Source organism: Mytilus edulis, chromosome 10 (genome assembly GCF_963676685.1).
Source record: "Mytilus edulis chromosome 10, xbMytEdul2.2, whole genome shotgun sequence".
Taxonomy (NCBI): Eukaryota; Metazoa; Mollusca; class Bivalvia; order Mytilida; family Mytilidae; genus Mytilus; species Mytilus edulis.
This window is the reverse complement of record NC_092353.1, coordinates 15331945-15439883: the sequence shown is the minus strand read 5'-3', so window position 1 is coordinate 15439883 and position 107939 is coordinate 15331945. Positions and strand designations below refer to the sequence as shown.

At 35.0% G+C, this 107939-nt stretch overlaps 4 protein-coding genes across 7 annotated transcripts; 1 reads left to right on the top strand and 3 right to left on the bottom strand.

Moving 5' to 3' along the window:
- Positions 1–2865: 2865 nt before the first annotated feature.
- LOC139490490 (uncharacterized) lies at positions 2866–28077 on the bottom strand. Its single transcript, XM_071277263.1, has 5 exons — positions 27790–28077; positions 21559–21688; positions 20250–20680; positions 13345–13513; positions 2866–7979 (listed from the first exon to the last, which is right to left on the bottom strand). The coding sequence occupies exons 2-5, from the start codon at positions 21644–21646 to the stop codon at positions 3718–3720; spliced, it is 4950 nt and encodes a 1649-aa protein (XP_071133364.1). The 5' UTR covers positions 21647–21688; positions 27790–28077; the 3' UTR covers positions 2866–3717.
- Positions 28078–40745: 12668 nt separating this feature from the next.
- Positions 40746–56454, bottom strand: LOC139490486 (uncharacterized). Its single transcript, XM_071277257.1, has 4 exons — positions 56236–56454; positions 53170–53606; positions 47265–47433; positions 40746–46479 (listed from the first exon to the last, which is right to left on the bottom strand). The coding sequence occupies exons 1-4, from the start codon at positions 56330–56332 to the stop codon at positions 42209–42211; spliced, it is 4974 nt and encodes a 1657-aa protein (XP_071133358.1). The 5' UTR covers positions 56333–56454; the 3' UTR covers positions 40746–42208.
- Positions 56455–67522, top strand: LOC139490489 (uncharacterized). Of its 2 annotated transcripts, none has more exons than XM_071277261.1 (2): positions 56455–56558; positions 66311–67522. In XM_071277261.1, exon 2 carries the CDS (start codon positions 66340–66342, stop codon positions 67408–67410), a length of 1071 nt encoding a protein of 356 aa, XP_071133362.1. In that variant the 5' UTR covers positions 56455–56558; positions 66311–66339; the 3' UTR covers positions 67411–67522. The 2 variants fall into 2 exon arrangements, with proteins under 2 accessions (XP_071133362.1, XP_071133363.1); XM_071277262.1 differs by lacking the exon at positions 56455–56558 and adding an exon at positions 62606–62740.
- Positions 67523–69137: 1615 nt separating this feature from the next.
- LOC139490487 (low-density lipoprotein receptor-related protein 6-like) lies at positions 69138–89224 on the bottom strand. Of its 3 annotated transcripts, none has more exons than XM_071277258.1 (13): positions 88922–89209; positions 83058–83229; positions 80845–81063; positions 79585–79700; positions 78671–78958; positions 78105–78236; positions 77364–77535; positions 76526–76759; positions 75572–75690; positions 74347–74628; positions 72985–73134; positions 72233–72271; positions 69138–71607 (listed from the first exon to the last, which is right to left on the bottom strand). In XM_071277258.1, the coding sequence occupies exons 1-13, from the start codon at positions 89001–89003 to the stop codon at positions 71264–71266; spliced, it is 2349 nt and encodes a 782-aa protein (XP_071133359.1). In that variant the 5' UTR covers positions 89004–89209; the 3' UTR covers positions 69138–71263. The 3 variants fall into 3 exon arrangements, with proteins under 3 accessions (XP_071133359.1, XP_071133360.1, XP_071133361.1); XM_071277259.1 differs by having other exon boundaries at positions 70468–71607; positions 73042–73134; positions 88922–89224; XM_071277260.1 differs by lacking the exon at positions 78105–78236 and having other exon boundaries at positions 71034–71607; positions 88922–89081.
- Positions 89225–107939: the final 18715 nt, after the last annotated feature.

The following is a 107939-nucleotide window of genomic DNA, read 5'->3' as shown; positions in this document are numbered from 1 at the left end:
TTGTTAAATAAACTATTCTTTGACAGTTATAAAATGATTTGAGGTAATGATCTGTTATTTTTATTAATCTACAAACCCACTTGTGTTTACATACCATCTTTCATCATGGTTTCCCCCTCCAACTTGCGCTTTGCAGTGGCCGACGCTATAAATAGAGGTCACTGCATACAGAAATATATCGGCGAATTAGTGTCTAGGGAGCTATCAATTCAATATCGATAATATAAAGTTTTTTTCTTTCGAAAGTACAGTTCACGTTCACTTCTTTTCACGTAAACTTACTATTTCAAGTATATAAGATTGTTTGTTTTGTTTAATTTTGAAGTTTAACAAGACTCTTAAAGAGCATTGACTGAGAAATTCATGTTCATCGATTAGACTCAAATTCTCATATTCGATTGTATATCCAAATTATATCAAGTCTGCAATAAGATTTGATTCGGTAAACTGTATGAGAATTTCGTGTGTATCTTATTTTAGACGCAATCTAATTAACTGTCGAAATGACTTCTTTAGCCTGCCGACGGTCACACAACCGATATAAACACAAGCATAAAATTTAAATCTTAAAATAAATAGATACGAATACAGTTTTTCTTTCCTATCGTTGTTGAATGATTTGTGAATTATTTTGTAAACTTCAATATATGTTTTTTTTTGCCATTTTTTATTTTACGTTTTGTTTTTGTGTTAAATGATCAACATAAACTATTATACTAGGTCATGTCAGTTACTAAAATAGTATATGATTTCAGAAGTGGAGGACAATGTATAAGCGAGGATTTATATAAATAAGAAGAATGTTGACTATAACAGCCTTGAGTTAAGTCATTATACTTTAAAATGAATATAATAGATTAATTAAAACTATACAAAACCTTTAAAAAACCATACAAAACCTTTAAAAAACTGACTGCATATGAAATGTTTTATCAGATCGAAAAAATTAATAGTTTGTAATAACCGAAAAAAACCTCTGCTCAATCAATAATTTTTCTTCTTAAAATGTCTTGTACCAAGTCAGGAAAATGGCCATTGATATAAAATAGTTCGTTTCTGTGTGTGTTATTTTTTAGTGTTGTATTTCTGTGGTGTCGTAGTTCTCCTCTTATAGTTTTCTTTTATTTGTAACCCGGATTTGTTTTGTTTTTTCTCAATCAATTCATGAATTTCAGCAGCGGTATATTACCATTATTTGTAATAAAATTACATTTGGTTATTATCAATAATTACATTTCATGAATGTCTCATAAGAAGCTATACTTGTGATTGGATGACAACAATTGAGAGGCATTCCAAAATCAGATGTTATTTCCCAAAAAAGCAACATTTACGACAGAAAGTACTTTCCTTGAAAACGGCACAAGAATGCAAAGGACAACTTTTCTATTTTTCTATTTTTTTCCGTTTCCATAATAACGGTGGCCATCTTGAACGTTCTATATTGATTTACATTGTCACTGGTGGTAAACGGATGGTCGTAACGTGAGGATAGAAGACAACTTAAGAATTGTTTTTTTTTCTTTCTCGATATTCGTGCATTGTAAGGTTCACTTCAGCCAAACCGCTTATCTCTAATCATAAGTATAATGTACGTAAAACTCAACACATACAATCATTCGAATTGTGGTAAAACGAGTAATAAAATTAAAAATTATACAATCCCACAGCCGCTGGCATAAGATCACGAAAGGTTCAGTCATCATCAGCAAAGATACCGAGCAATGACCGATTATTATCCCAAGGTCGAACAACGAGCATTGGTATAGTTAAACCTTCAGCCAAATTTCAGGATTTGAAACTGAACTATGACGATTTCAAATATATAGATGGGCATGCAAGACAGGTATTGATTTAATTCATTACTGTTGTGTAACTTTCCTTTCATCAGTTTTACTTGACATTCGATATAGGTTCAGATCACTTTAGCATCTTTGTATTATCCAAACTCCAATTCAAATGAAAAGTAACGTTAAAACGCTACATATCATTGAATATATAATGTATATTATATACAAATATAGATAGAAACTTAAAAAGCAAAAATGATCGAGATCTACCTTTAAGTCAACTTGGCTGAAATAAACATTAAATCTTATAGAGTTATTGCTAGTTCATGTTGATTATGGAAAAAAGTGAACTCACAAAAATACTGAATTCCGAGGAAAAAAATCAAAACGGAAAGTCCCTTATCAAGTGGCAAAATCAAATGACAAAACACATTAAACGAATGGACAACGGAAATGATGGAAACTACAATGTAATGCCAATTTGCTTATGTTTTAATTCAATGTGCAAATGTGCCAGGACAATTATATAACTTGTTTTTAAAAGTTCAATACAAAAGCTATAGTCTAGATAGGGATAAAGGTCAATCTCTTCGTCATCATATTCAGTACTCCTGTTATCATTACAGCACACTTCCCTTTCATGACACTCTTTGAGGGGCTGATATTTCACGATAAATGTACTAAGAAAACCCGATTATCTGTTTATCGTTCTATTACTGGTCTTTTCCACCTCCCTCAGACAATTTTACGCTTGCCGAAAGCAATCAAGATAACGTCTCCTCACACATTGTGACGTCGCTGATAATTTTTCCTCAAACATTGTTTCATCGCTGATAATGCCTGCTCTCGTTTCAAAGCCGTGATATCGGAATCACGGAGCGACTGAGCAGGGTGATATAGGCGTAGGGAGGGATATAGATAGGTGAATAGTTTATTCTCATAAAACCATCAAAATAAAATGACGATCAAACTTCTTTCCCGACCACTCGCAGGCATAGTTATTGCTCTGAGGTTGAAAATTGACATACAATGTATTTTTATTTAGCACACAATATTATAAAAAGTCCAAAATGGATCAACAAAAATACAACTTATTTACAGACAATACACAAATCACACTTAAAAAACCAAAAAAATGATAAACTAATCAAATAAATGTACATAATTACATCAAAACTATTAAATTCATTGTGGAGAAGAAAAAAAATGATTTAACTGATTGACGGATATCAAAATTTAGCATTAAGAAAAAGATACATGTGATGTTTTCATTTTTCAGTTTTTTGACAAAATTGTATGGAATTTTCCCATCAAAATTTTCATGCAGTATAGCAATAAAATATTTTGTCCTCCAAATGTGAAACTGTTTTTGAATCATTTTTTTTCATTTTAAAAGAAAAATGTATCGAGATTCCATTTAAAAAACTGCCAACTTTTAATTTAAAAGTTTTATTCGGGGATGGTATTATATTTATGTCTTTATCATACCGATATGTGCATCGAAAATATTTACGCAAAGAACCTGACATTTTTTAGATTTTAAGGTGACTTCCCAAAACCGTAAAATGAGGGGGTACCCTATTAAAGGGCTAGAAACTTTTTACGATCAGACGGAAATTAAAATATAGATAATATTTTATCATTTAAAAAAAATTCCAACTGAATATTGCCTTTTTCATTTTTTTTCGAACGTCACTGATGATTCTTTTCCAGATGAAACACTCCTCCTCCGTCAAAATAGTAACCTAGTTAACTAAGTAATACATTGTATACCTTTATCATGAAATATATGATTTGTGTAGTTTTGCCACAGAAACGTCTTTGATTGGTAATAGAATATGAATCGAACGTTTTATAACTACACTAAATAAACATTGTACATGACTACAGTCCTTGGAGTTAGTCTCCTTAGATTTAATCTAATTTGTCACCACGTTTGAAATGGAGGAAGGTTATCTGTATGGAAACACAGGGTTTTTCCATTATTTTTGAATGATGCCCAGCAAAATATTTTTTTCGTGGTTAATTTTCTACTTGCAAGTACTCCGCATTCCATACAAAGATGGTACAAAGTTGGATTAACAAACTGGATGTCAAGTGTCACAGTTTGGTCATAAACAATTAGTTTTTTCTGTGGATTTGGAAATTGATATTCCTTTCCAGATTGAATCTTTACTATAAAACGCTTACAACTGCTTCTGTCTGGGGGTGATCCTTCTAATATTCCTTTAAGTTTAGAATTAAATGTTCTGACGTATAACATATCAGGACCACGTTGGGATGGAGGTCCCCCAAGACAATTTATTTCCGTTTCTGACATCTGAACTTCTACAACGTATGCACTGCTCAAAAGCTTACACATATGTTTATGTAGAATCCAATGTTTAGTTTGACACTCTTTTGAACAGTATGTTGCTTTTTTACATTTTGCACATGATTTCATATTCTGAAAAACATGACGGCAAAAACTACAGGCTTCGACCAAACGAACGTCATCTTTTGGATGTTGTCTCACTTCATCATTATTTCTAAGAAAATTGGTACTAGTTATTATCGGCGGTCTTGAATATCCAAATATTTCACCGCTCCCCACATAAATAGCTGACACGTTCGACTTATTTTTTATGTTAAAGACTTCTGTTGAATTCACTGTATAAACACCTGGGCCAGTGTGGTCTCTTATTGTGTTCCCATCAATTATTACTGAAGCAGTATAGTTTTGGTCATGTCTGATTCCACCACATTTGTTATCAAAAATGTCATTATTAAGAATATAAGCAGAAGATCTCGCTCTCACAATCATGCCCCAATAATTATTAGAAAAGATTCTATTTCCTTTGATTTCGATGTAACAACCATTACATGATATACCTGAAAGACCATTTTGTCCTATATCGTTATTAATCAAAACAGCTCTTGAAGCACCATTTTCGTTCATTGTTTTAGATTTATGTGAATCAAATACCCGTCCACACCATATGCCTTCAGACCCATTTCCTTGAATTATATTTTCTTCTATAAAACCATAACCATTTGGTCCAATAGCAATTCCATGTGTCTGATTATGTGATATGGTATTTTTACTTACTTTAACTGCGCCTTCATTTCTGGCTTCTATTCCCATTTGTCTCATATTTTGAATAGTGGATTTTTTTACTTCCAAGAAAGAACCTTTTCTTACTGACAAAACGCCACCACCTCCACACCCTTTTAGCACACATGTATCTAGATATGCAGTTCCTCCGTTGTCTGCAACTATTCCAGGAAAACCAGTTTCACCAAAAAAAACATTTCCAAAAAGCAAAATATCTTCCTGGTAGTTTTTTTTGCATTTCATTGGATTGATACATCCTTTATTGCCTGTGCACTTTGGAAAAGCATCACAACCTTTTTTCCCGTTCGAAAATGTACATTTATAAAATGTTGCACTAGAATTCGCATTAATCGTAATACTATTTCCCGAAACAAAATTTACGTTTTCAAAATGTGTTTTTATCGTTTTCTCAGGTTCAATATCAGCTGTAATTCTTGGAACACGACGAATTTCGAAACCTGGACCTGTGTCAATATCAATGCCGTCTTCTATACCAATGACCTGGATACTTTTTGTTGTAATGAGTTGTTCAGTGAATACATACTTTCCTTTCCGCAACAGCAATGTAGTAAATGGTCTGTCTGTTATACACATGATGTCTTGTCGTAAACATTCTGGTTTTTCTACCAGTTTATAATTCATTACGGGATAACAAATTTTCATGTAGTATTTAAAGATACAAGGAGGATATCTATATGATGCAATACATGCAGAAGCTAGACCCATAGCTTCCATGGTAGGAGGAAACAATCCATCTTCTATCATTCCCGAAACGGCATAGGCTTTCCAACAGTATCCTTTCCAATTATCAGGTGCAATTTCAATACACATATTTGCATCAGAAAAGGCATGAAAAAAGTTTCTAATGCGAATATAAGCTAAACTTCTGTTCGAGAATAATCTTTTATCAATATATTTAATAGGGCAGGACCTCATGCCTTCGGTGTAATATCGTATAGCCTCATGATACCTCTTCTCTTTGAATGCTTCATTTCCAAGTATTCTATAGGTATCAGCTTCAGATGTGATGACTGTTGTAATGTTACAAGTTTCTTCAGTTTTTACAGGTAAAATAGATACTAAACAGTCTAAAATTGTCTCCCTGTCTCGTTGGAGGAGTGGTATCTTTATACTTGTAAGGTCATTGTAACATTTTGTATCAACGTTAATAGTTGTCATTATTCGAATCATCTGAGCCTGGTCTGCAAGTGCTATAGCTTGTCGTTGATAAATGCTGTGATATAATGCTGTTGTCTGTAATATCTTCAAAACTTCCTTGTTAAACAAAAGTTGGTTTTCCTGGATATCATCTTTCTTAAGATTGAAAACAAATAACTTTATTGCATTTGCATTGGCTGCAAACTTGTTCCATTTGACGAGTGATTCTCTTTCAACCCTTGTGTTTAAAGCAATGTTGTAAAGAACATCTGCAGGAGATTGGCTAGAGTGTAACGCTTTATTTACCATACGTATAGCGTGTTGAAGAATCAAACATCGATCTTGGTCGAGCATATTATCTCTAATGACCTCCTGAACTAACCTATGAACTGATAGAGACGTATCATCTACTCGCTGAAACAAAGAGAATCTAGTCAAGATTTCAATTATCTGTTTACATCCCATTCCATCCCCAAGAACTTCAACCAAATTGCTATCTTCCACAAATGGACTTCCTACATTAAAAAGTTCTTTAGGAATATCATCAGCGAATAAAAAAGATGCAATCAACATAACTGTTGCAGCAGCCATACCAAGGCCTTCGTTTTTTGATTGCATAGAAATGTATTCAAAGTTCAGTTGCCAAGTTGTCGTTATCGCTAGCCTATTCTTGTCCATTTTCAATATAGAGGGTGCTGACTTCAATAATTTCAATCGTTTCTTTTCGAATTTGCTAACGTATTCACTAAAAGAGCATTTTATGCTTTTTATGTGGGCCGCTGCTTGTTCCAAGGCCAATGGCAAACCCCCAAGCTCGTCTACTAGTGAAATTATGATACCGCCTTCAATGTCGCAACTTATTCCTGTTCTTCGTGTAAGAAAATCTAATGCTTCTTCTTTTGCAAAAACATTTAGACAAATGCAATCTTCTATCTTTACAAGCATCGAATCTTCAATTGCATTAGGTTCACGTCGGCTAGTTACAATGATATGCCCACGAGTTTTCCGTTTCCAAGATCCTAATAATTCTTTAATATTGTCAGAAAGGTATTCCTCGTCGGTATTATCAACAATTAAAAGCCATCTTTCGTTCAATCTTGACAACCATTTGAGGGTTCTTTTAAAGGTTTCTCTAAAGTCTTTTCCAGTTGTATCAACATCTATTGCTAATGTTGTCAGTGAATCTTCTAATGTATCTTGTGTCTCTGCTGACATCCAAAACACACCGGCTGGATAGAATTCTTGTGACCGCCATGCAAATTCAATTGCAAGCGTTGTCTTTCCAGAACCACCTAAACCGCATATCACCAAAGTGTGATTTCCATCTCTTTTATCAATGCAGCTGTCATTGATTTTACATAATTCCAGTTTTCGAGCAACAAATGTTTCTTGTCGATTTGGTGGATAAAACATTTTTCCACCGCTTGGTTTAGTCATCGGCATATAATTTTTTAAATCTTCAATGTTATCCTTTATTTCAGTTATGTTTGTTTTTATGTCCGATATATCGTCCTTTATTATTTTATGTTCGTTTTCAAGCTTACTCACTTTTTTAACCGTAGATTCATTCCCTATATTTAATATCTTAACACTTTTAGCAATTGCGACTGTGTTGGAAACATTTTCTGCAATCTTCAGTGCATGTTCGTCTTGGACGTTTCCAATAGCTAATGTCCTATCATATAAAACACTAACGTCTTTATTCAAGTTACCAATATCTGTTTGTTGTTCGTTTTGTTTTGATTCAATACTGCTAATACGACTACAAGCTAACATTATTTCGTCATTTATTTTGCACATCGCATCATGCACCTTTTGAAATGTCAAGTCCATACCCGATTTCATTTTTAAAGTAAAATCAGCCAAAGCACGTGTATGTTGTCGGATTTCTTTTACAATTTCCTGGTTTACTGCATAGCCTTGTAGAAACATAAATCCTGAGAATAGAAAAATAAAGCTTCTTTAAAAGAGGGACGAACGATACCAGAGGGACAGTCAAATTCATAAATCGAAAATAAACTGACAACGCCATGGCAAAAAATGAAAAGGACAAACAGACAAACAATTTTATCCTGATTTAGAGTAATTTCTCGCAATTTGATTGGTTTATATTGTCCGAATAAATTTCAGTACAATTTTTTTCACGTTAATTGAAATTATCTCCCTTATTTATTACGTCAATTGGAATTATCTCCCTTATACCATTGACCTAAAACAAATAATAAAAATTTAGTTGCTTTATAGTCTTAATATTTTTAATTTTTCACAGTTTCAGATTAAATATCTATGAAAGAGTGACAAAGACACCAAAGGTACAGTCAAACTCATTAATCTAAAAAAAAAAACCTGACAACGCCATGGCTAAAAATGAAAAAGACTAACAGACAAACAAAAGTACACATGACACAACATAGACAACTAAAGAATAAACAACACGAACACCATCAAAAACCTAGGGGTGTTCTCAGGTGATCCGGAAGGGTAAGCAGATATTGCTCAACATGTGGCACCCGTCGTGTTGCTTATGTGATAAAAAATCCGGTAAATAGTCTAATTCGGTAGGTCACATTCATGAAAGGGAAGGGTTTGTAGTTACGACGTAAGGAACATATCCGATATCATTTGTGAAACGGTTATTCCATAACGGTCAACAAACTCGTGATGGCGTCCGTACAATTTACGAAAGGATGATTTTAAATTCACCATTTCGAACTCTTGGTTCAATAGTTTCCTTGTGAGCAGCAACCCTCTATCAAGATAATCATGATAGGAAATGCAAGCACGGGAACATCGTATCAATTGGGAGATATATACCCCGTATGCAGGTGCTGCTGGAATGTAATATTTTTGGTTGATATTGTCCTAAAATTGAATTTAAATATAATAATATGTAATAATGTATAACAAAATCAGGATAAATTCGTTACACAGTGTTCAATTGTCCTAATACGAGAATTTATTGGGTCAATAAATTCTCGTATTAGGACAATTGCACACTGCGTAACTTATAGTACACATACCACAACATAGAAAACTAAAGAATAAACAACACGTACCCCAACAAAAACTAGGGGTGATCTCAGGGGGTTAAGTTTCGCAAATTTGATTGTCGAATAACAGAGAAAATAATTTTAAAATATGCTTGTAAAGTTTAAAATAAAGGTGTTAGATAGGTTGTAAAGGATAAATTAAGGGGGTTAAATAAACAAAGAAATAATAACATTTTGTGATTAAGAATAGCCATATCACACATGAGTGTTTGATCTAAGTTAATAAACAACACAGAACAATAAAGGTTGTCATATCTGTCATCATATGTAAGCTCCCTATCCCACCGGCACGGGAATTTCTTATTTTATTTTTTAAAAACACAACGATAATAACCTAGTTTCTGTATGATGATATTTCATTTCAATTTGTTGGGAAAAAAATTACCGATGATTTTGTTTATAAATTAGATAGATATGCAGCACAATTGCCTATTATTTTTTTTTATTAAATAAGAAACTTTGATACAGATGAATTATCCATAATGAATTGTTACACAAATTGCGATGATATGACAAGTATTGTTTTAATCCCCAAAATTGCAATGAGCTCTACAAATAAGACAGATACAAGATTTAATGTTCATAATTTAATAGAATCAATCAAGAATCAAATCAGGATTGTGTAATTACTTTCTTTGTGATCATGTAAGTAAGTAAGTAAGTAAATAGTTTATTAAAGTGTCACATATTGATTGACATAAATATAAGCAACATTATATAAATATATACACATAAAACAATCAATATTAAGCCATAAAAACGACTTATGAGACACTAAAAAGCTTAAAATTCTATAAAAATTTCAAATATATTCCGTAAAAACATACAAGTCACAAAAAAAGTCACCATTAAAATTAAAAATCACTATATTCAATAAATATATATATATATGAAAATTGTCGAAATCTGACTGTCCTGGTAAAATTAAATTATTAAAACTCTGAAGCTAGTAAAAATTTCATGAAGAGCAGTTAAACAATTTTCTTCGCCAGAAAAATTTATATAAAAATTTGCATATGAAATATTGTATATCAGAACAGTTCATAATTTCAATAAATTTGTTATCTATATCAAGGCTGAAAATTTTTTTAATTAATTTTGAACATTCATGAAAAAGGTTATACCGAATATCGTCATAAAGTGTGTATCCATCAGAAAATGTTTTTCAGTATCTTCACTGCAACTTTCACAAAACAAACAACGTCTATCTTCTACGGGTGTAGGCGGCCTGGAGTATCTGCCAGTTTCGTGCGATGGCGGTAGAGCCCCGGAGCGAAACAGAGCCATAACACGCCTTTCCTGTTTAGAAATGTTTAAAAGCACATAAGGTTCTGTTTTCACACATTGTTTATAACATCTGTAAGTGCGCAATTTGTTTCCGTTTTTTATATTACGACGGTCATCAAAAAGTTCTTCATACCATTCTGAGTTGTCCAGCTCACATAGTTTTTCACTTATCATATGTAACTGATTTAGTCGATAATGTTAAATCATACGTCTGATCCGGTCAACAATCTTATGCACTTCAAATGACCAACCCTTTCTTCTTCTAGACGTCCATTTAAAAGTTTTGTATGAAATTCTTTGCTGGTCAGTACGGATCAATTTGCACAAAAGTCTACAATAATTTATTCCTTGTTTGGTTATTGGCGAAGTCCATCCCATATCACCGCGTGAAGCTACGTTCGATGTGCGCATTCCCACCGATAAGAAAAAATTACATGCTCGGTTTTGTACTGCTGTCATATGGCACTGAACGATTTTCTGCCCCAGATACCACTACTATAAAGTAAAATTGGTTCAACAACGGACGTTTACAGTTTATTGTACACTTTAAAAGTCATCCCTCCCATGAATGGAGTTTTTGTAATTAAAGCACCCAAAGCACGGCTCGCTGCTTTGGTCAGTTCTTTTGCATGTTTTACGAAAGTTAAATGTTCGTCCATCCACACTCCAAGGTATTTGTATGAATCAATGTAGTCAATATTTTTTCCAGAACATCGAAACGTAAAATCTGAACGTAAGAATGACTGTGGACGGAAATGGACAAAGTTAGTTTTGCCAATGTTTACGGATTACTTCAATTCAGCGCACCATTCGGTTACTACATTTAACATACGTTGTAGACTTTCTTTATCTTGAGCTATTAGCGCTATATCGTCCGCGTAGAGCAATAAACTGAGACGGAAATCGTCAATATGCACTCCACATTCTAGAGAATTTATACGATCTGCAAAGTATTGATGTAAACTGAAAACAAAGTGGGCAATAGGATACAGCCCTGCTTCACACAGGCATCTACACTGAACCAAGGGGTCTGGTCACTATTGATACGAACGGTACATTTTAGGTCATTATACAAGGATTGAATCGCAGATAAGAACTGTCCACGGACACCAACACGTTGTAATTTAAACCACAGAATATGATGTTCAACGGTGTCAAAAGCTTTCTTCACGTCTACAAAGCATACGTAAGTTGACTTTTTTGATATTTTTCTGTCATTCAGAATAGAATGAAGCGTGTGAATATGTTCTTCGCAACTACGGTTACGGCGGAACCCATTTTGTTCATCACACAGAATTTCGTTATTTTCCAGCCAAGAGCTTAGTCTCGTGTTTAAAATGTAACAGTATATCTTACACGGCACGGAAACCAAAGTGATTCCCCTGTAGTTCATAGGATTTCTATCGTCGTCAGATCCCGGTTTTAAAATTGGATTGATGATACCACTATTCCACTGATACGGAACTTTTCCAAGATTAATGCAACCACTGATAATTTGATAAAGTAAGTCTATTGCCGCGTCATTCTTTAAAACTTCCATCGAAATTTCATCTATTCCCGTGGCCTTTCGTAATTAAGCGTTTATTACGGCATTTACGACCTCGTCTCTTGAAATTGGTTGATTTAGCGGCGTAACGTCTATTTCTGTGTTGAAAGTAGATGCATTAAGTTGGCTACTATCTCCACCATTGCGTTGAAATAAATTTTGAAAGTCTCTTTTCCATTTATTAAGAACGTCGTTTTTATTCGTATTTACATTTCCATTTGGACCTAATTCCGCCATCGGAATACATGGTTAACGTTCACTTGCGATTCCAATTTTACCAACCGACTTCCAAAATTTGCGCTGATTTGATGTACATAGTTTTTCTTCTAATTTCTTTCGCTCTGTTATTTGGTGTTTCCGCTTATATTTTCTGTTAAGACAATCGAATGTCTTCCTTTCCACACAATAATCTGTTTATAATCTTTGTTTTGTGCCGCTCGGACCATTACAGCGCAACCATTTCTTTTCACATGCACACACTTTAGTCCATTGTGAAGACAAATCATCGTTCCAGTAAGGTTTATACCTAGATTTTGTGCTTTTATTATGTTTATCATGTTTAATATATGTGGTAAACATAAGCAAGTTACTGAAATAGTTGCAATGCATATATATCACATCAACACGCAGTTGAAGACCCATGACACAATTTAAGTACAGTCAACAGTTTTGCATTAGATCATTACATCATTGTTGTATATTAATTATGAAACCCAGTTCAGAAAAGATCTTTCAACTCTCCAAAATGAGATTAAAAGATATGAGCATTTTCTCTACGTCTCTGTTGCTTCAATGAAGGTTCGAAAGATACCAGAGAGACAGTCAAACTCATAAATCGAAAATAAACTGAAAAAGCCACGGCTAAAAATGAAAAAGACTAACAGACAACTATTAGTACATATGCCACAACATGGAAAACTAAAGAATAAGCAACACGAACCCCACCAAAAACTGGAGGTGATCTCAGATGCTCCAGAAGGGTAGGCAGATCCTGCTCCACATGTGGCAACATTCGTGTTGATCATGTTATAACAAATCCGCTTAATTGTCTAATTCAGTAGTTACCCCTCCTTCAAATATCGATTTTCACTGTTACACCACCTGCATTTTGAGTTATTCCAATCACCCTTGGTTTATCCAGTCACCATTCCTCTATCCATTATTTAATCCCATTTGTTTTTACTTTAATATTTGTAGTTGAACATACTTTAAAGTTTGAATGCAAAAAAAAATAAAAATTGAATCTTGACCCCCTCTCAAATGTTATAAAAATAGACTGAGGTAATAAGGTTATAGATACTCAGTAGAATCTTAAAGTATACACCTTCATTATCTTCAAAATGAAATAGTTGTTGGATTAAAACAAATTGAATTTGTAACTTCATTCCAAATACTGCAATATACTTTCAAAAAAATTACCGTTTGTTTCCCATTTAGTCAATTCTGCAAGAATCGGAGCTTCATCTGTTGCGGACAGTTGTAGACATCCAACCAATTGATGCAATATCTGGAATGCAGTTTGATATCTAAGGGAGTTCCATTCATCAAAATTACAATGTGCCCATGGGTTCCGTACATCCGAACGTAGCTTTAAAACATTGAATTATTAAAATAAAACAAAGTAATAAAAAATTGTAAATTAAATGTATATTAAACTTCCTTATTTCATAATCTAATAAGAACTATTTTCTTATAAAAAAACAGGTTAAACCGTCAACTCCATATGCACAATGCCTCAACTTCCCCTCTATGTTATGGTATTTGACATTTTGAATATTCCTTTTTTTCACTCGCGAGCCTCTTCATGCCAAATATTTTTCTGAACCGTTAACACTTTATCCCAATTATTACTTAAGGCAACACGATTAATTGGATGGCGTTTTCGTGCAGATAAAATGATATATACCGATTTGATTGGTCAATAACAGTTACTGTTTAAACACATAACCCCACCAATTAACGACAATGTTTTGCAATATGCAGATGATATTCTGCTATTCACGGTTCTGGAAAAGTTTATTGTAGGGTAATGAAAGGGATAAATACGCCTTTATACATTAAAAGATTGGTAAGTTTTAAAGTATCAACTCTTTTTTTACATTTAGTCTTCTTCAAAAAGTTGTAACATAATTTGGAGAATAAGGGGGTAGACCTGGTACCCCAAAACCGGTCATATTCAATATATGCTACACATAAAATGATACGGTGAATCTCCGTAAGACTTTAGTAGATGATGCATGGACCCCTACCTTTTCAATGATGTAAATACAAGACCAGCAAATAAACGAGAGGAAAATTTTGGTGTTACCAAGGCCTACCCCCTTAATGATTGATCGTTTCTGTTAAATTTGATATGAATTAGTGACGGTTTAGACTTTGACACTCATCTATTCTTGAAAACTATATGCCGTCATCTAGATGTCCTTATATGTTTTTGCCATTTGATTGCCAGTGGCGGATCCAGATCTTTTCATAAGGGGGGCCCGTTGATTGACCTTAGGGGCTCACTCCAGTCATGTTTCAGTGATTCCCTATATAATCAATCAAATTTTTCCCACGAAAGGGAGGGGGCCCGGGCAACCCAGCCCCCCCCTGGATTCGCATATACAATTTGCTGTGTTTTTGACGTAAAACCTACATCTGCTACAATTTTAGTTCCGTTTGGTATACTTTAAAATCGCTGCATGAAAAATCAATACGGAAAGGGTTATTGAAAATATAATAATAGCTTTTCTTTCCCTGAAGCAAATGATTAGAGAAAGTTGAACCGAGGAGATATGTACATACATAAAAAATGTTTTTCAGCCGATGTAGATAGTTTCTTCTTATCTTTTACTCAAGATATTTATTTGTTGTCGATTGGGAAACAAGTTATTTCAACTTATACTAATCCATTTTCACAATGCGCGTACGATATCTGCTTTGTAGCGGCATTAGCCTGCTTTTTTCGAAATTCACAAGGGTGTCTTTTTAGTGCAAGAAATATTGATCTCACTTAACACGGGCCAGCCATTAATAGCTGACTATGCGATGTTGGTTTTGCTCATTGTTGAACGTACAGTGACCTATAGTTGATAGTTTAAGTGTCATATGGTCTCTTGTGAAGAGCTGTCACATTGACAATCACACCACATCTTCTTTATTATAATTCTACTTCAATTTTGCACATTGTATACATGTATCTTTCGATATGATTGATTTTGAAACATAAACTGTCACATATGTGGCCTGAATCAATATAACTTGTGTAAGATTGTGTTTGCTCTCAGCGGACCATAAAATACCTTTAGAGCATCATTCTGTACTGTCTATAGAATAACGGACTCAGGACTTTTGTGCGTTGTTACCTGAACACGAAAAGACATTAGCGCATTAAAAAACGCTATGGACATTTGCGCTTAAAATTTTGATAAACACTTGTATCAGTTTGACCGCTCCTAAGCCATGATAAAATAGGATAGGAGTCATTAGAAGCAAGCATTGTAAAGCGCAAATGACATTTGTTTTCAAAAGCGCAAATGTCAATAAAAAAAAGAGGAAATGTCTAATGGTAAAGCCCAAACACCCCGCGCCAAGATTAACATACCTTTTGTATGGAACGCCATAGCTGTCTTCCGTTGTTCATATTTAGTATATGCTGTGATCATTAAATTATTTTCAGCGTTTTTTTCTCGATTATGAGTGCCCTTTTCATTATGTTCAGTAGTATAACAATTATGTTGAGCAGTAACATCATAATGATCAGAAGAATAATTATAATATAATTATTGTGCAGATCTGGTATTATATTCAGCACTTTAATCAATATACTTAGCAGTTTTGTCTTTATGTTCAGTAGGTTCTCATTGTGTTGACTACAGAAACCGAAATATTCAGTGGTCAAACACACTTTATAATCAGTACTGTTATCACTATGTTGAGTGAAATAAATATTATGTTCTGTAGACTGATCATTATGTTCTGTAAAATAAATATTATGCTCAGTACAAACAACTTTATGATCAGTGGTCAAAATGTTTTATGTTTGGTTCAAAAAATTTTATACTAGGTGGTTAATCAATTATATTCAGTGCTTTTTTCATTATGTGGTGTGGTAGACTTCCGAAAATAACCGAAAACATACGAAGCCGGACAATTTTTTCGGGTTTATTTTCATACTGTCAACATGTCGTCTGCTATACTTAGAACTTAATCTGCAAATCTTTCAAAAGTTTAAAGATGAGAGGATAGAGGATGACACTTTTCAGCACCTTACTGATCAAGACTTGATCAGACTAGTTGTTGAAACTATTGGTGAGAGAATAAGATTGAGGGAAGCGACGAGGAAGACTCTGTGACTAAATGACGCAGAAATTAACAACTATAGGTCATCATAATGCCCCCAATAATTAGAAAAGCCCCCGCATAGTCAGCCATAAAAGAGGGAGGAAAGATACAAGAGGGAGAGTCCCCGAAATGCTGTGTGGCAGACAGTGTTATTAATTAATTATTAGCTCCCTTGGTAAAATTCCAAATTTCATATTTAATGTATTTCATTGTTAAATAATTTACATGAAGCTTAATAAGTATATAGCTTTTGCTATTTGAATTCATTGGTTAAAGATTTTTTTTTTTATATTGTAAAGCATAATATTTGCATCGTCGCAAAATCTTTGGTTACCCTCTTTGGATACATTTAGTGAGAAACTTATATATTTTATAGATCCCATCTAAGATTAAAAAATTACCGGCCGTGGAAGAGCTGATCAGCATAAGATACAAAAAAAAAGCTGATCAGCCAGAGAATAAAGATAAAGAAAATTAAAAACCAATTGTTCAGAGAACAATTGAAGGTCTTTCCACCAAAACAATGTATTTCAATATGAAAGGTGTAAAAATAGGTTTAAAATGTCATTTCAATCGTCAAATGATAGCTTATTGTACGCTGATTCCAAAAATACATGGTTTCTAAACAATATTTTTTTAGATAAGGGAGATAATATCTTACTTCCGGTTTGAAAAACGCTATTTCCAATAATATTTGACTATTCACTTGACACTGATTCCAAAAATATCTTGTTCTATATACTTTTATATTAATAATGTACAATAAATAGCTACTTCTGGTTTACACAAGGTCACTTCCGGTTGTTTTTTCAAGGTTAAATGGTTTGATACCGTTTGCCAAAAGTCTCATGGCTTTATCATGTATACACATTAGGTAAAAGCAAAGGTTAAAATCTAGAACGTCAAATTAAGCTATGACCTTGAGATTAATTTCAAGGTCATTAACCAAGAACCTCAAATCAAAAGACCATAGGTCTTAATTATGTTTAGTTAATGAGTTATATCACCATACGCGTATTTTTAAATACCAAAGGGGAGAAAAACCCCTTTTTACATTCAACGTACCCTTGCAATCAAAATTTACGTGTTACGACATGTCGCAACAAACAATTTAGAAAAATTAATTTGTCGATATCTTATACGGTTTCTGGAAATGAGTGGAAATGAGCCAAATTCAAAAATTAGAATATGACCTTGACCTTTGACCTTGACCTAATTTTCATTTTTTTTAACCAAGGACCACAAATCAAAAGATCCTAGGTCTCTATCAATTATGGTTTACCATTTAGAAATGCAATTCACTTATATCAAATGCATAAGGGGAAATAACTCTCATATGGAGCGTTCATATCACTTCGGTCAAAATAGGACAAATCATGCGAAGGATATAACGAGCGATTTTGTAAAATAAATTTGTCATAATATTTTACGGTTGCGAAGGAGTTGCGCTCACAAGGAAAACAGTGTTTGGGGAGATAACTCCTACAAAGAAAAGTATTCGTTTACGCAGGGTAAATTTCAAAAGCGCATAAACTGTTCGATATCATATACCAAATATCTAAGCGACTAATTGAGAAACAAATGTTTATCGCAAGAACAAAATTAGGCAGAAGAAAAAAAAAATAATCAGAAGAAAAACAATAGGTCTTTCAACAGAAAAGTGGAAAGACCTAATAAAGCTGTACAGCCGGACAAGGTCGATATAACATTTCTATTTGTTGGAAGAATAATACGTGGAATTATCGGGTGGGCACGATGTTCCTACAACCCCTAGGATTTAAAACAGAATCTTCGAAATTTCATCTGCAAAACAAAATAAAATTGTTAGAAAACACGAACCAATATTAAAACAAATTCAATATATGTTTTAAATTATGTTTTTACAGCTCTTGATCATAAACTAAGTAATATATCTGGTATATTTGAGGATTAAAATAAGAAAGCTATCTGAAAAAAAACGGATGTCCAAACGTTACATTTATGAAAAACTGTTTTAACTCTTATGTATAGTGATATTATTTCTTATGCTCTGATCTTCTTGATTCTTGGCAGGAACAACGACATGTGTTGGTTCTTTGTGGCGTTAAAGCCGTTATTTTGCCAAATTTCATTTGACTCGGTGGCTGCATATTAAGCTGGAATAAGAAAAATGTCCAACGACGTTTTTCGTTAACTCAACGACTGAAAGTGAGTTTTATAAGTAGATATAGCAGAAAATGAATAAAAAGAGTAAGACAATAATAATATCTAACAAAATTACAAATATTTGCCTCATGTGAGTTCAAATATTGCTGATTCAATAAAATCTACACAGTCGTTTTTCAAAGGCAGTGTCTGCGCGTACCCGCATGCGGGTACGAATAGTCAAATTGCCGTTCTAGGCTGCGCGTACCCACATCCGGTTTTCTAATAAAATGCCATCGGATCGGGTATAAAACGTGAAATATCTACGGAAATTATCGATAATATGGGGATATCGTGTAGAACGAGTGAAGAGTACACAGTGGAAGAGTATGTAAAAAAAATTTTCAAGATGTATTTATTAAATAATGATACATAATAAACATTGCAAAATTAATGCACAATGATAGAAAATGAAACTGTACAGTCCCTGTAAAAGAAAAACATGATAGAAATTAATACTATTATAAAATTTTAATGCAAATTTAAAGAATAAAATTTTTATAAATTAAAAATATACCCATATGATGATATTTTTAAATAATCTTTTAGTAAAATGTAAAACAGAAACTAAAATTTTAAAATATATAAAACTACTAAAATTGAAGCTTGAGTTTATAAAAATATAAATTTAAAGTAGCAAGTAATAATGAACAATGAAACGTGAACGTAGGCTGGCAACATTTGAAATGTGCAGCCCGCCGGGTTGAAATCTGTGCAAATCTTAATAAGTTACATGAATCTTTTGTTATTGGTTTACATTGATATTATTACTTGCTTTTTTTAATTTTCAGAAACTCAAGCTTTAATTTTAGTAGTTTTCTTTTACTTTTTTTCTTTTCAGGGACTGTACAGTTTCATTTTCTATCATTGTGCATTTAATTTTGCAAGGTTTATTATGTATCTTTATTTTTAAATTAATAAATACAATTTGAAAATATTATTTTTCATATTCTTCACTCGTTCTACCCGAAATCCCCATATTTAATTTTGCAAGGTTTATTATGTATCTTTATTTTTAAATTAATAAATACTTTTCAGCAATATTATGTACGGTCTATAGAATAACACATCCTTATAACAACAGTAAGTATGTACGGTCTATAGAATAACATATCCTGATAGTAACAGTATGTACGGTCTATAGAATAACATATCCTGATAGTAACAGTATGTACGGTTTATAGAATAACATATCCTTATAGCAACAGTATGTACGGTCTATAGAATAACAAATCCTTATAGCAACAGTATGTACGGTCTATAGAATAACATATTCTAATAGCAACAGTATATACGGTCTATAGAATAACATATCCGTATTTGGCACAACTTTTTGGAATTTTGGGTCCTCAATGCTCTTCAACTTTGTATTTGTTTGGCTTTTTAATTGATTTGATCTGAGCGTCACTGATGAGTCTTATGTAGACGAAACGCGCGTCTGGCGTATTAAATTATAATCCTGGTACCTTTGATAACTAATAGCAACAGTATGTTCGGTCTAAAGAATAACATAATTATCTTTAACAAATTATTCCATAATTGTCCTTAGAATAATAAGGAAATTTTTATATTAATATAGAAAGTCCCTGGAATAACATACATTTAGAGTAACATTCTATACGGTCTGCAAAACACACATTAAGGCTTTAAAGCAACATCTGTACGGTACATACATATAACAAACCTTTAGAGCAATATTATGTACCGTATTATGTACTGTCTGAAATAACACACCTTTGAAGCAACATTCTGTTCTTTCTATAAAATAACACACCTGAAAAGTATCATTCTATACTGTCTGTAAAATAACATACCTTTGCGACAACATTCTTTACTGTCTGTGGAAACTTGTCAATATTTATAATCATTCCACATAACGCTGATAAGTCACATGTTTCATCAAAAGCAGTGTACTGGGCCATAAAAGTTTGCAAGAATAATTTCGAAAACTCAACATGATTGATTACTTTGTAGTCGTATTTACCAATATGTCCATGGGCACGTGGTATTAAATGGTTGTTATTGATAGCTTCATAATTAAGCACCCTTGTTGAGTTTGGTTCTTGATTTAGTTGGGAAGGATATGTTTGTGTCTGAATTCCGTGGGCATGTTGTATTGAGTTATACAAGTTGTGTACAAATGGTTCTGTATATTTTCGAAGCGTTGGAGATAAAACCAATTGAATACTAATACCAATAATCAGCCATCTTTTCTGATTGTCTTCGAGGTCAGCATTTATAATCACTACAAAATTAAAATTACATGGTTAACAAAAAAATATATTTCATTATCAATTTATCGTTTTTTTATTTATGAATTTTATAAAGGTACACTGTACTGCGAAGAAAAGAAAATATAACTCACCACCTGCTGATTTGAATAATCTTCTATTAGCAGTAGCTTTTTTGTGTAAGTATCAAATGTGTATGATAAATATCCATTTTTAAATTTACTTTTGATGACAGTGTCTTCTTGTATCTGAGAATAGGATTATATTTTATTTTATAAGATACGGAACATTAAAATTGACCAATGGACCATAAAGTTTTTAAAAATAAATTAAAATAAAATTGAGAATGGAAATTGGGAATGTGTCAAATGTGAACATACGTGTTTCTCGTTTCTCTATTTATCTAGATTAGACCGTTGGTTTTCCCGTTTAAATGGTTTAAAATAGTATGTTTTAGGGCCCTTTATAAGCTGCTGTTCGGTGTGAGCAAAGCGGCTTCGTGTTGAAGGCCGTATCTCAACTAAAAAAATGGCTTACTTCAGTACAAATTGTTACTTGTATGGAGAGTTTTTTCATATCTGACACATGTGGCATGGCAAATCTTATAAATTATAAACATTGTGATATTTCAAGACTGGTCACGAAATCAAATATGAATTTTGTTTTTTAGGCAAACATTCTGGAAACAAGGATTTGGTGTTTATAAAAACTTTAAAGCCCATAAACATTTATGAAGTACTAAAACAATTTCAATAGATTAAATTTGTTTATGCCTTTTTGGCGAACTATATCGCAAATCCAAGCGATAAAGAGTTAATTTATAAGCTTGCATGGTCATGATTGTGAATATTTAATGATACTATAATATTGTATATTTATAACCTTTACTAACCTGTTGAATTTGATCCAGATGTGAATATTTCTACTATCTCCGTTTTTAACTCCTCTTCTATGTCCCCACCATTTCGAAAATTCTCCATATTCTTCTATCATATCTCAGAATATTAGCATTGCACTGAAATCTAAAACAGTTTTTTTTACACTTTCATGTAAGCATTCGATTACAAGATACTCAATGTTTACGCCTGGTTGTATACACATGTAGTATGACTAGTTTGCACAATTCAGCCTTGAAGTTGAAAAATAGATATTATGAAATTTGCCAGAATCCCCAACCTTCAGAATTGAAATTTTGATGGTCGTCGACCTACATGGATGTTTTGAATCTAGATATAACACAAGTAAAAAAAACTCTACATTTCAGTTTAAGGGAAAATTTAGAGAGCACTTAAATCAATACAAATCGCAAAGTTTATACAATTTCCAAACCTACAACTAGTACAATCAAACATTCATAAGGATCTATTCCACATCTTCCTATATTAGTAAATGACATGAGAAATGCAGTCACGAAGTGTTCACTTTAATTTTAAATTTAATATATTAAAATAAGCAATTGTAATAATAATTGTGAATGTGACAACTCTCCACAATAGACCAAATGACACCGAAATTAACAACTAAACCGTATGGCCTTCAACAATGAACAAATATCATACCGTAAAAGAAACTATATAAGGCCTTAAAATGACAGATATAAATCAAACGAGAAAACTAACGGCATAATTCATATACAAAGTAATGAACTAAAACACAGCAACCAACGGTCATCACTCAATTACATACTTCTTACTAGGGACAGGCACATACAGAATCCGGTCAGGTTGAATTCGTTTAAAGGCGACAAACCTCCCTGATCCTTGAACAGTGATGTAACAGTAAACCATGAGAACAAACTTTAAAAATCAGTTGAAAAAAGATAAACCAATCAGATGGATCCAAATAGAAATATCTGTTAAAATATTAGAATGAACGTGGCAGAGTATTTATACATCCAAACAAAAATAACAACAATTACAAATCCAAGAGAAGTCGCAATTACTGACAGCTAGTTCAAATCCAATAACCACTTATAAAAAATCATGCAAAATTAGTGTTTGTCAAACTGCTATATAACCAGTGTATTTTTTCTGATAAATTGGTTAGTTCAAATACTTTGAATTTTTTATATTCTTGTCAAAGGGTCAAAGTAAATACTTTGTCAAAATTTTATGAAATTAAACGAGGCAAATTTACTTTAGTGAAAGTGTTGGGTACCACCTTAAGATTTTAAAAAATCAGCACACATCCAGGATCTCACATTTACTGTTTTAGTGTAAGAACTCCAAAAACAGTCAGAGATAAAAAAAACATGACCTAGTGCATTACCCATATACAGGTATCGATATACACATATCCTCAGTGATTGATATAATCTTGCATCCAGTTCATGTTAAGTTATGGGCATAGAAAACTCTAGAGGAAAGAACCGAATACAAGATAATATCTTAACGTTTCAGAAACCAAAATGTGGGCTACCATGCACAATGCAATGCAGAAGAGCTCACTAGTGCACAGTTGTTTTTCAGTTATAAAACTACTCTGGAGCTCATAAAATGAAGCATTATAATCAACATTATTGACATCCGAGATATATAATATTATTTTTACCGTTGTAATGAAAAAGCAAACACAAACATGCCAATACACTTGCCCTAATTGACCTTTCCCTTGAAAATCGATAAAGCGAAGGTTTGTTTTGTCAACATGATCCCATGGTAATGCTCATGTTTTTCTAATGTTGTCTCGTGCTCATCAACCCAAAATGCATACATGTAAAACCAATATTGAAATATAAATATAAAAACATATCCACATTTTGGTACTTATGGGTGGGAGAGGGGGGAACTTATCAAGAACCTCATCAACCCAAACAGGCAATATGTATTGCCTGACCAAACATAGCCCTTAAACCAACCACCACTTGGATATTGAAAGAATGAGGATGTATCACATGTACTTCCGCCAAAGATATCAACCAATGAGGTTATACACATATCCTCAGTGATTGATATAATCTTGCATCCAGTTCATGTTAAGTTATGGGCATAGAACACTCTATAGTCCATACAGCATATTTGCAGGCCAATCTCAAAATATACCACTAGCAAGGCTTTCCCTTAAGGAATAGTATTCCCAATACTCAAAACAAATTCAACACTTTTATTAAATATTATTCCTTTTAAAATTACTTTAAAACACTTCTAAACATTTAAAGATGCATGTAAACAGTTCTTTATAAATCGTTCATTATTCAATAAATTCTCATGAATTTGACCACATACGGACTTTTAAAAGTTGAGTTAAGGCAATGAACTAATATCAAAATGAACATTGTCATTATTCTAATAACATCTTCAGCATGTGGAAAGCTTGTAAGCAAAGGGACTTAACCTCCAAGTGTAAACTATGTTGGCTTGTCTCTTTCTTTACTGTTGTTGAATCAAACACACTCTTTACTTCATAATCAGGAACATTGACAATTGTATTTCCACTCGATTCTTCACATGTCTACTGAAAATATATTAACCAATAACAAATTGTGTATTTGTACTAAAGACAGCATTAGTCACACTTTGAAAAGGAAAAATCCCTTTGCCTACAATCCACGTGGAAAACCACTAGGGAATCAGTGTCCCTCGAACTGTAGACAAAGAAATTTAAATTAAAAAATTTCACCATACATAAAATTTAAGTATACATTTGTACTAGTATACAAAATCATTCAACATTATATTTATTTATCAATTTAGATAAAACAAAACAAAACAAAAATATTGCAACCATTATTTAATCTCCCATGACAAAAAGATTTATGTGACATATTTCAACACATCAATGAAATTAATTACACATCCAATAGAAAACATCATGAAATTACGGAAACATTATTAGCATTACTTTTAAATAGGTTCATTTGAACATAAAGCTGCTTCCATCATAGATTTTTTTTTTTTTTTTTTTAGTACCGTGCCATATTGGCATCTTCTGCTTTTCTCAACACAGACATACATAATTTAGTGTAGTATCAATATTTTCCCCATGCATTATTTTCCTATTTTCAGAAATCAAAACATTACTTCAATTGCAATTTGTTCTCACCATATTCTGATTAGAAAGTATCCTTTCCTTTTAAAAAGGTTGTTCAAACTCATTGACATGAATCATCGTGCAATATCATATTACTTCTTCATTCGTCACCCTGTCAAAGCTGTAGGTAACACCATCTGAAAACAAAAACATTCTATTCAATTCTATGTACAATCAAACAGACCGCTGAACGCGGACCTCGACGAAGACACCTTATAATTCAATACACATCACTCCGATAAAAAACATGAATATCAAGTGACATGTCACACTAAATTATTCCACTTTCTCAATAATTCTATTCTTTTCTAACGAAGTCCTTAAACAGCATTTCTATCAGTATGTACGATGTAAAAATAAATGAAAAGTCCACAACACAGTCAAAAGTAACAAAAGAAACTATTTACCCTATAAACAATTTATTATTCTCCTTTCAACTACAATTTTCCAAAATGGCCAGAGCCCCCACTTCCACATATATTTTATATAGCGATACAATTGCCCTGCGTTTAACCGGCGCACGGCATAACAAATATCTGACCACCTGGGTTGATAATAACTACCTAAGGTCTAAATCCCATAACATTTTGCCACCAAGGTCAAACATTACCATCTAGTTCTATCAAGAAGCCGCCAAGGCGAATATAAATGACCACCAAGGTCTTGACGCCCCCAAGGCTAGTATTTTTAATTCATTGTTGCCATCAAGGCAAATGTAAAAAATCATAAAAATGACCACCTAGGTCTATTGTCACCAAGGCATATAAAAATGACCACCTAGGTCTATTGCCACCAAGGCATATATAAATGACCACCTAGGTCTTTTGCCACCAAGGCATATATAAATGACCACCAAGGTCTTAAAGCCACCAAGGCTATATTGCCACCAAGGCAAATGTAAGTAAAAGTTAAAGAATATAGTTACTTTTCCGACAACACGTGGAGCACGACCTTCCCACAGCTAGAAACAAAAGAAATTTGCTGTTTTGTTTTTTGTGATTTTTCGAAGGCCTTTGACAAAGTTTGGCATATTGGCTTACTTCATAAAATGAATGCATATGGCATTGAGGGAAATCTTTTAAATTGGTTCACTAGCTACCTATATCAAAGAAAACAAAAGGTTATCATTAATGAATCATCCTCTACTTTTTGCAATGTTTCAGCTGGTGTACCCCAAGGATCCGTTCTTGGTCCTTTATTGTTTATCATATATATTAACGATATTGCTGAACAGTTAACTTCTTTATGCAGACTATTTGCAGATGACACTTCATTCAGTTACTCGGGTCATGACGAGGAACTTATACAGTCAGTTGTTAGTCGTGACCTGAGACAGCTGGATGAATGGTCAAGAAAGTGGCTTATGTCTTTCAATCCTGAAAAAACAGAAATTATGATGTTTTCAAATAATGAGATACAAAACCTTAATTTTACTATGAACAACAAAGAAATACCAATTGTGCGATCTCATAAGCATCTAGGGGTTACATTTAGAAGTGACGCAAAATGGAACAACCATGTTGAAAATATATTAAATAGTGTTAAAAAACATCTGAATATACTGCGAAAACTCAAATATCAACTTAGCCGACAAAATTTGGAAAAATTATATCTAGTATTTATTAGACCAATTTTTGAATATGCAACTGAAGTATGGGACAATTGTGGAAAAGGTTATTCAATTAAACTAGAACAGCTACAACTTGAAGCTGCACGAATTGTAACAGGTTTGCCTGTTTACACACACTCTGAGACGGTCTTAAAAGAGGTTGGTTGGGAAACTTTAGAGGAACGAAGAAAAAGAAGAAAACTACAATTATTTTATAAAATTCAGAATAATAATGCCCCTGAATATTTATGTAACCTTGTGCCCCCTAAAATTCAAAGTACAACACAATATCCCTTGCGAAATGGACAAGATATCATTTTACCATTTTGCAGGCTGACTCTAACTTCCCAATCCTTTATCCCATCAACAATTAAACTTTGGAATAATTTGAACATAGCAGTTCGAAATGTAGACTCGTTATCAAAATTCAAAGTAGAACTAAAAAACTACGACATTCGAAATGAGAATCAATCTAACTTAAAACATTATTTATATGGTCCAAGAAAATTGAACATAATATTAACCCAATTTAGATGTTCGGCATCGTTCTTGAATTGTGACTTGTTTAGAGCTAACATTATATCTGATCCAACATGTAAATGTGGTTTAGATATTGAGGACATGCACCATTTTTTCTTTGATTGTCCTTTCTATCTAAATGAAAGGGCTATTCTGTTTAATGGTCTCAGCTGGCTTCCCGAAGGCTGCGATTTGGACTTAACACTACTGGTTTTTGGAAGAGACACTCTTTCCTATGATCAAAATGTGCAAATTGTTAAACAAGTATTCAATTTTATAAAGAGATCAAAACGATTCCTCGTAGTATAGTATCAACATAGGTAAAACACACATCATCATCATTATCATCATCAACCTAATCTCTGTCGTTCTTTCCTCATTCCCTCTACTTTTTTCAGTATAGATTAGTTATATTTATGTTGTTTATATTATATGATGTATGCTCACGTTCAATTTGTATTTTTATATATATTGTATTGTGGAGAAGACTTTATAAGTATGTTTTACTTGTGTCTGATCCTTTTTCGCTTTGAGCAAATAAAATATGTTTAAACTAAACAGCTTGGATATTGAAAGAATGAGGATGTATCACATGTACTTCCGCCAAAGATATCAACCAATGAGGTTAGATTGAATGTTCATATTCATATTAAACTGATATTTGATATTCGATCTCTGATTTTCTGTCTCATTTTGATAAAAATCATTAGACGGTATGAAAATGGAATTCGTTATATGTCATAAACAACATAACCAAATTCTGAATAAACGATTCTTAGGTTCGAAAACTAAAAAAAATATTTGGTTAACGATAAAGAGAGCATTTTACAACACAATACTGTTTACTTTCTCTCAGTGTTGACGGAATGTTTCATACCTGGATACTATACATGACTTTGCAAAATAAAACTAAATATAAAAATAAATAAACAAACAAAAAGCCAGAACAAATACAAGAATATTTACCTGATGCTTTTATTCACAGAACCATATATATATACATTTATATATGTCCTCTTACTTTGCCATTTTTTTTCACACAGGTATATTATATACAAACTTTCAATGTATGATGCATTCATGCATACGGTATCTATGCATAAGTAAACAAACACATTGATCTCCGATTCATTTGTAAAAATTAAAACGAAAATTGTATTGAAATGATGACAGGATATTTTTTACATATAATGTGCTATCGAAATTTTATTGGATTTGTTTCTTAACGATTCACGAACTGTTTATGATATCTTGGAGAAACTCTTTCTCCAGCTTTTCAGAGTATCGTACATGGATATATCAATGAAAACAGTATATTCGACTCATTTAGACGACCTGAAAATACATCTCTTCTCATTGACCAGTATCTAAGATTAAGACCCAAGGATATTTGTGCCGAGTACGCCAAAATTATCATTTACCTAAGAGCGCCATTGAATCCGGAAAAAAGAGAAAATAATCTATTGTCTGATTTTGAATGTGCGAAACTACGTATAAAAACGTCAGAAATGTTTGCGCTAAAACTCAGGCGAAATTTAGGTACTAACCAATTCAAACGAAATGTGCTTGCCGACATATATTATCTTCTTGGTGCAATCTACGTATCTACAGATCAGTATGAGAGAGCGCGAAATATTTACGAGAAATGCTACGATTTAGATAATACTCAATTTAGTGCTCTTTACGGAATCGCATATACTTATTTAAATAGTAATCAAGAAAAGGCGAAGGGCCTGTTTCAGAAATATCTTACTATGGCTCCGAAATGTGATAAGCAGTATCCGAATGCTTATTATATGATTGCGTCTGTTTATCAAACTCAAAATAATTTTGAAGAAGCATTTCGGTACTGTAGTATGGCAGAAGATGCAGAGAAATTGCGTTTGCCTTTCCTTCCTCCTGTTTCCATTCCAATGAAAAGCATAATGCTCAACTTTAAACGTATGTTTGAACAGACGAAATTATTGGAGAACAAAACATCGGTCTAATAAGAAAGAATCTGAAACACGTAATGAACATGTATCTATATATTCATGTATGTCTATTCAAAAAAGAATAAAATTGATAATATGGAGTGAAATGAAGGAAACAATTTTTTTTTATGTATTTCCATTTGTATCCATCTAATGAGTTAGTATAAAAAAGAAGATGTGATATGATTGCCAATGAGACAATTCTTCACAAGACACAGAAATTAACAACTATAGGTCACCGTACGGCCTTCAACAATAAACAAAGCCTATACCGCATATTCAGCTATAAATGGCTCCAAAATGAGAAATGTAAAATAATTCAATCGAGAAAACTAACGGCCTTATTTATGCACAATAAATGAACGAATAACAAAATATGTGACACGTCATCAAACGGCAACCACTGAATTACAGGCTCCTTACTTGGGACAGGCACATACATACTGAATGTGGCGGTATTAAACATTATAAACATAAGAATGAACTATAAAAATCCGTTGAAAGAGGCTTACATTTATTGTAGCCCTGTCGTGTAATGTTATCATTTTAATGTTATAATTAACATTGCCATTAAAGCGGGAGGTTTGGCATGCCACAAAACAAGGTTCAACCCACCATTTTTCATAAAATGCCCTGTACCATGTCAGGAAAATGGCCATTGTTACATTATAGTTCGTTTCTGTGTGTGTTATATTTTAGTGTTGTGTTTCTGCTGTGTCGTAGTTTTCTCTTATATTTGATACGTTTCCCTCAGTTTTAGTTTGCAACCCGGATTTTTTTTCTCTCTATCGTTTTATGAATTTCGATCAGCGGTATACTAATGTTGCCTTTATTTACATCCCGCTAATATAAGGTCAGTTATGGAGAGTTGTCTCATTGGCAATCATACCACATATTTGTTTTATTAATATGGAATCTCATGACATTTTACCTGTATATGTTTAATTTTTCCACAACTTAAAATTTTGCTTTTAGAAAAAAAGTCTTGAGATACTAATGTAGTAATCACGCACCCCTGGTTTTGAACAGGTTCTATTTTTACATTATTTGCTTTTCTATGTTGTGTTTTGAATACCGTTGTTTGTCTTTTTTTTGGCCATGGTGATTAAAAAAAATAAACTTTGTTATCTATCGCCAGTTTATACGTCTTGTTTATCACTACAGATATTTGACCTGGCTGTAATATCTTCAAGAGGTAAATTCAGCAGCATAAACACATAAGTTGTAACATAAGCCTTCAAGATAGATTCTTTATTATTTATCAAAGTATAACCATGGAAGTATTATATGACTTTTATTTTATACTTTTATGGTATAACCTATTACATTGTGACTCAAGATAACAATAGCGCATGCATTATTTAAAAGGACGATAAAAGAATCTGGTACGGTTAGTTTTAGGTGTATGTATGTATGTATGTACTGGTAGATGCCTCCGATATCCGAAGAACCCCTCGAAAGCTGCGAGGGTACAGTAGCATTCATGTACACTCCCTATCGGGATTAATGGAGATGTGTCACTAACGTATATTTATACGACAATTATTTTTAAAGGACAATTCAATCCCCACCCAACACAAAGGAGGTGCTAGGACACCGGGAAGTCTGTTATTATGGTGGAGGAAGCCGAAGTACTCGGAGAGAACCACCGGGTCACTCGGTGGAAACAGACAAACCAGAGAGATATCACGATTGATCTCCAGGTCAAAGTGGGGGACAACTTTGACCAACTGAGTCCTCCAAAGTACCCAGGCTAGTTTGAACTCCGGTCTGGGTACCAGATGTAATACCATCAAATAATAGTACGTAACATCCAGGTGCATACGAAAATAGGTCGAAAAACATTATTCTCTTGGATTTGACAGTTGTAGGTAATTAATCCTACATTTCATTGCAGTAAAACTTTCTTGGTCATAAACATAAATCTTTGGTATTTCAAAGCACCATTATTTTTTTATTTGGGGTTTCTATAGAATATTTTGGAAACTTGAGGTTACATGGTTACTAAACTTGTACACAGGTTAGAAAAAGGGGAAAATGTAATTGGTTTACTTGCAGTGATGGTTATTTTCTAATACATGGATTGAAATGCAATTTGATTTTTTTTTCTATATTACTGGACAGGATAAAACTTTACTCATGCCAATTATTTCTTTAATTGAAACAAAATTAAGCTCTCCGCATTTAAAAAAAAGTACACATATAAGAACAATCAATGGTGGTATAATTTTTTTTATATCTTGAAAGAACGATTAAATTCATTTTACATTTACATTAATGAAGATCAGTAGAATACAATATACGTTTAAAAGCTTATCAAAATGCATACAGATTGAATATTAAATGAAAGTCATAAACATTTAATATTCACAAAGCATAGAAATTATAATTTTAAAACTAGATAAAGAAGTTCAAATAACAATGGTTTGATTTTTATATATTTTTTTAGAAATTAAATGATATAAAAGAAAATCACGAAATTATATTTTGAACATTGAATAAAGAAGTTTAAACCTCAATGATTTACTTTGAATGAATTAAAAATAAATGGGGAATAAGTCTGTGGGACACAGATGATGGTGCCGCTTCCTTGTCATTTAATGTTGTAAAGGGACACAACTTCAGAAAGGTTTAAGCATTTTTGTTAAGTGATGGCCACAGACCACAATTAATTCCTCTATTAGTTCTTTATAACTTTTTGTCTCATTAAAAAAATTGCACCGATTCATTTTGTCCAATTTTTTGTGTGTGTAATGTATAGTACTAGTCCAAAAATATATCCAAAATTCAGAAAGATTGCTTTCACCCAACTTACAAATTTAGCCAATACACATCCATACCCCTATAGGCAAGTCAAGAGATGTTCCGAAAAGTGTAAATATAACCTTTTTGCACCTGGCCTAATCACTCTTTCCTTGATCAAATCAGTTAAATAAAACATCCAAAAGTTTATTTCAGCTCTCTTCTTTCATTTCCACCCCAGAAAAGCTAAGAAATGAATGAGAAAGGGAAAGAAAAAAATAAAGAAAAAATACACTATAATTAAGGGGAACTATATTCGTGAACAACGAAAAGCGGGATCAAATTGTGGTCTTGGTCCTGATGCCACCCAAATTCAATTTTCATCTGCTATTTGTGACTTTTTGTGGTAATAAGCATTGTTTATAAGTTCCATAAGTTATAATTTGTTTGAGGCAAACCAAAGTTAGAGGATCGTAAAAATAAATTCATCTATTTTTTCATTTATAAAGGGACATTTTGTTGATCGGTTAAAGAGACACAACCAAAATAAAACTGATTTGTGTTTTGTTGTATTAAGCATTGTGTATAAGTTTCATAATATTTTGTTGAGGCTAACTAAAGTAAGAAAATGGAAACCAACTTTTGGACATACATACGAACAGACGGACAAGGGAAAAACTTAATGCCCACTCCGCTACGGTGGGGTCGTAAAAAGAACTATACTATAGAAAATCGTTAATTACGTTTGCTTTTTTATACAGATTCAGATTCAGATTCAATATTTTATTATAGTCTCACCACATACAAACATAAAATGAGATTCACATACATAGATTTAAAACATTAAAACATTTGCATTGCATGTACCAATCTTAAAAAGATTTATGAGAGACTTTTAAGATATACTATATACATATAAACTTATTTTTACACATTTAGAATTAAAAATTCTGACATAATATACATTTTTACTATACATCTACATCGCACAAGTGTTGATTTCGCTACATTTAATTGATATGACCTTGATTGGTTCAAACTGATAAACTAGCGTGTTTGTTGCATGACAATTTAGATCTTTTCGTCACGGAAGATAACCCGAATTTAGGCTTCACGCGTGTGGTGGAACATAAGATTTTACTGAAACCGGACGCGCTTGACAAACACCAAAAAGCCATATCGCCTACCCCCTTATAAGAGGGAAATTTTGAGAGAACATCTTGACAATTTATTAAAGCAAGGTATTATTGCTCCTGTGAGTGAAAACAGAAGATTTGTTAATTACTAGCACAATTGTACTTGTCACTAAGAGATCAAAGAACTCTGGTAAACCTTGCGCCCAAGACTTTCGATTTTGTTGCGATTTCCGTTTTTTAAATTCACAAACTAGGGAATTCAAATATTCAATACCAGACTTACAAGAATTGACCGAATCGTTCAGCGAAGTAATACCGAATTTTATATCGTCAATAGATCTTTCTTCAGGATTTTTCCAAATGGGACTTTCAAACGACTCTAGCCAGTATACAGCTTTCAGCACATGCTTTGGTACTTTTAAATTCAGTCGATTACCGATGGGTTTAAAAACTGCTCCAAATACATTTCAAATGCTTATGGATAAAGTCTTACACGGATGGTAAATCTTATGGTAAATCAATTGATAATATTTACATTTTAACGATTTCTTTTGAAGCCGAACTTTGCTTAACAAATAAACAAATAAACTGTACGATAAAAAAATGTAATTGATGGCAAACAGTGTTTTATCTTTAAAAGAGAGGTTGACATCATTAGTTTGAAGTTCTGTTTTAAAAATTGTCGTTTTATGTAAATTTTGTCACAAAACTTGAATTTCGCCAAATGACGTCATAAAAGCAATATATTTTCTTTTTTTCAACGAATTTATATTTCCATGGTCATTAAATATTACTACCTTCAATATTGGTCCTATAAACGGAAAACTTCATCTTTAATTGAAAGAAAAGTCGTGTATCGTTTCTTTTGTTGACTAAAACGTATATAATCACAACAAATAATACATTTCTCGTTTTTATATAGATTAGACCGTTGGTTTTCCCGTTTGAATAGTTTTACACTAGTAATTTTTTGGGACCTTTATTGCTTGCTGTTCGATGTGAGCCGTACTTTGACCTATTAAAGTTTACTTTTATAAATTGTAACTTTTACGGAGAGTTGTCTCATTGACACCCATACCACATCTTCCTATATCTATTAAAACACTAACGTTGCGCACGATGTTTCTACAACACGACGTTACACCACTACGACGTCCAAATGAGTTTTCTGAAACTTTTGACGTACATTTATTCAATTTGCATGTTCGTTTCATTTGCTTTTTTTATGTAGTTGGTTGATTCTAAAACTGTCTCTATTAATTTTGTGATGTCTATTTACCATGTATTTATTTACCTCAAGTTGTGGAAACTGATTAAATAATTTTTACCCTTAATTCACCTTAAAATGTTGTATTGTCGTAAGTAATGAACTTGAACGCAGGAAAAATGCGACAGAAGTATACGGTTTTCAAAAAATGAATTATAACAAAACTTTAATCGCAGACTGCTAAAATTGCCTGGTACATCATCTGTCATTGTAAATTTTTCATATCTTGATTCACTCCTAATACAAATATATCCGACACTCAGCAAGTAAATAAAACATATTTACCCTTGATTAATTTGAATTGAGTTGCATTAGTAATTTGCTTGACACATAACTTGTCGAAATACAACCATTAAATAAAATTATCATAACCCGATCTTGAAAATTATTTTACCAGTAATTTGAAGTTGCTTGCTTTTAACAGCATTTTTTTTTTAAATTTCACCACGCGATTCGTTTTAAGTATCAGATATATACATTGGATCAAATTGTGCACATGTAACGTTGGAAAAAAAGCGTTAGTTTGGATTTTTCGACGTTTTTACAAAATGGCTACCGTTTTGTAATGTTTCGTAGCATTTTATTCCTGTAAGACCCAAACATGCAGTTAATAAAAAAAGAATCTAGACTTTATGTTCTTTTCGTGTATCTAACTTTTGTTTTGGTAAATTATAAATTACTTATTGAAATATCAGGGGAAAAAAACCGCATTTATTGCTTTGACAAATGAAATATCAACTTGGACAAAATGGCTACCGTTTGAAAAACGACTAATGCGAATATAAGCTAAACTTTTGTTTTACTTAAAAACAAATAAAACAAGAATGTGTCCAAAGTACACGGATGCCCCACTCGCATAATCATTTTCCATGTTCAATGGACCGTGAAATTGGGTAAAAATCTAATTTGGTATTAAAAATAGAAAGATCATACAATAGGAAATATGTGTACTAAGTTTCAAGTTGATTGAACTTTAACTTCATCAAGTGGAATTGGGGTTAAGAGTCCAATTTAGCTTGAAATTTAGAAAGATCATATTATAAGAAACATGTGTACTACGTTTCAAGTTGATTGGACTTCAGTTTCATCAAAAACTACCTTGACCAAAAACTTTAACCTGAAACTTGTACTTTCATTTTCTATGTTCTGTGGACCGTGAAATTTGGGTCAAAAGTCTAATTTGGCTTTAAAATAAGAAAGATCATATCATGAGGAACATGTTTACCAAGTTTCTATTTGATTGGACTGCAGCTTCATCAAAAACTACAAAAACTTTAACCTGAAGCCGGACGAACAGAAAGACGAACGGACAGACGGACAAACAGTCGTACGGACACACATACCAGAAAACATAATGCACCTCTACTGTCGTAAGTGGGACATAAACATGATATTATGGAGTAAAATGAAGGAAACAAAAAACCTTAAGTTATTTCTATTTGTATCCATCTAATTAGTTAATATGAAAAAAAAACAAGATGTGATATGATTGCAAATGAGACAACCCTCCACAAGAGACAAAATGACACAGAAATTAACTACTGTTGGTCACCGTACGGCCTTCAACAGTGAACAAAGCTCATATCGCATAGTCAGCTATAAATGACTCCGAAATGACAAGTGTAAAATAATTCAAATGAGACAACTAACGGCCTTATTTATGTACAATAAATGAACGAAAAACAAAATATATAACACATCAACAAACGACAACCACTGAATTACAGGCTTCTGACTTTGGTCAGGCACATACATACAGAATGTGGCGGGATTAAACATGTTAAACATAAGAATGTACAATAAAAATCAGTTAAAAGAGGATTACATCCCGCTAAAACTCACTTTAAAGGTCACTTGTGGAGAGTTGTCTCATTGGCAATCATACCACATCTTTTTTATTGTTATTAATATGGAATCTCATGACAATCTCTTTTACCTGTATATGTTTCTTTTATCCACAACTTAAAACATTTCTTTTAGAAAAGAGTAGAGATGCTCTTGAAGTACTCACGCACCCTTGGTTTTGTTCGGGTTCTGTTTTTACATTATTTGGTTTTCTATGTTGTGTTTTGAATACTGTTGTTTGTCTTTGTTTTGGCCATGGTGATTAAAATAAACATACTTTGTTATCTATCGCCAGTTTATACGTCTTGTTTATCACTACAGATATTTGACCTGGCTGTAATATCTTCAAGAGGTAAATTCAGCAACTTTCTGGAGATATTCTACGGAAGATCAATAAAATAAAAATAAAAATTGCCGTCGAATACAGTAGGTTCTTGTTATGTTGGATGAATTGAATTAAGTTTATGAATTAAAAAAAAAAAATAATAAGATACGTCCAGTATACATGAGCGTACAATTGTGCTCTGTTCGTTACAATTTTCTTTATGCTTTTCTTCAATTCAATGTTTCTAAACAAATCAGGCTTTACCCCCCTCCCACTATTTAATTTTTAAGAATAATCTTATCCTGCACAAGAATTCGTTAATATTTGTCTGGAATATGACTCGGATCAATTTACAAAAAGGACATCTTAGTCTATCTATTTATTTTTGTAAAGTAACCGAACTGGATTGTTTTTGTATAAAGCAAAGCTATCAGAAAGTTCTCAAAATCATTTTTTCTAGCGGTCCTTCAAGAAAATCTTCTCAAGTCATAACTATTATTTCTAATGCAAAATTTCTATGGTCAAAACCTTCGGACTATCACTTTTCAAATGCTTTCAATATATATCGATCCATATGTTAGTATGCAACGTAAACCCGACGTTTCCTATACTTTTCTTTTTAATAAATTTCATTAGTTGGTTGTGTACTGATTGATACTTCAGTCTGGGAGAACAAGATTTATTTCAAAACTAGTTGAAACTAGCTTTGAACAAACTTCCAGTAATTGCAAATACTCTTAGTTCGATGTTTTGAGTCTATGGTCTTAATGTTAGTTGGCCGGTTTCTTTTGAGTATCTCGTACCGACCTTTTCAGTAAATCAAAATTGCAACTGTTAATATTTGTCTGGAATATGACTCGGATCAATTTACAAAAAGGACATCTTAGTCTATCTATTTATTTTTGTAAAGTAACCGAACTGGATTGTTTTTGTATAAAGCAAAGCTATCAGAAAGTTCTCAAAATCATTTTTTCTAGCGGTCCTTCAAGAAAATCTTCTCAAGTCCTAACTATTATTTCTAATGCAAAATTTCTATGGTCAAAACCTTCGGACTATCACTTTTCAAATGCTTTCAATATATATCGATCCATATGTTAGTATGCAACGTAAACCAGACGTTTCCTATACTTTTCTTTTTAATAAATTTCATTAGTTGGTTGTGTACTGATTGATACTTCAGTCTGGGAGAACAAGATTTATTTCAAAACTAGTTGAAACTAGCTTTGAACAAACTTCCAGTAATTGCAAATACTCTTAGTTCGATGTTTTGAGTCTATGGTCTTAATGTTAGTTGGCCGGTTTCTTTTGAGTATCTCGTACCGACCTTTTCAGTAAATCAAAATTGCAACTGATTTGCACAGGTTGTTCTTATATTGTACTGAGCTATGCTACTGTTTCAGCTTCGAGGAGGATCGAGCGCTCACAAACTAGTTGTTGTTCTGTTAAATCACTGTCCCTGGTTAAGAAATGGTTGGGATCCCGCTTCTATGTTTAATCCCGCCACATTCTGTATGTATGTCCCAAGTCAGTAACCCTGTAAGTCAGTTGCCGTTTGTTGCTGTGTTACTTCTTTGTTTTTCGTTCACTTCATTTTATACATTAATTAAGCCGTTAGTTTTCTCCTTTGAACTGTTTTACATAAATGATTTCGGGGGCTTTTAAAGCTCACTATGTGGTATTGGCTTTGCTTATTGTTAAAAGCCGTATGGTCAGTTGACTTATGGTTGTTAATTTTTGTATCATTTGGTCTCTTGTGAAGAGTTGTCTCATTGGCAATCATACCACATCTTCGTTTTTATATGATCAACTTCTTCCATATTCTTTATGAACCTGTCCCAAGTAAGGAGCATGTTGTTTAGCGTTTTCGTAGGTTCATGTCTCAACTCATATTTGGTATTTTTCAAATTGTTTTGTTTTGTATAATTAGGCCGTGTTAGTTTTCTCGTTTGAATTGTTTCACACTTTCATGGCGTTTTTAAACGGCTTTATAGTATCGTTTTTGTTTTTGAAGTCTTACGGTTTCCTATTATTCCTTCAATCCACTACTTCATATTATGATAGTTGCGTTATCAGCAATCATATCACATCTCTCCGTTTTAAAATTATAAACCAAACTTTTTCTCTCGTGTTTTCCTGAACATGCATGACATACTTGTCACTGGGCGTTAAAAATTAGCATCAATTTAAACTTGTGTAAGATAAAAAAAAAACCATCTGATATTTATTATATTTGTTGAGTTGGGGGACAGGAAATTTTCGTTTATGAATATGGTTGCCTGGTAAGAGCAAAACAAAAATAGGCATGATTAGCGACAAATTAAAATGAATAGTGATGTCCTCTTTCCTTCTTCATTCATCATCTATTGATTAAAACTGACTACTATCCCAATCATGAGTATTGAAATTAGCGTTAATTAAGAATTGAATGCTTTTTTTTTGTAAATTTATTGGGGTGTAAAAGCGTTGACCGAAGTACATTTTGTATGAAGCGCGGAATAAAGTTTCAAAAAGAAGCATTCAATACTTATAATTATATTTTTGAACTAGGATCACGATTTTTATCCAGTTTTATTTAATTCACCTGTGCACTTTATTGTGGGACCTCGTGTCATCATGCATGATAAATTTTATTGTCTAATGCAATTGTTTACGGAATAACATGTGATGTGCAGGTAGCCAATCAGAATAACGTATTATAATGAAACCTACATCTAATGTTATTATTCACTAATGAAAATATAATAAAAAAAAATGTAAAAAATTAAAAGTTCAATAAAATTGTGAAGTTTTATAAATAAAAGAAAGATTGAAATGAACTAGCAACCTCAATCAGGCATGCGCCGGAAAGTAATCTTCAAAATGTTGATGGTTTTCTGTACCTAAAGAAGAATCAAAATCCCGTCTCTAGAATTTCAAACAGTTGTCCCTTAACTGTTACTGTCCGTGTAGTTTCATATTCATCCAGCTTATCGTCCTACAGATATGTCCTACTAAGGCTGTCATACCATAAAAACGTTTATAACAAAGCTCACATTCTAGTATATCTTCATTCATTAATTTATGAATGTCATTTAGACTAAACGACGGCATGTTTGTTTTGTGCCTCTGCTGTCTAAACCACCTGTTTAAAAAGAAGGGGCGGAAGAGAGCCAGAAGATCTTCCCAATGCAAACAAATAGAAATGGACCTCTTCTGGCTCACAGCCGAAGAACAAAAAACACGCCCAGGTTAACGATGTTTTGGAAATTGTAATATGTATGCATAGTCATAAAAATAAATACAAATTTTCATGTTTGTCCATCGTGTCACTTCGCAGAAAGAATAGAGAATGGAATCGGGAATTATGTGTAAGAGACAACAACCTGAGCAATGGGCAGTATTGTTAACCAAAGTGAATTTCAGAAATGCACACACAAAAAAAGTATGAATAAACTCATCATAGATACCAGGACTAAATTTAGTATATATATACGCCAGACGCGCGTTTCGTCTACAAATGAGTCATCAGTGACGCTCGAATTCAAAAAAGTTAAAAAGGCCAAATAAAATACGAAGTTGAAGAGCATTGAGGTCCTCAAAATTTTGCAAAATACAGCGAAGGGAATATATGCCTGAGGTAGAAAAGCCTTAGTATTTAAAAATAAATCAAAAACTTGTAAACAAAAAAATTATATATATAACCAAATCAATGACAATTCATGTCAGCACAAAAGGTGAACATATCTCTATACAACGTGAATATCCTACAAAATTTCCAAATTTCGTCGACAATATTTACATTGGAATTTTTTGGATTCGAGCGTCAATGATGAGTCTTTTGATGAGGAAACGCGCGTCTGGCGAAATTACAAAATTTTATCCTGGTATCTATGGTAAGTTCATTTACAACCACTGGGTTGATGTCACTGCTGATTGAGTTTTTATTCCCCGAGGGTATCACTAGCCCAGTAGTTCTGTGCTGACATGAATTATCATTGATATGGTCATATCTATGAATTAACTATTTTCAAAACATTTGAATTTTTGAAATACTACGGGTTTTCTACCTCAGGAATAGATTACCTAAGCTGCTTTTGGCAAAACTTTGAGGACTTTTGGTCCTCAATGCTCTTCAACTTCGTATTCTATTTGGCCTGTTTAACTTCTTTAAATTCAAGCAACACTGATGAGTTTTTTGTAAACGAAACGCGCGTCTTTCGTAATTATAGAATTCAATCCTGGTATCTTTGATGAGTTTATTGTAATTTATGTTACCTCTAAAATGGCGCAAATCGTATTCATATTTGAATTGGCTCATAAAATATAACCTTGTGGGTGAAATAAGATATCTGCACGTTACAGTGCATATACAATTGAAACTTGTGCCACAAATAAAATACTGCCTTTGATGATTTTGAACAGTTTAGTTTTATTAAAATTATAATTTATTTTACCAAGAATGCATTACAATTGCACTCATGTAGAAATTCGTAGTAAATCAATTTTTAATTTTCAATTTGATATTCCTCTTAATTTACGTTTGAATTAAAGGAAAGATGTATGGTCATTTTTGGTTTACCTCCGACTGGTATCGTCACCATAACACGAGTTTGTGCGTCGTTTTACTACGTAGAATGTCTAAAATTCAAACTCAATTTAAAATTAATTTTTTTTTTATTAACTTTCAACCTTAAGGCTCATCAGTGTAATAAAATACATGAACAGTTTATACATATGGCATACTACAAACAATATTAACAATATGCATAATTAACAATAGGTGACGTCAGAAGTTTCATCAATACAAAATACCTTTTACTACAATAAATTGTTTCTTAATTAAAAAGATAAATGTACATATTTTCCTAAGTTACAAAGCTGTTTTGTGTTTTCACCAAACAATAACTCTATTTACTTAAAGGAGGGACCAAAGATACCAAAGGGGCAGTTAAACCCATTGAAAATAAACCGACAACGCCATGGATAAAAAAAGACACACAGACAAATGATAGTACAGAAGACACAGCATAGCAAACTAAAGACTAAGCAACACGAACCCCTGCAAAAGCTGGGGTTGATTAAAAATTGATGACCTAGACCAGTAATATATTTTTATCGCCAATCAGTATATCTGCTTAATTGTAGGATGAAATGAAATCCATCCTCTATTACTCCTAAATCACACAAAAAAAATTCTTTCATTTCTATTATCCCTAACATACAAAGGTTGTGTGAAGACAAACGAATCTTTTTGTACATTTACGAAAAAGGACCAGAACGAATTTCTGTAAATATAATTGCAAAATAACATAAAGCAGAAGAATATTATAAAACATGAAACCCTTGATTAGCTTCATCAAATACACACTGTCTTATCAAAGGTAAATATGAACTGTTTACATTCAACAACCACTGATTATTGCACAAATTATTCCTCACAATATCCTACTCACGAATGTGTTAAATCTGCATGGTTTCAAAAGTGTTTTTAAAAGTTTTGCATCATAAAATTAATCTCAAATAATGTCTTCTGTTTTTGCAGTGATAAATAAGGATTTAATTTACTTCTCATTTTATTTTTGTCGAAATTTTTTGTTTAAAATGTGTAATGATTTATATTTGAATCTAATAAATGAAGAAACATAAAACTAAGTAAGACATCAAGTGACTTTTGTGACGTATGGCGATTAAAACTCATATATCAACATATGCGGTTTGGGTTTTTCTCATTCTTGATGGCCGTGCGGTGAACACCAATTGCTTATATATTCTTATTTGAACTCAGACCGCATCTCCTTATCTATATTTCACAGCATTTATTATCAATCAGCAATGAATACGAAAAAGCTAACAAATATATAACAGTTCTACTAAAATGTAAGGTAGAAAAATCAGCTGTCGAATAAAAACTTTCATGCAAGTAAAAATATTTAAAAAACTAATGTTGAGGACAAAAAGCATGTATTGTTTGGGGGTATAAGGCCCATCTTCGTAGACACGCTAATGTTTATTTTGTTTGTGTTACCTCCTGCTAGAAAACCATTACCTTTAAAAGTGATATATATGTGGACGTTGTATAAACATATCAGACTATACAGTAACCCTTTTCATTTATTCGTCACCACGTTTGTAACGGAGGAAGGTTATCTGTATAAAAACAAAGGGTTTTCCCTTTGTTTTTGAAAGATGCCCAGCAAAATATTTTCTTCACTGAGAACTTCGCACCCGCAAGTACCCCACATTCCTGACAAATATGGTATAAAGTTGGGTTAGTAAACTGGATGTCAAGTGTAACAGTTTGGTCATATACCATTAGTTTTTGGTTCGGGTCATAAAATTCATATTCTTTTCCAGCTTGAATCTTCACTATAAAGCGTTTGTAACTTTTTCTGTCAGGGGGAATTCCTTCCCTTATTCCTATAAGTTTCGGATTGAATGTTCTGGTGTTGTTCATAATTTTATTAGGGGGTAGTTGTACTGGAGGTGCCCCAAGATGATTTGGTTCAGTTTCGGACATCTGTACTTCAACAACAAATGAACTGTTCAAAAGTTTACACATTATTTTGTGTCGTGACCAATGTTTAGTTTGACACTCCTTTGAACAGTATGTTGCTTTTTTGCATTTTGAACAGGCTTTCAAATTATGTGATACTCTACGACAATAACCGCAAGCTTCTACTAGTTGAACGACATCAGTTGGATGTTGTGTCCCTTTTTCGTTGTTTCTAAGAAAATTGGTACTTGTTATTATTGGCGGAAGCGAATATCCAAAACTTTCACCGTTTCGTACAAAAAAGAACTTTTTACTCGTCTGGAGTTTGTTATTTAATCCTTCTTCTGGGTTCACTGTATAAATACCTGGGCCAATGTGATCTCTTATGGTGTTCCCATCTATAATAACTCTCGCAGTATGGTTGTGGCCAATTCTGATTCCACCACATTTGTTATCAAAAATTTCATTATTAAGAATAAAGGCATTGGATTGCATTTTAACAAACATACCCCATAGGTGATTGGCAAAGATTCTATTTCCTTTGATTTCGAAAAAACCACCATCACATGATACGCCACAAAGACCATTTTGTCCTATATGGTTATTAATAAGTACGACCCTATTTTGACATCTTTCGTTCATTTGTAGCGATTCATTTGAGTCCAATACTCTTCCACTCAATATGCCTTCTGCCCCATTTCCCTGAATTATGTTTTCTTCAATATAAGCATAACTGTTAGGACCAATAGCGATACCATGAGACTGATTTTCCGATATATTATTTTTACGTACTTTAACTGCTCCTTCATCTCTAGCTTCGATTCCAACGTGTCTCATATTTTGCACTGTACAGTTTCTGATGTCTATCAAAGAACCTTTTCCATGTGACAACACGCCACCACCTCCACATCTGTTTAACATACACGAGTCTATATAAGCAGTTCCACCATCGTATACCCCTATTCCAGCAGAACCAGATTGACCCACAGGAACACTCCAAAATTCAGACAAGCTTTCCCGGTAAGCTTGTTTGCATTTCTCTGGATTAACGCATCCATCATTGCCTGTACACTTTGGTGCAGTTTCACATCCTTTTCGTCCGTTGGTAAATTTACACTTATAAAATGTTGCTACAGTATTCTTATTTACCGTGATCTGATTGCCTGAAACAAAACTTATGTTTTCAAAATGGGTGTTTATCGTTTGTTCGGGTTCAATATCGTCTGTGAACCATTTGGATGCACATTTAATATCAAAATATTCACCAGTGTTAAATTCAACGCCGTCTTCAATACCAATGACTTGAATGCTTTTTGTTGTAATGAGTGGTTCGTTGAATACATATTGTCCTTTTCTCAAAAGTAAAGTAGTATATGGTCTGTCGAAAAAAGACATTATGTTCTGTAGTAAACGCTCAGGTCTCTCGATCATTTTATAATATACAATGGGATAACATATTTTCATGTTATATTCAAGGAGACACGGTGGATATTTATGGGATGCAATACAGGCAGAAGCCAGACCCATTGCTTGCATGGCAGGAGGAAATAATCCATTCCTTATCAATCCCGAAACGGCGTAGGCTTTCCTACTGTATCCTCTCCAATTATCAGGGGCAATTTCAATACATCTATTTGCATCCGAAAAGGCATGCTCAAAGTCTCTTATCTTAATGTAACCTAGGCTTCTATTCGAGAAAAATCTACTATCTATATTTTGAACAGGACATGAACGTATACCTTCAGTGTAATATCGTATGGCATCCTGATACCTTTTCTCTTTGAATGCTTCGTTTCCAATTATTCTTAATGTTTCAACCCTTGAAGCGACGGCAGATTTACAATTTGGAATGTCTTCATTGTCAACAGGTATAACAGACACTAAGGAGTTTAAAAGCGTTTCCCTATCGCCTTGGAGCAGCGGTATTTTGATTCGTGTAAGATCATTGTAATATTTTGTATCAACCGGCAAGGTTGTCATTATTCGAACCATTTGCTCCTGGTCTGCAAGTGCTATTGCCTGTCGTTGATGAATACTGTGATATAAGGTTGTTGTCTGTAATACCTTTAATATTTCATTATCAAAGAATAGTTGATCCCCTTGAGTATCTTCTTTCCTAATATCAAGGATATACACTTTAATTGCATTTGCATTTGCTGCAAATTTGCTCCATTTTACAAGTGATATCCTTTCAGATTTTCTTAAGTGATCGTCAATCAGAACATCCTCTGGGGATTGACTAGAATCTAATGCTTTTTTTAACATACGTAAAGCATGGTGAAGAAGTAGACTACGATGTTCGACTTGCATATTTTCCCTAATAACCTCTTGAACTAACCTATGAACCGACAGAGACGAATCATTTATTCGCTGAAATAACGAAAATCTAGTCAAAATTTCAATTATCTGTCTGCAACCCATTTCATCCCCAAGTACTTCAACCATATCTCTATCGTTTACATGTGGACTTCCAATATTAATAAGTTCTTTGGGAATGTCATCAGCAAACAAAAACGATGCAATTTCCATGATGGTTACAGCAGCACTACCTAGGCCTTCATTTTCCGATTGCCTAGTTATATAATCAATGTTTAATTGCCAAGTTGTCTTTATTGCTAGTCTATCCTTGCTGATATTCCTTACAGAGGGTGCTGCCTTCAATAATTTCAATCGTTTCTTCTCGAATTTGATTACATAGTCAGCGAAAGAACATTTTATGCTTTTTATATGGGCCCCTGCCTGTTCCAATGCTAATGGCAAGCCCCCAAGCTCTTTTACTAGTGAAATAACGATACCGTCTTCACTGTTGAAACATTTTCCTGTTCTGTTCTTAAGAAAATGTAATCCCTCTTGTGCTTCAAATACATTAAGAATAATGCAGTCTTCAAACTTTACAACTATAGACTCTTCAATTGCATTTGGTTCACGGCGGCTAGTTATAATATGATGTCCGCGGGTATTACGTTTCCATGTTCCAACCAATAATTCTTTGGTATTATCAGAAAGATATTCCTCATCCACGTTATCAACAATTAAAAGCCATCTTTCATTCAAACATGACAACCATTTGAGGGTTCTTTTAAAAGTTTCTCTAAAGTCTTTTCCAGTTGTATCAACGTCAATTGCAAAAGTTGTAAGTGAATCTTCTAATGTATCTTGTGTCTCTGCTGATATCCAAAATACACCGGCTGGATAAAACTCATGTGATCGCCATGCAAATTCAATTGCAAGTGTTGTCTTTCCACAACCACCTAAACCGCAAATGACTAATGTGTGATTTCTATTACTATTGCATAAAAAAATCTCCTTAATCGTATAAAGTTCCGTTTCTCGCGCAACAAAATGTTCTGGTCGATTGGGTGGATAAAAGAAAGTTTTCCCGCAAGGTCTAGACAATGGCATATAATTTCTGAAGTCATTAATTTCATCTTTTATTTCAGTGATGTCAGTTTTAATGTGTGATATAACTTCGTTTATCTTTTTATTTGCGTTTTCGAGTTCATTCACTTTTTTTGCCGTAGATTCATTTCCAGTTTTTAATATATCTACTTTGTTATTAATTGTGGCAACATCTGCATTTTGTTCTTTAATTGCCATTCCATGGTATGTTTGGACCATTTCAATAGCCAATGTGTTGTCATATAAAACGCTAATGCCTTCATTCAAGTTATCAACAATTGTTTCTTGTCGATTTTGTTTCGATTCAATAATACTAAATCGGCTACAAGCAAATGCGATTTCTTCATTTATTTTGTGCAGAGATTCATGGACCTCTATGAATGTCGAGTCCAAACCTGATTTCATTTTCAATGAATAATCAGCTAAAGCACGTGTTTGTTGCCTAATATCCGTTACAACTTGCAGGTCGACCGCATAGCCTTGTAGGAACATAAATCCTGCGAAAGGAAAAGAAAACCATCAATATAAAGTTTAAACCGTGAACAATCTTATGGTAACAATACAACTAAAGTCCATCAAATCAAAAATCATGTACAGATGTTGACTACATTAATAAATATACGGCTGCAAGGAATACGGTAGGAATCCTTACGAAACTATACTAAACGATCTAACGCATTGGGACTTGCAAAACAAATGATATACTGAAGAAGTGGCCTCTATATATACCTCTAAATATCTGCTTGTTTTTCATGATATTGGATTGCTGTCTAATAGACGTACATCCAATGTCTCCTTTATTTATGTTCAACATTTTGTCCTACCCCCGATTCTGACAATTTGAGTGTGAATTGTCATGGCGGATGATGTATGCACAGTACGATAAGCATTATCATGTCCACTTTATCCAGGTCTCTTTCCTTTTTAAGTTTATGCAATTCTGGTAGGTATTGCATGTAACCTTTATTTTTCTCTTTTCTCTTAAGATTTAAACACATTTGAACATCGGTAAACTACTGTTGTAATTGTTTTCTTGTTTATATTTGAAAGAATATCATTTTAATTTTGTTCAGTTTTTTATTTCTGTTGAACACATCTATTATTAACAAAGTGCATAGAAAAACCGAAACATAAACAAAGGAACTTGCAACAAAAAGCTATTTTTCATTTAAGCTCTAATGATTTTGACAATAAAACAATGATTTGTACAATAAACAATATGTTTTATTACATAATAACCTCACATAGTAATAAATGCAATTATGAAAGTTTTACAAATTACCGTTTTTCTCCCATTTGGTTAACTCTGCAGCGATGTTTACTTCATCTGCTGTGTTTAACTGAAGACAAACAACTAGTTGATACATCAACTGGAACACAGCTTGATATTTAATAGTGTCCCATTCATTAAAATTACAGTGTGCCCATGGGTTCCTCACTTCGGAACGTACCTTAAATACAGGTAATAAAAAAAGACATATTGTTATAATCTAAGTTATGGGAAGTTCATGAAACACTTACAACCATTTTTAAGTCACTGGTGTGTTTTACCAGTCAGTTATTGAAACATAAAGGATCTATGTATTACACATGTTCCATATATTGTTAAATAGTTATCACAGGTAACAGGCTTATAACATGTATAATTTAATACGCCAAACGCTCGTTTCATCTACATAAGACTTTCAAAATTTAATATGGAAAGCATACAGTATATGTATTGGAATATTTCATAAAGATTGAAAGTTTAAAGGCTAATTAGAGAGCTGTACAATGATGATACGAATCTATCGATACCAACACTTGGTACAAGATTTTGATGACGCACTAGTTTTCATTTAGTATCCAATTCAATTTTTTTTATAATACATATTTAACCTCGAGTATCTAACACTATTATATGTCTCCTTACTTTTTTGTTGATGAATTATCAACTTAAAACAAAATTATCCAAATCTCGAACTCAATCACCTGTGTTCTAAATACTTCTAGAAAATATGATTAGGAGTATGGGGAATGCCTCTCAACATCATTAAGATAAAAGGGTGGTAAGAGACAATATCTAAATTGAATAATGGATATAAAGATAAAAAAATTAATTGAGTTACAAGTGTAAATCTTGGGTCTTAAAATACAGATTTTTTTTCAAAGATGTCTTAAATATCATGACACATCTTCTGTTTTCATAGTTCATAGTTAGTACATTGATTTTGTAAAATTTTGTCTCTAGGTTAAAAGAAATTGAATATTTGGTATCTGTTATTGTTGATCGGTGAGGGAAGGAATCAACCGCCCGTATATGGAATGTGTGGACATATCTATTTGTCCCGAAGATGATCGTCTCTTTTGAAGGTTTGAAGAAAATTGTTAATTTGGTTAAAACATATTCCATTTGTTAATGCCTGTAAGCCAAATGCTTGAAAGCTTTCTTCAAATCAAAACGGTTAAAATCCATGAAAGTTTGCGATTTTAAACAATGTTTTAAGTATATATTCATATTATCAATATACCCATGATGTTTCATACCACTTTAGCATGTTTAGAATATGTTTTTGTTAAGCACTTCCTATCACGACATTAATTAATACTTTTACTTAAATTATTCATCCTTTATTTTTATCAACTTTGTATTTAAATTGAATCATAGATTAAAGGAGTAGGTCCGGTAAGGACCGATTTTGGCCTCATATTTCAGGTTCATCTGACGAAAGATTTTGACCACTTTTTAAACACTTAAATGTGTCTATTTCATTTGAATCAATTAGTTTATGTGAAAGATTTTAACTGATTTAATCATTAAAAACGATCCGATTCAAGCTCAAATATGAATAATCTACCAAATATGCCGAAAAATGTCACTTTTCCGATGGTTTTTGTCAAAAATGAAAGTGGCCGCATCAGTGTTCATCCTCAACCTTTATATATGTTTTGTATTATCTTAAAATACAACTTACATTTCAATATTTAGGATGAAAACGAATGCGGTCACTTTCGTTTAACACGAAAACCGTATAAAATTTAACTAAAAAGCTAGAATTATGAAGATTTCATTAATTTAGCATGACATAATGGTGCAAGTACCCGATATATGTGCATTGTATTGTCAAAAACAGCCCATATTTATGTAGCAGAAGCATTCTACTGTCCAATAAATAACTAAAAGCTTACATATTAATAATTTTGTAAAACTGTTATATTTTGGGGCCAAAAAGGGGTATTACCGGACCTTCTCCTTTATTCGTTTAGTGTATGTTTATTTGTGTAATACGTCTTTTGATTGAGTTAAGCCATTTCAATTGATATTTGATAGCATGTCTTTCTATGTTGTGATGTTACACTATTGTTTCAGATAAGGGTGAAGGTTTGGTACTATTTAAAAGTTTAAACCCGCTACAATTGTTTGCACCTGTCCTAACTCAGGAATCTGCTCTTCAATAGTTGTCGTTTGTTGATGTGGTTTATAAGTGTTTCTCGTCTCTCGTTTTTTTTTTTTTTAAATCTATATTAGACCGTTGGTTTCCACGTTTGAATGGTTTTACACTAGTAATTTTTGGGGCCCTTTATATCTTGCTGTTCGGTGTGAGCCAAGTCTCCAAGTTGAAGATCGTACCTTGATCTATTATGGTTTACTTTATAAATTGTGACTTTAATGGAGAGTTGTCTCATTGACACTCATACCACATCTTCCTATATCTATTAAAACACAGCAGTATACGCCTTTTAGTATTATTGACTAGGATTGAGGGTACCACAAACAGGGTCAACTCAACAAACTCTAAATAAAGGCAACAGTAATATAAAAAGTAAAATCACAAAAATACTGAACTCCGATTTTAAATTTAAAACGGAAAGTCCCTTATCAAATTGCAAAATCAAATGATAAAACACATCAAACGAATGGACACCAACTGTCATATTCATGACTTGGAACAGACATTTTCAAGTGTAGAAAATGGTGGATTGAACCTGGTTTTATAGCGCTTAACCTCTCACTTGTATGACAGTCGCATCAAATTCCATTATATTTACAACGACAAGTGAACAAAACAGACATACTAGGTAAAATATCCAAAATAGTGGCACAGCAGTCATCACTGTGTCACAATCTTAAAACAAAAAAATATACCGCTGTTCAATAGTCATAAATGGATTAATCGAAAACAAATCCGGGTCGAAAATCAAAACAGAGAGTAACACATCAACCATAAGAGGAAAATGTTGGAAAAACAGAAACAGAAACACTGAACTGCTACAAAACAAAAAGCCATTATACATAGAAAATGTTTGATAACAACTGCCATATTCCTTACTTTAAGAAAAAATGATGGATTGAACCTGGTTTCATAGCTAGCTTAACCTCCTGCTTATATGACAATGTAAAAAATACCGTGAAAATGGCAATATAACGTTACAGGTTTTCCCAGTTAGGGCATGTTACGAATGTGGCTATCAAATTTTTTTATTGAACAGGACCCTATGTGTTTACTATGATTTTCAATGCGTTCCAATGGGGCAAATAATTGGGTCCCCGTGCCTGTCAGAGAGATGTTTTGAACACTTCAATATGCAATTGAAAGCTATTTTTTTTAAAGTTTCATTGAAAATATTTGGCTACAGCTTCAAAATTCAATAAGGAAAACAATTTTATTTTTTAAAATTTGTATTAAACTTTTTTGAAATTTAAATTTATGAAATTTTAAAAAGTTTGTTTTTCAATTTAGAATTTAAAAGGGGGTCACGGAAAGGTCATTTTGTCTGTTATATGTATTCATATACTTGTAAGTTAAAATTGAGGGATTTTTGAAAAATATCAGCAAACAGTATTAGAGAGAGCCACAGGGCAAGACATAATAAATGTGTTTTATGGGATCAGGGGACAGTGAAAGATGGAAAATATGGGCTTATTTCTTTCCAGTATCTTATTTCTAGGACCTGGAAAAAAAACCCCATAGTTTCAGTTTTTGATAAATTGTGACTATTTAATAAATCATTTTAGTGCCACCGTTCAGTTATGAAAGTTTTGTTCGAATCCAGCTCACATTTATTTAGAGCCGTCTCACACAAATAACCATATACTATTGTGTAAACTCAGAAACACTTGCCAGGGGCCCTCTAATTTTTTTGGAAGATATTTAAGGGGTAGGGCTATAATATAGCTTATAAAATCAATTTAAACTGAATGTACAACAATTTTAGACTCGCTTTTAAAGATTTTGTTGGTCCTTAAAAGGACCGCTAATTTTGTCTGTATCTATTTCAGCAGTAGATGATTGGAGCTATATCTTCCTTGGTTTTGGAACTTTTGAAGATCAGCTTCTGGTTAAGGAAACACTAAACTGGTTCCATACAAAGAATGAATTTATCTACCTTATGCAATTTACAGAATGTAAATATTTCTTGAAATAAAAAAAGTTTTGCTGATTTTCAGCATATTTTCTTCATGAATTTAAGAATTTCTTTTGATCAATGTTCTGGTATTTGAGATGTTATAGATAAGGATCAATAATTCTGTAACTGTTTGATCAAATTTTTTGAAACTTTGCACAATAACTACTGAGATGTATATCTTTATTTTAAAAGTGCAGTTTTAAGTCTGGGAAAAAAAAAGAAAGTCTGACAGGAATAGGATCCCAGTTAGGGCAACCAGTTCGGTACCCACGAATGTAGTTCTTAAAAAAAAATATTACTTTTGTTATAAATTGTGTAGTGTTATTATTTCACTAGTTCTGTAACTGAATGTAGATTTATTTGAAAGGGTAGGCTTTCTAGTTTGAATTTCTGTAAAAATGTTGATTGATTTAAATGTAATCTGGCGTCAGTACATAGAGTAAATTGCCTAAATTCTAGCCTTTATTCTTCCCCGGAAGTAGACAGACTGACCCTGTTGTCAATAAAAACAAAATGTTGCAACGAAATGCCGGTCATGAGGCACTGCGATTGTACTTAGACACTTCAAAATGAATGCCTAACATGAACCAGAAGTCCCAAGGTGGCTATCACAATTATTTATTGAACAGGACCCTATGTATTTACTATGATTTTCAATGCGTTCCAATGGGGCAAATAATTGGGTCCCCGTTCCAGTTACAAATACAAATTATGACATAATATGATAATATGAATGAAACCTCCCTTTTCCGTGTTGTAAATCTTGAACACAAGATGCTGGTGTTGATCCGATTCTCCTCTTAGAATTGAAATGTAAATTGTAATTGTAATCAGTTTCTATTTACAGGGCGTATTGCTGTGTGCTTTTTTTATTACACAATGGCTAGAGGATTTACATTTTACAAAACATTTTTAACACATCCACAGTTTTATATATGTCTGAACAATTTGGCCTTGTATGTTTTTTTTAAAATCTATTTTGGTTCATTTACATATTTCGGAGTTAAGTACGTAGTCCATATTTAATGAACTTTTTACAGATATTATCGGATATGTTCCTTATGTCGTAACTACAATCCGGTTCCTTTCTGGAATGTGACCTACCGAATTAGCCTATGAACCGGGTTCGTATTAACACGAGCAACACGACGGGTGCCACATGTGGAGCAGGATTTGCTTACCCTCCGAATCACACGGTATCAATCCCAGTGGTTTGTGGGGTTCGTGTTGCTTTGTCTTTAGTTTTCTATATTATGTTTTGTGTACTATTATTTGTCTGTTTGCATTTTCCCTTTTTAGTCATAGCATTGTCAGTTTATTTTCGTTCTATGAGTTTGAATGTTCCTCTGTTATCTTACGCCCCTCTTTTAGAAGGTATACAAAAGTTGTGTTTTTCTTAGCCATTGTATTTTGACATCTAATATTGAAAAGTTACTACAAAGATGACATTATTTCAAATTATCTCATGATTTACAAACCATGTTATTTTGAACTCCCTACCATAGAAACTTGAACTATTTCCAAACTCCTGAGTAGGTTTCGGCTTCTACAGTTCTTCGTATCAACCAATTTAATTGATTATTTTTATGAGATTCATATCAGAAATTAATTTTTCGTAACAATCTTCCTTATATTTAAAAAACGAAAAAATTATATCTCATGAACTTTAGCTTGATTCCCTAGAAGCAACTGCTGTAATATTGGATGAGCACTGTTTCCAAGTAATGACAATAATTTTACAAACTGACCAACAATCCCCTACTGAATATATAAAGAGCCCTTTCTTTAGAGGAACTTACCTTAAAAGCAACATTCTGTACTTTTTGTGGAAACTTGTCAACGCTGATGATAATCCCAAGAATTGCAGACAAGTCACATGTTTCATCAAAAGCCGTGTAATGTGCCATGAAAGATTTCAAGAATAATTTTGAGAAGTCTACATGATTTAACACTTTGAAATCGTATTTACTAACATCTGGTTTTCTTCGAACTCGAGGTATTAAACGGTTGTTATTGATAGCTTCATAATTTAAAAATGTTTTTGCTGATTTGGGGTATTTTTTTTGTTGCTTTGGATATGTTTGTGTTTGAATTCCATTCGTCTTTTGTAATGAGTTATACAAATTGTGTACAACTGGTTCCATATAATTTCGAAGCGTTGGAGATAAAACTGTCTGAATACAAATACCAATAATCAGCCATCTTTTCTGATTGTCATCTAGGTCAGCATTGATCACTACAAAATAAAATAAATTCAAATCGAAAATTCAAAATAATAGTAACATTTCGTCATTCTTTGCAATGTCTATATGTAACGTAATATATTGTATTCACAATGAATTGCACAATAAATCAATACCAACCAAGCAGCCAAGAATGTTCAAGGTTGAAAAAAGGGTGTATGTCACCTGACTCAAGAAAAATAAAATAGCATCCTTGATAGTCAAATTTTAGACACAACACGACTTAAACAGGGCTTATTTGTTTTAAAAGGGGGAGGGGGTGTAAAAATCCATAAATATGAACGTAAATGTAGAGAAATCTCTATATTTCTCATATTTTAATATATAAACAGTAGAACATAGTATGTATTTAAAATACATTAGTTGATATATGAAGACAATGTAAATTATTCATAGAGATAACAATCCATAATCAACATTACTCAATTCCTGTTAAGACTTTTTCTTAACAGGAATTGGAGAGACGATGTTAAAAATTACGAATAGCAAAGATATGATTTTGTGATTAAATTTATAACTTATAGAAATATTTAAGGGGGTTCGGGGGTACGCATCCATTGTTTTTCTAAAAATAGGATTTCGCTTTTTTTTCCAATAAAGGAACTTTATCATATACTTAATAGAAAAATAAAATAAAAATTGGGGTTACCTTTCATTAAGGCTCGTTATCTTTCTTTGAAAGAAGCATGCGTTTTTATCAAGGTACTTTTTTCCCCTGTTGAATTAATAGGAGGAATAGAGGTAATATCGAAATAAAAAAGAACTTAATAACAGAAATCGCTTTGATTTTACAATTGCTTATTTTAAGTACAGCTTATTTAAAAACAATTATAAGATAAAAAGTCAACGATGAGTTAAAAGAGATATTTCAATTTCAATGCAAAACAATGTTATTTTTACACCAAAAGGAGATAGTTTCGAGCTTTTTTAATATTTTAAATATATTTTAACATATTTAAAGTCATTCAGGGACAAAACGAATTTATATTTTCTCTTGATGTTTGTACCATATCATAAATTAACAACTAAGAGTGTAATAAATTCAATTTGGGATGAAAAAAAATGTTTAAAACTTTTGCCTCCTTGAGATCCTTTTTCAATGCTTAGGAATTGTTAAACAAAATTAATCAAATATGGTTACGCTTATTATTAAAATAACAACAAATTAATTTATACAAACAATTTAGTGACCAAAACAGACGTATAAGATATGATGAAAGAGACAACTGGTTTTTGGATGACATACAGGGAAATCAATAAATTCACACGCTTCCTGCTTTTATAAATTTCCTGTTTACAAAACTTTAAATTTTTCGAAAAACTAAGTATTTTCTTATCCCAGGCATAGATTACCTTAGCCGTATTTGGCACAACTTTTTGGAATTTTGGATCCTCAATGCTCTTCAACTTTGTACTTGTTTGACTTTATAAATATTTTGATATGAGCGTCACTGGTGAGTCTTATGCAGACGAAACGCGCGTCTGGCGTACTAAATAATAATCCTGGTACTTTTGGTAACTATAAGTAGCGGTGAATACTGATTAGGGCACCCGACGTCCATATGCACTGTAAATTTAACTGGGAAAAATATTTTCATCATCATTGTATTAAAAGAATCAAAGTCAGTTTAATACACACCGTCAGCAAATATAAAGAGAGTTCGAATGAATATTCAAAAAATCATTTTATGCTTTCTCATATATTTGATGTTTAGTACTGTTCATTTTAGTGTTACTATAATATTAACTAAATGTAGCCATAATAAATAAAACAATGGAATCTGAAGCGAGACGATCATTCAGTTTTGTTTTTAACAAAAACAGGCAAACGATTACCTTGAAAATATTTCTTTGAATTTTTATTTTCATTGGAATTTATGCTTGTGTTTGTTCAAGATCCAAAAGTTTTTGAACCGATTAAAATCGCCATTTTTTAATATGTCTTAAAGGTTGCACTTTATATATACAGCTGTTTCTCAAACGACATAGAAAATTAATTTTGTTTACATACTGGTTCCCAGTTAGGATCTCTGCGTTCCATCTCATAGAGACATAACTTGGGAATGTTACCAGTAAATATACATGTGACTGTGAAATTTGTTTTATATTGAAATCTGTGATAACCTTTTATTCGAGGTAGGGGTAGTTAAGAAAATAAGTGTTAATTTAAACTGTGAGAAGTTCAGGGCATATAAATGTTGAAAATATGCCGCACAGCCCTATATTTTGACCTTTGAAAAAATTGGAGTGCATATGAACTTTCAATTCTAGGATAAGATTTTATTCAAAACTTCATAGTAAAAGTGGTACAGTTTTAGCCGTAAAAGGAGTTCCTAGGGGAAATTGCATTGTCAATATTTACAGAAATGCAACCTATAAAGCCATACATGTAGATGTAGGCAAACAAATTATACCAACATAGCAATTTTGCTTTTTTAGTAAAGAATTTTCATTATTTTGTTTTACTAGTTTTCCTATAAATTTTACTTTTAATTTAGTAATTGAATTCTAATTACCTGTATTATGCGCTGATATTTCATCATAAATGTATGTTAATCTTTCACATTAACCGTTGTACTGTTTCTGAATTCATATATACCATTTAAATTAAATTACACCTACCTGACTTATTTGGTCCAGCTGTATATATTTCAACTATCTCTGTTTCTAACTCCTCATCCTTGTCCCCACCGGATACATAAATAGTGTTTCTCGCCATAACTATAGAGCATTTGTCAGAACAACATTGCACTAAAATCCAAACACCGTATTTTTATTTTAACTTTTAAGTATTCACCACTTATATGTACAATTGTTTCTATCCGTTTTATAAAGACATGTGATATCCTGATCATTGTGTGTGTGTCAACCGCTATTCGCCTCGATTTATTTTTATGTTTCATGTTCAGCAACACATTTTTACATGGTAAACAAGGAAATAATTTGTAAGTAAAATTTCACGATATACATAACTGTAATAGGGACGAATAAGGAGACTCTTTATTCCAAAAACTAGTTTTGACATTATAATTGATAATGCTATAATTCATAATGCTGTCATTAACAGTTCAACCGAGAATAGTGTTTCTTCAGTACTGGTTGAAAATCCTCATCGATTTTATTTAGTTTTTATGAAGTAAAGAGGACTTTTCTCTTCGATAATGTTAGTAGGCTCGAAACTCATAATATGAAATGATACCTAGTGGATCGGTGAGGCGGTTAATTACTTATCACTGATGTAACCATCACAAATACGATGTTAAAACCACATTGTAGAATCTTATCTAATCAAATGTTCGTGAATTCAACATAATATGTTTATTTTTTGTTTTCTATTCCGGTACGTTTGTCAAACTAAATGTGGAAGACATTGAAACTAAGTTTGTGGTCGATACAGGAGCAACTTTGAAATAAGTGTCTTCTAAGATCAACGATGTGTTGATTCCATTAGATAAATCCTATCTCAACGAATTTAAAACAGTATGTGGCAATAAGCTAAAACTATGAGAAATAATCAATTTAAGTCTGCGTTTCTGTCCAACTAAGTTGCAATATGAAGCTGTTGTGACTGATCTGCAAATTGATGGTATACTTGGTTTGGACTTCATGAATCGACATAATTGTTTAAATGATGTTAAAAGTTGGCTCTTTTGTATTGGGAATTTTAAGGTAGATATATGTTTTCAGAGATCAATAGGCTGTAGGCTAGTGGTTGCCTCAGAAGCGATTATCATACCGATAATATCAAAAGTTTATCATTATTGTCACTGTTTGCTTAGCAGAAGGTGATAAATTGCCTGCTGACAATGCTTTGTTAGAAGCAAACGATCATACAGGAAAAGACGACATTTTGAATGATAGAACTTGTGTAAGGTCTGGCGAAAATTTCCCTGTTAGATTAATGAACACTGAGCTAGATCCAAAGACAATCTATCCTGGTTCTACTATATCCTAAATGTTTAAGGTTGATCTAGTACTAGACAGAAATATGTGTTCAAATGGACAGAAACGTGACGGACTTAGATCAGATCTTCAAGATCATTTGGACAGGGCATCAGACGAATTGACATCGTAAGACAAACACAAATTTAGATCTTTGCTGATAGAAAACCAGGACTTGTTTGCTTCTTCTGATGCTGTCTTGGGAAAGGCCAATCCTGTTAAACACAAAATCACTACGGGAAACGCAACGCCATTTGATAAGGTACCAAATGGTAACTTTGACAAAATTTCACAAAAAGGGATTATTGAACCCTCCCACATACCCAGGGCGGAAGAGATAGTCTTAGAAAAGAAAAAGGACGACAGCTACCGCTTTTGTGTACACTTTCTAAAGACGCGTATCCATTATCGAGGATTTGCGATTCGTTAGACCAGTTAGCGAGAAATAAATGGTATAGAGTTTTGACTGTTGTTCGGGATATTGGCGGAAAATGACAGGCACAAAACAGTGTTTGCAACGAGAAGTGGTTAATTCGAATTTTCGGGTCTTGCCATTTGGGTTGTGTTGCGTTGCAAAGCGATTGATGCAAACCATACTCGCTGGTTTACAGTGGGAGACATGTCTGGTTTAAACTGACGATATAATCGTTTTGGGAGAAAAAACACTAGATGGGATGTTTGACAACCTACGACAAGTTTTTGATAGGCTTAAAGCGACTTGTTTAAAGCTGAAGGCAAAGAAGTACCCGTTGTGTACCACCAAGGTTCGATTTTTAGGACCTATTGTCTCTGAGAAAGAAATATCAACCTACCCTGACAAGATTGAGAGTGTAAAAGAGTGACCCGACACTACAATTATAACTGAAGTTTATTCCTTTTGGTGTATTTGCGGGTACTATAGAAAAATTATTAAAAGGTTTAATACTTTAATCTTTTGACTAATTCAAAGGTAAATTAATCAACGCATCCGTTCTCAAATATCCAGATCTTAACAAAGAATTCATTTTAGATACTGGTGCAAACAATTTGGCAATCGGAACTGTTCTGACTCAGAAATCTGATGATGGGCTATAAAATGTTGTGGCTTACGCTAGTCGTACTTTTTTTCAAAATGAACCCAAACGACACAGAAATTAACATCCAAAGGTCACCGTACTCGTTTGCATTAGGCTACAAATGAGGACACCATACTTGATTTAATTCTATTGATTATTTTCTTATATCAGATTTTATGGCCTTAAATATCTTATATGTTTATATGAAAACATTGTATCAATATTTTATACAATACTATGGTAATACGCAGATCAAGTTTAAATCAATGAAGTTGTGTTTGTTTAACTCATAATGTTGGAGGTTAGCAACGTACAGATAACGTGCTTACAAATTCTGTTTAAGTTGTAATATTTAACAAATTGCAACTTACGTGTTTTAAACATATATACCTATAAGTCATATATAATCAAAAAACATGTGTTGAAATTTATTAAGTACACACATTTATTGATTTGAATGACATTTTGAAGATAAGTTTAAATTTTAATATGGTCACCAGTGAATTCGATTTCATAAATACGTCATTTAAGAATTGAAAAATAATCAAAGTTATCTTATATTGCTCCGTTTTTGACCATGTTGGATATTGTCACCAATCGTCGGACGTCGTCAAACATCAGACCTCCATCTTCGTGAACCATTAATCCCCACCCAAAAAAAACAACAAACAAACAAAAACCCCAAAAGACCACTTTCAAACATATATGAAAGAAAATTAATGTCTTTCGGACATCTAGTATAAAGTAAAATCACAAAAACACTGAACTCCGAGGACAATTTAAAACGGAAAGTCAATAGTCCAATGACAAAATCAAAAGCTCAAACACATCAAACAAATCGAAAAACAACTGTCACATTTCTGACTGGGTGCAGGCATTTTCCTATGCAGAAAATGGTGGATCAAATCTGCTATTATAGCTAACCAAACCTCTCACTTGTATGATTTTATTTTCTGTATTTTAGTCATAAACAATGGACCGTGGCTTGTATTAGAACATAATGTAGAATGCAATACTTTTCGTTATTTTCTGACACCAATTTTCGTCTCTGTTAAATAACCAAACATGCGCATCCCAGTTAAGGGTTGGATTGATATTTGCATGAATACGGATTCTAATCAGTTGAACTATTTAACTGCAAGAGAATACCACATCTTCGGTGTTGGCAGCTTATTTTAAAACAATTGGACCACAATTGTCCGATGATAGAGAAATACTATTTCACAGTTCCTTATTTATTAAAAATTGATACAAAACAAAAACAAATTTGGTTTTTTTCAAGTTCGCAGCTAATGTTCATTTGAGAATTTAAACGTCTTACCTTTTTGTTTTTTTTTGGACCATGTTGATACCAAAGACTATATGCGAATGCAAAACAATAATACCTAAAATGTTGAAGCTCATAACTTATATAACTTTTAAAAAAAATACTAGTACATTAAACGGGCCAGTAACCTAACCTTTCATCTTTTCTTTGGATTCCACTTATACTTGTAAGTCAACTAGCTGAGTTAACGATTATAATTAAAAAGGGTATCAGGGTTATAATTGGATACATCAGAAGCATGTTTCGGAAAAAAAGCCAAACAAATATAAAGTTGAAGAGCAATGAAGACCCAAAGTTTCAAAACGTTGTGCCAGTTACAGCTAAGGTAATCTAAGCCTTGGATAAGAAAATTCTTAGTAAACTAAACGACACCCTTGCTTATTGTTACATACTACATCTTATTGAGCGATTGAATAATGAAAAGTTCTTATTGGGGTTTGGATCTATTAAAATTCCATTTTCAAGAAAATATGAAAAAGCATTTACCAGTACCTTTATGGTTGTTAATACAACATATGGTCAGAAATTTCTAAGCACACATAAACTAAAGACATATTCTGCAAGAAAAGACTGCAGGTCAAAATGTATTACTTTATTTATCACTTACAATCCACGTCCCTTTTCACCTCGAATGTGACCTACCGAATTAGACTACCGATTTACCGGGTTTGTAATAACATAAGCGACACGACCGGTGGAGCAGAATCTGCTTTTCCTACCGGAGCACCTGAGATCAACCCAAGTTTTTGATAGGGTTCGTGTTGCTTAGTCTTTAGTTTTCTATGTTGTGTCTTGTGTAATTTTACTTATCTGTTTGTCTTTTTTATTTTCCAGCCATGATGTTGTCAGTTTATTATCGATCTATGAGTTTGACTGTCCCTTTTTATTTTATTGATTTGAATTTGTTTGGTACTTTAGGAACACTCTTTACTAAAATTTATCATAAGAACAGAGGAGTAGATTGTAAGTTCTCTAGAATTCAAATCCTTCAATTTGGACGATAAAATTGCTGTGGTTTTTTCTTATGGTGTGCATAGATCCTTACCGATTTTCTATGCCTGTGTTTGTAGTGGCATTTTCGATACGTATGAAAAACACCTTTATGATTTCTACAGCTATTGGTCATTCGTGAAATATCAAACTGAAATAAAGCACTTATGCCGGAGTCACAAATTGCCGTATAGCCCGGCATGCACCAAACGTACAGAGAAAATTGACAAAGTCGGTATACGTTAGTTGCACGCCAGTTGAACGATAAGCAATCGTTAGACACGCGTAACATAAGTTAGAGGTATGTCGAAATACAAAAGTATACGCTTGGCGAACGCAACAACTTGAGTTAATTTTTATGCAGCATAAAAATTTTCATCCAGCTCAAGCGTGTGTCTAGCGTATACCTGAACGATAAACGCACGTAATACATACGCTACAAGCGCGTTTAATGCGCTACAGATAAGTTTGAGACACGTTTAGGGCACCTTGTATACGCCTCAAGATCGTTCGACCTTAACTTAAACGTATGTGGGTGTGTTTGTAACAAAAACCCCATAATAAAACGTCCAAAATACGACCGGGATGCGTCTCAAATACGCTCAAGAACTTTTTTCCTTCGTACCGTGCATTCTATCGACTTTAGACAAACGCCATGCATACACAAACATACGTTTCTTGAACGCCCGACAAACGCTTAGGTACGCCCCCGTAAAATACACGCTTAAAGCTCGTTGTGCAGACGTTACAAATATAATTGACAGGTTGAATGCATCCAAAATTACTGGCGTATTGGCAACGTGCATGATCTTTGAACACGCCCTGCGTACGATAGATCTATACTCTGATGTGTGAAGCCGGTATTACATCATGAGCAAACAACATTCTATTTTTTTTCTTCTTTTTTATCTAAATATAAGCCAATTTATTCGACTTTTTTTTTTAAATTGTTCTTGTTTTGATATAAACTATTGATTTTTTAAAAACTTTATACAAGAAGAGATTAAGCTATCACAAATTTTTCTAAACCTGTATAACATTTTCAGATATAAAGCTTTGGTTATTAAGTCTGGGTGTATCGTAGACATTTTGTAGAAAACGGGATATCTGTTACAAATGTTGACGATGCTGTTTTTTCATCGAAACTAACATTGATTTAGCCCCAGTGTGTCCTTGATGATTGCAAATCTGTAAAGCTCACATTATCAATGCCCTTTCAAACACCATAAATAAAAAGAGGGCAGTTATACCAAATTGACAGCATTTTTTACGAGTCACAGGGAGAGGTGTGTGAGAATTTCTTAAATTGTTCTTTACTAGAATGTATTAAACATAGATCCTAACGCATAAGCATTTATATAGTTAAATTTCTACAAATTTTTAAAAATCTATCCTTACTACGGATCTTTTGATCAAAGATTCAATATATGTTTAAAATCAATGTTACGAAATTAATGATAATAACAACACATTATTGTTTACCTTGTTCACTTCATTGAGAACATGCATTTCCTCTTTCTACGCATTTGATAATTTCAAACACTACTATTGCGCAGTCGTTCAATTGCTGTTTCTACACAACAGTTACAAACTTTAACATTATTGCATTATCGAAAATCTTTTTGTCTTTATGTAAACATAAATTATCATAAATAAAGACAGCTATAGACTTGAGAGAGGACATTTTACCTATAAGACGTCGGTATATTTAAAGAATTGATTTCTATTTGTCAAAACTTGAGCCATTGTTTCGGAGAAAGGAAAACGAAACTAGTTGGATTTAAACGATAAGATATAAGATGAGTTTAATGAAGTGAGTATAACATATTATATACCTAAAAAATGCAAGCAATTTGCAGGTGTAAACAATGGATATCTTTCTTTACACCCGTCTTCCGTGCAAAATTTGAACCTGATATGCATAAAAACTCAAGGGGAATATTTATACTTTTACAATGTCATCTATATGCATTCGTGTCTTGTTGGGAAGTAACTACATGTTGAGAAGCAGTCAAGGAAAAGATGTTGCGTTACAACAGAAAAGTTTAGACTACATGATATTATCTTTTTGATACAGTTGTAACTAATCTGGCAATCCCCCGTTGTCCGGTATCTGTCGTAGATCTTTATGTTTTGCCATGATCTTCAACAACTCATATATATATTTGATTTACTCGCACCTGAACCTAATTTACCTCGGAGGATGAATATAAATAATTGTCAACAGCAAACATAATAATTAAAATACTATATTCAAATAAGTAACATGACATATAAGAACTGATTGTAATAGGATGCAGACACGAATCAAACAAAGATTTATCTCAGACACCGGCATCAAAAATGTATCTTCCTCTGTGAACTCATATTATATACCAGTTGCATTATATGTATCGATATTCCAGTTCTGGGTGGGGATCGTGTTTAGTTTTCTAGGTTGTGTTTTGTAAATTTATGTTATGTTTTTGTTCTTTTTTTTTGTTTTGTCATGGCGTCAGAACATTTTCAACTTTTGAGTTTGAATACCCCTTTGGTATCTTTTTCCTATCCTTTTTATTTGCTAAAAAAGTATGGTTTGTGGGTAAGGATCTCTGCCATTCCACAGACATTTGTACATTTAGAATTGCTGGAGATGTGGATAACACTTGAAGACTCATCCCATATATATAACATTCGTGCATTTTCGAGAAACAAATAAACGGTTAAGGGTAGGGGAGTTAACCTTATTTCTACATAATGGAAGACCCCTTGTGCACTATATATACCATCAAATGCATTTTGGCATGTTAAAGCAAAACATGTATGGTATAAGTGGTCTCAAACATTTTCAAGATATAAAAACAATGACAAGGCAATGACCTCTAGGGTTTCGCTCTATGTTGCATTTGATTTGCTTTGTCATGTAGCACATTTTCCATGATTGGATCATTCTGATCTTTAGCAGTTTGTTGTGCAATGTAAAATGAATATGTTCAATTCCAATGGTCAATGCCATTGACTTTTCAACCTTAAGATTGTCACATGCCCTAATGATCCTTACTGTAGACCCGTGTCCTTATCACTTACTGTTATCAAATTAAATCCATTAAAACATGAACATACTATGGACATGGTACAATATTGTACTAATAGGGGCCTGAAATTCAATGTAAAATTCATCACATTAAATATGAAAATGATTAGTATTTGGTTTTAAAATCAACCTACTTAATACTGCGTTTAACTTTAACAAATCTCTTTATAGGGGTATATTAAGGTCAGCACATTTAGGATATATTGTCAAAACACAATGATTGTGTGCATATATTAGACAACCTAGGAACCAAAATGTTCTGAAGGCAAAAGTTATAAAGGAAAATATTGAATCCCTAGGCACCTACCTTCTGAATAAGGAGTGGCATCCGTAGTAGATTAAGTTAAAAACTGTTTGGAATTATTGAAAATGTTAACCAAAACTAATATTACAACACAAATAATACATACTTGCACCTGTTGTTGACCTTCTACTGTTGTTTTTTCTATGGTCGTGTTGTTGTCTATTTGACACATTCCCCATTTCCATTCTCAATTTTATTAAAGGGTAATTTCATCGTAACTCCATTGCGATGTGTGAAAGATGTTATTTTGTATCATTCATGTTAATATTTCCATAACTGTTTCGCCTAACTTAAAAATCATCAAATCATTAGGGCAATTTTTAAACCCTCCGTGACGTTACCTCTTCGTATTTGGCACAACTTTTTGGAATTTTAGATCCTCAATGTTCTTCAACTTTGTACTTGTTTGGCTTTATACATATTTTGATATGAGCTTCACTATTTACACCACTGGGTCGATGCCACTGCTGGTGGACGTTTTGTCCCTGAGGGTAGCACCAGCCCAGTAGTCAACACTTCGGTGTTAACATGAATATCAATAATGTGATCATTTTTATAAATTTCCTGTTTAAAAAATGTTTTTGATTTTTTCGAAAAACTAAGGATTTTCTTATCCCAGGCATAGATTACCTTAGCCTTATTTGGCACAACTTTTTGGAATTTTGAATCCTCAATGCTCTTCAACTTTGTACTTGTTTGGCTTTATAAGTATTTTGATATGAGCGTCACTGATGAGTCTTATGTAAACAAAACGCGCGTCTGGCATACTAAATTATAATCCTGGTGGTACCTTTGATTATTATCACAGTTTTATAAAGATTACCCATCATTCTGTTAAATACCCATAAAGAGAATTCCGTAAGCATGCATGCATTAGCAAAATCCTATGCACAAATAATCGGAAGCTCATACGGAATTTTATGGAATTGTGAATGCAACTACTGTATGTCGAACTGCTGAACATTTTGGAAATAAAATGTATTCAACTTTTGAATTTATACTTGCATGACATGAATAATCATTGATATGTTCATACTTATAAATCAATTGTTTACAAAACATAGAAATTTTGAAATACTGAGGCTTTTATACCTCAGCCTCAGGAATAGATTACTTAAGGTGTATTCGGCAAAACCTTTAGGAATGTTTAGCCCCCAATGCTCTTCAACTTCGTACTTTATTTGGCCTTTTAAAACTTTTTTATTCGCGTGTCACTGGTGAGTCTTTTGGACGAAACGTGCGTTTGGCGCAAATATAGAATTTCAATCCTTGTATTTATGATGAGTTTATATACACGTAAATATATCGGCACAGTTTACTTTAAAATATATTTTCCCGACATTTCGGATAATTAATGTTGATTTAAATTATGTAAATGATAATATCACTTCCAATCTATTTACATAGAGTTTAAGGGTGTCACCGAATGTATTGTATGATAATTAATAGTTGAATATTTTGCACAGCCCACAAGGTAAGTGGGAAAACGTGACTGCTTTATGCAACGAAATCTTATGTTTCACTTTCGTATTTATATATTACATATTAACTTTTTGTGTACTGCAATCTTGGGTGACACATATAAATCATACAGAATTACATGAAAACTTACCGAACAGCAAACTATAAAGGACCCCTAAAATGACTAGTGTAAAACAATTCAAAAGGAAAAACTTACGTTGTAATTCTGATGAACCAAATAAACAACGACAACTACTGAACATCAGGTTCCTGACTAAGATCAGATGCAAAGAAATGCAGCGGGTTTGCACGCTTTAATAGGTACCAAAATTCATCTTTACCCGAAACAATGGTGCAAAATCACAAGATAGAACGACACACTTTACAATATCAAAAATAAAACATCTCCACAGCAATAAGACACTATTATGATTACTTGAAAATGTAATGTTTAATTTCTTTGCTGTAACAGTTTATTAAAAAAAAAATAACTAGTTTAAAACTTATAATTACTTACTAATGATATCTTTTCCTGGATATTATAGGATTTTATCTATTTGATACATTCAATAGTATGGCTAACAGAAAATTAGACACAGATAACACATCATCCGAATTCGAAGCAAGTCGAGACGATGATGAAATTTCCGATATAAAAGCATTGAAGCCAAATTCTTTGTTTTCAACTTGGTTCAATGATATGGAAATAGAAGAGCAAGAAACACTAAAACAAGCTAGAGATTCCACAAGAGTATTCCATAATGATAATACTAAGTCTACATTGAATTTGAATATGTTGCGACAATACCCAAACTCTCCAACAGCGGTCAATTACACCAAATCGTTGCTTCATTTTAAGCGAGCTTTACACATATTAAAAGACTACAAAAAGGATACAGTTGAAGAAATTGAAGACTGTGAAACACTTTCCCAAGCTTTTGAGAATATCGTTAATGGATACCTTTATGAAAACAGTTTGTTCGAACAGTTCCAACCACCTGATACTATTTGTGTTCTTGTTGACAAGTATCTTAGTCTCAGACCTAAGAATATATGTGCTGAGTACGTCAAAATTATAATTCAAATGAGAGCGTCGTTCAATTCGGAGAAAAGAAAACGTAATCTTTTGTCAGAATTTGAATCGGCAAAACTACGCATAACAACCTTAGAAAAGTTTGCATTGAAACTCAGAAAGAATAAACAAGTAGACTGTCACCCATTCAAACAACGAGTTCTTATCGATGTATATTATCATCTTGGTGCAATGTACGTATCTACAAAACAACCATCGCGAGCTCTTGATTCTTTCCAGAAATGCCACGATTTAGACGATACAAATTTTAGTGCTCTCTTTGGAATAGCATATCATCTTAGAAAAAGTGATCCAGCAAAGGCTATCGAGTTATTTCAGAAATATATTAGTATGGCTCCGAAATGTGATAAACATTATCCACATGCTTACTATTTGCTTGCGTCTGTATATTGCATTCAGGGACGTTTTGAAGAGGCAACTCATAATGTTTTTTTGGCAGAAGATGCGGAGAAAAATCGTCTACCATTCCTGCCGCCTGTTTCAATACCACAGAAAAGAATAATTCAGCACTTAAAACATATTTCAGCACAGAAAACAATATTGATCGAATGAAAAATATATCTGAACAAGTTTCTACGTATACATGTTACTAGATTACTTATAGGGAGATATATTTCTTAGTTAAGAGAAAGATCTTAATGACAAGAATTAAACATGAAATCTGTTTGCCTATATAGTATCATATTGCAAGCACTCCACCTACATTCAAGAGGTCTTTTTGTTTAAAAAAACGCTGTAATATCTCATCCACACATGAGATAAATTAGCATCATTTAGAAATTAGAAAATGTGATATAGATACAAATGAGACAGCTCTACATTAGAGACAAAACGATACACTTAAATTGTGATCTTTAGTTGTTAATTTCTGTTTCATTTGGTCTTTTGAGAAAAGTTGTCTCATAGGCAATTATACTACATCTTTTGCGCGTAGTTTAGCAATGACTATTATTGTTGCACAATATTTATTCTTTTTAGACAGAATGTAAAAAAAGATACGTTTCAACCAATATTTTTCCCAATTTCTTTACATGGTTTGAAAGTTACCGCTTTCCATCAACAGAGTAATATTTTGTTACAAATTAATTGGACACTTCTGACGAAAATTTCAATTTATAATAAAGAAGATGTGGTATGATTGCCAATGAGACAACTATCCACAAAAGACCAAAATGACACAGACATTAACAACTATAGGTCACCGTACGGCCTTCAACAATGAGCAAAGCCCATACCGCATAGTCAGCTATAAAAGGCCCCGACAAGACAATGTAAAACAATTCAAACGAGAAAACTAACGGCCTTATTTATGTAAAAAAAATGAACGAAAAACAAATATGTAACACATAACCAAACGACAACCACTGAATATACAGGCTCCTGACTTGAGACAGGCACATACATAAATAATGTGGCGGGGTTAAACATGTTAGCGGGATCCCAACCTTCCCCCTAACCTGGGACAGTGGTATAACAGTACAACATAAGAACGATTTCTGAGTAAATCTTTTTTTTCTAATGCATTTAAATATAACTAATTTTTGTATGTAACACGTCTTCTAATTGCTTGAATTGTTTTTTTTTTAATCAGTCCAAAGACTTAAAATAGTGATGTAACTGTGACGTCATCAACACGTTTTTTATGATCTTTTCCTTAAAAATGGAACTTGAATAAAGGCAACAGTAGTATACCGCTGTTCAAAACTCATAAATCCATGGACAAAAAACATAATCGGGGTGACAAACTAAAACTGAGGGAAACGCATTAAATATAAGTGGAGCACTTAAAGTTAAATTGTATGAAATGATTTTATTATTTGTTAGCTGTCTATTCATAATGATATTAACAATATGGTATACAATTAAATAATTCAGTGCTATTCAGTGTGCAAAATTTTATTTATGTTATTTCTTCGTAAATAGAAAAAAAATATCACACTCATTCCCCAAATATATCTTAAAGATAATTGTATAATATGTCAGAAATCGTAAGTTTAGAAGTGGGTCGATAACTGTTTGTTTTTATCATAATGTTTGACAGTTTTATAAGCGTTGAAACTGAACAATAAAGGAATGTGTTTTGAAATTCCTCCACAACAAGAAAAATATACGAAACTTGTCTATGTTGTCAATTAACACATCGACGTATTTCACCGGTATGCAATAAATAAATAAAATATGTTAATCGGTTTGATTTGTATTTTGTGTCTTAGTTAAATTACTCTATAAAAAAAAATCACAAAATACGAACGCCTCATAACATACATATATCCAACAGATTAAAATTTTAATTTGTGTAAAGCTTTATTTTCAGTATCATTATACATGTAGTCTTCAACATGTTGTGTTCCATTTTCACATTGTTATACAAAATTAGTTGGCAATAAATACATTCGTATATGTCTAACACAGAAATTAAATTAACTCTTCATAGATACATAAATACATACAATAATATTTGTATTCAATTGTCACAGATGGAAACAAAAATAGTGTATAAATTCAAAACTTAGTATACGTACAACGGCGCATTAAAACCTAAGAAAGCATACGATCAAAGTATCTATTTGTCTTTATTCAACAATTTTAATGTAAAAGATGCGTTTTAAAACATGAATTACGATTTAAATCTGCAATTAAAACGACCAATTATATACTTGACAAAAAATGAAGATGTGATTTGATTACCAGTGAGACATCTCTTCACAAATGACACAGACATTAATAACTATAGGTCACCGTACGGCCTACAACAAACCCCTAACCATTTATAGTTCATCAACAAATTGAAATATGCTGATTTGATGTTAAAAATTTCACAACAATTTAACAGTCTTTTTTTTAATCTATACAAGTCACATTCACTCTTTCATATTAAATAAAAGGGATAAAAGCTCATTGCAAACACGCATGAACAAAATTGAACAGGTAAAAAATTTTTTGATGTCATGTGTTGTCCGCCTTTTTAAATGTCTACCCAAAACACGCTATCGAGGTTTTCATAATTGCTGGGAATGGCTGTTTTTATATCAATTGACATACTTAATACGTTTTATATGTGAGTTTCAAGAAATTTACCATTTGTTTGCATTTCAAGACAGGGTGTGCTCCTCATGATTTGTTCATTTTTACAGCAGATTATGTTTCTTTTTTTGACTATTATAGTGTTATGATAACTTGCTGATTTTTTTTCCTTGATGCTATCCTTTTTAATTTAACAATGCTGAAACATAGTAGTTTGTCATCGTACAACAGTGCTGTTTGGTGTTTGCTATATTGATAGTATATATGAAGCTTTGTCCAGTATTGGCTTATGATAGCAAAATGCATATGAACAGTTGTGAACGCCAATGTCTGAAGGTTTTTTTCATAATGAATCATTCTTTTTTTTTACATATGACGTGGCGCTGTACTTATAAATCCCGTCATTGTGTTATTGTGCCATGCTTAATGCTTTTTAAATCCTGATATCTATAATTAGCTTATTTACATATTTGTTGGTTTTCATGGTGATACGATAATAACGCAGTGTTTTCTGCTGTACCCCTGTTTTTTGTAGCTTTTTTAATTATTGCGTTTGTTTGTTTTGTTCACACAACGTTGTTAATATTTTTGAATTGTATGCGACTGTCATACAAGTGAGAGATTTAGTAAGCTATAAATCCAGGTATAATCCACCAATTTCTACTTAAGAAAATGCATGTACCAAGTCAGGGATATGACAGTTGTTGTCCATTCGTTCGATATGTTTGAGCTTTTGATTTTGCCAGTTGATTAGGGACTTACCGTTATGAATTTTCCTTGGAGTACAGTATGTTTGTGATTTTACTTTTTTGTTAATTGAAATAAATGCGGGAAGATTTACAAATGCTGCGAACTGTGGTGATATTGTTAGGTGTGATTGCAATGTTCTTTTCGTTACTGTGTCCGATTTCTTTTACCTACTAAGGCTGGCAAGGAAGCTTACTTTCTTTTTGTGGATTATTAGTTACTTATTTTTGAGATAAGATTTGTAAGTTAGAGATCACATTGTAGGCGATTGAACTATTTCGGCGCCCTATGCCTTTCAAAATATGGATGAACGTGTGTTAAATTCAATTATACGAATTAACTTTCATGAAGTATGCAAAGTACATAAAGTAAAAAGTTACTAAAAAGGAAGCCATAAGAAAATATGAACTTTCCGATTTATGATTACATTTGAAGAATTGAAATGCAACTTGGATAAAGTAGGTTGAAACGTCAAAGAATTTACAGTTCAGTTTAAAGTTGATATTGCTTTATCAGTCGTCGAAATTCGTTTGGCTTACATAGTCCCTGTTTACGTTAATTCCACTTGCTCAAAACTTATCGGCGAGTTTAATATCTAAACTGCTTGTAACCAGTGGATGATTTGTTTCAATATTCATTCCGTGCCACATTTTGGCATATTCATATCTCCGTTTATACGTATTAGATCGCTGTAAGTATTTTTTGGATCGGTTCTAGAAGAAGATAATTCCAGATAGGGATTCACAGATCCTGAATTTGAGTTATTCATCTTTGAAGTGAGCTCCGTTTGTTCGTCAATGGTGTCATATATAGCCGATACTGTTGATATTCGATTATCAGGTTCTTCATAAGTTCGTTCAGATCGAGGAGAAGTATTACGCCTTCGATACCAGAATATCAGTATCAGAACTACAGTTATAAGAATAACAACAACAACACCAATTATTGGATATACGATTATCTCCCTTGAAGTGACACCTGTGGATTGAAAGTGAAATGTGATTAATGTTTTAACTGCCTTGGACGAGTTGCGTCTTAAAAGACGATGGCGTATATTGAAATGATATAAATTAAGATGTGCAATTTTGAACAAATTTAATATTTAGTGTATGAAAATACAATAAAATATTATACCGTATTTTCAAAAGCACTTTCAGGCTAACAATTATGTACGCTGTAGAGTACACAGTCACGTAAAATAATTTAAAAGATATTATAACGATTATTTGGATTTTAACAAAGTATAATTTATCGGATATATCTTTCGATTCAGAAGCTATCAAAGTTTGCTTTACATATATTATTTGTTTTATTTATCAAGGTTTCCAACCTGTTGCATTTGCTGCCGAAGAATTTAATTGTTAGGTAAAGAAAGAAAAAAGTACGGATTCAATTCAAATTGAGACACACAGGATATATATGCTATATTACCATAAGTGTTGTAGTACAAGGATACGTAAAAAACCACTATTTGTCTCTTACATTTCGTTTATTTAAACAACTGTATCTGTATCTGTCTGTTCCACTTATAATGTATGTTCCCTTATAATGCATTGCTTTAAATCGTTATTGTATTTTTTTTACATACTAGTAATTAATATACCTGTATCTTTCGTCAAATCTGGATTTGCTATTTCTGTGTCTATAACAAATACATTTATATAATATTATTTTGCACATCCTATATTGTTACTATACATTTTATGTTCACAACAGCATTTAAACAAAAACAGATATCATTTTAGGGTTAAGTGCTATGATATACATTGGTATTCAAATTTAATAAAGACACCCTGCAATCATTAAAGTGAAACTGGTATAAATGAGTCTATTGTAAACTAGTACTGTTTGGCATCAGTCAAAATGATGTTATTTTTACAATCAATGGGATATTAAGGAGTCTGCATATACGGCAAATTTTAGAACATGGTACCAAAGGGATACTGATTATATTAACTGAACTTTTTATTCTGTGTAATTATCCAACTTTCCCGTTTTATAAAAAGAGTAAAGTATAAGAATACAAAGGACATTAAGTCTTATATCATGGTTATTTTCAGCCCGTCCCCAAAACAAACCAGTGACTTTTAGTTGTTATTTAATGTAGGGTTGTGAATAGAAGAGCTATCTACGGATGTACCTACATGGCATGAAGGATGATGAGAAGCATAAAATTTTACCGAACATCGGGTCATTGAATTGTATTTGAATTTTAATTTATCACTAAATGCAGTCTTTTGCGATAACATTCTGTTAACTTTCATAACAATGGAATGTTATTTTGTTTTTAGTATTTACATGATCATATAATATTTTTTCCACATCATAATTTTCAAAAAATGTATTTCGACTCACCCATAGAAATACAAGTCTTATTATCAGATAACATAATATAAAAATCTGGACACATACATCCAGATGAAGAACTTTGAGCGCTGTTGTAAGCGGGCAATGGAAAGCAAATGTGGCTACAACCGCCGTTATTTGGTTCACAGACATTCTTCCCTGCAAAATATCAGCATATATTTTTTTATAACAGTAAACGAAGTTAAAGAAAACACTTAATACGTGACCTCCGAAACAGTGAAAAATATAAACATCGTGTCTATCCATGTAAGTTACTTCCTACGTTTTAATCAGAACATTATCCTAAATTTGCTCGTGTTTCAGCTACTGTTATAATACAAAATTGAGTGAATATACATTAGTTTTAAAAAAAATTTATTCATTCGAAATTAATCGGTTTTCAAAGAATGCCCGGAATACTCTTGAATAATTTTGAATATAATTGTACAAGTTCACATTTCAAAAGTTGTCCATCACACCGTTATTTATATTTACTGATTTATTTTACATTTACTGAAACGTACTTTTCATTTACACAATTAACTGTAATATATATCTACTGCAAGCACCAAGTGCATCATTACCATGTACTATAAATGTATTTCAAATAAAAAAAAAACGATTTTTGAACTTTGCCTTTTGTATTAAACCTGTTTTTGTTGACAACTGGATGTCTCACATTTCTTTTAAAATCATTTTGGTATTGTGTCGTTTGGTTATAGTCTGGTGTTAAACTCACATCGATTTGTAATAATTTCAATTGAAAAGTTTTGTGACGTTCTTTTCAATGTTAAAATAAAACATATCCCCTCAGAACATTAACAACACAAATTTAAATTTTATATTCGTGGTTCCCCTGTTCCCACGAAATCTACTAATAATGGTATTCAATGAGTATTTATGAATCCGCAGTAGATCCTTTCTATCATCATCATCATTATTCTTCTTATAATTCTCATTTATATTATCATAATCATAATATTTTATATTATCATAATCAAAAACATTTATTTTATCATAACCATTATCATTTTCTGCATTTTGAATATTATTTTGCCGAATCATCACTTCACATCTTATTAGATGGAAAAGGAAACAACTACAAATACAAATGTTAATTGAACTTTGAAGGCCTAAATTATTTCACTAATAAACCAGTTTTGACTTCAAATATATCAAACATCTAAAAAAAATACCTGAAATTGAAATGTTTTGTTAGCGAGACTGATTTTCATGGCTATAACATCAAACTCTAGCTGTATATTTTTTTCAGACCGTTGTGATTTTTTGAAATCACAACTAAATGAACAATTAAAACATATATCAAAATTGTGCATTTTCCAACTTTCTTTCAGTTATGAAAATACTTACCTTTAGGTTGTACCTCATCTGCAAATACTTGTATTCCCATAGGAGAACGAATATATTTCACAACAACAGAAAACTCCTGACCGGTGTATTTATTTACCCTACATATAGTTCTATATTGCCAATTAGACCAATACACATAACTTCCATACACCACCAAATCGTATGGTTTGGGTAAAACATCAGCATTTTTAATTATGGTATAGGTATCTGTTCCATCAAACCTTGTACTTTTTATCTGGTTTAAAGAACCATCTATCCAGTATAACCGTTTACCAATATGATCTGTAATCAGAATATTCTTATGAGAAAACAGCAGTTTTGTAAGTAGTAGTATCTGCTTCCGGGAGGTGAATTTTACTGTACATGTAAGTTACATGGTGTTGTTATTTTCGATTTATGAGTTTGACTGTCCCTCTGGTATCTTTCGTCCCTCTTTTAGTTACAAAATGTGTACACAATATATACACATTGTAGATAAATACAAAATTTATTTTTACGAGCTTTAGAAGGAGAACGAAAAGCGAGTATCGTCAAGCTTTTCTTCTGTTTCGTAGCGAGTACAAATACATTTTATATTTCCGACAATTAACATATTTATATAGGTTTTATCCTGCAATTTACACCCGGTACTTAAGAGTTAGCTATTTAAATCCAAGGCATTGCCTCTTATTTTTGAAGGAAATCGACATAGTTTAAACGCGGATCGTGAAGAGAACACTATAATGAGTTGCTACGTACAAAGAAATATCCATATAACTGCTTGCACGACATGGAACAGGAAAATTGTAAAAATAAAGCAAAAATTTATTTGTTTACTACATGGTATTTGAACAAAAGTTGGCTGGTTGGAGAAAAAATAACAAGAGTGTGTAAACAGAGGACCGAACGTAAGAAGTTATACGAGGATGTGGTTTGAATGTGCCAATGAAGCAACTTTTCATCCAAATCAAAAATTGTTAAAGTATGACATTTTACGTCAAAGTACGGTCTTAATACAAAGCTTTAGCTCATACCGAACAGCAAGCTATAATGTACCGTTTTCCTAAACAGACCTAACTAAAAAAAAATTTAAAAAAACTAGCGCATTTTCTGGTTCACTTCATTGCCTCAAAGTTATTATTCAAAAAACAGGTATAATTGTTTATTGATTTCTTTGATTATTTAACATGTCTTATTCAATATGTTTTATTTGTTATTCAACAGATTCAAAGGTGACGTGAATTACCTATCGTCATTCCATTTGGCCAAATTATATCCGAGTTAATAATAATTGTTCTCTCTCCTCCGTCCATTCTGCATCTTTCTATTCTTGGCTGGCTGCCCCAATCAGAGAAAAATAACAAACTGAAAAAATATGTTATCATGTAACATAAGATGAATAGTCAACATTTGTAAATTATTTTCTTATCAGCACCATGTAAACTAATTTTTATTTTTCGTTTTGGTTCTGTTGTCGCTTGTCTGTTTTGCTACATGTATATAGTAAAAAGTACAGTCATTGCCAAAAAACACCATTTTGAATTGATTAACTCATTAATTGTTGATATTTCGTGAGTTTCAAGGACAGAAGCGAATGTAGATTTTTACTTATTTAGTGGGTTATTCAAAGTTGAAATACGAGAGGAAATGTTTGAAAGGATTGGATGTTGAGAACGGACGGATATATATTATCGTGCAATATGTTATCTACAGAAATAAAAGTCTTCTGTTTTGTAAAGAGACACTCTACTTTTGGCATACCAGTCATTGAATACTATGTAGCTATCAAAAAATCAAGTTGATATCAGGCACTACATTTAGTTGTATACCCCCCCCCACCCAACATCAATCGGCCTTTTATTGTTACAATGCAGTCTAAATTAGCTATCGTCGATTTTTTTGGGACAATTGGTTTGCAGACAAAAACAGTTTGAAACAAACCAGAAAATCTTCTTTATGCAGAGTCTTTTTTGATGCATAGGGTTTGATCTTTAAATATTTCTGATGTACTGTCAACGAATCTACAAAGAATACAACGGTTCTATCACCATTTATAAATCAAAATTGACATACAATTACAATATTGCTCATTTTTTAAATGGACATACACTCAAAATCGCCACCCGTTCTACCAATATCAAATGTTTTTCTTCAAATAAGACAACAATCTTATTATTGTATCCTTATAATGCAAACTCACCCAGTACTTGGATCAACTACTATGGCCCTTGGTTGATCAAGGCTACTATCATTTTTGATAATTGTTTTTCTATTGGTTCCATCCAGACGTGACACTTGTATATGGTTATGACCAGTATCAGTCCAGTACAAAAGATTATACATCCAGTCAATAGTTATCCCATCAGGAACGTCAACTCTTTCTACAACAATGTCTTCAATGGAACCAGAAATGGATGTTCTATTCACCGCACTCCTAAATAAAAGAAGTTATTTAGTCCTACGAGAAAATATGCCTACAGTAACTGTGGTATGGTTTTCCTTGCATAGACGTATCTTTCTTTCATTTATATAATGCTTAATATTTGTCAAAATTCAGAAATGTGTTACGCTTTGTTATTTGTGTTCAGTTATCAAAAGGAAGCGAATGTCAACATTGAAAGTGAACCATATATAAATCTTTTATTTAGTTATCAAATTACCAGGATTATAATTTAGTACGCCAGACGCGCGTTTCGTCTACATAAGACTTATCAGTGACGCTCATATCAAAATATTTTATAAAGCCAAACAAGTACAAAGTTGACTGATTCGATCGACAAATCAATTGATGAACATGAATTTGAAAATCAATACCCCTTAAAAAAAGACACATATTTCTTAATTATTCGTTCATGAATGATTAAATGGAATTGAGTACCAAATGAATTTTGCATGCAAAAAAATGCAGACATACAAAAAAGCACACTTGGACTTTATATTAAATAATGTATTAGCTTTGTAAGTTAAGAATTAGAAGAAAAAAATGCGAACAAAACATACATGGGTTTACAGGATAATTAATGCAATCATGTCCATACCTTGATATCTTCTTTGCACGAACATCTGACCAATAGACATATCCCTTCTCATAATGAATATCCAGATCTACAGCATTAGTTACTCTAGCTGCTATAGTCTCTGTAACATTTGTCTCAAGGTCCATTCTTTCAATAGTGTTGAGATTAGCATAGGTCAACCATTTACCAGAACCTAATATAAATATATTCCAATAATGGTATATAGTTTATTTTATGTTTATGTCGACACTACAAATAGCTAACTATTGTAAAAATTATGTTTGCTATTCTATTAACTAAAATGTGCTTCAGCTGTACAAACGATGCTAGCTGTTAACATTACTGTCCTCAAAACAATTATGTTGGAGTTTCTCTTTGCGGTCCGCGACTAATAATAAAAATGCCTACTGTGTTGTTAGAACAAACAACTAAACGTGACGGGATAATATACTATAACAAGATGAATAGAATACTAAAAAAAATAATCATCAAAGCTGAGATATTTATGTCCTTGGGTTAGTTATAAAAACGTGAAAAAAACATATTAAGTAATGTTTTTCACTGATTTTATAGTAAAGATATATTTTTGTTATGATAAACCTCTATTAGAGGTATTACTCTAATAAATTTGAGGTGCATACCAATGAGGTTGTAATTATATATTTAGAAACAAACCATACCAAAAGAACGAAACGACTTCTAATTAAATGGTCAATTAAAGGTTTTAATTATCAATTATCATTGTAATCAATGTCATTTTACCTTTAAAAAGACATGTTTTCGCATCACTGTTTAGTTCGAATTCATCAGCACATGCGCAAACACTTGTATTTTGAGGAGTTGGCAGACACAGTTGTTCACAGTCACCATTGTTTGGTATACATAGACTCGTACCTTGAAATGTATGGTACGTTATGTGATATAGTATAAAATACAATGGTTTGATCTACATCTAATTATAGATTTCTTAAATACATTTCTCTATTTGTACTTGTACAAATACAAATGCGTTAATAATTTAACTTAAAAATAATAATTCATAAAACATAATTGAATTACATATTAAGATGCAGTCTGGTTTTTTTAATTTTCAAAACCACATATAACAATGTATAACGACAACAGATGAAGTTTTATTCAGATTACCTGCACACACTAATTGTGCATTTTATTCAGGAAAAAACAAATTAATTTACAATTGCACTGAATATCAGGACAATAGTATTATAGTTATATGCAGATGGTTTGGCAACACAAATAGGATACAACTTGGAAAACATATACTAAGTAATATATTGTAATGTAAATATGAAAAAAATCCCTCTTACCATGGGGTTGGTTGTCTCCACTATAAATCTTTATTCCGACTGGGGTATCTGCATCTGATCTGATAATTTGGAAATTCGATCCAGTCTGTTTATCCACACGACATACAGTGTTGTTGGTAAACTGGGTGATGTATAACCATTCTTTATACACAACCAAACCAAACGCCCAAGGCAAATTATCTGCGGATGTCATTAGTATCCTGATGTCTGTTCCATCAAACGCTGAAGATTTTATTTGCTTAGATTGTACGTGATTGTCCACCCAATAAAGTCGGTTTTCAGCGAAATCTAAAAAAATGCGCAAGAAGAAGAATACCAATGAAGTTATGTCCTTCAATCATCAATAGAAATACAAAAGTAATGAATCAAACATATAAAACCCTAAAAACAAAATGTAACTTCATAGAAGACTAAACCAGAAAAAATACCTTCTTGTTTATCAAAGTATACGAATAAAATAAGATGCTGGGAACAGTTCAATGATGAAGCAACTCAAAGACACAATAAACCACTTAAAGTGGAACCAAAAATCTCGATTAGCATTAAGTTGGTTCGTTTAAGAATCGTAAAAAATATAAAAAAAATCAAAATAAATTATACCAAACACTTTATGAAAAAAAGCTCATTGAATATATAGCAGTTTAACAAATTTAAACACTTATTTGATCATTGCGAAGCTCAATATATCCAAAACAATAGACAGTGATTAAAACATTCATTGAATTTTTGTTTGAAATTTTTTGAGTTTTCTCCCAGTAGTGATATGTTTCAAATGACAGGTCAATTTACCTCGCTCAATAATCGTTAAATATCGATATTATATATTTGCATTCAATCGCAAATCATTCAACAATGTTGTTACTTTGACGTTATTTGTTATAATTTTCTGTTGCGATAAAATGTATTCAACTTACCAATTGACAATCCATTAGGAGAACCTATATTTGTAGTTACAATAGCTTGTCTGTTGCTTCCATCAAGGCCACATCTTTCGATCTTTGGATCCTCCACATCAGTGTAAAACATCCATCTTTATAATTATCATATATTCATATACATATGTGCCACCTTTAAGCATTGTACGCTAAATCTTTTTTTTTCTATGTCTGTTTTAGACAATAAAAAGATCTGTATGTAACGTGACGGTACCCAAATTGCACCTATTTTGACAGTTTTTTCACCTACGTTTTTTTATGATCAAGAAAAAAATGTCCATACTGTGTTTATTTTGTAGCCCTATCCTTCTTTATTGTATAGGTACACCAATTTAATTTTGAATACATATTGAGTTTGGTTTGAATCAACCTCCGTCCAAACTATCCATGATTCTGTAATGAAGAGTACCCAAATTTCATCCATGCTTAAATTCACCTCGTTAAAAGTCTAATAACCGAGCTTTTGTTTAATTTCCTCAAATATTTTGAACAATTGGATATTAGTCCATGCTTACTCTTCAAATTTTACGAAATGGATACTTATAATATATTATAGTGGCTAATTTTAAAAAGATGACGTTTTGATGACGTCGCATGGTGACTACATTTTGCTTTTTCAGTAAACAGTCCATCTGTTGATAAATACTGTGAACGTTGTGTGTATATCTAAATATGTTTACCTATGTTGAAAGACGTGCATAGTATCAAATCATTAAATTACAAATTGTTTAGTCTCTAGGAATATTGTAAGATTTCCGTTGCTATTTTTTTTAAATAGGTGCAATTTGGGTACCCTAGCGTTATGTAAGTTATGCTCACTCTCTTTCCCCACGTAACTATTTAGTTTCCTGCAGTATTTTTCCTAAGCTATAAAGTTATAACGAATTTTCAGAAGGTTTGTTCAAATTTTCTCGAAATTGTCGCGTAATAAGATGATGCTTACATAGCTGTATACATGAATTATTCAACAACTGGCTATATTATATAAAAAAAAAAAATTTGAATGAAAGAAGCTGAACTGCTTAAGTACAGTCTTTTTGTAGCTGGTTTAGAGACTTCATAAGCTCTGCTATTTTTTATATAAATTATCGTTCATTTTGCTGACTGATGAAAACAAATTAATTAAAGAGAGTGTCAGGCGTACACAATAGTATTCCTTTCATTTCGAATAAGCTTTTCTTATTCACACGTAAGTAGATAAAAATACGACTTTAAAACGAACAGTAAAAAAAAACTTACCCAATATTTGGATAAACAGCAAGTGCACGGGGATATACAAGTTCAGTGTTAATTATAGTTTTTCGTCGAGAGCCGTCCAGATTAGAGACCATTATATGATCATGACTGGCATCAACCCAATAAAGATGGTCGTATATCCAATCTACAGCGATAGCATCAGCTAAACCTAAGGTGTTTGTTATTATGTCTTTCGCATCATGTGGGTTACGTAGATTCATTCTACAAAAGACAATAGTACAGCTAAATACATTCTATTTAAACTTTAAATTGAGTAATATGTTTTAATGTATTTTTAATTGATCCAAAGACAATAAGTGTCAATGGTATACTGACCAGTATAGTCTACAACTTTTTATAATTTTCAAATTTAAATACAAAACAAAAGTATTATAGTGCTGTATTTGATATTAATTTTGTATTTAAATGTTTCTTGATTCTTTTGTGTAATGTATTGTGTAAAGTTTGTTCCATAAATTTAACACGTTCGCATATTCATTTAATGTTAAAACATTCGTGGAGTTTTTTCTTTGCTTATATATCTAAAAAAAAAAATCCAGGACCTTGCATTTTTTGCAATAGTATGTCCGTTATATATAAGCTTTTATCTTAACAGTCTTATGAGGATGCTACATGTTGAGTAGGATCTGCTTGCCCTTCCGGAGCTCCTGCGATCATCGTAATTATTTGGTGGAGTTCGTGTTGCTCAGATTATAATTTCAAAATATCACTTTTACTGTTTAGTTATTTTTAGTGGTAATGATTTGATGTTTCTGTACTTATACAGCCCGTTATTGTATAAAATGTTATTATTCTATGGTGATTTTATACTCCTGTCTTTTTCCTTATATGCTTTGTCTATATGACTTTTCGTGTTAACATATGACATATCTATGTACTTATACATGCCGTCCAGCATGGTGTAATTGTGCCATGGTAAATGTGTGTTTACATATCTATTTGTTTTATTGCGATTAAGATAATAACACAATGTTGACCGCGATACCCCTATTTTGTCGTTTAGCTTTTTATGTCTGTTTGTTTTGTTCACACATCGTTGTCAAAATAATGACATACAAGAAGAGGTTAAGCTAGCTGTAAAAGCAGGTTTCATCCACCATTTTCTACATAGATAAATTCCTGTACCAAGTTGTGCATTTGAATGATGTTGTTCATTCGTTTAATGTGTTTAACGTTTTGATTTTGCCGTTTGATTCAGGACATTCTTTTTGAATTTTCCTAGGAGTTCAGTATTTTTGTGATTTTACTTTTAAGTCTTTATTTTTCGATGTTTTGTTATGAGTACAATTGTTTGTTTCTGTATCTTTCTCATTTTCGACTTTTTACATGAGTTTACATATCCTTTTGGTATCTTTCGTCTTCTTTTTAAAATTGAGAATGGAAATGGGGAAGGAGACAACAACGCGACCATAGAACAGACAACAACAGAAGGTAACCAATAGGTCTTCAATGCAGTGAGAAATTTCCGCACCCGGAGGCGTCCTTCAGCTTTCCCCATCACAAATATTTATACTAGTTCAGTGAAAATGAACGCCATACTAAACTTCAAATTATACAAATGAAACTAAAATTGAAAATAGTACAAGACTAAAAAATACCAGAGGTTCCTGACTTGGGACAGGCGCAAAAAATTCGGCGGGGATAAACATGTTGATCTCAACCCTCCCTTTTATACCTCTAGCCAATTTAGAAAGAAAAGTAAACACATAACAACACGCACATTGAAATTCAGTTCAAGAGAAGTCCGAGTCTGATTGAGAGATTATGTCTTCATCACATGAATTTCAGGCACAATCCCTCCAGTTAGGGGTTTAGTATCATACCATCATAACATAAATGAAAAGAACATAACACGTGTCATTCTAACAACTGGTTTTTAGATAAATGTGTTTAGTTCCGATGCAAAGACCCTATAAGTGAATCATTATTAAAGCCAACATATGCAATCTTTAATGAACTGACAACAGTATCGTAACTATATCCCTTCTTAATAAGTCTATTTAAAGGTTGTGTTAGGTTCTGAGGTGAATACTGATATTTTTGTGCTTAAAAAAGAATATTACCATAACAGATTGAATGTGAAAAACCTAAAATCTAAAACATTGTTACATACACGAGCGAATCGTTCAAGTTTACAACGTGTGTTATTTTAAAACTAAGCAGCCAATATCTTTAAGCTGTTAGATGAGTCATACCTAGATATACGATCTGCTACTTGATCTGAATAATACAGGAAGCCTTTGGTATAATGATAATCTACCGATACAGCACCAACCATGCCTCTCACCAACGTACTGTTCGTCCATATATCCATTTCTAGTCGGTCAATTGTTAATTTGTTTGTATGCATTAACCATGGATTTGCATCTATTATAAAAAACTAAATGTACAAAATGTTGAAATATCATTGAAAAGTCAACAATTTTATAACAACATTTAGTGCAAAAATATTTTTAAAAATTTTTCAAAGTTCAATAATTTATTCAAGATGGCATGATGTTTAACAATTTTACCTCTTGTTTTATAAAATACTAGTTAGTTTCTACGTAAATATCTAGACTAGAGTGTGGTAGAGGTTATTCTTAGAATTTTCCCTATATGTTCATGTTTATTTGTAAACTCATCATTATGTATCAATAAATTTGTTCTCACATTTAATATAGTATGCATACAAAAATCTAGATAGAAAACAATATTTATTTAATAATGTATCTTGTAAACTAAACAAGTAGAATGGTAAATAAACAGACGAAAAAATTATGATTTTTGAAGAAAATGAAGAAAAATAGCTCAAATGTATATGTTTAGTAATAATTAATACAACTTAGACAAAGTAAGAGATGGGAACGGATTTTTATCGCGCCGAGAGCCATCTATACGAAATATATACCGAAATAGGTGAATATTTAGGACGTTTTACGAACAAATCGTGCAGGTGATTAAAAACTAGCAGGAAAGATGTAGTTGCAAAAGAATATTAATTTCAACACAATTATTAATGTTGTATAACGTAGAATAGCTTTTGTTATTCAGTTTGTCCATATTGTATTGAATTCCATTACGATGCTATCTTTATGCGAGTCATGTTTACTGTTGAATAATGATGCTTTACCTTCATTTTCACTGTAGAGCGATTCATTAGTACTGTATATGCGGTGCATTTTCACATTAAGTTCCTAATTCAGCCGACTTGCTCAAACAATAATTAAAGTAAGAAAAGGATTTGATAGTGCTGACTTTGAGATGGAAAGTTTGATTGAACACTCCAATAAATTCAATAGAATTATTATTTATTTAAAATATAACACATCGTAGTCATAATATAACAACATGTGGATCATTTAAGAGTTGAAAGTGTTTAAAATTTTATCATTGGATTTCGAGTATGGGTCTATTTACAAAGCAGAAGAATCATGTAATAGACATCCGCATCTTTATTTAAAGTGTAATTATATTTATCCAATGCAATGACACTTCATCACTAAATACGTACATCTATCATGTCTATCAAAATAGAATGGAATAAATAAGGATAAAAAGCAACAATACTTTTCTAATATTTTTTTATAAATCATCAATGAGGTAGAGAATACATTTTTGATATCGGGTCTGGTTTTAAATTGGCCCACAAGGTCCAAAATAAAACTTGAGGTTATTTGGTAGGCTAAATCCATACATGATTGTGTAAATTATTTTTTTTAAATTGTTGGCCCATTTAACAAGTTTGTGGGGTCCAAACTGTCAAAAAATAAATTCTTTTGGATTTCAACAACAATTGAATATTTGGGGAACTTTGGCATGCTGAATCTCATCGTGTTTTTAAATTTGGGATTTTGGTATTTTGGATTTTAAGTTATCGAAATGGTCCACATTGAGGAACAAAGGGTCCGACATTCAACATTTTTTTTTATTTCATCAAAAAAGAGTCTAACTTGAATGTTGTGTTCATACTTACCCCAAACTATTCAGTGTTCGACCTCTGCGGTAGTATCAAGGGTGCTCTACAACACGTACATCATGTACGGTACCAATGCAACTTTATCAGTTTACATTTTTGACAGAAAAAGTTTGCCCTACACAACTTGACTTGTATTTCACGCTTTGATGACTTTGGATAATTTATATGTCACATGTCGTTTCATTTTTTACAGTAAAGAACATGCAAGCAACAATCGAGATAAAAACTATCTTTCCTTTAGAGAGGGCCCTCATGGGGTTTTTGATTATGTGATTACTTGGCCGTTTTTTTAATGATTATTTGATTATTAAGCCAAATATTTCATGATTATTTGATTACCTAGGACTGTATTTTTAGTTTATGATTATTTGATTACTAAAGATAAGCAAATATTTAATGATTATGTGATTATATTGGCAAAGAAATGGTGATTATGTGATTACTAGGACCCCCCCCCCCCCCATGAGGGGCCTCTTTAGAATATGGATATTGAAGCATTAGGAGAGGCAAGTGAAGATGAATCACAGAAAAAAGAACTAAAGTTAAGAAGGAGGGGTCTTCATACCAATGCACTTATTGCCCTTTCAAGACAAAATGGGTAGCTAGTTTGCACAGGCATAAGAAGATCCACGCTAATGAGTTACACAAATGTGACCAGTGTGTATTAAAATTTAAGACTTCTCAATGCACATAAAAACTGATAGCATGGAGAAGGCCTAATTTGTACTCATTGTTCCAAACACTTCAAAAGCAGAACTGGGCAGTGGCCGAATCAGAACTTTTTGGCGGGCCCGATGGCTTAACTAAAGGGGGCGCTCCACCTCACGCTACAGCGATTCCCTATATAATCAACCAATTTTTTCCAATCCCCCTGGATACGCAAATGCTGACCTGGCTTACCATATGAAGAAAGCAATAGGAACTTTTAATCACATCTGCTCGTTTTGTAGTAAAACATTAAAATGCTTCGCTGTCCGCAGAGGTCGAACCCTGAACAGTTGGGGCAAATTTGGACACAATATTAAAGCTTGATACTATCTGAATTTGGATTATGATCAAATTTAAGACGTTATATAGGTTTCTGACACAAGGTAAATGTGGTCGAAGATCTTACAAATCGTATGCGCAATACTTTGAAAAATTTGAAATTAAAAAAAAAAAAATAATAGAGATATGAACCCGTTTAAACCATCAAACCAAATCCCAGTCTTTCCTTTCTGGTAATGAACCTTGTATTACAATTTCAGAGAGATCAATACACTTAAACACAAGATATTGTCTGGAAACTAGAAAAATGTTTTTTTTGCCATTTCTGTTGTCCCTAATTTCTGCATGTTTGGGGTAATTATCCCCGAACCTAATCCCAGTCTTCCCTTTGTGATATTGTTCCTTGTGGTACAATGCCAGAAGATCCAAAAACTTACACACAAAATTACAAAGTAAACATGATTGTTTGTTGTCCCGTTTTGTTCCTTCATTCCTAAACTGTTAGTACCATAACCCCTACAATGAATCATAACCTTCTACTTGCGGTATTGAACACTGTGGTACAATATCAGAGCAATCGAAATGCCTATACAAAACTATATTTATCCTGAATTTAAAAAAATTGCTTCTTGTATGCCCCTTTTTCGTAAACGGTTGGAACCATCATTCCCAAATATATCCCAACAACTTTTGTGGGATTGAACCTTCTTTAAGATTTATATAGATCCATTCACTAAAATTGAAGTTGTCCAGAAACCAAATGTGTCTTCGGACGACGCAGACGATGACGACATCATAGCAATATACGAACCGAAAAAAAATGTGTTCGTATAAAAACAACACTTTGATGGCCATGTCAACAAGCACCTAAACAACAAGCCCTATAAATGCGAGAGGTCATTTTTTTACAAACATAACTTGAAACAACATGCACCAAGAAAACAACAAAAAGTATCAGTGTGAATTGTGTAATCAGGAATTTGCAACTTCAAAAGACCTAGCAAATCACAAAGCAGGGAAACATGACAATACAGTTCACACATGTCAATACTGTGGGAAAACGTATAAATGGCCAGCCAGTTTTTACCGACCGTGCAAGGGCTGTATAGCCAGTCAAGGTCGTTAAAAACTTCCATATATATAGACATATACAAGTTATAAAAAAGAAATAAATATTTAAGTAATCAAATAACTTTTTCATTTGTTACAAGTCTAATTATCACATTATTCTACAATGAAAATTCATTGCATCTTCGAAAATTCTACATCAGAAATGAATGCCATACAGTGATAATTTATAGCATCTATTGTGAAAATGGATCGCTCTTAATAATTTGTATTCTATATTAAGTTGCTTTTATCACACATATTTGAACTTTAATACTGTTATTTTACATCAAAAAGACACATCATAATAAAAATATGTTAACATTTAGTTTCAAATCAATTATTTTGGTATTTTCAAAACGCAAACAAATAAAGTTTTCCCATGATCCTCTATTCTACAATGAACATACTCACATACAACAGTGAAAATGAAATGACTGGATTCTCACTTTATATACACTGACAATGGTTTTATAAAATAAAAACACTGAAAAACTTATTGCAACCGACCACCGCTCTCCTGTGTATACCAGTCATTTTTACAATTAAAGAAATAAAATTACAAATGCAACCTCAAATTCTACATCTCATTATTAAAACAAAAGTGCTGTGATATGCTCCATTTTGTATATATTCCACTGCAAATGTCTTTTTAAAGTCAATTCTTTAAAAGCTTGTTGCGGCTAGAGGGTTTAATTGAGATATAAAATATGATTTCATCTATGCGGTTGCAGGGACAATCTCTTTTCTGGCAGCATGTGAAGAAATTTACATACTCAAAGATTATGACTGTAACAAAATAAATATATTCTCTTGTATACATGTATTAGACAAGGAAGTCCTTGTGATATAAAAATAGTTTTCGTTAATGTTAATATTGATAACTATCTTTGTTCAGGTTAATTAGGCATAGCGTATTAGTAACACTTAACACCATGTTTTTGTATAACAATGATTTAAAGTTACAAATAATATTAAAAAAGTATTCATCGACGCGTATTATGAATCCTGGTGTAAAAAATAGTTATTTCGGCCTTTGAATTATTTGAATTATATATTTTTGTTCTATTTTGTATGTTTTTGTTTTTCAAGGGAGGGGGCAAAGGGTTTAACGTTCATCTTTCTTCTAAAGTGAGGGGGCAAAGGGTTTAACGTTCATCATTCTTCGTCACTTTTTTATTATCCTTTTTGGCACTTATCCTGTATTCAAACCTTGTTTATTGTGTCGGGCTTCAATTAAGTTCGTCTTTATTTGGTTAATTTGTTTCCTATTGTACATATTTTGTCTTGTTTGAAATTTGACACTGATATTTAATTGCACATCACAAATATCATTGAAATTTCTGTATTCGATTACAAAGGTTTTGTCCCTGTTCCGCATGGTGAGAAATAGTAAATGTGTTTTGTTCTTATTCGATCATTCGCTGTCAAATATTTTGTATTTTGACTTTCTAAACTATTAACAACTGGTGACGATTTTGTTATCCTGATAATACTGCTAATGTTAATGTGTTCGAATTTATCTTACATAAATAAAATAAACGTTTACAAAAAGGAATATCAAATAATTTTATACATTTTATAGATTATGGTCTCTAGGAACGCATTATAAACAGTAAAATGATGATATATGAAAAGTTTGTGTTAGGCTATATAATAACATTTGTATATTGAGTAGAGGATGAGACGTCTCATATTTTTTTAACCGCTAGCAGAACGTATTCAATAGCATGCTGTACAATACGCCAAACTTATATTTCATAGAAGAATTATATAGAAAAAAGGTCGATATTTTTGTTTCATACAAGGTGTCATTGTGGATCCAAATACAATTTTGATAGTTCAAAAGATTGTTATTTGTCTTCGACTTTAAAAAATGAACAGTCCCGTTATAAACTTTTCAAAAAAAAATTCGACTATTTCAAATACGTAAGATGAATAAAAAAAAATATGAACCAAATTGGTTTTAAATATTTATAAAATATATTATATATTTATCACTCTTACCTTCAGCTTTAGTAATCCAGATTTTAATCATGAATTCGAAAACTATAAATGCATGCACATAATGTTTAAATTCGTTCGCCATTTTATTCAAATTAAATATACCAAATTTTCCCAAAGGAGTTAAGCAGATTGCATTCGTTCAGCTAATTGAACTTCATGACATGAAATAAAAGAATATCATTTGTAAACTTTTAAATAAGTCTAAGACGAAAAAAGAATAACAAAAATATTATAACAGTATGTGTGTACTTTTACATCTTATCTTTATTTAAGATTTAACCCATTGTTACCTTGCATCGAACAGGAAGTTAATCTATGTAAATATGCATAAACATGTATCCGCATGACCAATTTGATAAGTAGTTTCAATATACGTCTCGTAAACACCTAATAGAGGATGGCTGTATACAAAGATGAAGTGGAGTAGATACTGTATTTTTTTCACACTTTTCATTTCATCTGACATTTGTTTATTTTTCATTTCGGTTTCTTCAATTTTGAATAGTTGTGTACTCTTCCTTGATTTTTTAGGTAGTTAGATTATCATTAAAAGCTACATAGTGATCAGTATAAAGAATGGACACTCTTATTGTTCTTGTTGCTACAAATGTAGTAACCGCTTTCAATTATTAGTCCAATTACGTGCCGCTTTCAACAAACATTTGCTCTTATCTTTTCATTGGAAAATTTCGATGATAATGAGAATAAACGGGAAGTAATAGACACTTGCACGTATTAAATGTCGAAAGAAGGTTTATTTTTAACATTGTATATTGGGTTTGCTCATTAAGGTTTTTGAAATTGATTCATATAAGCTCAACTGTCTGTCTTTCCTTTTAAACATGTACAAAAGTACACATTTTTAGCACACCTGGCCCAAAGGGCCAAATGAGCTTTTCTCATCACTTGGCGTCCGTCGTCCGTCGTCCGTAATTTTTACAAAAATCTTCTCCTCTGAAACTAATGGGCCCAATTTGACCACACTTGGCCACAATCATTATTAGGGTATCGAGTTTGAAAAATGTGTCCGGCGATCCGGCCAACCAACCAAGATGGCCGCCATGGCTAAAAATAGAACATATGGTACAAATGTAGATTTTGGCTTATAACTCTAAAACCAAAGCATTTACAGTAAATATGACGGGAGTAAAATTGTTAATAAGGCCAAGATCTATCTGCTCTGAAATTTTCAGATGAATCGGACAACCAGTTATTAGGTTGCTTCCCCAGAACTTTTAATTTTAAGGAAATTTTGTCGTTTTTGTTTATTATCTTGAATATTATTATAGATAGAGAACAGCAATAATGTACAGCAAAGTTAGAGCTACAAATAATTCAACAAGAATAAAATGGTTATTTGACCCCTTCAGGAGTTATTGCCCTTTATATTCAATTTTTAACATTTTTTTGTAAATTTTTGTAATCTTACAAAAATCTTCTCCTCTGAAACTACTTATAAAAAAATTTAACGAAACTTGACCACAGTCATCATAACGGTATCTAGTTTAAAAAATGTGTCCGATGACCCCGCCTGCGAAACAAGATGGCCGACATGGCTAAAAATAGAACACATGGTAAAATGCAGTTTTAAGCTCATATCTCTGAAACCACAGCATTTAGAGTAAATCTGCTGTGGATAAAATTTTAAAATAAGTCAAGATCTATCTGCCCTGAAATTTTCAGACCATCATTCAAGTTGTTGTTGGGTTGATGCCTCTGAATTGGTAATTTTAAGAAATTTTACAGCTTTTGGTCATCTTGAATATTATAATAGATAGAGATAAACTGTAAACAGCAATAATGTACAGCAAAGTAAGAGTTACAAATAAGTCAAAATGACCAAAGAGGTCTGTAAATGTTTGTAAATTTTTATAAAATATTTTCCAGTCACTTCTGGGTCAAGTTCATTAAAGATAGAGATAATTTTAAGAAGCAAGATTGTTCAGTAAAGTAAGATCTACAAACACATCACCAACACCAAAACACAATTTTGTCATGAATCCATCTGTGTTGTTAGTTTAATAGGCACGTAGACCAAGGTGAGCGACACAGGCTCTTTAGAACCTCTTGTTATATATTGTGAAATGACATATTTACTTAAAACAGGTTCCCATGATGCAATTTAAATAGATTCATTGAAAAGATATAAATTTATAATAAAAAAAAAACAATTGGTCAGAGAACAATTGAAGGTCTTTCCACACTCTTAATTCTTATTGATGAGAAGCTACTTTCGGTTTACTCAAAGTTACCAATGGTAGGTTTCTTCATACTGATTCCATAAATAAATGTTTCTATATAGTTTTGCCTGTATATGGAAGATAATTGTCAACTTCCGATTAGAAAATGTCATTTTCGGTCTCATATGATAGCTTTATTTACACTGATTCCAAAAGTTATATGGTTTCTACATACTTTTGTCTATAACATGGGAGATATTTGATACTTCCGGTTGCGTTACATTCACTTCCGGTCTAACATGATAGGTGATGTGTGCATATTTAAAAAATATTTAGTTGCTATGTACTTTTCCAGGAAATAAGTGCAAAAATATCTTCTTCCGGCTTTAGGTTGATATTTTTCGTTACCAACGCTTGCAAATAAACTCATCATTGATACCAGGATTACATTTTGTAATATTATGCCAGACACGCGTCTCATCTACAAAAGCAAGAGACCCTATGGCTTTATCATATACCAAGTTGGAGTAATAAATCGTACAATAACTCTTTTAAGGCGAATTATACGTAATTACAAGCCTCTAGCGGAATTTGAGATACAAAACGTGCGTTGTTAGTTACGCAAGTTATCTCCCATACTCCAAGAACGGAAAATGGGCACATGGAAGAGAAATCATCATTTTAATGACTTCGAGCGATCTACCAAATAATATTACTGTGTCATCTGAAAATGTCAAAGAAATTATCAGAATGACAATATGTGTGTACTAATGCATCTTATCTTTATTTGAAATTGAACCCATTATTACCTTGCATCGAACAAGGAATTTAATCTATGAATAAATATGCATGTACATGTATCCGAATTACCAATGTGCTAAGGAATTTCTATATACCTCTCGTAAATATTTAATAGAGGATAACAATTACATTTAAGAATTGAATGCTTCTGTGTGTAACATCATTGGGGTGTAAAAGCGTTGACCGAAGTACATTTTGTACGCTTAATTATAAAAATGTGCGCACGGTGAACGATTTTACAACCATATGAAGTTACAAAAAGAAGCATTCAATACTTATAATTGCATTTTTTTAGCTAGGATCACGAAAACACCATTTTCATCAAGTTTTCATTTAATTTACCTTCGCACTTTATTGTGGGACCTCGTGTCATCATGAATGATATCTTTTATTGAGTAATGAAGTTGATTAAAGAATAACGCGATATTGCAGTGTAGCCAATCAGAATAACGTATTTTAATGATACATGTAATGTTATTATTCAAGGATGAAGTGTCATTGCGTTTTCTTCAATTTTGAATAGAGGTGCACTTTTACTAAATTCTTTGAGTATGTTATCAAACAAATCAGATATGATGATATAGGCGGAGGACGGGGGACCTCGTATTAAATGATGATCTAGGCGGAGGACGGGGGGACCTCGTATTGAATGATGATCTAGGCAGAGGACGGGGACCTCGTATTAAATGATGATATAGGCAGAGGACGAGAGGACCTCGTATTAAATGATGATCTAGGCGGAGGACGGGGGACCTCATATTAAATGATGATCTAGGCAGAGGACGGGGGACTTCGTATTAAATGATGATCTAGGCAGAGGACGGGGGGACCTCGTATTAAATGATGATCTAGGCGGAGGACGGGGGACCTCGTATTAAATGATGATCTAGGCGGAGGACAGGGGACCTCGTATTAAATGATGATCTAGGCGGAGGACGGGGGACCTCGTATTAAATGATGATCTAGGCGGAGGACGTGGGGACCTCGTCTTAAATGATGATCTAAGCGGAGGACGGGGGACCTCGTATTAAATGATGATCTAGGCGGTGGACGGGGGACCTCGCATTAAATGATGATCTAGGCGGAGGACGGGGGACCTCGTATTAAATGATGATCTAGGCGGAGGACGGGGGACCTCGTATTAAATGATGATCTAGGCGGAGGACCGGGGACCTCGTATTAAATGATGATCTAGGCGGAGGACGGGGGGACCTCGTATTAAATGATGATCTAGGCGGAGGAAGTGGGGACCTCGTATTAAATGATGATCTAGGCGGAGGACGGGGAACCTCGTATTAAATGATGATCTAGGCGGAGGACGGGGGACCTCGTATTAAATGATGATCTAGGCGGAGGACGGGGGACCTCGTATTAAATGATGATCTAGGCGGAGGACGGGGGGACCTCGTGTTAAATGATGATCTAGGCGGGGACAGGGGACCTCGTATTAAATGATGATCTAGGCGGAGGACGGGGACCTCGTATTAAATGATGATCTAGGCGGAGGACGTGGGGACCTCGTCTTAAATGATGATCTAAGCGGAGGACGGGGGACCTCGTATTAAATGATGATCTAGGCGATGGACGGGGGACCTCGCATTAAATGATGATCTAGGCAGAGGACGGGGGACCTCGTATTAAATGATGATCTAGGCGGAGGACGGGGGACCTCGTATTAAATGATGATCTAGGCGGAGGACAGGGGACCACGCATTAAATGATGATCTAGGCGGAGGACGGGGGACCTCGTATTAAATGATGATCTAGGCGGAGGACGGGGGACCTCGTATTAAATGATGATCTAGGCGGAAGACGGGGGGACCTCGTATTAAATGATGATCTAGGCGGAGGAAGTGGGGACCTCGTATTAAATGATGATCTAGGCGGAGGACGGGGAACCTCGTATTAAATGATGATTTAGGCGGAGGACGGGAGACCTCGTATTAAATGTTGATCTACATGTAAGCGGAGGACGGGGGATCTCGTATTAAATGATGATCTAGGCGGAGGACGGGGGACCTCGTATTAAATGATGATCTAGGCGGAGGACGGGGGACCTCGTATTAAATGATGATCTAGGCAGAGGACGGGGGACTTCGTATTAAATGATGATATAGGCAGAGGACGGGGGGACCTCGTATTAAATGATGATCTAGGCGGAGGACGGGGGACCTCGTATTAAATGATGATCTAGGCGGAGGACAGGGGACCTTCGCATTAAATGATGATCTAGGCGGAGGACGGGGGACCTCGTATTAAATGATGATCTAGGCGGAGGACGGGGGACCTCGTATTAAATGATGATCTAGGCGGAGGACCGGGGACCTCGTATCAAATGATGATCTAGGCGGAGGACGGGGGGACCTCGTGTTAAATGCTGATCTAGGCGGAGGAAGTGGGGACCTCGTATTAAATGATGATCTAGGCGGAGGACGGGGAACCTCGTATTAAATGATGATCTAGGCGGAGGACGGGGAACCTCGTATTAAATGTTGATCTAAGCGGAGGACGGGGGACCTCGTATTAAATGATGATCTAGGCGGAGGACGGGGGACCTCGTATTAAATGATGATCTGGGCGGAGGACGGGGGACCTCGTATTAAATGATGATCTAGGCGGAGGACGGGGGGACCTCGTATTAAATGATGATCTAGGCGGAGGAAGTGGGGACCTCGTATTAAATGATGATCTAGGCGGAGGACGGGGGACCTCGTATTAAATGATGATCTAGGCGGAGGACGTGGGGACCTCGTCTTAAATGATGATCTAAGCGGAGGACGGGGGACCTCGTATTAAATGATGATCTAGGCGGTGGACGGGGGACCTCGCATTAAATGATGATCTAGGCGGAGGACGGGGGACCTCGTATTAAATGATGATCTAGGCGGAGGACGGGGGACCTCGTATTAAATGATGATCTAGGCGGAGGACCGGGGACCTCGTATTAAATGATGATCTAGGCGGAGGACGGGGGGACCTCGTATTAAATGATGATCTAGGCGGAGGAAGTGGGGACCTCGTATTAAATGATGATCTAGGCGGAGGACGGGGAACCTCGTATTAAATGATGATCTAGGCGGAGGACGGGGGACCTCGTATTAAATGATGATCTAGGCGGAGGACGGGGGACCTCGTATTAAATGATGATCTAGGCGGAGGACGGGGGGACCTCGTGTTAAATGATGATCTAGGCGGGGACAGGGGACCTCGTATTAAATGATGATCTAGGCGGAGGACGGGGACCTCGTATTAAATGATGATCTAGGCGGAGGACGTGGGGACCTCGTCTTAAATGATGATCTAAGCGGAGGACGGGGGACCTCGTATTAAATGATGATCTAGGCGGTGGACGGGGGACCTCGCATTAAATGATGATCTAGGCAGAGGACGGGGGACCTCGTATTAAATGATGATCTAGGCGGAGGACGGGGGACCTCGTATTAAATGATGATCTAGGCGGAGGTTAGGGGACCACGCATTAAATGATGATCTAGGCGGAGGACGGGGGACCTCGTATTAAATGATGATCTAGGCGGAGGACGGGGGACCTCGTATTAAATGATGATCTAGGCGGAAGACGGGGGGACCTCGTATTAAATGATGATCTAGGCGGAGGAAGTGGGGACCTCGTATTAAATGATGATCTAGGCGGAGGACGGGGAACCTCGTATTAAATGATGATTTAGGCGGAGGACGGGAGACCTCGTATTAAATGTTGATCTACATGTAAGCGGAGGACGGGGGATCTCGTATTAAATGATGATCTAGGCGGAGGACGGGGGACCTCGTATTAAATGATGATCTAGGCGGAGGACGGGGGACCTCGTATTAAATGATGATCTAGGCAGAGGACGGGGGACTTCGTATTAAATGATGATATAGGCAGAGGACGGGGGGACCTCGTATTAAATGATGATCTAGGCGGAGGACGGGGGACCTCGTATTAAATGATGATCTAGGCGGAGGACAGGGGACCTCGCATTAAATGATGATCTAGGCGGAGGACGGGGGACCTCGTATTAAATGATGATCTAGGCGGAGGACGGGGGACCTCGTATTAAATGATGATCTAGGCGGAGGACCGGGGACCTCGTATCAAATGATGATCTAGGCGGAGGACGGGGGGACCTCGTGTTAAATGATGATCTAGGCGGAGGAAGTGGGGACCTCGTATTAAATGATGATCTAGGCGGAGGACGGGGAACCTCGTATTAAATGATGATCTAGGCGGAGGACGGGGAACCTCGTATTAAATGTTGATCTAAGCGGAGGACGGGGGACCTCGTATTAAATGATGATCTAGGCGGAGGACGGGGGACCTCGTATTAAATGATGATCTGGGCGGAGGACGGGGGACCTCGTATTAAATGATGATCTAGGCGGAGGACGGGGGGACCTCGTATTAAATGATGATCTAGGCGGAGGAAGTGGGGACCTCGTATTAAATGATGATCTAGGCGGAGGACGGGGGACCTCGTATTAAATGATGATCTAGGCGGAGGACGTGGGGACCTCGTCTTAAATGATGAACTAAGCGGAGGACGGGGGACCTCGTATTAAATGATGATCTAGGCGGTGGACGGGGGACCTCGCATTAAATGATGATCTAGGCGGAGGACGGGGGACCTCGTATTAAATGATGATCTGGGCGGAGGACGGGGGACCTCGTATTAAATGATGATCTGGGCGGAGGACGGGGGACTTCGTATTAAATGATGATCTAGGCGGAGGACGGGGGGACCTCGTATTAAATGATGATCTAGGCGGAGGAAGTGGGGACCTCGTATTAAATGATGATCTAGGCGGAGGACGGGGAACCTCGTATTAAATGATGATCTAGGCGGAGGACGGGGAACCTCGTATTAAATGATGATCTAGGCGGAGGACGGGGGACCTCGTATTAAATGATGATCTAGGCGGAGGAACGGGGGACCTCGTATTAAATGATGATCTAGGCGGAAGACGGGGGGACCTCGTATTAAATGATGATCTAGGCGGAGGAAGTGGGGACCTCGTATTAAATGATGATCTAGGCGGAGGACGGGGAACCTCGTATTAAATGATGATTTAGGCGGAGGACGGGAGACCTCGTATTAAATGTTGATCTACATGTAAGCGGAGGACAGGGGATCTCGTATTAAATGATGATCTAGGCGGAGGACGGGGGACCTCGTATTAAATGATGATCTAGGCGGAGGACGGGGGACCTCGTATTAAATGATGATCTAGGCAGAGGACGGGGGACTTCGTATTAAATGATGATATAGGCAGAGGACGGGGGGACCTCGTATTAAATGATGATCTAGGCGGAGGACGGGGGACCTCGTATTAAATGATGATCTAGGCGGAGGACAGGGGACCTCGCATTAAATGATGATCTAGGCGGAGGACGGGGGACCTCGTATTAAATGATGATCTAGGCGGAGGACGGGGGACCTCGTATTAAATGATGATCTAGGCGGAGGACCGGGGACCTCGTATCAAATGATGATCTAGGCGGAGGACGGGGGGACCTCGTGTTAAATGATGATCTAGGCGGAGGAAGTGGGGACCTCGTATTAAATGATGATCTAGACGGAGGACGGGGAACCTCGTATTAAATGATGATCTAGGCGGAGGACGGGGAACCTCGTATTAAATGTTGATCTAAGCGGAGGACGGGGGACCTCGTATTAAATGATGATCTAGGCGGAGGACGGGGGACCTCGTATTAAATGATGATCTAGGCGGAGGACCGGGGACCTTGTATTAAATGATGATCTAGGCGGAGGACCGGGGACCTCGTATTAAATGATGATCTAGGCGGAGGACGGGGGGACCTCGTATTAAATGATGATCTAGGCGGAGGAAGTGGGGACGTATTAAATGATGATCTAGGCGGAGGACGGGGAACCTCGTATTAAATGATGATCTAGGCGGAGGACGGGGGGACCTCGTATTAAATGATGATCTAGGCGGAGGACGGGGGACCTCGTATTAAATGATGATCTAGGCGGAGGACAGGGGACCTCGTATTAAATGATGATCTAGGCGGAGGACGGGGGACCTCGTATTAAATGATGATCTAGGCGGAGGACGTGGGGACCGCGTCTTAAATGATGATCTAAGCGGAGGACCGGGGACCTCGTATTAAATGATGATCTAGGCGGAGGACGGGGGGACCTCGTATTAAATGATGATCTAGGCGGAGGAAGTGGGGACCTCGTATTAAATGATGATCTAGGCGGAGGACGGGGGACCTCGTATTAAATGATGATCTAGGCGGAGGACGGGGGACCTCGTATTAAATGATGATCTAGGCGGAGGACAGGGGACCTCGTATTAAATGATGATCTAGGCGGAGGACGGGGGTCCTCGTATTAAATGATGATCTAGGCGGAGGACGTGGGGACCTCGTCTTAAATGATGATCTAAGCGGAGGACCGGGGACCTCGTATTAAATGATGATCTAGGCGGTGGACGGGGGACCTCGCATTAAATGATGATCTAGGCGGAGGACGGGGGACCTCGTATTAAATGATGATCTAGGCCGAGGACGGGGGACCTCGTATTAAATGATGATCTAGGCGGAGGACGGAGAACCTCGTATTAAATGATGATCTAGGCGGAGGACGGGGGACCTCGTATTAAATGATGATCTAGGCGGAGGACGGGGGACCTCGTATTAAATGATGATCTAGGCGGAGGACAGGGGACCTCGTATTAAATGATGATCTAGGCGGAGGACGGGGGACCTCGTATTAAATGATGATCTAGGCGGAGGAAGTGGGGACCTCGTATTAAATGATGATCTAGGCGGAGGACGGGGAACCTCGTATTAAATGATGATCTAGGCGGAGGACGGGGAACCTCGTATTAAATGTTGATCTAAGCGGAGGACGGGGGACCTCGTATTAAATGATGATCTAGGCGGAGGACGGGGGACCTCGTATTAAATGATGATCTGGGCGGAGGACGGGGGACCTCGTATTAAATGATGATCTAGGCGGAGGACGGGGGGACCTCGTATTAAATGATGATCTAGGCGGAGGAAGTGGGGACCTCGTATTAAATGATGATCCAGGCGGAGGACGGGGAACCTCGTATTAAATGATGATCTAGGCGGAGGACGGGGGACCTCGTATTAAATGATGATCTAGGCAGAGGACGGGGGACCTCGTATTAAATGATGATCCAGGCGGAGGACGGGGAACCTCGTATTAAATGATGATCTGGGCGGAGGACGGGGGACCTCGTATTAAATGATGATCTAGGCGGAGGACGGGGGGACCTCGTATTAAATGATGATCTAGGCGGAGGAAGTGGGGACCTCGTATTAAATGATGATCCAGGCAGAGGACGGGGAATCTCGTATTAAATGATGATCTAGGCGGAGGACGGGGGACCTCGTATTAAATGATGATCTAGGCGGAGGACGGGGGACCTCGTATTAAATGATGATCTAAGCAGAGGACGGGGGACCTCGTATTAAATGATGATCTAGGCGGAGGACGGGGGACCTCGTATTAAATGATGATCTAGGCGGAGGACGGGGGGACCTCGTGTTAAATGATGATCTAGGCGGGGACAGGGGACCTCGTATTAAATGATGATCTAGGCGGAGGACGGGGACCTCGTATTAAATGATGATCTAGGCGGAGGACGTGGGGACCTCGTATTAAATGATGATCTAGGCGGTGGACGGGGGACCTCGCATTAAATGATGATCTAGGCGGAGGACGGGGGACCTCGTATTAAATGATTATCTAGGCGGAGGACGGGGGACCTGGTATTAAATGATTATCTAGGCGGAGGACGGGGGACCTCGTATTAAATGATGATCTAGGCGGAGGACCGGGGACCTCGTATTAAATGATGATCTAGGCGGAGGACGGGGGGACCTCGTATTAAATGATGATCTAGGCGGAGGACGGGGGACCTCGTATTAAATGATGATCTAGGCGGAGGACGGGGGACCTCGTATTAAATGATGATCTGGGCGGAGGACGGGGGACCTCGTATTAAATGATGATCCAGGCGGAGGACGGGGAACCTCGTATTAAATGATGATCTAGGCGGAGGACGGGGGACCTCGTATTAAATGATGATCTAGGCAGAGGACGGGGGACCTCGTGTTAAATGATGATCTAGGCAGAGGACGGGGGACCTCGTGTTAAATGATGATCTAGGCGGAGGACGGGGGACCTCGTATTAAATGATGATCTAGGCGGAGGACGGGGGACCTCGTATTAAATGATGATCTAGGCGGAGGACAGGGGACCTCGTGTTAAATGATGATCTAGGCGGAGGACGGGGGACCTCGTATTAAATGATGATCTAGGCGGAGGACGTGGGGACCTCGTCTTAATTGATGATCTAAGCGGAGGACGGGGGACCTCGTATTAAATGATGATCTAGGCGGGGGACCGGGGACCTCGTATTAAATGATGATCTAGGCGGAGGACGGGGGGACCTCGTATTAAATGATGATCTAGGCGGAGGAAGTGGGGACCTCGTATTAAATGATGATCTAGGCGGAGGACGGGGAACCTCGTATTAAATGATGATCTAGGCGGAGGACGTGGGGACCTCGTCTTAAATGATGATCTAAGCGGAGGACGGGGGACCTCGTATTAAATGATGATCTAGGCGGTGGACGGGGGACCTCGCATTAAATGATGATCTAGGCGGAGGACGGGGGACCTCGTATTAAATGATGATCTAGGCGGAGGACGGGGGACCTCGTATTAAATGATGATCTAGGCGGAGGACGGGGGACCTCGTGTTAAATGATGATCTAGGCGGGGACAGGGGACCTCGTATTAAATGATGATCTAGGCGGAGGACGGGGACCTCGTGTTAAATGATGATCTAGGCGGAGGACGTGGGGACCTCGTCTTAAATGATGATATAAGCGGAGGACGGGGGACCTCGTATTAAATGATGATCCAGGCGGTGGACGGGGGACCTCGCATTAAATGATGATCTAGGCAGAGGACGGGGGACCTCGTATTAAATGATGATCCAGGCGGAGGACGGGGAACCTCGTATTAAATGATGATCTGGGCGGAGGACGGGGGACCTCGTATTAAATGATGATCTAGGCGGAGGACGGGGGGACCTCGTATTAAATGATGATCTAGGCGGAGGAAGTGGGGACCTCGTATTAAATGATGATCCAGGCAGAGGACGGGGAATCTCGTATTAAATGATGATCTAGGCGGAGGACGGGGGACCTCGTATTAAATGATGATCTAGGCGGAGGACGGGGGACCTCGTATTAAATGATGATCTAAGCAGAGGACGGGGGACCTCGTATTAAATGATGATCTAGGCGGAGGACGGGGGACCTCGTATTAAATGATGATCTAGGCGGAGGACGGGGGGACCTCGTGTTAAATGATGATCTAGGCGGGGACAGGGGACCTCGTATTAAATGATGATCTAGGCGGAGGACGGGGACCTCGTATTAAATGATGATCTAGGCGGAGGACGTGGGGACCTCGTATTAAATGATGATCTAGGCGGTGGACGGGGGACCTCGCATTAAATGATGATCTAGGCGGAGGACGGGGGACCTCGTATTAAATGATTATCTAGGCGGAGGACGGGGGACCTGGTATTAAAAGATGATCTAGGCGGAGGACCGGGGACCTCGTATTAAATGATGATCTAGGCGGAGGACCGGGGACCTCGTATTAAATGATGATCTAGGCGGAGGACGGGGGGACCTCGTATTAAATGATGATCTAGGCGGAGGACGGGGGACCTCGTATTAAATGATGATCTAGGCGGAGGACGGGGGACCTCGTATTAAATGATGATCTGGGCGGAGGACGGGGGACCTCGTATTAAATGATGATCCAGGCGGAGGACGGGGAACCTCGTATTAAATGATGATCTAGGCGGAGGACGGGGGACCTCGTATTAAATGATGATCTAGGCAGAGGACGGGGGACCTCGTGTTAAATGATGATCTAGGCAGAGGACGGGGGACCTCGTGTTAAATGATGATCTAGGCGGAGGACGGGGGACCTCGTATTAAATGATGATCTAGGCGGAGGACGGGGGACCTCGTATTAAATGATGATCTAGGCGGAGGACAGGGGACCTCGTGTTAAATGATGATCTAGGCGGAGGACGGGGGACGTCGTATTAAATGATGATCTAGGCGGAGGACGTGGGGACCTCGTCTTAAATGATGATCTAAGCGGAGGACGGGGGACCTCGTATTAAATGATGATCTAGGCGGGGGACCGGGGACCTCGTATTAAATGATGATCTAGGCGGAGGACGGGGGGACCTCGTATTAAATGATGATCTAGGCGGAGGAAGTGGGGACCTCGTATTAAATGATGATCTAGGCGGAGGACGGGGAACCTCGTATTAAATGATGATCTAGGCGGAGGACGTGGGGACCTCGTCTTAAATGATGATCTAAGCGGAGGACGGGGGACCTCGTATTAAATGATGATCTAGGCGGTGGACGGGGGACCTCGCATTAAATGATGATCTAGGCGGAGGACGGGGGACCTCGTATTAAATGATGATCTAGGCGGAGGACGGGGGACCTCGTATTAAATGATGATCTAGGCGGAGGACGGGGGACCTCGTGTTAAATGATGATCTAGGCGGGGACAGGGGACCTCGTATTAAATGATGATCTAGGCGGAGGACGGGGACCTCGTGTTAAATGATGATCTAGGCGGAGGACGTGGGGACCTCGTCTTAAATGATGATATAAGCGGAGGACGGGGGACCTCGTATTAAATGATGATCCAGGCGGTGGACGGGGGACCTCGCATTAAATGATGATCTAGGCAGAGGACGGGGGACCTCGTATTAAATGATGATCTAGGCGGAGGACGGGGGACCTCGTATTAAATGATGATCTAGGCGGAGGACCGGGGACCTCGTATTAAATGATGATCTAGGCGGAGGACGGGGGGACCTCGTATTAAATGATGATCTAGGCGGAGGAAGTGGGGACCTCGTATTAAATGATGATCTAGGCGGAGGACGGGGAACCTCGTATTAAATGATGATCTAGGCGGAGGACGGAGAACCTCGTATTAAATGATGATCTAGGCGGAGGACGGAGAACCTCGTATTAAATGATGATCTAGGCGGAGGACGGGGGACCTCGTATTAAATGATGATCTAGGCGGAGGACGGGGGACCTCGTATTAAATGATGATCTAGGCGGAGGACAGGGGACCTCGTATTAAATGATGATCTAGGCGGAGGACGGGGGACCTCGTATTAAATGATGATCTAGGCGGAGGAAGTGGGGACCTCGTATTAAATGATGATCTAGGCGGAGGACGGGGGACCTCGTATTAAATGATTATCTAGGCGGAGGACCGGGGACCTCGTATTAAATGATGATCTAGGCGGAGGACGGGGGGACCTCGTATTAAATGATGATCTAGGCGGAGGACCGGGGACCTCGTATTAAATGATGATCTAGGCGGAGGACGGGGAACCTCGTATTAAATGATGATCTAGGCGGAGGACGGGGAACCTCGTATTAAATGTTGATCTAAGCGGAGGACGGGGGACCTCGTATTAAATGATGATCTAGGCGGAGGACGGGGAACCTCGTATTAAATGTTGATCTAAGCGGAGGACGGGGGACCTCGTATTAAATGATGATCTAGGCGGAGGACGGGGGACCTCGTATTAAATGATGATCTGGGCGGAGGACGGGGGACCTCGTATTAAATGATGATCTAGGCGGAGGACGGGGGGACCTCGTATTAAATGATGATCTAGGCGGAGGAAGTGGGGACCTCGTATTAAATGATGATCCAGGCGGAGGACGGGGAACCTCGTATTAAATGATGATCTAGGCGGAGGACGGGGGACCTCGTATTAAATGATGATCTAGGCAGAGGACGGGGGACCTCGTATTAAATGATGATCCAGGCGGAGGACGGGGAACCTCGTATTAAATGATGATCTGGGCGGAGGACGGGGGACCTCGTATTAAATGATGATCTAGGCGGAGGACGGGGGGACCTCGTATTAAATGATGATCTAGGCGGAGGAAGTGGGGACCTCGTATTAAATGATGATCCAGGCAGAGGACGGGGAATCTCGTATTAAATGATGATCTAGGCGGAGGACGGGGGACCTCGTATTAAATGATGATCTAGGCGGAGGAAGTGGGGACCTCGTATTAAATGATGATCTAGGCGGAGGACGGGGAACCTCGTATTAAATGATGATCTAGGCGGAGGACGGGGAACCTCGTATTAAATGTTGATCTAAGCGGAGGACGGGGGACCTCGTATTAAATGATGATCTAGGCGGAGGACGGGGGACCTCGTATTAAATGATGATCTGGGCGGAGGACGGGGGACCTCGTATTAAATGATGATCTAGGCGGAGGACGGGGGGACCTCGTATTAAATGATGATCTAGGCGGAGGAAGTGGGGACCTCGTATTAAATGATGATCTAGGCGGAGGAAGTGGGGACCTCGTATTAAATGATGATCTAGGCGGAGGACGGGGAACCTCGTATCAAATGATGATCTAGGCGGAGGACGGGGAACCTCGTATTAAATGTTGATCTAAGCGGAGGACGGGGGACCTCGTATTAAATGATGATCTAGGCGGAGGACGGGGGACCTCGTATTAAATGATGATCTAGGCGGAGGACGGGGGACCTCGTATTAAATGATGATCTGGGCGGAGGACGGGGGACCTCGTATTAAATGATGATCTAGGCGGAGGACGGGGGGACCTCGTATTAAATGATGATCTAGGCGGAGGAAGTGGGGACCTCGTATTAAATGATGATCTAGGCGGAGGACGGGGAACCTCGTATTAAATGATGATCTAGGCGGAGGACGGGGGACCTCGTATTAAATGATGATCTAGGCGGAGGACGGGGGACCTCGTATGAAATGATGATCTAGGCAGAGGACGGGGGACCTCGTATTAAATGATGATCTAGGCGGAGGACGGGGGACCTCGTATTAAATGATGATCTAGGCAGAGGACGGGGGACTTCGTATTAAATGATGATCTAGGCGGAGGACGGGGAACCTCGTATTAAATGATGATCTAGGCGGAGGACGGGGGACCTCGTATTAAATGATGATCTAGGCGGAGGACGGGGGACCTCGTATTAAATGATGATCTAGGCAGAGGACGGGGGACCTCGTATTAAATGATGATCTAGGCGGAGGACGGGGGACCTCGTATTAAATGATGATCTAGGCAGAGGACGGGGGACTTCGTATTAAATGATGATCTAGGCAGAGGACGGGGGGACCTCGTATTAAATGATGATCTAGGCGGAGGACGGGGGACCTCGTATTAAATGATGATCTAGGCGGAGGACAGGGGACCTCGTGTTAAATGATGATCTAGGCGGAGGACGGGGGACCTCGTATTAAATGATGATCTAGGCGGAGGACGTGGGGACCTCGTCTTAAATGATGATCTAAGCGGAGGACGGGGGACCTCGTATTAAATGATGATCTAGGCGGTGGACGGGGGACCTCGCATTAAATGATGATCTAGGCGGAGGACGGGGGACCTCGTATTAAATGATGATCTAGGCGGAGGACGGGGGACCTCGTATTAAATGATGATCTAGGCGGAGGACCGGGGACCTCGTATTAAATGATGATCTAGGCGGAGGACGGGGGGACCTCGTATTAAATGATGATCTAGGCGGAGGAAGTGGGGACCTCGTATTAAATGATGATATAAGCGGAGGACGGGGAACCTCGTATTAAATGATGATCTAGGCGGAGGACGGGGAACCTCGTATTAAATGTTGATCTTAGCGGAGGACGGGGGACCTCGTATTAAATGATGATCTAGGCGGAGGACGGGGGACCTCGTATTAAATGATGATATAAGCGGAGGACGGGGGACCTCGTATTAAATGATGATCCAGGCGGAGGACGGGGGGACCTCGTATTAAATGATGATCTAGGCGGAGGAAGTGGGGACCTCGTATTAAATGATGATCCAGGCGGAGGACGGGGAACCTCGTATTAAATGATGATCTAGGCGGAGGACGGGGGACCTCGTATTAAATGATGATCTAGGCGGAGGACGGGGGACCTCGTATTAAATGATGATCTAGGCAGAGGACGGGGGACCTCGTATTAAATGATGATCTAGGCGGAGGACGGGGGACCTCGTATTAAATGATGATCTAGGCGGAGGACGGGGGGACCTCGTATTAAATGATGATCTAGGCGGAGGAAGTGGGGACCTCGTATTAAATGATGATCTAGGCGGAGGACGGGGAACCTCGTATTAAATGATGATTTAGGCGGAGGACGGGAGACCTCGTATTAAATGTTGATCTACATGTAAGCGGGGGATCTCGTATTAAATGATGATCTAGGCGGAGGACGGGGGACCTCGTATTAAATGATGATCTAGGCGGAGGACGGGGGACCTCGTATTAAATGATGATCTAGACGGAGGACGGGGGACTTCGTATTAAATGATGATCTAGGCGGAGGACGGGGGACCTCGTATTAAATGATGATCTAGGCAGAGTACGGGGGACCTCGTATTAAATGATGATCTAGGCGGAGGACGGGGGACCTCGTATTAAATGATGATCTAGGCGGAGGACGGGGTGACCTCGTATTAAATGATGATCTAGGCGGAGGAAGTGGGGACCTCGTACTAAATGATGATCTAGGCGGAGGACGGGGAACCTCGTATTAAATGATGATTTAGGCGGAGGACGGGGGACCTCGTATTAAATGTTGATCTACATGTAAGCGGAGGATGGGGGATCTCATATTAAATGATGATCTAGGCGGAGGACGGGGGACCTCGTCTTAAATGATGATCTAGGCGGAGGACGGGTGACCTCGTATTAAATGATGATCTAGACGGAGGACGGGTGACCTCGTATTAAATGATGATCTAGGCGGTGGACGGGGGACCTCGTATTATTTTTGTTCTAGGAAACGCTTTTATTGTTTTTAAATTTGTAAAAACATTTCATATCTTATCGCGACAAAAATCAGATATTGTTCAAGAAGCGTTCAAATTCAACCATTTCGAACCGAGTTTGTCCCAATTATACATTCTTCTTCAATTTGTATCTTTCGCATGGAAAAAAAATGTCCCGACAGCGTCCCGATTCTGCTAGATGCTTCTACTGACCAGACAGTAAACCGACAAGGACTGAAGATATCCGTTAGAAAACCGTTTCATGTAATAGTCCCGTCCAAAAAAAAATCACCATATTCGGGATGATCAGTTACAACCGGAACGCAAGCCTATCACAGTCTGCTGTACTGCATTGCACACAGCTTTGTTTAGACTCCATCGTATCGTGTTCTGTTATGTTTGGGACTCAGACGTGGGTGGTAATGCAGAATATTGTATTAAAGGCATATCCAACAGTTCATTTCAGACGGTGAGAATTTTTCATTTAAGATATATATGCTTTTTTTTACCTGCGTAAATCAAATATGTAATAAAAAATATACCATCATGTGCTTCTTTTTGAGTAAAATGAGATTGAAATTTCAGATATTTGCTCAAAATTTGGATTTGTGGACATATTTTTCCTCCCGACAGAAATGAATTGTTTTAAGAGATAAACACAAGCTGTTTTTTCTAAATTAATTATGATATAAAAAAGAAGATGTGGTATGATTGCCAATGAGACAACTGTCCACAAGAGACCAAAATGACACAGACATTAAAACTATAAGTTACCGTACGGCCTTCAACAATGAGCAAAGCCCATACCGCATAGTCAGCTATAAAAACAAACGGCCTTATTTATATAAAAAACTAGAGGCTCTAAAGAGCCTGTGTCGCTCACCTTGGTCTATGTGAATATTAAACAAAGGAAGCAAATGGATTCATGACAAAATTGTGTTTTGGTGATGGTGATGTGTTTGTACATCTTACTTTACTGAACAGTCTTGCTGCTTACAATAATCTCTATCTATAATGAACTTGGCCCAGTAGTTTCAGTGGAAAATGTTAGTAAAAATATACAAATTTTATAAAAATTGTTGAAAATTGACTATAAAGGACAATAACTCCTTAGGGG

Coding starts and splice junctions, on each gene's coding strand:
- LOC139490487 (XM_071277258.1), bottom strand. CDS start 89,003: ATGGCGAACGAATTTAAACATTATGTGCATGCATTTATAGTTTTCGAA. Junction 83,230..88,921: donor CTGGATTACTAAAGCTGAAG/GTAAGAGTGATA, acceptor TTTTTATAATAG/ATGCAAATCCATGGTTAATG. Junction 72,272..72,984: donor TAAGACTTGTATTTCTATGG/GTGAGTCGAAAT, acceptor TATTTGTTATAG/ACACAGAAATAGCAAATCCA.
- LOC139490486 (XM_071277257.1), bottom strand. CDS start 56,332: ATGGCGAGAAACACTATTTATGTATCCGGTGGGGACAAGGATGAGGAG. Junction 53,607..56,235: donor AGCTGGACCAAATAAGTCAG/GTAGGTGTAATT, acceptor TTTATTTTGTAG/TGATCAATGCTGACCTAGAT. Junction 47,434..53,169: donor TACAGAATGTTGCTTTTAAG/GTAAGTTCCTCT, acceptor CCTGTATTTAAG/GTACGTTCCGAAGTGAGGAA.
- LOC139490489 (XM_071277261.1), top strand. CDS start 66,340: ATGGCTAACAGAAAATTAGACACAGATAACACATCATCCGAATTCGAA.
- LOC139490490 (XM_071277263.1), bottom strand. CDS start 21,646: ATGGAGAATTTTCGAAATGGTGGGGACATAGAAGAGGAGTTAAAAACG. Junction 20,681..21,558: donor ATCTGGATCAAATTCAACAG/GTTAGTAAAGGT, acceptor TTAATTTTGTAG/TGATTATAAATGCTGACCTC. Junction 7,980..13,344: donor GACTAAATGGGAAACAAACG/GTAATTTTTTTG, acceptor TTCTATTCTCAG/GATTTATGTTTCTACAAGGC.